The sequence below is a fragment of the Equus asinus genome, chromosome 11 (assembly GCF_041296235.1).
Source record: "Equus asinus isolate D_3611 breed Donkey chromosome 11, EquAss-T2T_v2, whole genome shotgun sequence".
In the NCBI taxonomy this organism is placed as follows: Eukaryota; Metazoa; Chordata; class Mammalia; order Perissodactyla; family Equidae; genus Equus; species Equus asinus.
Genome location: NC_091800.1, coordinates 59,499,178 through 59,643,356, shown reverse-complemented (window position 1 = coordinate 59,643,356; position 144,179 = coordinate 59,499,178). Strand labels below are relative to the sequence as shown.

The 144,179-nt window shown below is 34.9% G+C and overlaps 1 protein-coding gene and 1 long non-coding RNA gene across 6 annotated transcripts; one reads left to right on the top strand and one right to left on the bottom strand.

The window, feature by feature from the left end:
- Positions 1 to 69,772: 69,772 nt before the first annotated feature.
- On the bottom strand, positions 69,773 to 132,660 carry LOC123289733 (uncharacterized). 5 transcript variants are annotated; one of them, XR_011506624.1, is made up of 8 exons: positions 132,532 to 132,655; positions 128,846 to 129,184; positions 102,064 to 102,179; positions 90,571 to 90,678; positions 89,695 to 89,793; positions 82,401 to 82,509; positions 74,201 to 74,482; positions 69,773 to 72,200 (listed from the first exon to the last, which is right to left on the bottom strand). It is a non-coding gene; the product is annotated as an uncharacterized lncRNA (long non-coding RNA). The 5 variants fall into 5 exon arrangements; XR_011506623.1 differs by lacking the exons at positions 69,773 to 72,200; positions 74,201 to 74,482; positions 82,401 to 82,509; positions 89,695 to 89,793 and adding an exon at positions 126,944 to 127,026 and having other exon boundaries at positions 90,572 to 90,678; XR_011506626.1 differs by lacking the exons at positions 69,773 to 72,200; positions 74,201 to 74,482; positions 102,064 to 102,179; positions 128,846 to 129,184; positions 132,532 to 132,655 and adding an exon at positions 81,582 to 81,901.
- On the top strand, positions 85,465 to 91,148 carry SLITRK1 (SLIT and NTRK like family member 1). Its single transcript, XM_014862921.3, has 2 exons — positions 85,465 to 87,361; positions 87,815 to 91,148. Exon 2 carries the CDS (start codon positions 87,868 to 87,870, stop codon positions 89,956 to 89,958), a length of 2,091 nt encoding a protein of 696 aa, XP_014718407.1. The 5' UTR covers positions 85,465 to 87,361; positions 87,815 to 87,867; the 3' UTR covers positions 89,959 to 91,148.
- Positions 132,661 to 144,179: the final 11,519 nt, after the last annotated feature.

Below are 144,179 nucleotides of genomic sequence, written 5' to 3'. Positions count from 1 at the left end.
TATCAATTCATCACAAATTCATTGTTCCTTTTTCTAAAAATTACAAAAGCTTCCTGCTCTGGTCACTTCTTCAGGTCTTCATCTGCTTGTGAAGGCTCCTATGTACATGTAAAAATTAATAAAATGTGTGTGTTTTACTGTTAATCTGTCTTATGTCAGTTTAATTCTTAGGCCCAGCTGGAGACCTTAAAAGGGTCGAGGAGAATTTTTTCCCCCTCACATACTCAAAACATGCCTTCCCTGGGCCTAGGACAAAGCACCTGAATCCTACATCCAAGCAAACACACTGGTTTTATTTAACGTCCAATATCTCCGGATTCAAACAGGCTGCAACACTGTCTGATCATTCTACTATTCCAGTAGTATACTCACTTTCTCACTCCTGAGATTATATCATATCTTCTTCTTTCTCCATGTACTTGTTATCCTACCATGCTCCTGCCATCTCAGCTGATGAGCTTTCCTCACACATGATTGAGAAAAGAGAAATTATTAGATGCTAAACCTTTACCTTTAACCTACAAAAAACCATCCAGGCAAGGAAACCAGTGATTTTCCAGTTGCCAAATCCAGAGTTCTCCTTTCTCCCTACACATTACACAGATGCATTGTTCAATCTTGTTGACCAATTCCTCCTGAAAACATATCTTCTGTCTTGAATTCTGTACCAACAGACTCTCCTTGTTGTTCTTCTCTGAGTCTTTTCCCTCTCTTTTTATAAGCTTTATATATTAAAATTCTCTAGGGTTCTGTCCCATATCACAGCATACTTTTCATTTTCTTCATAGCACACAGTTTTCAAACATCCTTTGGATTTTGACCTGTTTGCTGTCTGTCACCATAATGTCAGACACTAGTGTTGCATGCACCTCACTTAAAGTGGTTCTCATGTTCTTATATTTTCTGATCACTTCGTTTCTATTTGCATTTCATTGCATAGGGCATTACTATAGAATATATATTTGTTTGTTAAATGCATGAATAAACAGAACTACTGTGACCTTATTACAACAGTAAAATTTGTATCTGCATGGACAAAAGCATAGAGGAGAGGTCAATAATTTGTTATCTCCTCCGTGTTTTCACAATTTTTAGAAACAGCAGGTTTTCAGCTGTTCCTTTCTCTCATCGAAAGTAATCATAACCTGCTATTACACTCTTGTTCCTGCTTGAAAGCTGTCACTGACAGCTTTTTCTTGTCTTTTTGAGATATTGTGCCTATGCTACAGCTAAAGAGGTCTTTACCTGCTTGCAGCTACAAGTGGGAGGCTCTGCTCCAAGGGAGAACCTGCTTTCACTTTGGTGCCTACAGGGCATCTGCCATCATTCATTTTGATCAGGCTACTTTCTACCTTATTAGTGATGCTACATGCTTCACGGTGCAGGTTAATTTCCTCTTACAAATCTGCATAAATTGTCAACGTTATCCTATATCTCAGCTACATATTCCTTCAGGGAACTGATCAGCATACCTTCTCCCTCTTGAATACTATATTTAAATTCCTCACATATCTGCATTGGAATATGCCCGAAAAAAAATACAGTATCTAGAGTATGTCTGATTATAGACATTACCTGAATTATAGTTAAGCTATGTGATTTGATATATCAACAGTTGAAATATTGACCTAGTTTATCTACTATTTTTGAAGAAAATGTTGACAGCTTTCTATTTATTTAGGCAGGATCTCCCTTTTCTATATCTTCGCTGTCACTTTTAAATACACCATGTAGAGTCAGAGACAGATAAATATGAATTAATTTAATTTAATTTATAATTTTATGTCCTAGACATTTGAGATTTTAGGCACTAAACTCTATGTTAATATAAAAAAGAATGTATCTGTTGTTTGGTAAGGCATGCAGAGTCTGGCATAACCACTCTCTAAGAAATGGAGAAAATAAAAGATGGATCAACTAAAATGAAATGATTCACTGCGATAAACAAGCTCCCAGATTCATAACTTAAACTAATTTCGCCTCCAGGTAGAACCACATTAAATGTGTTTTGTTTGTCTCTGTTATTGATCTTCATTTGAACTGGTGTGTGCAAATAGTTTACTCAAGGAATTGTTTCCTAGGTCTTGGTTTACAGCAGTATACTGGGTTGAATTCACGTGGAAAACAGAAACCACTGTAAGTTATTTTAAGAAGAGAGTATTTTCATATGGATTATTATATGCTTATGAAACTGTTGGACGGGCTGGAAGAAATGATAGAAGAATAGCCTTCTCAGATGGACACTAAGGAAAGATCCTGCTTTCCAGGAGAGCTACAACCTCTGTCCAGGAAGAACATAGGTTATTAGGAAGTTGCCATTGGATTTACTGTTTTCCAAAGCACGTCTTCTATGTACTCATGGGGAAGCTGGGATCAGAAAGCCACTGACACCACAGCAGTGGTGTGGTGTCTCTTGACACACACAAGCTGGTGATAGACACTGGACACTGACTCTGGCCCACTGACATGATCACCTCTTAACACTGAAAACCTAGCCACAATACATTGGAAAACAACTTTAGACAAAACCAACTCCACATTCTTGCTTTCCAGGAGAAAATATCTAAGCTACAGGAAGATGGCTTCTGTTCCATTTCTGCCTTCCAAAGCCCAAGTGGCAATGTTGGGTTTAACGTTACGACATTCAGAGTAGGAAATGTGAGTAGATTCTAAGTGACATTGACCAAATCCACCTTAAATATTTTTGTGAAGAAAACCAATACTAAAAGGGAGAGGGTGTGAGAAATCCATTAAACAAGTTAATCACAAATATCCCACTTCACAGATAGTAGGATTTTGAAATAATTCATACACCATGCAAAGTAGAGAACTGGTTCTCTATTCTTTGAACTCCTCCTATACTGGAATATTTGAATTTCCTGAACTTCCTAGGCTTTCTCTTGTCTCTTACCTTGCACATTAAACTCTTAATACAGGCACCATCATTCTCTCCCTACATTCTGTTTATGGGCCTACCTATCTGCTTCAGAAAGCCTTATTTTATCTCCAGATTCACTTGCATTTACTCCCTACTATATGCTCCCAAAGCTCGTGATGCAAATCTTTATTATAAAATGATCATCTATTAACCTACCTATATATTCCAACAGATCATAAAGTTTTAAGGATAGTCTTCTTCTGTACCCAATGTTCATAGCAGGTGCCCCATAAAGTTATTTGAATTTATGTTCAAATGGCATATTCAGGCTTCCTACTCTTTGAGGAAATTGCAACAAAATCATTTTACTTTGTATGTACTAAAACTCCAATGATTTTTTTTCTCATGATGAGATATTCTTAATAAAATTATAGACTGAAAAGTTTCTGATATGGATGGTAGGTTTTATAGGCTGAGTTTTCAAAGCAAAGATATTATTTATAGTGAACTGCTTATATTTAGGAATTACTTATCTCTATTTTTCCAAAAATTTAAATTCCAAAAACTGCAGAAGAAAATTTAAGAAGATCAGTAATATAGAGTTGGTATCTGGAGAAAGAGACACAATCATAATAATTATGATATTATCATTATGGTTTTGTATATTAAAATCTCAAAAATAAGTGTTGGTACAGGGAACCAAAATCAAGATGCGATAGCAAACATCCTTATAGCAGAGAATAGACCAAAAAATATACAACCATTCTATCAGCTACTTACATCTAAATATAGTGATTGTTAATAATTGCAGGGCATTAGGAAAGAGAAAAAACTGTGAATTATCCCTCTGTCTGCTTTTAATAACCAAGTCATTAAAATAGCAAAAAATTTTCTTCAGGTACTGAAAATGAGAATTTGGCACGGGGGAGGGATGAGGAAAAGGAAAAGAAAACAGAATACACATGGATGAAAGTCGGGTGGGAGTAAGTTTTTTTTAAGTAAATTCCAATAATTGCTTTCCAGTTTAAATAAATGAAAACGAGAACTTCATCATAAATAAAACAATGTCATTAAGTGGTCTAAATTATACAAAGATTGTAAAAATTCCCGAAGTATACCTTTCAGAGTAAACGGACAGAGGCCAGCCTCCGGGAATTGGCACTGTGGACACATCACAAAAGTCCACTTGGATCCTCTTTGAAAAATGTAAACATAAATTTTTAAAAAAGAAATGCAGAGGGTCCCATGATAATTATGAATTTATGGTGTTATCTATACCGGCAATTGTTTTTTAAGTCACAGATTTCTTTGATTAAGACAAAAAAAGAGTGAGATTCCATGAACCTAAGTGTTGCACAACAAATTAACATCCCTTATATACAAATAAAATGGTCTTTAGTTATCTCACTTTTATTCTTTTTTTCTTCTCTTCCTAAAACTCCCTTCCCCACCTCTTTTCTTCCCTTTTTTATTATTAATCTGCATTAATAATGCAATGAAATAATGAAAGTAAACGGCATTTTTCAAGAAGTAAATGCTACTGATGCAAATTGCTGGTATTATACTTAATCTATATCCTAATTCCGCAGATTTCAGGAATTTGGATTATGTTTCCTATTCCCTTGCTTCCAGTACCAAGTGACAGCACTGTGCAACTGTGCCTCTCCTACTGCTTTCAATGAAACTTATTGATTGAATAAATGAGCATGTGTTCATCAAGAAACAACGGCCTCTTTTCCTTGTGAAGCTTTCTCATTGTATTCGTTTCTTTCTTTCTTTCTTTCTTTCTTTGCTGCCTTAGCAATTTCCCACAAATTGAGCATCTTAAAACAATGCAAATTTATTATCTTACAGGACTGGAGACCAGAAGTTCAACACAGGCCTCAATGGGCTAAAGTCAAGTTATTAGTAAGGCTGTATTTATTACTGGAGGCTTTGGGAAAAAAGTCTACTTCCAGACTCACTCAAGTTGTCTGACAAATCCAGTTCCTTGCAGTTGGAGGACTTAAGCCCTTGTTTTCTGAATGGCTGTCAGCTGGCAGCTGTCCTTAGCTCCCGGAGGCCTCTCTCTGTCCTTGCGTGTGGACCCCTTCATCTCAAAGCCAGCAGCAGTGCGCTGAATCCTTTTGTTCTACTGCATCTCTCTTCTGCTTGCAAATGGAGACGGTTACTTACTTTTAACAACTCATGCGATTATTCTGAACCCACTTGGATGATCCAGGGTAACCTCCCTATTTTAAGATCTGTAAGCTTAATTGCACAACAAAGTCCCGTTGCCATGTAATGTAACATATTCGCAGATTCCAGAGATTGGAGCATGCACATCTCTGAGGCGCTATTATTCTGCCAACCATACTCATGTTTTCTTTACTACTCATTTGATTATTTAAGTGACCAATGTCAAAACAATAAATAGCTCAAACTTTGTGTGTTTTAGAATATTTTAAACAAAGCCAAAATGACCCTTAGAATCTTGGGAGGAGCTTCTTTGCTCCTCAAGCATTTTATTTGCTTTTAGGTACAGTAAATATCTATCTAACTTGCAGTAAGAAAATAAGTGCTTCACAGTCACTTCTTAAAGTCACATAAATGTGTCCCTTTGACATTGTTTCTTCCCTGAAATTTTGTGGGAATACTACACAGAGAAATGGGAATAACCAAGCTCAAGTATCAGAATAGTCTACAAACAAGACTTAACATTGATAAGACATAGCATGGAGCTCCCTGTGAAGAGTGGGTTTCAATAAATGGTGAATCAACTTGTGAGTAACTAGCAAGATCATCTCTAGTTGATTGATACGTGATTGTTGTAGTCCATGGCTTGGTTTGCATACATTAAAGTGGATAAACATACCATCGTAAACATAAGAGACTAGTATAAACATTGTAATTTCATGAGCTTATGTTTAGTAAATACAACTTTAATAACAATGCCTTATATTTATACTGAGCTTTATAGTTCAGAAAAGGTTTTTCTTTATATTAACAAATATAGTCCTCACAACTCTCTAAATTTGTTATGACAAAGTATATAATCTCTATTCAATGACATGTTCACCATGTGGCCATGATCATAAACTGGATTTTTCAGTTTCTAATTTTTCGTGTGTTTGTATGTATGTGTTAGTAAAAATGTTATTCAAAGAGAAGATATAAGACTGCATCGTGATAAAAATAACATAAAATCCTCCTAAAAGCAAAAGGATGGTATAAATGGATTCTGGAAGGTCTCTCCCTCCAGCTCTGTTTTTCAGATCTCTATTGGGGGTTAGGGAGAAGCTAAGCGTATTTTAGGTAAGATGTTGGTCACTTCAAACTTTAGTTACTTAACACTATCACCAACATCTGACGATTTAAAAAGTTTTATTTGTTTTATTTCAAGGTAATGTTTATTTATTTGATGCCTATATCCACACAAGTTGTATAACTTCACCACAAAAACAGTTAAAATAATTAAAGTCAATAACATACTCAAAGGTAATCATTTGTCAGCCACTATATGTCATAGTCCTGTATATGAGTTATTGCTTATTTACTTACAGCAGCCTGAATTCCTTGAATTATGGCTACCCAAACTCTAAAAATTCTAATTATTTTTATTTGCTCAACCTAAGCAGTGAAAGAACAGTTAGATAAAAAAATAAAAATATCAAGAGCTCCCCAGAACATTCCTCTAACATAGAAGTGGTAGATCTATTCCAAATCTAAAAATCTTTAAATAATTTTGTGTCAACTGTATATCCTATTTTATTTTACAAAAATTAATCTCTTATGCCATTTAAATTTTAATTTATATTGCACAAATGAACTGTCTTAATAGTCCACTAAATATTTGAAATTTAATGTGATAATTATTTCCTATTGTATGTTTGTTTAGTAATTCGCAATCCTTGAGATTCTGATTGATATTGAACATGCATCCCATCATAATTTACTAGATCTTTTCAATAGCAAAGAATCGTGACAGCCCATAAAATTCTCTGCATAACCTTGTTTATTTCAAAAACGTTTTTCAGATTCAGAACAAAAGGAAATCAAATGAAGACAAGCCAAACTTTAGAGAATGCTATTTGATTTTGTGAACTGCATTGTGTGAGAGGTGCAAATAAAATGACTGTCCAGAGTATAACAAATATAATGAATTAGAAAAGATGTCTGAGTCTTTAGGATTTCCTATGAAATAATTTCTTTAATCACTAAAGACTGACCTGGTCTAGGAAGGAAGTTAATGAAATGTAGCTGGAAATCTATTGCACCTGACCAAAACGGCCTTGACATTCCCCTGAGCTTGACTAAACTCTAGACAAGCTTCTTCCTGATTTTTAGCCCCTGACCTTCCTTTACTTAAAGCACTTACTAATTTAGAAAACTTGTAATTGTCAATCCTTTCTCTGCCCCTTTGTGATATAGATCTTTTGAAAAACCTCTTGCCAGTTTTACAACCCAGGACTGTATTTTTCATGGACCTGGGAGCCATTCTTTTGAAATATAAACTCACGGGAGGTAGCACCTCTATTTCTCTGATTCTGTGCGAGGACAGTGGCCTAAATTTTGGATGGATCTTAATCCATTACTTCAATTCATGACTTCCTGTCAAGAAGACAGCAGAAAGTTTACTTTTCTTTTGGGTAAAGCCATTAGCAAGCATAGATGGCCTGTGACCCCATTCCCCACCCCAGTTCTTAAAATCTTTCCCACCTTTTGTTTTAGCAGGATTGTGTTCAGACTCAGCGCTGGCCTTACTCCCCTATTGCGATGGGCTTGAATAAAGTCTTCCTTCCCTGTTTAACTGTTTTCAGTGCAATGTTTGCTTTGAAACACTCTGGGAGAGAACTTATCCATGAACATCAGAAAATGAGAAAGGAAAATTCTCTTTGAGTTACAACATATAGCATTAAAATTAGGTATAGTAAAGCATTTTTAGCTGCTGGCAAAGGTTAAGCACATTTAAGCATACGTATTTGCCTTCCTACTTACTGAAAACTGCACTAAAATGAAATTTTAAGGTGTAGAAAGAAAGATATTACTAATCATGTAGAGAAGATATTGACTGGATGGGGGGGCGATGTTAGTCAACAATTTGAGAGAATTCAGCAAATTTCATGAAGCGTGTAGATGGCAGAGGGATGTGAAAAACTACAAAGCTGAGATTCCCAGTATATCCTTTGAGTATCCCTGGAGTATATGGCAGTACACATCAATGGGGCTCTGGCTCGCATCAGAAATGTCTTCAGAGCACTGAGCTGAGAAGCAGGGCTGCACAGTGAGAGCTCATGGAAGGATGCAAACCCAGGTAACTGAATCGTTCTGCTCTCCCATCCTTCCCTCGTCCCCAAGCAGAACAGAGGTTATATATGCAGACCAAGCAAAACTTAGATATCTTTTCTCCACACTGAAAAACAAAAAACAACAACTCTCCCGACAACCAAACAAGAGCAACAACAATCCAAGAGGCTTCGTTCCATACTAAGGTTCCTGAGAAAACTCTTCCCAGTCAAACATTCAGAGAGTCCTCAGTTCTGGAGGGAAGCCTGTCCTCTCCGGCCTTCCCTTTTTTAGACAGTGAATAGACAATTAAATATCACCAGATATACAAGAAGAACTAAAAGCATAAAAATTGAAACAATAAATAATCTCCTTTAAAAAAATCTATATAAAACTCATGGTCCAAATATGAAACAAAACAATTGATAGACTGTAAGAGAAGAAAATCCATTGTCTACATTTCATGTTTAGTTCTTCTTTGTTACTTTTGCTGACTCTTGTGAAAATTCTGTATACCTGTTGGCATTAAATATGTTTTTAATTGTTCATCTGCTGGGTATGTTACTTTTTTTTATAAACTTTTTTTTTTTTTAAAGATTGGCACCTGGGCTAACAACTGTTGCCAATCATTTTTTTTTTTTTCTGCTTTACCTCCCCAAACCCCCCATGTACACAGTTGTATATCTTAGTTGCCGGTCCTTCTAGTTGTGGGATGTGGGACACCGCCTCAACGTGGCCTGACGAGCGGTGCCATGTCTGCGCCCAGGATCCGAAACCTGGGCCGCCACAGTGCAGTGCGTGAACTTAACCACTCGGCCACGGAGACAGCCCCTATGTTAATTTTTTATGGAGTCCTACATGTACAGAACCGTTTAAAATTCTTAAGTGTCTGGAGTGAATTCACATTTGCCTCTGCCAAGAACTTTATTGTGTGGACAGAAACAAAGACCACCCAAATGAGAACAAGCAAAGGCTACGTACTCAGGGCTTGGTGTTGCAAAGGAGTCAGCCACCATCTCTTGCATCTGGCGAAGACTCAAAGGCAGACGGGAGAGTGGGAAAGCTTTAGAGTGAAAAAAGGCAAAGCTTCAGGTTTGCCCTGAGTGGACATTGTTTGCAGGGACAACCTGGAGGCTGGCCATCTCACATCATTGGTTTGGGGAATATATTTGGCTTGCTCTAGTTGGTTCTGAGTTGTAAACGGAGGAACAAAAATTCTGAAAGCTGGTAATTATTGACCAAATCTTGACTGTTTGGGGATGACTGGGATGGTTGCTGCAAATGTTGTGGGTGGAGTTCTAATTTTCTATTTGTTCTGGCCATGGTCCTTTTGTACACTCTGTCAAGGATTTTACTTCCCCCTCATGCACGAGTCTTGCAGTTTTGACACCACTCCCTCTCCCTAAGCACACACACACACACACAATGAAAGCATTAACACTCCGAAACACAAGATGGACTGCCTGTTGTGGTGTTGCCGTGGACTGATCAGTTTACTTGTGCTTACCATGCTGGCTTTGTGTTGTTATCGGTGTCTTCTCCTCCTCTGCCTCCTCTTCCTCCTCTTCCTCCTTTTCCTCCTCCTCCTCCTCCTCCCTCTTTTGCTTCTTTCCCTTTGATGTCTAAGGATTTTCATTTATTTTCTTTCTTATTTTTAAATTTTATTCTTTTATGCTCAGTTGTGTAGTTAATTTTCTTGTTACATTTCAAACTGCCTTTCTATGAATTTGGAGTAGAAGTACTTTGCATATTAGCTCATCCTTCCACTTTACCCAGAAGTGTTTGCTTATTATATTTTTGAAAATAAGAATTAAAAGATGAGGACACTTAGGAAGAAAGTAATTAAAAAAAAGAGGCATAGTCTGACACTGATGTTTAACTTTAAGAAGTGGGAAATCCGGGAAGTAGTATGTCTCTGAAGAGCAGTATTAAGCTGCAATCTCTAAGTGTTAATTATGAAAGTGCAATTGATAGGGCTAGTGCTGTGGGAGAAATATGGTAAAGAGCTTTCTCTTTGGGACACCACATCCTCAGTTTTCTGTAATTATTCACCATTATGGGGATCTTTTAGCTCTAAAGTGTTCAGTTTTTAGATGTTGTCCTCTACATAATTATGACCTCTTTCCACTGAACAGCTCATTCTGCCCCCTTCAAAAATCGTCTATTTACTACACCTGCTCACAAAAAAATACACAGTTTTTATTCAATATTGTTCTACTTTTCCTTTTTCAAAACTTACCCTGTAGGGGCGAATGCAAATTAAAAGTAAGAGGTTTAGCTTCCATGTTGAAAATAAAAAAAAAAAAAACCTCCCATTTTCTTAGAACATTTACATCAGAAAACTTTTGTCATTTGAAGTGCTTTCTCTCTTTGAAATGTATGCAAGTATTTTTAAGAGCTAAATAAACCTCTTGCCAGGACCAAGAAATGTGTTTTTCAGGAACCCAAGAATTATCTCTTTCAAATGTGATTAATGGGAAGAATCTCCCCTTACCTGGAAGATTCTGTGGGAAGCTAGGAGCCTAACTTAGGTGGGCCTCTCCCTCAAGTTGTAAACTACCTATTATCATAAAGACATGAGAAGTTGATTTTTTCCTTTGAATGAAGACAGTTAACAGACATAGATAGGCACCTGAATAAGTAGGTGAATCTGGGATGGATATGTGTGACAAATGGTGCTGCCAATCCTCTTACTTGAGAAGTAGCTGTTATTTGAGAACATATGTGTAATGGCTTGTGTCTCCTTGGCTATATAAAAGGGTGAGATTTCTTACTACCTGTGCAATCTCTTAGTGGATTGCCTGTGATGAGTGTCACATTCTGGCTGACTGATTATTCAGTAATGAAATTGTTTTCTTCCACCTTTGTGGAGGGTTTTCTGGATTGGCAGGAGATTTCTGTTTTTATCTCCTCAATAACTTCCTCTGGATTTAAGTTTCTACTTCTGGATGAAAAGTTTCAGAATATACATTATGTAAAACTCAGAAAATGTTGCAACTTGGGGCCGGCCCTGTGGCGCAGTGGTTAAGTTCACACGTTCCGCTCCTCAGCAGGCGGGGGGTTCGCCAGTTCGGATCCCGGGTGCAGACATGGCACTGCTTGGCAAGCCATGCTGTGGTAGACATCCCACGTATAAAGTAGAGAAAAATGGGCACAGATGTTAGCTCAGGGCCAGTCTTCTTCAGCAAAAAGAGAAGGATTGGCAGCAGATGTTAGCTCAGGGCTAATCTTCCTCAAAAAAAAAAAAAGAAAAAATGTTTTATTTGGCTTTTTCATTGTATACTCTTTTAGTAATAATATTTGGTCAGAGTAACTAATATGTTGTCCCTATACATCCTTGGCATCATGATTGTTTTCTCATTCTGGCAGCTTGAGATTCAGATCTGTTGACTCAGAGGTTGGATAACACCTCAAAAAGGAATGCCTATTAAAAAGCTAGGGTTTGGGTGCCAGCCCAGTGGCATAGTAGTTAAGTTCACGTGCTTCACTTCAGCAGCCTGGGGTTCATGGGTTCAGATCCCAGGCAGAGACCTACACACTGCTTGTCAAACCATGCTGTGGCAGCATCACACACACAAAATAGAGGGAGATTGGCACAGATGTTAGCTCAGGACCAATCTTCCTCACCAAAAAAAAAGAAAGGGATTGATTTGGACTGGTAGACAAAGCTTCCTTTAGGGTTATTGGTAATGCTTTATCTTTTTACAAGGAGAAGATACTATGAATTAATTTTAGTGACTAAAATTAATTTTACATGTTATAGAAAAAATACATTTGTGACCAGTACAAATTTTGGGAACTCTTTATTTACCTTTTGCTTATCTCGCTTAACTTTGTGACAGGAAACAACCCTGAAGTCAAAGCACAGAACACTGAAACACTTAATTAGTGAGATAAGATTAACCCAGAAAACTGCCAGCCCCCTGATCCTCCAAAATAAAAAACAAAACAAAAGAAAAAGAAACACAGACATTGTGTTGGATTATTTTGAAGAAATGCTTATTGTAATACAAAATCAAAAAATTGATTTTAGTTTGCTTGTTTTTCATCTTTAAGCCTTTAAAGGATCAATTACTTTCATTGTAATTTTTATGGTAGCATGGTTATTTTTAAATGTATACATGTAAGTAATGAAAATCCCAAATGTGCTGCCTAAGTAGGGTTATCGAGGGGCATCTTATCCAGAGCCTCCAACGATCAAATCTTCCGTTAATGATCGAGCCTTGCCTTTGAGGTCTGAGTCAGTCTCCCACAATCAAACAGGGGATGTTTAATTGCAATTTAGAAAGTCACCTCTAAGTTAAAAATATTTGTCATGCATCCTTCCTTCTCTTTCTAAATGTATTGCTCATATTTTTAATCCCTGTTTTGTCTAGTTTATAATTTGAACATATTACGCGGTACCTATTTTGTTTAAATGTATAAAATCAATTGAGAAACAGTTTTCATCCTTTTAGACTTGCTCTTTAGTCTCAAAAAGTGCAATATAGAGCTTGTGTTTGGTTGCTGCCAGCCTGTTATATCAATGATTAACTCCTACAATTTATATTTTCATCCTCCCAAAGCTTTTCATTGTAAGGAAAATATCTGGGGGTAAAAAACACTCACAATTGTCTGCTGATTAGCAGTAGTGAAACTTGACATTAAAATGACAAGAGCATTTGTTGATGTGGGATAAAAATCTCATTTTGATGATATTATATCCTATCTTCCCCAAAGTGTTTCTTCTTTATATCACTGAATGAAAAAATAGGTCAAATTCATTCATATGAAGGTCTAAATAATAACTCCACTGTAATATGAATATATTATACATATCTGTATGAATATCTTCTAATCCCCATATCAATGTATTTGTATGGCTATAGAATTCACATAATAAATTCAAAGTAATATAATTAATTCATATATACTATCCCTTGTACCATCTGCCCCAGCAAAAATTCTGAGTAAGAAACGTCATGGTTAACTTTCTGAATCTATTTCACCCACCACCCCAATTGGCTAGTGACAATGTGGTTTCTGGAACTGTACCCAGTTCCAGACTGACTCTGATTAGGTTAAGCCAGAAGTTAGCCAACTTCTTTTGCAAAGAACCAAGTAGTAAATATGTTAGGCTTTGTTAGCCACGTGGCAAAATCAAAGATATTACATAGGTACTTATAAAACAAGAGAGAAAACAATTTTTCATATATTTTATATTGCCAAAATTGAAAATTTTATTTGTGAATACTGAAATTTGAAGTTCCTACACTTTTAATGGGTCAAAAATATTATTCTCTTTTTGATTTTCTTTGAAACATTTCAAAATATAAAATTAATTCCTAGCTCCTGAGGAGTGCGAATGCAGGTTGTGGGCCCGATTTGGTCTGAGGGTGCAGTTTCCTGAGCCTGGATTGAAGGAACCTTAACCCTTTTCCCCCTCGCTTACTGATTGCTGGGCGCTTAGGGAATCCAGGAGTAAACTAATCAGCACAGTTTTAAATTTCATCCAAATATATAAACTTCCTTGTTCACCTCCCATTTTAATCACAGTAGTCTCTCCTCTTTTTTCACTCTTTGGGTGTTTTGTCCATTTCAAATTACCATAGCTAAAATATTAGTTCTTATTATACGCGTAGGATTAACTCTGAACTTTCTGTTACAGACCACAACACACTTTGCTTCGTCTTAACAACACCACCTGTAAGTCTTCTGCTCGTTCCTCTCACCCCAGACAAATGTGTAATTCTTCCTCCTGACATCTCTCTCTTCAAAGGCCTCCTTTACTTATTTCTCATACTATACATCTATCGCTACACCTATTTGGAAAAAGAAAATCCCCCTCCTTTAAAGCAAAGCTTGTGATTGTATAAGATGAATTAAAGGGTAGGATTATATGGCCACAGAACTCTGAGTAGATCATGAGATGGCATAACTTCATGTTGAAATTATAGAAATTACTGCCATAGCTTTCTCTCTGAGCTCCTGAAAAAAACATGCCAACACTGCGGTTCTCCCACAAGGCCCTCAGGCAACTATATTAACAACTGCTTGCTAGCACGGCAACTATAAGCAGATAGCATGGGAGAAAGAGAATTAAGATGTGGACACAGAGGAGTACCTGGTGAGTCAGGGGGTTTGATTACATAAAGAAATAGGGTAACAATTTATTTATATACTAACTTGCTGAAGATTGCCACATAAGGTAATTGTTTTGGAAGGAGACCTATTTTCATCAATAAGTTTTAAACAGAGAAGGAAAGATGCTCTTGTAAGTGTCTGTATGTGAAAAAGCCTGATTGTTCATAATCTTTTCTGAATTCGTTATCAAAATCACTACCTCTGTTTTCAGCACCCAAGGCTGATGTTAAATATAGAAACTCAAGTTAATATCCAGCCAAGATTAGAAACATCAAGAGGGATGCATCATGGGAAGAGAACTGAGAAGACATTGACCATCAGGGCAGGCTTATTCAGAGATGAACCCAAAAGTCCTTGAGTGAAATAAGTTGGGTTGAAAGTCTGGTTCATAGCTGAGCGAGCTGTGTGATCATGGACAAGTCACTTACCTTTCATGTGACTTAACTACGCATCTGTGAGGTAATGGACATGTTTAGAGAATAATTGAGATCATTTATGTGTGTACCGTTCGAACATAATGCATGTATTTGTTCAATATATGTTCATTATATTGTTAGACAAGTCCTAGCTACTGAGTGCTCACAGTTTCTGAATTTCAGAAAGGGTAAGACAATAGCAAGAAAAATAGGCACTCATAATAAAGAAGCCCTTTCCTTTCACACCCATGGTTGGATTTGGCAGACAGGTTTAAGCAAACAAGCAACCTCCTCTAAAAGTCCTCCCCTCTTGATAACATGGGAGCTTTGCAATATGATTACAAATAAAGCCACATGTTTTTATTTAAATTGAGTTTAACTCTGATTTAAATTGCAACAAATGCCTAACACAAGGAGAAATCTAAATGAGGAAAATGATTATAGAATAACTTTTGTGGAGGCTGGCCCAGTGGCAGAGTGGTTAAGTTCTCACGTTCCACTTCAGGCAGCCCAGGGTTCACAGGTTTGGATCCCGGGTGCAAACCTAGCCCCATTCATCAGGCCACGCTGTGGTGGCGTCCCACACAAAGTAGAGGAAGATCGGCACACAAGTTAGCTCAGCAACAATCTTTCTCAAGCCGAAAGAAGAAGATTGGCAACAGATGTTAGCTCAGGGCCAATCGTCCTCCTAAAAAAATAAATAAATAAATAAAATAACTTCTGTATCTGTTTTTAGATTTGAAAGTAACAGTTATTTATACTTGATTGAAAAGTTCCATGAGCAGAGAAAAAATGTCCCCTAATCAAGGAAATTAAATGACCTTTACAAATTTTCATAATCAGAATTTTTTCAGTTCTTCATTTGAAATTATTGTCTAATCAATAATGCATTTATCAAACTGTTTTGCTCAAAATATTTGTGTTCACTTAGTGAATGGTTCTCCAGCACACCCTGTTGTACAATGATTCTTCTTACACGTATGGCAGATTTTCTTGATAATTTCCTGCCATTGTCATTTGCCCTTCTCAATCGTCATTACTGCCGTGAGACATTTCCACTGCTTCTGAGCGTATTCCTCCAGGAAGAATCATTCCTCAATATTCACATCTAGAATTTAAAGTTCATTATGTTCATAGTAGGCCATTTTGTATCTTACATGCAGAAAGGTCTGTTTTTAATTGCAAAGTGTTTTGACAATTTAAGGGAAAGATAATTTAATTTTTTGCAGAAAAATTTAAATAGAGAGGGAGATAGAGAGGAGTCAGTGGAATGCTGTATTGTACAAGTCATCATGATAATTAGGGAATATTTGGAAAATATACAGAAAGAGCTAAGAGCAACATTTTGTTTGTATTTTAAACCCTGTTTAATATTTTAAAAAACAAGTGTAAAATGTAAAAATGAATAGTATTTTACCATTTGCAAGTTTTTGTTTGTTTATGTAAAAGCAACTTTTGAAAATTTAATTTTATGAAACCCAAAGTAGCCACTGCAGCTTTCTCAACATTATATAAGAGTGCGCAATAAGGCAAGGCCAATACTAGGAAACAGTGACATTTGTGATTCCTCGTCTGGGCATCTACAAATGTTAACTATTCCTGAGAGTACATTAATGCTGCTGCAGAGTGTGTCCTACTGATGGATTCATGGAATGACTTTTGCAGTTAGGTGTGCTATTTCTGATTTTGACTGTTTGTGCCAAAATGCATTAATTTTTGGAAAGATGCCTTTAAAAAATAAATTGTAAAATGTCTATCTGCAGAACCTATAAAAAAGGTAGAAAATTTGTATATTAAAATTAAGAGATGCTTGGTGTTGATCTTTGGAAAAACAAAATAAGAAGATAAATTTATATTTTAGTTATTTGGAACAACTTTCTATACTGATGCCAGGATTTGTTATAACATTGAGACATATGATTTCAAAGTTTCCTTGAAATATATACCCAGATTATACTGCAAAAAAAAAGAAGACAATATATAACAAAATTATTTATATTTAAAAATTGATTGATCTTTCTGTTCCTGCATGTTTATAGTTAAAAACCGTTTGAAATTATCCTGCTACTCTTAGGTGACATTTGGCACAGGTTTTGAATTGTGATACAAAAGAGCAGGAATAACTACTTTAGGAGAAAAGAAAAATATATAGATGGAAGGGGCAGAGATGATGGAGACGTGCTATTTTGGCAGAAAATTCTGACATTAATAGAACTGGGCTACATACTTACAAATACAGCATTCAGTAAGAAAAGCAAGTGTTAGCTCAAAGTAGTTAGAAATATTGGCATGGACAATTGTGTGAAAAAGTCGGATTACCTTTTAAAGAAGATTTAGAGTAACTAAGCAAAAGTCTATGTAAATTCAGACAATTCACTGAGATTAAGAAGAAGAAAATGAAGAAGAAGACTATCTTTATTTCAAAGGTGTGGAAGTCTCCTGTCTGTAACTTTGGAGCAGACAATGCACCTGTATAAACTACGACGTCAACTCACTCTTATGATCTATGTGACCTCGAAGAAGTTGGTTAAACTTGCTACCCTCAGCTTTTTCACCAGTCAGGTAAGAATTACATGAGATTTTATAAACCTGGTGCCTGGAAGAGCATGTACTCAATGAATTAAAATCGTTATTCATACTAGAGAATAGGCTAATTTAGCTACTCAAATATTCTGGCTAATTGGGAAATATCACATATCCCATACACAGGATTCATTTTTATGTAAAATAGATTTGAATGAGAAGTCACAAAATAAATTAGAAGAGAAGCACAAATAAAAATTCAGTGTTTCAGTTCAACATTATCATTATTAATATAAATTAACATTTTACTCTAGAGATTTAGATGTTTCATTTAATCATCTTTATGCTTTATTTTGGATATTATAGTCTTTGTCTATATTTAGTAAATTATTAAATTCTTCCATGATATAATCCCTCTTTGAAAACGTGTTAATCAACATGTCAACTTGATCAATTTGTGTCTTGAACTTTCTGTACATATTATTCCATAACGCAGTTAATAGGTAGAATGTACAGACATTAATTATTTTCCAGATTTATTAGAATTCCTACTGGAATGTAAGCTGCTTGTGGTCAGGCAGTGGATCTACATTATACTTTTTTGTACCTTCAATGACACAACACAATTTTGAAATATAAATGTTTAATACATAATTGACAACCTATCGCTGTATGTAAATATACATACATATTCATATGTATGATATGTTGTCAAATTGCAATCAAATCAAGGTTAATGTGAAAAAAAATCTTGCCTTTCTATGCCATTTTCTATTATTATCAGACTTTACCTTTCCTGTGTACCATTGGAAAACATGAAATTGAGGTGTTTCTGGGAGGTAATCCACATAGAGAATGAAGGGACTAGGGATCTGGAGCTTGTCCCAAATTTGTTAAATGCTGGAGATGAGGTGCCAGCAGGAAGGATTAATGGGATCTTTCCTTCAAATCTCTGGAAGGACATTCTTAAAGAATATGAGAATTCATTTGGAGCCAAGAAAGAGTGCAGCATAAGGACCAGATCCAAATATCTTTCAAGTGGGTAGTATTTTTCCTCTGAAAGAACTTGAAGATATTTATACTTTCCTTTTATAGAGAGCCATGAATCACTGTAACTGATAGGCCTGAGCTCACTAGCAGAAGTCTTCTATGAAAAGCACTTTGCATATAATATAGAATAAACTGGGGTAGCAATCACTGAATCATAGAGCTTATTTGTGAAGACTGAAGCTGATACGAAGATAAAGCTTGTGGGAATGAAAACTGTCTTCAACAGATAAAATATAATTATAGGAAAGTCTTTTTACAAGAAGAACAGCGAGATCTTCAGTCCATCATACCATTGACACGTAAGACACGTTAGAGAGAAAAAGATAATCAGATACTCACTTTCCACATGATACCCGGAAAAAAGGACAAGAGCAATGATATTTCTCATTGAAAAAAGAGAATAAAATATCATGGCAGGGACACTAAGCAAAGCGAATGATCCAGAAACTGGAAGTAAGAGCCAGAGGCAGCTATATAGCCCCCAATCAAGACTTATTTTCTGATTTCAGTAAAGGAAATGGCAGCGGGAAACATCTTAATTACTGAACTGGCTGATAGGCCTGTATGTATGCTCTGCTTAGCCAGATGCTTTACATGAAGGTTTTTTCCATTTATTTTCTACAGGTTTAATATAGAAATAATGACGTTTGATGTATCTTCAATTTTAACTCAACTTCTCATTTCTCCACATGACCTTCTGAGGAAATCCGCTGCATTTTCAATTACCGTAACATTAGTTGTCAGTCAAATATACATATTTTCATTTTTATACAGATGAAAAATAAAGTCCTTTCCTTTAAATGATAGCATTTGTTTGGCCTTTATCATCTCCCTCCTTTTTTTAAACAACCCATCGTTTGGATTTACTCTATATATGCCCTTTGATATCTCTTCTGTTTTAGCTCATAGGAAGGAAAGATGGGAGACAGTCTCTATAATATTAATAGGGTCTCTCTGGGCATAGCTATAACATACATTTTTTCTTCTTTTTTTCTATTTCTAATCAATAGGGAAAATATTATTGGCTTTAAGCATGAACTCAAGGTTGGTCATCATCATTTCTTTCTCTCTAACTTAAAGCCTTATTTCGAAATATGCTTTTCTCGATGATCTTTTTTACTTAACTGTTAAATTCCTTGGATAGGGGTTGTTTTTGCCAATATTCTTTCTTTTCCTTCTCTGAGTACATATTTCAAGCAATCATGGAAAACAATCTATTAAATATTTATTTTTCTCTCTGTTTTCCACAATTTTTATTGAATAACCGTTATCCTAGATGGTTAAGAACCCAATAGATAAAATTTTAGGTAAAATTTCATGTTTAAAAAAAACCCCAGCAAACTCATACATTTGGCTTAATCAAAACATTTCTCTAAAATAATGTTTATTGAAATAGTCAGTCGACTAGGAAAAACCTCACCAAATGTCTGTGAGGATTGCTTTGTTGTCAGTTTTCTGGAGACCTCAAACTCAACCAAGTTTGATTTAAATCATAACAAATCCAAAATGTGTGGATATCACATGTCATAATAGATCATGTTAAACCAGTGATTTCTGGACAGCAAATGATTTGTAAATCATTTGAATGAACTTCTTAATATATCAGTATATACAGTCGGCCTACAGCCTCTAATGAAAGTGTAGCAGCTCTTCTAGATTTATATTCCCAGGAGAATGATTGAGAATTTTTTTAAATTTAATCAGTGAATATAATCAGTTGGCAGCCAGACTGTTTGGTTACCATTATTTCCCAATGTATTCACATTTATCTACATCTAAAAGAGGACTGAAAAAGGTTCATTTAAGTTAGTGATGTTAGCATGCCCCCCCTTTTGTAATTCAATTCTAAAAGTAGGCCAGAAATTTCACACTTGAGTAGATATATGAATTCTCTATTTTATTTAGGCAATATTTTTGTGGGTTGATTATGTTTTAGAAACTGTTATAAGTATTTAGGCCCAAACAGATAGCATGTTTTTAAATGGTCTCTTCACTGCCCTAAAAGAATTCACAGTACAGTAACATGTAACATGCTCTTCAAACTTGATATTGACATTTTCTGGAAAGTTTTAGAAACTACTGATGCCTGGGTTCCACTGCTGATGCCCAAGATTCTGATATAATTGGCATGGATATGGTCTCAGCTTCAAGCTTTTTAAAATCTCCAAATGATTCTAATGTGAAGGTAAGATTGAGAACCACTGATAATGAAAGATATATAAGCAATACAGAGCTCTCATAGAAGTAATTACAATTGAAAAATAAGGCAATTTCTCCTGAGAGAATTGAAAAGGACTTCAGCAAAGAGGTTGATTTGGATCTCAAGAAAGGGGTAGTCACCACTAGTCAGCTTACAGTGGAAGATTGAGAGGATATTCCATGAGAGGAGACAGCAGATGCATTAAAGAGTGTGTTGCGTTGAGTGTACTTGAACAGACTGTGTACTTGAACAGAGGGTAAACATGAAGTTGGAAAACCAGATTGAAATCAGATAATAGAGTCATATCAGAGTACATATCCTGATATGACAAGTAAAGGGCTTCTCATGTTTATATTTTCTTTGTAAAACTTGCCATATTAAAAGTAGGTCATCACATTTATATATTTTCTTTTAATAACAGCAAGCATGATAGCAGGTGAAATAGAGGAAAGAATCAGACAAAAGTAGTTAATCTAACCTGAAGTGACCTGCTAATTGCCTGAATATGGTCAGAGACAGAAAATGTTTCAGCAAATAAACCATTCATTGGTTTAATAACAAAATATTCATTGAAGGACGCTGTTCGCTGAGTAATGTGCCTGGAGATACACCAGCGAATAAAACACAGTATCTACTAATGAGGAAATTACTGTGTAATGGGAGAGATAGACTCCTTCAGTGCTGTGTGAAGACTTCTATGTTAGTTCATAAGAGGTGGATGGCTTTTTTAAGCTGTTTAAAAAGATTCAAAGTTACTGGTTGGAATAAAGGGCAGTGGAAATATAATAGCCAATATTCATTCAGTGTTGCTTATATTCTTACCCACTTACATGTCATGTTGACCATTTTGTTTGTTCTCAGATCCTTTCCTGTCCTTTCTTGCTCTCTCTGTATTGCAGTGGGCTGCCCCCTGACAATTACATTTCCCAGGCTCTCTTGTCAACTGGTTTCTAGTTAGATTCAGGTGAGGGAGACTTCAAGGGAGATGGAAGAGCCAGAAAAGGAGCCAAGTCAGTGCCTCTCCCCTCCTTTCCTTTTCTAATCTGGCAATGTCTCTCTCTAGGGCAGGTTTAGCATACTGATATCAAGTTCCTGCCTGGAATCTCCTCCCTCTGTGTTTCCAACTCCAGATAGGTAGTCCCAGCTCCTGAAGGACCACACCTACCCTCTGTCCTTTAGCTTTAGGGGAGATACTGTCTACTCTATATTGATCTCTGGGTTATTTTACCATCTTGTTTATCCCTTCAACTCTTATAACACTTTTGTAATCAGTGCACCATCTTAAATTCCTCCGTTGTTCTACTTGGGTTAGTTTTTATTTTTTTTCTAGAACTTCAAGTGATATACATGCACTAAGTAATTTGATTCCTGCAACAACCTTAAGAAATAGGTCCTATTCTATTTCCACTAATAGATGAGATAAGTGAGGTATAGAGAGTTAAGTAACTTGCCCAAGGTCACACCACTAGTAAGAGTGTTAATAATAGAACCCAGGTTGTATAGCTCCAAATTCTGGCTCTTCACTACTACTCTAAAGGCTTCTACTTTTTTACCAAGATCCTCAGAAAGAAATAGATTTTATATCATTCACCAGGACCACTGCACCCACCCACACATACATACTTTTAAAATGAAAGTTTCACTAAAGAATATTGCTTCTTATGTGTAAGTCACTGTATGTGATACTAGATGCTGTAACAACTAGATTCCGTAACACAAGAAAGGTTTATTTTTTACTTTCATTATTCTGCTCCAAGTAGTCATTTAGGGCTCTAATAGCTGAACATCTTGTAGGACCTCCATCCATCATTGGATCCTTCTATTCAATCCAGGGCCAAAGATAGACTACAGTATAAGGGCATACATTATATTTTTAAGCTTTAGTTTGCAGGGAACAATTATTTCCACTTACATTCCACCAACCCAGAAGTAATTGCCATCCCACCTAAATGGCTGTTTTGTGTGCCCAGGGTGAAAATGAAATGGATTTGGGGCACTCATATATTGTCTTAGACAGAGTGGGCTCTGTTGATAACCTGTGTGGATTAAAGAGAACCATAAGTTCTTTGCCACTCCTCCACTTAAGAAGTGTAGTGTATTTTCCCATCTTTGTGTCTAAACTAGCCTTAGGGTTTGCTTTGACTAATAGAATGCAGGGGATTTGATTTCTTGCTATACAGTCTTTAAGAGGAAGTAAGGAGTTTATTCTTCTAGAGGGAAAGACCACATAGGGAACCCAAGGAAAATGAGACATCATGAGAAAGAAGAAAACACATGGAGCCCCAGCCTACAGCCAACACCAAGGACCCAGTGATATGAAAAGCCACCTAAATGCAACTGAATTGGTGCAGTCCAGTTAATGTCATGTAAAATAGAACTGTCCTTTGAACCCATAGAATGATAAGTAATGCATTGTTGCTTTTTAAGCCATAAAATTTAGAAATAGTCTGCTATGCAGCCACAGAAAACTGAAACATCACCAAATATGGATTTCACTTTTTTCCGCACACACAGAACATTCACTGCTTCCCTGAGGCAGAAAAAGCCCCATCCGAACATTGCCTCCAGCTAAAAGTCCATGATCTCCAGATAATACAGAACACTCTCCATCTTGTCCATATATGGCTCCTTGTGGTTCAGCGTTGGTCTCCAAGACCCTGCATTTGCCATGAGTTTAGTAATTATCTGCGCTGTGTTATCTTTTCTTCTACCCCATTATAGTCTATTAAATTTCATTTTATTAAAATTGCGGGTCACATGACCCACTAAATTGATTTCATGACCCACGAATATTAGATCATAAAGCTCAGCTTGAAAAACACTGCATAACACTACACTGCCTCTCATAAAACTGATTAGTTAAGTTTTGCATGTGTCTGGAAGGACAAGTGAATAGAAAGGTTACAGAATGATTTTAAGTGGGGGAATGACACAAACAGATTTTCATTTTGGAATAATCACTCTAGCAGCACTTTGGAGAACTGATCAGAAAGAAGTAGGACTGGTAGAAGTTTTCTCAGGAAAGAGGCAACAGAGATGTTTAGGTGATAATTTTCACGAGAGTGAGGAAAAAGGCATAGATGTGGATGATTTCATAATTTTGAGGTCCTTTCTTGGATGTGTGCCATTAACCAGGAAGAAGAAGACAAACATATGACTGCTCTTACCAAAAGAAATGAAGGGATTCTGAAGAAATGCAGCACATCCTCTTTAGATATGTTTTTATGAGAAGACATAAACTATTTCTTATAATATTCTGAAGTACCTATATAGGCAATGGAGGCCCATGAAGATAATTCATAAAGGAATGATGATGACAAATATGAAATGAAAATAAGCAAACCAATAAACTGTCAAGTATATTTTGAGGTTGTAAGTGAAGCATCAAACAGTTGTGCGAGCCTTTAACATCTGTGTATGCCTATATAGTAGGCTTTCAATAAGAAATCTAAGCTTATCAAAATCTTTGGAGAACTTCCTCTTTTCGTCTAGGTTATCCTTTTCGGAGAAAAAAACAAATGAAATAAATTCCTTGGGTTCTAGAGGATTTGGGTACAGTCTCCTTTACTTCGACCAAATACTCTGCTGTTCAATGAGAATTAGATTTCCTAATCCTGACTTTAGGGGCAAAATCACATAGTCACCAAAGAACTAAGAAATATGCCATCCACACTATATGTTTTTAAAGAAGGTGTGGCGCATAGTTATATTTTTAAAAATATTTTTAACAAGGATTCTTTCCCCTAAACCTCCTTTACTCAAAGAATCATGCTTCTGGAATTTCATTTAATTAAGATTTTATGGTAGCATGATGAGAATAGCAGAATTTTATGAAGGGAAATGGGCTAGGCAATAATAACATTTTTAAATAGAATGCATCATTTAAGGTAGAATGAAAATGATGTGATTAATCCATTCAAACTCTGCACACTACGCTGAGCTACAGCGTACTTTCTGCATAAGATAGTCAACATTATCATACCGCCTTGTTATTGCTATCATGATGATTTATGTACTGGCAACTGCTAGGCTTAGTTTGCTGTATTTGCTTTTCAAAAAGAGGTATGCTATGAATCATTTAAATACTTGGCAATGTATTTTACAATAAATGGTTGCCTTAATTCTTTTCTGTATTTTGAAGAGGCAGAAGATAGAAAGTTAAATTTTGTTAAGTTTTCCAAGATGATGGAGTGAATGACATGTCAAGTGAGTTGGTAGAAATGAGAAGTGGATCACATGTTATTTTAGCAATCTACTTGATGAGTGTGGAGATTTATTTTTGCTATGATTCCTTAAAGTGACTTCTTTTAGCTTTAATCCTTTTTCTCTCATGAAGTTTTCCACATTTACATGAGTCCTATATAAGTTTTACTTTAAATATCATTGTTATTAAGTGATTTAATTGAATGTATATTTCTATAAAACATCAAATACAATGCATACTTAATTTACTTATTTAATTTTGAATAGTCTGATTTCAGTCTTTTGCAAATTTCATGGCAGATACGATCTGGGATACTTGCTGATCCTGAGTGCAACCTGATACTATGATCAAAAGTTCAGTAACAATTTATTCTACATTTACAAAAAATCCTTTCTAAATTATCTCAAAACAGAAATCTATTGGGATTTATAATGAAATTCACGGACCTATTTCTTAATTTGGATATTATATGGAGCACAGAGATTGCAAAGAGGTCATACTCACCATTATTAAGTATCAGAAAATTGTGTAGAGGAATTGGAGTAATTTGAAGATGGAATTACAATCCAAACAGTCCATCTTTTACTGGGAGAGCTGAATATAAAGCATAGAGCCAAGAAAACTTGGAGATTCGAGAGATGTTAGTTTTAATTTGGGTTAGAAATAAGAAGGACTGAAAATGATAAAAGATATAAAAACTTGTTCCAAGTCTAATGAAAAATTTTGTTGCCATTAAACTTAAACAATATTCTTGGGATGATACGTACGTATGATATATATATTAAGAAGAATCATAACAGTTAACATTTATTGAGCACCGACCATATGGCTGATAGCACTGTAAGTACTTTTAATGTATTAAATTATTTAATCTTCACAAATACAACCTGAGATAAAGGCTATTATAATGCCTATTCTAGAAATGAATAGATGAAGGATCTAAGAAGTTATTCAGCAATCGCAGATATGACAGAAGGAAAGTAACAGGACCAGATGCAAATCCAGATATTCTGGCTCTCCAAATCACCTTTTAATAGTCCATCTTCAGTTGGCATGCATTAGGTTATAATAAGTCCAATGACCACAAATGACATTCGAAGCATGGCCTGATATTGTTTTTAATGATTTACAATCAAGTTTGAAAGAAAATGATTAACAAATATAGAAAAAAAATATCATGTATGTGTGTGTGTGTGTGTATGTGAGCATCTCAAGAGAAAAATAGACCTAGTTATTTTCCTCAACACACAAACTTTAGGAAAATTCAAGGGAGGAATAGATCAATGTTCTTCAGGCTAGGTGTGTGAAAACCAAGAGCATAACATACTTCCTATGTAAAAAGGAAACAATGTCCACAACCTGAATTCCAAATATATTCTTTCCTAAAAGTCATCTGCATGAAATTAAGCCTTCTGTTAAAGACTCATATTGATTCTCTTTTCCAACCTCACCCTTAAAATTTATCTCCCAGTTGACATGCTGTAATACTTCTCAAAAACCAAAAAGAAGGGCACTATGGATTATTGGTATCCACATTAAGAAAGTGAATGACACTAATAACTGAGTAATAAATTCTTTTGAAAATCAGGTTGTTTCTAATTTTTTGATTCAAAAACATTGAAGGGTGACCTAATGGTTATAAATGATTAAAAAAAATTTTTAAGTGTTGCTCACCTTGTGATCTTCAGCGTTAAAATTGAAAGAAGTTCCAAGAATTTAGTGACATTGAAAAAATAAAACATTTTCTCTTCCTATGTACTTCTTTTTACAAATAAGCATCATCAAGTTTTATTTCACCAAGAATTAAAAATAAAATTATATTCTAATAATTTGGTAAAATTGTATCTCTTCTAATATGTCATAGTTCATATGGGTACACTAAATAATGGGGAAAGAAGCCTCATCCCTCTCATTTAAATAGGCGTTTCTAATAGATCTCACTTATTATATTTAATAATTATTCATCAAAATCTGTAATGTGCTTATAAGTGGTTTTGATAAGTTGTGCACTAATAAAAATTTAACACTTGGGGTCTTGGAGTCTAATCAAATAAAATGTAATCTCAATGTGTACACTTATTTTACTGCAGATACACATATTTTAACCTAATTGAGGTAGATATCTCAGAAGAAAATACTCAGATGCCCACTCTTCCCATTGTCTCCAGGCTGATAACCAGAGTCTCAGAAGAGTCGGAGAGAAGTACAGATCCTGCTCTGTGAGGAAAAAATATACACAAAAGAGAATTACAGGATTTGACTATCAATGACCTTCAAGAACCAAGAGAACATTTCGTGAAGCTCAGTGGGGCCATATTCTGTTGTTTGGAGTTAACAGTGAGAGACGCTACACTTGAACTGGGCTTCCTACTATGTATAGGACTGATAGCATCGGTAGAGAATGCAGGGGAGCGTCTAACTAACAGAGGCAGATGGGATGTAATTACAGAAATGGGAAGCAATGCTGAACTGGCTACCAGTGTTCTCTTGCAATGTAGACTGTAGAGGTCAAACTCTCTGATAGAAAGAGCAAGTTGAAAAATATAGAGAATGGAATGTGGAATGTAGGTGGAGAGTAAATGAGACTAACCAGCAGAGTGGACCACTCTGCTGTTTAGCATCTAATCCTGTCCTTTGGTTACAAGAAGAAACACACCCTAAACACAGGAGAAACACAAATTCCAGCCAGCCACCATTTTCCTGTGGCATGATGTCAATTCTTTTATGTGCCATTTGGAAACTATACTGTCTTATTAACCACCATCATGGCTCTTCATAGAAGGTAGCATGAAAAAAGGAGGAAAATAAGTATTAATTAACCTAAAACAGCATTTATAGTTGCCACCATGGTAACAAGTTATATATCTATATTGGATAATCTTTGCTTCCCTTTTGCATCACACAATTCATTTTCCCTTATCCTATGCTAGCACCCAAATTGGTATTTTCATTTAATTATATTTTTTATATCCTCGTAAGATTATCTAAATTGTCATTACCAGATCTGTTTCTATCTTTATAAAGTTGTTGTCATTTTTATTGGTATTACTGTTGAATATGGAGTACTAAGCTCCACTCCTGTGAATCCCTAAAATTCTAGCCTTAGTTCTCCTCGTCCCCACTGTGCAGCAGAAATCCCCATGGATTCCATAATACTGTTGAGTAGGGACAAATCCTCAACAGCTATAGAACCCTTGTCACATGGGACGAATTAAAGGAAGGCAACAGGGCTTCTCAGAGCACAGAGAACTAGAAAATAATTCATCAACAAATGTTCTCCCCACACCTTGACAATCCAATGTGAAAATATACTCATGACTTGAAAGGGGAAGGCAAAGGGAAAAAATGATACTGGAGTAGCCTGGGCAATATGTATTCTTTGCTTTGTTACCAAATCTTTCCAAACAAAACTTTATTCCTAGAAGAATCTGCTGAGTGTTGAATCCAAAGTAAGCAGGATAGATACAATAGAGGGAAAAGAAAGAGGAGAGGAGGTGCCCAGAGGATGCAGATTTTTAAAGTAAAAGGAAATATATTTAACTGATCATAAAGGTAACAGAGAAGGAAGTCTGGCCCATAAACCTAGAAAAGCTTCCTAACCAATTGTCCTTTGCAAAAGTATAGAAAATCCAGATCACACAAACATGAGCAACAGAAAAGGGTTTCTGTCAAAGTGTATACAGAGTCTTATAAGAGGAAGAGAATAAGAAATATACTATCATCCCTACAGGCAATAAAATCACACCAAAATTATGCATAAGAGGAGAAAACTATCACCTAATATTTCAAAGTGAGCTAAGATAATTTTAAAATAAAAAGATATGAAAAACAGCATAAATCTGTTTTGGAACACCTGAGAAAAAATATAATTGAAGAAAATTAAATTTTGAAAAAAGAGATGAAAATTCAGTAAAGAATGAGAAATAAAAAAGGAAAATATCTCAAATAAAGAATAAAATGGAAGGAACACAAATGAATAAATATAGTAGATATTGCCTTAAGAGAAAAAGGAAGTGGACAGGACAACTTTTTTAATCAAAAGGCAATGAAGAGAGAAATTTTGAAAAATTTGAGAGAAAGAATAGATGTGAAGACAGACAAAAACCCAGCATACGTACTAGAGGACTTCCCAAAAAAGAGAACCAAAGTGATTCAGCAGTACGCATTCTAAACATTATGCTTCAAGAAAACTTTTCTGTAAAAGAAATAAGAAAGTACATATTGGAAAGACACATTGATTCCTCGGAAAATAAACAAGATAAACCAATAAATAATAAACTAATAAATATTAAACTAATAATAAACTAGAATGGCCAACATAAGAATGTATTCTAGTAAAATTATTAAATTTCAAAGAAAAAATATCTATTGGTTATTTAAGTGCAATAATAAAGCCATTTAAAAAGAAAATCAAATTGCCTTAGCTATTCGACAGCAGCGCTTTATGCCAGAAGACAAAGAAGTATCATACTTAAGAAACTCAAGGAAAAAAATATGAACTAAAATGATCTTGAAATGCAAAAGCAACTATTATGAATATGCAAGAACTCAAGGAATGTTATTCCTGTGAATGACTCTTGAGTGGTCAACCTACAAATGAGATATTAGAACAAAAATAATTGGAGAGACAGTAACATAAGGACTGGGGAGAGCATTAAATACATATTTTTCAGGGGAACTAAAAATAAATGATGGCTACAAAACAGAAAGTATGGTCTACAATGGCCATATGATTTCCCAGTGTAGATGCAGTATATTCATCAAGAATATGCCAGAAGTTAGAATATGTAAAATACATTTCAATACCCAGGATATTGCTCCCAAAGGGAAAATATTTGTTCTTAGTGGACAAAAATATTTCACATATAACAATGTTGTTTGGCCCTCCAAAGGAGCACAGTACATAAACAGTTATACAGTGTATCAATGGTAACAAAATTTCATGGAGTGGGGACACAGCTAGAAAAAAAAATGCCTGAAAATTCTCCCTGAGGAGAGAGAATGCAAAACGTTTGAGATACCCTGCCCGATAGATATCAGTTGAGGAGAAAGAACTATTAGTTCAAATTACATGCTGAGAGAAAGCAAGAGGAAGGGGAAGAAGAACCCAACCACTGATTAGATATTTGAAGATATTAAGAAATTATTGTTAATTATTTTAGTGTGAAATAGTATTTTGGTCATGTTTACTTAAAAAGAAAGTACTGTTATACATGTATATCCAGAAATATTTATAGATGAAAGTAAATGCTGTCTGGGATGTTTTTAACTTAAACATAATTCATGATATGAGAAGTGTTGTAGACATGATATACTATTTGCCATGATTTGATAATTGGTGAAGTTGTTTGATGGATCCATGGGGGATCCTTATGCTATTCTTTCTTATTTTGTATATGTTAGAAATGTACCATGAAAAAAAAGTACTAAAATTTAAATATATTACCATGGGGGACCAAGACCTACTATCACAGCTGATCCCTTGCCACCCACGGCAACCTCTGATGATGAGATTCAGTAAAATTAATGAAAATCAAATTATACTGCTTAATCCCTGTTATACCTTCTAGGCTATGAGTGAAAAGAGATCTTTCATCTCTCCATTTTGGGGTGATATATTGAAGTTTATAACAGACAATTCTTTTTATTTTTTTTCCTTTTGTTTTTGCTGAGGAAGATTCACTCTGAACTAACATCTGTTGCCAATCTGCCTCTTTTTGTTTGAGGAACATTTGCCCTGAACTAACATCTGTGTTATGTGGGTTGCTGCCACAACATGGCTCCCAACGAATGGGGTGGGTGCAAGCCAGGAAACGAACCTGGAGGTGCAAGCAGAGGGTGCCAAACTTAACCACCAGGCCATGGGGCCAACCCTGGCAATTCATTTTTATCAATGTTTTATGTTGTGCATAGAAGTAAATATAGCAAGTGGTTAAGAAGATAGGCTGAAGACAATTTAGTTCCTGATGATAATCATTATCAGCATGCATCTTCATTTACTCAAGCCTTCATTTACATTATGAAGTAAAGCCAGATGGCCCAAAATTTTTCTTAAATTTATTCCTTGATATTTTAAAATTTTATGATAGTCGTTACTGTATTACTTATTTTCAAGGTACTGCAAAGTGTTTTGCATGTATTATATTATTTAATTTCCAAAATATCCCTATGTATCCCTATTATTTTCAGTTTACTGATAATGTACCTGAGGCTGAGACAGGAAAGTAACTTGTCCAAAGACAACCTATCATGTGACAGAGTCGAATTTTTAGCATATATTAATTTAACTTCAAATGTATGCTCTTAATGGCTATACTGTATTTAACTTCTCTAAATCTTTGTATCCTCTACTGAAAAAGCAGGGCATCAAGGTTATTGAAAGGAATAAATGAGGTTATGTACTTAGAGTAAGTTGTTAAATTAGTAACAATATGAAAATTATCTCCATCTGTTTCTGTTGCTATGGCATGTTCAGGTTTAGTAGGTATTGCCAAATAGTTCTTTAAGGTGTTCTATACTCTGCATCCCCGCCCACAGTGTAATAGGGTTCCCATTTCTCCACATCCTTATCAACTCTTGACAGATTCAGTGCTCTCATTTTTAGCTTTTCAATGGCCGTATAGTATTATACCTATATAGTTTTTATCTGTATTTGCCTGATAGATAACGGCATTACGTACCCTTCCTTTGCTTTTTGCTTATTGCTTATTTGAATAGCTTCTTTTTGTGAAAGCTCTGTTCACGTTTTTGCCCGTTTTCACAAAATTGGGTTGTTTGCATTTTTCTTACTGATTTGTAAGAATTCTTTATTTTCTGGATGCAAGATTCATGTCACACATATATGAGTATGTGGGAGAAGAATCTACACATTCTCCTCACCCCTACCAAGTTTTAATGCGAAATGAACATGAAAAAGACATTTTATTGTGTTAATTTTTACTGTGTTTAACAGCAGTAATACTGAAACTGACTCATAGACTTTGGACAGATACGCCAGGCAGGTTGTCCACATCATTGCCCCCACAGTGCTGTCTGTTTCCCAGATCACGTGCTTACATCCTCTTTATTTATTCATCTGCATTACTTAATAGATTGATATCCTCAGTAGGTGTTCGCTGCATCTACATACTTCATTTGTTTTATTTTAGTATCTAGGACATAACAGCTACTGTATAAATATTAGTTGGCTTAGTTAATTAAGTTCCCCGAAATTTGTGGTATACAAGGAACATACATCCTTAGCTTCCTGTTATTAGGACATTTTTGTTCCTGTTTATATATTTCATACTTCATTTTAATGTACATTTGGGAAGGAACAGGATAGATATCATTGAAGTATCACTTTGCCCACGAAGCCTTCTGATCCTGACTTTCTTGTGTCCTTCATAATCTTTTTCTGCATACACTCTATATTCAAAAATGTTGACTCATTTCTAGTTCCTATTGCCAACCAGAAATCTCAATTATTAGCACCGCGTAAAATATTCTCATAATCTGATCCCTGCTTATCTTTCTTAGAGTAACAAGGAAGTGATTAGAGTTTCTCTCCCATCCCGTGCTCTTTCCCACCTTCTTACTTTGGCACATCCTGCTTCCTTCAGGTGGGATGCTTTCCCCTTACCTTACTCAGTCGGCAAACCACTAATCAGAATTCACTTCCTAAGTGTCTCTTCTGTTTTACAACATTTTGCGATCTTTCCATAAAAAGAGGCCAAACCTTCCACTATGCCTTCAGAGGATTTGATATATGCCTTTATTATGGAACATATTGTGCTCAACAAATTGTTATTAAGTATATCAGTCGTTTAATGAATGGCTTATAATAATACCTAAAATGTGTTTATCTCATATCTTCTAACTACTTCTCAAAATGAGGGATTTTAATCATTTAAAATATAGAAAACTAATTTTTTACACAGGGAAATTTATCATTATGACTATATTTCTTCAGGAACGTTTTCGTAGGGATAGTGTCATAGAATATGTGAAATTGTGAAAACATACTAAGTTACTTTTATAGAACCTCTGTTCTTGAAAATATATACTCAGTACTCAATTTATATATCCATATATATTTTTAAGATTTTATGTTTTTCCTGCTTGTCCCCAAAGCCCCCTGGTACATAGTTGTATATTTTTAGTTGTGACATGTGGGATGCCACCTCAGCATGGCTTGACAAACAGTGCCATGTCTGCGCCCAGGATCCGAACTGGCGAAACCCTGGGCCGTCGAAGCAGAGCGCGTGAACTTAACCACTTGGTCACAGGGCCGGGCCCTCAATTTATTTTTTTAAACAATCTTTACATAAAGATGGATAATTACTCTCTGCACTTATCACTGTGATATCTTTAACACCAGCATTTTCTATGTAACCATGTATTAAAATACTGGCAGAGGTATCTTTCTACAGCTAGTATATAATGATTTTGCACATGTTGACATAGTGTCATAGTCTTCCTAATCTCAGAAAAAAATATATATTGGTTAAGGTTATCTAGATTAAAGGAAAAGATGGAAAGAAATCTATTCCTTTTCTTTGACTTACACTTTTGTATTATGTTTTAACTCACTAAAATACTGCCAGCACTGTTATTTTACATTTTTCTGGCAAATCCTGGTTTCTCTTACTCCAAATCACTCCACAACTTTTATCTCTTCCACTTATTGCTTGAACAGCATGTTTCCACATTACTCCTTAAAAGATTAGAAACCATAGGTGGTTATAAATTAGGAACGACACCTTCTATCCAATTTACTGGTTTCATAGTTTGTATCAAAGGCTATTTCTTCATAAAACCAGAGAAAAAAACTATTTCATGAACAGAATGACGGTACTGTAAATTAGAGTCCTAAAATCTGCACTGTTTTCTTCAGGCTCAATGATCTTTTAAGGCAATGATGACTCCCTAAGGAATGCCCGTGTTTATGAGCCACTGACAGTGTTTTTGAAGGGGAAATGCCTCTTTTACTGTGGTAAAAATACTATCAACATGTACTGGAGGCAGCTCTCAACCAGCTCTAAACAGTTTCTTCGCTGACTCTCATTCGCTCTAGTTTAAGAACATTTGGCATTCTGTGAGATATGTGTGATTGCACACATTATTGATGTTGTGTTTTCAGTGACTCTGAGATACCCCATAACGCTTATTCACATTTTCCTCTTCACAGATGCATGTGGTAAACCATTAAATATGTGTTTATTTTGAACCAGTGAAAGGTTTCTCTAAATATTAATAATTTGTTTAGGTAGCAAAGCAAAAAACACTCATGTGCTTTCTTATTTATTTTACCTTGGCATAACCTGACATAGTTTGCATTTTAGAATTTCTTATCCACGTTACATAATCATACGTAAATTTGTTATTTTACTTATTTGAATATTTGTATTAAAATGGTGAAATCATTTTATTTCTTTGTATATGTTTTGCATTATGAGAAAATATTAGTAATATTAACTTGCTTTAAATTTTGAATCCAATATGCTCTTATTTAACTTAACTGTCTGGTAATCAGAACTAGCCAAAATACAATATGGCACAACACAACCAATACAATAAAATGCCTTACCACATAGTACTGGTTTAATATAGATCTAGTGATAGAACAATGAAAACAATAATAATAATAATAGTAATAAATTAACTTTTAAATAAAAGTTTGAACTTTATCTTATTTAAATAAGATTAGCCACAGTCCTCACCCCTCCCTATTGTATTTCAAGAGTCCCATTTTATTCATTTACAATGCTGTGTGACCTGTACTAGGTTATGTTCTTCAGCATACCCCTATGAAGCAACAACTTGGTAATGAAGATAGCGTAAGTAAGCCCACTTTTATAAACAAATGAGACACTTTCAGAAGTTAAGAAAATTGTTCAAGATCATACATTTTGTATGTGAAGACGTACAGTTAGAATTTAGAAGTCATATTTCTAACTAGTTTTCATTATTGCCTCAATTTTGATGATAAAATTTCAGATGCCTACTTGAATAAATTTTTGCTGGCTTTAAAATATAAACAGGAAAATGTGTTTTTGTCACTGTAGATTATAGCTTCCACTAAAAGTACAAGACAATTATTTTGAATGAAAACAAAATGAGAAAAGTATGGTCTTTTAAAATTTCACTTCCCCAGAATATTTTATTCATGAAAAGTATGTTTTTATGCTATAAGACAAGCCAACTGAAAGTATTTTTAAATTTAGACTTCCTTATTCAGCACACCCCTTTGATATGCAGTAATCTCCTTTATATTTCAATGAATGTTAATAATTGCATACATAACAATCTGACCAGATGTTTACATTAGATGCAAGGTAACAGAAAATAACAAAATATGATAATAACACATTCATACAAAAATGACTTAAAATAAGCCACACTAGTCATTTATGAATGAAAAAATTTCTTTATGAAGTGAAGAAAAGGGGGATTGTGTATCTCTCCCTACCGGTTTCTTAGAGAATGTGAGTTTTGCAATCCAAATGGTTTAAGTTTTAGACATAGAGAATTCTGAAAAGAGCAGGAATGAAAGTACTAAATGAGTATTAACAGGTGTTTGTGTAACCATGTATGTCAGTTTATACACCACACTCTTTTCCTTCAAAGCTATTGCTAACATATGATAAAAAAATAATAATAAAGAACCAACAACAATCAACAGGAGAAAAGAGCTGTTAGAAAAGTCAAAAGGGCTTAAAACAAGAGAATATACAAGTCCAACAACTCTACTTTTATAAATGCCTATTTGGTTATGCAGAGTGCTGACATTAAAACTTTATCATTTTACAAAGAACAGTACAATTTCCTCTTTCATACAATCAGCCAGTATTTATTGATGTGAACCGTAAGCCAGGTTCTATGCTTGATGTTGAGACAAAGCTGAATAAAATATGACACTCTCCCTCAGAGAGCCCACAGTAAATTGAGAGGCAGGTGTGAACAAATTATTGTAAATAAAATATGGTGAGTCGAGGTACAAACCAAGATCTATAAAAACACTGAGTGAGGATATTCACAGAAAGATTCAGCAAGGAATAAGCATTTGAACTAACTTTTGAATTCGAGTAGAAGTTTATCATGCTGGTCAGGAAAGAGAGCAATTTCCAGGGAGAGAAAGCAGCATAGACAAGGATATATGAAAGAAAGGGTGAGGATGAGGAGAAGATTTCATTAAGCAGAGCACACTGTGCTTGGAGGAGGAAGAGAGGATGCATACAGAAAGATACGGCTGGACAAGGGACCGAATCAGACTGGGAAGTGCTGTGAGCATGAGCTTTATCTTTAGGCGATGAAAACCAATAGAGGTTTTAAAAATGGAAGCAATAGTGCCAAATTTGCTTAATTAAGAAGATGCCTCTGGAATGGTAGTGGAATTCCTGCTTTTCTACCTTTACGCAAAAATTGCTTCTTAGCTCACTCTTTACATCCTTCGACAGACATAGCCGGCTCAATCACACCATTTCCAGAAGGGGCAGTAGAAAGATAGAAGGGAGTTTATGGGGTGTAATGTGTGGGGACAATGATATGGAGAGAGCACCCATTAGCCCTGTCCTTTTAGACCTCTGCTAACTTCCACATCACTGTTTCACTATCACTGAGGCAGGCTACAGGCACTCAGTCCCAGCTTTCCTCTCCACCCTTGAATAATTCCAGCATCCTGGGTGACTTCAATCTTCTCATGGATGACTGAGATAGTCACACAGCCTGACAACACTTGACCTAAAGTCTCCGGAGACCTTCCTCCACACCATTCTTCGGGGACCATGTCTACGACCATGATAGGCACTGACAGCCCAGGGATGGAAATCCCAGCAGCCTTCTCAGTGACAAACGCTTTATATGACATTTGCTTCTCCTCCTTAAGGAATAATCTCTCCATCCCCACTGATTATTGTCACTTTGATATTTTTCAGGGACACTGCCCTCAAGAGGATTAGTCTTATTGTGGAATAGCTACACAAATGAAAATTAAAATGTAAAAAGAAAATTCACATAATGGGAAATGATATAAAACTCAGTGGTGACATTGATGAAAGAAGAACTTAATCTTCCCTTAAACTCAGGGAAGGCGCCATTAAAAAGACTTTGAATTGAAATTTTAGGAACAGTTTGCTGACAAACTATCTACTCGATTATCCTCAAGTCAAACTTCTAGAGATCATACATAACTCTTTCACTTATCACCCACACTTAATCACTTAACTGAAATCTACCATTTTATCTTTTAACTTTCTCTCAGCTCAAACCTTTCCTCTGTAACCTCAATAAAACTGCTTATTTTAGGGTTTCATTCTATCTTCCTTGACCAATCTCTGCTTTAAGTGTTTCTCATTACCACTGGAAGCCCCTTAATAAATACTGTAAGATGAATAACAAGCAAAGAATATGAGTAGAAATTTAATTAGTAATATCAGCCATTGTATACTCAAACCCTAACTATTTTCCTGATATGGACTAATCATAGGTAAATGCCTAAAGCAAATAAGTAAATTGACTAACTTTAGGATGGATGCTAGGAGTAGTTGAATAGAAACAGAACCACCATTTGTAATATTCTTGGTTTTAGTAGTTTATGGTGATTTGATTTGATTTGATTTTTTTAAAGGTATGCTTTATTTTGGTGAAGAAGATTGGTGCTGAGCTAACATCTGTTGCCAATCTTCTTCTTTTTTTTTTTCTCCTCAAAGTCCCAGTACATAGTTGTATATCCTAGTCGTAAGTCATTGCAGTTCTTCCATGTGAGATGCCTCCACAGCATGGCTTGATGAGTGGCATGTAGGTCTGTGCCCAGTATCCAAACTGGTGAACCCCAAGCCGCCAAAGCAGAACATGCAAACTTAAGCACTTGACCATGGGGCCAGCCCCTATGATGATTTTAAATTGTAGTTTAAGTTGGAGAATCCATTGACTAAGTATACACTGTCTCAATATGCAAATGATTGCATATATTTATTTATGTATAACAATATATTTAACTGTATTTAATATATTTCCTATAAAATAATATGAGTAGGTAAAAAATTCATACAACTAAAACATGATTAAGTAATTGGGAAAAACTGAAATAAAAACTCCACTCTCATATTAAACAAGCACACAGAATATTCAAAGTAAATCTCACACATGTGATAAAATGGTAAATGACAAGTAATAATGCAAGAATAGATCTTTAGCTTGATTTCCTAAAGTCAATTCTGCCAGATGTAGACCAGAGAGATCTTGTAAGTGCCTCTGAAATTGTCTAGGAACAGAACACCTTTTCTGGCAACTTTACTGGATATATATTATAGAACTATATCCTTAAGAAAATTGTGTACAATATTCTGATTTTAATCCCTGATAAGGAAAAAAATCTTTTCTACGTTGCATAAACCTCTGAATATTAAAGTAGTAGATTAAACAAAATCACAAATGATGTTTTGAATTTCAGATTAAAATGCATATTTATTGTCTTATGGCCAAATAATAGAAATATTAACAGTGACCATACTCTGAACATACATATGAATACATAATATTTAAAGTCCCTTACAATCTCAACACATTGTGAGAGTTATTGGGGAAAAATTGTATGTCGTTTTTACTATTAAGGTTCTAAATGATGAAATAAATTAATATGAAATTAAAGAAGTAGAAAATATTAACATGTATAAAATATATGGAACAATATATATGAAGATGTCATATGTATATATGAAATCCTGTACATATATCATTTAATCCTTACAACTCTGTGAGGAATTACCCACATTTTCGTAGAGGAGAAAGGAATTCACACAAGTTAAGTGACTTGTATAAAATCAAAGAGGTAATAAATGCAGGATCTCAGATTCAAACTGATGTCTTACCGATTGCAAAGATTAGGTTCTTTCCAAGAGACTGCACAAAAAGCGGGAAACACTGATTTCTTAAAATTTGCTATCTCTGGGCATCATTGTAGATAACTTTTCGTATTATTTATCATATTTTACAAATTAACAAAGTCAGCGTTATAGGAAGAAAATAAAGCAGGGTTTGTCAAACTTGTTCTGCAAAATACCAGATAGCAAATATTTTTGCCATTGCAGGCCATACGATCTCTATAGCAACTACTCAATTCTGTTGTAGTGTGAAAGCAGCCACAAAAATACATAAACAAATGAGTGTGGTTGTTTCCAATAAAACTTCATTTATGGATACTGACATTTGATTTTTCCAAATGAGTTTCACATGTCACAAAATATTTTTCTCCTATTTTTTCAGTCATTTAAAAATGTAAAAAGCATTCTCAGCTTGCAGGCCGTAGAAAAACAGGTGGTGGGCTGGATTCGGCACAAGGTCTGCCAAGCCCTGAAAGAAAAGATAGTTTAGCTAGACAATTTGATTTTACAAAATATAGAACTAAAATAATATAATTGTCAAAATGCATTTTAGATTTTCATCTGTTAAAATTATCTTTATAGTTTGGCTCTCACCCCATGTAGGAAAGCAATGAGCAGAAATTTTTAGAAAACAATGCCTCCTGAATTCTTAATGTGCTTTTTTCACTGCATTTACTTGTTAATGTGGTTTCCCTTTCTACTCCCCACCACCTCCACCCATCTATTCTGCCATATAAAACTTCCACATCTGTGTCTTCTCTTATTATTATACTCACAAGGAACATTGTCATCTTTCAAATCACATTTAAGTTAACGTCCTGTGGACACACTGAGCATGTTAATACTTGCTACTTCTTTCATTTTTATATTAATTTATTTCATGGTTTAGTACCTTAATAGTAGAAACAACACACAATTTTTCCCCAATAACTCTCACAATGTGTTGAACTTGTAGTGGATTTTAAAACAATTCTTTTAAAAAAATTTGTCAATATAAACAACAAAATTTAGAATCACAGAACTTAGAACTAGTAGACAGGATTCTCAAAATTTAAACTGTTCCAGCCTCCTTTGGCCACATAAAGCTTTGTTAGCCCAATTTCTCTAATAGTGAAACTAAAATCGAGTTATGTGGCTTGTGCAAGACCACATGGCTAATGGCAGAATGAGGGCTACGTCTTTTTCTGATACTAGCTAATCAATTAACTGATTGATCAGAAAATGTGTTACAATGGTTTTATCAGTATAATTAAAGACAACTAATGACGCAATCCCAAAATCTCAGGGGCATGATATAATAGATATTTATTGTTCAGTCACACAGCAGTCTAATGCAATCAAACGTCTCTCTGGAGAGTTCTCCACAAAACAGTGACTCAAAGATCCTCACATCTTCCATGTTGTAGTTTCACCATCCTGTAGGATCAGATCTTCCACTGAATCTGGCAGGTCAAGTGAAGGAAGACAATGTGGTTTCTCATGTCGAGCATTTTATGGTCAAGCATGGAAATGTCATTCATCACTTCTACTCACACTCCTTTAGCCCAAACCTAAATAATTATATGGCTGATGAGTAATGTGATCTACCAAAGAAAAGAAAACAGGATTGAGGAAATTTTGAGAGTCTGCTGCTAAGGTTAAGAGGTTTCCCTAATCGAAGGCATAATTAATGTCAGTTGTAAGTCTTTTGTAAAAATTTCAAAATGCAAAACTTATTGTATTGAAATCTCATAAAATTTAAGAGAAAGGCGTGTACCCTGTATTAAAGAAACAAAGGTCATTTGTTTTACTTTGAAAGGAAAAGAAGTAAGGATTTTGTTAGCTATCTATAATAAAGACATTTTTGCAACCATCTATTCTATGCTATTATGTTTAGATCTTGAATGTAGTATGTTTTAAGGCCAAATCAGTAAATGACAGATCTTTGCTTCACTAGCTTTCAGCTCTGACAAAATGTGAGATTCTAAGTTTTACCATCCATAACGACTGTAAGTAATGTACTAAGATTCCTTGAAAATAAGATCTGAAGCTCTTTTTTTCTTCTTTGTGGGAAAGTTTCAAACAGGAAGCCTTTGAAAGAAAACTTATATCTTTGACTCTTCTCGGCGATTGAGTCCTGATTTTCTTTCTGATTGTTTCTCTTTCTCATTAACACAAAACAAGATAAATCAGTTACTAGTATTCCTGAGAGGTACAAGATCCTTGATTGATTGAACTGTAAGGCTTTTTAACTTTAAAAGAATGCATTTTTAATTTTATGTCTAGTATCCTTAATAACATTTAACCAAATTTAAACATCATTATGTGTACTTTTAGATTTGCTTAAATACATAACTACTGGTTTTATGAATTTGCATAGCAAAGGTATAGAATTGGCACTAGTGTTCAATCTTCCAGCAGTATAATGCAAAGTTTGTCTAGGATTTCTATAAATACTGAGTGTTGATTTCACTTCTGAGATATTCTTTATTATGTTACAAGCTTCTAATCCTATAAGCTGCACTGCACTGCTCTTGGAAAGGACAAATACAAATTCCTTTGAGAATGGCTTGTAAGAGCAGAGTGAACCCTATCTTCTATGACCCCAATTCTTCAGTGGCTTTCTGCTGCAGCTGAGGGCTGATCACCTTTCTATTATGATTCAGTTAGAGGCCAGGACTCATTGAAAACTTTCCGAATGGTAGAATTTGGACATCTGACTGTGAGTTAAAACTTTGATGATCTTTCTTATAGCCTAGCATGGTCACTCAAATAATCTCACAATTTTTAAAAAGTCTACTGGGGTACTCTAGAAATACATTGTAGCATTCTGACTAAAATATACATCCATGAATCTCTTAAACCAAATTGTAAAACATCCTAATTTGAGTAGAAAAAAATTCCAAAATTTGGAAGAGATATTTAATATTTGAGGTGGAATTTGTCTTTAATTTCCTTCTAGTTTATCTTTACTTGTCAAAATTGTACCTGGCATGCCATAGAAAATATCATATTCTTAATTTGTCTGACTTCTTTCAAGATTTTCTGTTTGTCTTTGGTTTTCTGCAGTCTGGATATGGTATGCCGAGGTGTGGTTTTTTAGTATTTACACTATTTGGCATTTTCTGAGTTTTATGGGCGTATGGTTTGACGTCTGTTATTAATTTTGGAAAACTCTCAGCCTTTGTTATTTCACATATTTCTTCTTCTCTATTCTCTTTTTCTTCTCGTCTGGTATTCCAATTATGAATATACTGCACCATTTGAAATTGTCTCACAATTTTTTAATGTTATTTTCTGGTTTTTTTTCATTACTTTTTTCTTGGTATTTTAGTTTTGTAAGTTTCTATTCACATATCTTCAAGCTCACTGATTCTGTCACTGGCCAGGTCCAGTCTACTGATGAGACCATCAAAGGTATTATTCATTTTTGTTGGAGTTTTTGATTTCTACCACTTCCTTTTGATTGCCATTTTAGAATGTCCATCTCTCTAATTACATTTCCCGTCTCTTCTTGCATGTTGTCTATTTTGCCATTCAAGCCTTGATACAGTTATTTAAAACTCCTCGTCTGGTAATTCCAAAATCTGTGTCATATATGAGTCTGGTTCTGATGCTTGCTTTTTCTCTTCAGAATATATTTCTCTTGCCTTTTAACATGCTTCTAATTTTAGATGGAAGTCAGATATGATATATCAGGTAATAGGAACTGAGGTAAAAGACCTTAAGTGTGAGGTTTTGTGTTAATCTGGCCAAAAATTGGGCTGTTGGTAATGTTTTCTTTCACTGTAGTTGCCAGATGCTTCAAAGTCCTCTAGTGTCCTGTTGGAGACAATAGATTCTATGCCTTACAGATTATTCAGCTATAATCTACTGTTATTAGACTGGAGTCTTGTTGATGTGGTGATAAGATATATGTATGGGGGAGAAGAAGATGCATTGTGTAAGGTTATGAATAATTATCAGTATTTTAGTGGATATGTGTCCCGTGGCTGTGATCTTCACAATGTTTCTTAGTTGTTTTTTTTTTTTTTCTCATCATCGAGTATGGCAGGAAGGCTAGAGGGGGCTTGAGTTGGTTAAATGGCCCTCCCTCTAGGTAAGATGAGGTTCTAGTAAAGTCTTTTCCCTCTGGTGAAGGATTTGAGCATATTTCAAGATGATTACTTTCCCCTCCTTTTACCAGATCCAGGGGTGGATTTTTCTTGTCTCACCATGAGAACATGGTGGGTTTCACAGAGGTAATAAGTAAGAAGTCTTGGGCTCCCTTTAAGACCAAGGCCTCCAGGAGTTTCTGACTCTTATATTAGTCCACACTCAACCTCCAGTAATTCGTCAAAATCATTATTTAAAGGTTTCTAACAGTATCAACTTCAACAGTTTCTACTTTAAGTAAGCAGATCTTGATTGTGACTCTCTGTATTTACTAGTCTCTCTGGTGAACCACCAAGTGGTGGTTAGCCTTGCAGCCTCAATTCTCAAATCTAAGAAAAGTCATTGATTTTCAGTTTGTTCCTATGTTTCCTTGTTGTAAAGATGGAAGTTATAACTTCCAAACTCTTATTGGAAATCAAAAAGGAAGTCTCATATTCTTAATTTAAGTAATACCTTTTGATATATTTTTTTCATTAGAACAAACAACTCTTCATATACTAACTTTACATTTTCATAACTTTATTTTTACACTCTATGTAAATAAAATTCAGCTAAAATGAATCACTTCATGTTCTAAGATTATGAGTGAATTTCATCACTAAGCAATAATGAGTTAAAACTAATTACAATGGCAATAGCTGCTTTAAACTAGATTCAAAAGGAAGCCTAAAGCCTGTCATTTGAAATTAGACTGTATATAAAAGAGAGCACCTAGAAATATGAAGGATTTGAGCAGCATTGGGGTGAGTCTGTGATTACTGAGCTATTTAGAGGAAATTGATATGAAATGAAGTAGACTCGTGGTTTTATTTCAAATGGCAGATTCTTCCCATGGAATGCCTAAAAATGTCTCAAATTTTCACTATATTCTAGGGTTGGTGGTGGGCAGTAGGTGTCAAGAAGCAGTGACTATAATCCATAAAATAGAATCATAATATGGATGATGTTCCTTGGCAAAAGTTTAAGGAAGCAAAAACACCCTTTCATTTCTTATTTTTAAGTGTTAAGCTGGATAATCCATGAAGAAAATTTCTTCATGTACTTAAGACCTTTCTTTTGTTCATTTGGAAGACCAGAGTCTTCTTTGGGAATCTGTATTTTGGTAGACCTTATATTGACTAATTTTTGCTATTAGAACTTTTTGGTTCAGTTATATCTTCCACATTCTAATTTATCTGATTTATTCTCTGAAATGTATATTGCTATTAACTACAAATTAAAGTGGGAAATGAAGGGAGAAAAATCAAGGACAGTGTTCAATATAATGTAGAAACTGGAGGCCAAATAGTATAAATGTATGTGACTATTTTTTATGTATTGATATCTATTTTAAAATTCTCAGTGAAACTATTTTCATGACACGCTTTCTACAAGACCATTATATATTAACAGTGTAAATATTTTCTTTAATTTTAAAAATTATGCAATCGAAGTAAATAGAGAATATTTTTAAAGAGATCTTTCCTTTTAAAAGCTCAAAATGTGGTGTCCTGGTGTTGGTAAATAAAAAGAGGTTGTTTTCGCTCACAAAAATTAACTCAAAATGAATTTAAGACTTAAATGTCAGAGTTAAAACCACAAAACTCCTAGAAAAAAACATAGGGAAAAAGCTGCTTTACATTGATCTTGGCAATGATTTTATGGCTATGACACCAAAAGCATAAGCAATGAAAGCAAAAATAAACAAGCAGAACTACATCAAATTAAAAAGCTTTTGAAGAGCAAAAGAAACAATTAGAAAACTGAAACTGCAAGCTATGGAATGGAAGACAATATTTGCAAGCCATGTATCTTATAAGGGGTTAATATCCAAAATATATAAGGAACTCATACAACTCAATAGCAAAAAAACAAATAATTCAATTAAAAAATGAACAAAGGACCTGAATAGGCATTGTTTCAACGAAGATATTCAACTGACCAGTAGATAAATGAAAAGATTTTCAACATCACTAATAATCAGGAAAATTCAAATCAAAACCATAATGAGCTATCACCTCATGCATGTTAGAATGGCTATTATCAAAAAGATAAGTGAGAACAAGTGCTGGTGAGGATGTGGAGAAAAGGGAACCCTGTACACTATTGGTGAGAATGTAAATTGGCAGAGTCACCATGCAAAACAGTATAGAATGTCCTCAAAAAATTAAAAATAGAACTACCCTAAGATCTAGCAAGTCTACTTCTAGGTGTATATCCAAAGGAAATGAAACCACTGTTTCAAAGATCTGCACTCCTGTGTTCATTGCAGCATTATTTACAATAGCCAAGACATGGAAACAACCTAAGTGCCCATCAATGTATAATTGCATATACACATAATTTTAATATATACTATGTATATGTATATGTATAAGAGAGAGAGAATGGAATATTAGCCATAAAAAAGGAAATCCTGCCATTTGCAATGGTATAGATGAAACTTGAGGGCATTTTGCTAAGTGAAATATGTCAGACAGAGAAAGGTAAATACCGTACTACCTTACTTATTTGGAATATTAAAAAAAGCAAGCACACAGAAACAAAGAAAAGATTGGTGGTTGCCAGAGTTAGGTGGCAGGGAGTGAAAGAAATGGTTGACGGTAGTCAAAGGACACAAACTGCCAGTGATCAGACGAATAAGTTCTGGGCACGTAATGTACAGCATGGTGACTACAGTTAACAATATTGTATTGCATATTTGAAAGTTGCTAAGAAAATAGATCTTAAAGTTCTCACTACACACACACACAAATTACAGCTACATGGGTGATGGATGTGTTAACCTTCTTTTTGCAATCATTTTGCAATATGTACACAAATAAAATCACTATGTTTTATACCTTAAACTTACACAATATTATAAGTCAATTGCATCTCTCTAAAACTGGAAAAAACTTTTAAAAGAAGTGGTTTAGTTAGGTAGGATTTATACAGCAGAGGGGAAGAGAAAAAGGGTTAGATATTAGAGAAGCTTTCTAGATAAAAACTAAAAATAGATTGATTGCATGTGTTTTATGCTCTATATAATAGTTAGAGTGACATTAACAAGAAACAGTTTATCACTAACAATTAAGAAGCTTACAGGTACAATCATCTGCAATGGTCTTCCCAAGAGAAAAGCATTTTAAGTCAGATTTGAAAACAATAATGAGCTTAAATTAGTAGAGCTAGATATATAGAAAGAGTCAAATCTAAATTTGAGTTGAGGGGAATTACTTGAGAATAGGTACAGACAAGATTGAGCAATCACATGTTGGAAGAGACTGTTGAGCAAAATAGAGTAAGACATTAATATTAGAGAGTAAAGAGAAGTAATGTAGAGTGGATTTATATGACAGAAGGAACAAGATGAATGTTTAGATATTAGAGAAGCATATTAAACAAAGAACTAGAATGATTTTATCTATTAGACATAATAAATAGTTTACTAAAGAAATATTGACCACTTAATTCCAAGTATTTACCTAGTAGCTGATAATACATATATGATAATACATATAACAAGATTTCCAAAATTTAGTTGATTTTTAATTCTTAAACATCATTCTAAGAGAATATAAAACAAAAATATTCACAAATTTATAACAAAATAATTTATGAAAAAGTTAATACTGCAGTGCAGGGGATAAAAGATATACTTTCAATCATTGAGGCTTTGTCAACTGGCTATTCATTTTTTTAAAATTATGAATTTTGATCTATCACTCAATAGACAAAAAACAACTTCATATGGGTTGTAGATTCACATATGTGAAGTAAGAAACTAAAGTTCCCAGAAGGCGGAAGATAAGAAAATCGTTATAATTATGGAGCTGGCAGATATGTTTTAAAAGTGATGCAAAGTCTGTAATAAAAAAAAAACTGATAAATTTTAATGCATTAATAGGAAGAACATCTTTTCATCAAGTTACTAGTAAGGGGGCTGGCCCCATGGCCTAGTGGTTAAACTGGGCATGCTCCACTTTGGCAGCCAAGGTTCGAGGGTTCAGTTCCTGAGCATGGCCATACGCCACTCATCAGCCATGTTGTGCCAGTGACCTACATACAAAATAGAGGAAGAATGGCACAGATGTTAGTTCAGGGCTAACCTTTCTCAGAAAAAAAAACGTCTTCTAAATAAATAAGTGAAGAACTTTCTAAGTAAGTAAGCAAAAGTTATCCAAGATAAGAGGAAAATGGGGAAGAGACTTAAACAAGCACTTCACAACAGAAGATATCCAAACGACCAAGTAACATTAGGAAATGTGCCCAGCTTTATTAGCCATTAGAGAAAAGAAAAACCTAAAATGAAAATCTAAAATTGATACCACTACATAATCAGTAGAATACATAATATAAGAAAGAAAATGTCAAGTACCGGCCCATATATGGAGTACCTCAAATTCTCATATGCTGTTTGGGGTGGAATAAACTGGTAAAAGCATTTCGTCAAACTGTTTAGCAGACTCTGCTAACAATGAATATACTAAACTCTTGACTCAGCAATTCTGCACCTTAGTGTAGACCAAGTAGAAACGCATCCCAAAGTCCACACAATATAGGCATAAAAACCTTATAGAACTATTATAAATATCCAAATATGGAAAGAACACAAACATTCCTCAATATTGGAATGGGTAATTATGCTACAGCATATTCATTTGCTGACTGAATAAATTCTACAGCAGCAAGAGTGAACAACTACAATTACGTGCAGCAACATAGATGAGTTTCACAAATAAAACGTTGAGCAAACTAAGACAGCCACAAAAAAGCAATACTGTATAATTTCATTTATCTAAAGCAAAAAGGAGAGAGAGGAAAACATAGATATCTGGCATAAGTTAGACTAGTGATTATCTTTGCTGAACTGTAGCCTTGGAGGGGACAGGGGGATTCTGGTGCCTGTCGATGTTCTACTTCTTATCTGGTTCCTGTTTACATGGACATGTTTACAAGAGCGAATGCATCAAAGCTCATGGTTGTTGTTTGTGCACTTTTCTATATGTATATGTTACTTGAATAAAAACTTTTACTAAACAAATCCTTATTGGGCAGGGCCATAGACATAAATCCCTAGGACTGCCAATATAAACACTTGTTTTAAAAGTTTTGAAATCCACTGTTTCTTGTTTTTGATTTAAGTCAATCAAAGACAAATTTTGCTTTGTATACTAGTTAAAATAAATGAGTTTGAGGCCATGTCTGTCCAAGATAACTTTAGGGAAAAGAGGCACAGGGTCTGGATGATTTAGGGTATATTTGGGAGGGAGTGTGTAGACTGGTATGATTAACTCATGAGTTTCAGAAAGAAATGATGCAAGTGGTAAAGAGGTAAAAATGGAAAGATAATTTGGTTTCAAGTGATGAAAATGGAAACGTAATTTAGATTCAATAACTGACATCATTGAATACTATGCTAAAGATTTTGAATTGCAGCTTTTAGATAATGAGGCACCACAGAAGATTTTTGAAAAGGAAAATTACAGAATTTTACCTGTTTTCATGAAGATAACTCAGATGGCACTGTGAAGAACAGATTAAAAAGGTTAGAATCTGGAGACCTAGAGATTAGTTGGATAGATATTGCAACAGATAAAGCAGATGCTGAAAACCTGAGCCAAGATATTAACAAGAAGTAACTTTAGAAGAGAAGGGCAGAAGATATTGCAAAATGTAGTGGTAAGAGAACTGACAGAATTTAGCTGGTGATTAGACATGGGAAATAAGAAGCAAAGGCATGAAGTAAAATTAACTTTAATATTTCTAACCTGTGCAAAAAGGAAGTAAAGAATTTCATTAACAGAAATAATAAATAGAAAAGGAGGACCTTTAGAGAGAAACTAATGAATTCATCTTAGAATATTGGAGTTTGGTATAATGCCAGTATGAACTGGCAATGAAGAGTTAGAGTTTAGAAGTCAGGTTTGGATGAAGATGTATATTTGGTAGTTTTGGCACAAAGGTCATCTTTGAAACTGTATAAGTGATTTCCCAGAATCTACCTGTCAGATAGAATCTTTATCACCAGAGTCTCTCATTGTGTTGATGTGTAACTTTGTTTTATACCACTTTGCGTGTAGGTTTCTGAATTCTCTATATCGAAAGCAATATTTCATATTTATTTGTATATTCTACCACAAGACCCAATGTGGTGTTGGACTGAGTGTGATAATTTACTACTAATTTTTTGATAATTTGACCTTTTGAGTATCTAATTGCCTCATGCTGCTATGTCGTGAATATTACAACTTCAAATAGTAATACTATAAAATGTATCACTCTATTCTTTAAAATGTACAAAAAGAACGATCTACATTATATAATTTATTTTTGTAGTAGCAAATAGCTTTCAGTAATAACTGTGAAAAAAAATTAGATCCTGTACACAAATAAAATTTGGTTACCATCAATACTAGAGATACTGAATTAATTTATCCCTTATTTGTCACATAGATTATTGCAGTAGCATACAACTATATCTCCCTTTCTTCAATCTGATTCTATATTCCTTTTTCCACTCTGTAGCTAATAATTTCCCTGTTTATAATTTGTACTCCTGCTTCAGGGTAGCTTTGAAGAATTTTCTCTAGACATTCTTCTTGTGATTATTTCACATCAGTGCAGTTTCTTCAGAATCCTACTATTAGGATTTACTGAATCAATTGTAAAATAAGAAATGTGACGTTAATGCAGGGAAAGTGGCTGTATTAGGTTCTCTAGAGAAATAGAACCAATAGGAGATATATATATTTATGTACATGGATAAAGATAAATATATATAAAAATTTATTATAAGGAACTGTTTCACGCAATTATGGAGGCTGAGAAGTCCCATGATTGCCATCTGCAAGCTGGATACCAGGAAAGCTGGTGGTATGAATCAGTGTGAGTCCAAAAGCCTGAGAACCGGAAGTAATGAGGGCAGGAGATGGATGTCCCAGGTCAAGCAATCAGACAGAAAGGGCCAAGTTCTTCCTTCCTTCACCTTTTTGTTCTATTCAGGCTCTCAGTGAATTGGATGATGCCCACCCACATTGGGAGGGTAAACTGCTTCACTGAATCCACTGATTCAAATGCTAATTTCACCCAGAAACAGCCTCACAGCCACACTCAGAAATAATGTTTAGCTGAATATCTAGACACTGTAATCCAGTCAAGATGAGACATAAAATTGACCTCCACAGTGGCTGTGATCCAAGGAGCTCATTGTTAGGGATGTTGTTTTATTATTTGGAAATCCTCTTTTCTCATGATTATCAGATAATGTGCTAATCTGTGAAGTGATTTTTCTCGGAATAGAAACCTACCTTTTATGATTAAACATTTAAGGTGATAGATTTTACTATTTTAAAAGAAATCCTTCCAAAATGGATTATACATGTTCTTGTCTTTTAAATAACATGTGCTGAATATAATTTAACTTTTATGTCATGACTCAAGACCATTACTATGGACACTAGTTGGCTTTAACTTCAAAATTTTCAGTGTCTAACTCTTTACATCATCCTTACCACTACCCCTCTGGCCCACACAAATATCATGTATCATCTGGCTTACTCTAATGCCTGCTATCTGATTTCTCAACTTTTCCCCATGCCCAGTGCAGCCTGTTATCTCAGAAACCAGAATGATCTTCTTAAAGTTGAAGTCAGATCATAGACTTCTTAACTCAAAACATTCCAATAGGATCTATTGATTCTTACAATTGCCTACAAAGCCTGACATGACTTGGCTCCTCATTACAGTCATGTGTAGCTTAAATAGGAGAATGAGTCCTGAGAAATGTGTCCTTAGGCAATTTCATTGTTGTGCAAATGTCGTAGAGTGTACATACAGAAACCTAGGTGGTATAGCTTACTACACATCCAGGCTATATGGTACTAATCTTACGGGACCACTGTCCTATATGCCATCAGTCATTGACCAAGATGTCATTATGCGGCACTTAACTGTACTGCTCTTATCCTCTTATCTCACTTACTACTACTCTCTTTGCAGACATCAGTTACGTTCCTACCTTAGGGCCTTTGCACTAGCTGTATCTACTTACAATTTCTTCGTCCTTTAACAATGTTTTAATACATCTCCTAACCTTTGACACACTCACAGCTAGACATGCAAACACATTCACAAAGACACAAAGACTTCTAATGTGTTACAAACTCGAATAACAGCTAAAAAATCTCATTGAAATGAGATATTAAATTAGCATGCATAGGCTCTGAATGGCAGCCAGAAAGACTTTTCTTTAAGGAAATTGTATAATTTTTTTGTATAATTGAATGGCAGAAGTTTATTGCTTTCATGTTTTTAACTGTTGTAAATATTTGACATTACTGGAAAAGTCATCTCAACATAAGTGTGGTACTATTTTTCATGACATATAATTGGCATTGATGAAAACCGTCAATATTAACGGATAGGAAGGGAAAAAGCCTCATGTGTTGGTGATTTAATTTTCCAGTTACAATGTTTCCATTTTTATTTTAAAAGAAACAAGCTTGTTGAATGACTGAAGTAGGGATCTGAAGGGCTACTCAAAGCATTTAGTAGATTCCCAATGATTTAAAAAATGGCATTGAGAAATAACAAAGGAAATGCAATGGAAATGTTTATCTTTGCCTAAAGTATCAGAATCAATCGTATTTACAAAGATGAAAACCAAATTTTAAGGCATATGGAGATATTTAAGACATAAAGAGCTATGAAAAGATGGCTCTTGTCATAATGAACACTTTCACCTCATTCTCATATTAACAGTGTTAAATATGAAAATTAAATTAGTTATGTTCTTTTCATTGGAATTCTAATGAAGTATTAACTATGCCAAAGTTGTACCGTGATAATTGTTACATGGTTTACTGTAAGCAACATTTTATTATTCTAACGCACAATATTATAATAATCCATTATATTTGCAGAACTCCAACATCCAGGAGAAAATCTAATATACGTGAGACATGTGTTTAGAAAAATCCTTCAATAGCTGTAGAAATAAAGACATATGATAACTGAAAATACTGTGGATTGACCAGAGATCAACACTGTATGTTCTCGCTTGAGTGGTTGACTGACTTAGTCTCATTTACAGAAACCTATTTAGATTGCTTTATAATGGGGAAACCCAGATGATAGCTAGTGAATTAAGACAAACATTGCATTTTATTGGATTCTAAGATAGAGATACAATCTTACAGTGCAAAGCTAACGCAAAGGACATTTTCACACGTAATGCTTGTTACTGAATGATGCCGTGACAGACATACTCCATGAACAGAAACCAGGTCTCTGTAATAGCCATATGATATCAATCCATTGAGGCATTATGTAGGAACCACATTTATATATCACTCACTCTTGAGAGTAACTTATGGAAAGATGAAATGAAATTTATCTTCAGCTCCTCTGAGAGATTGACTGAGGCTGAGAAAATCTCATTTTTCAGAGTGTACCTATACTGAGTCAGAATTCATCTCTGGAGCTAGGCTTCCATACTTAGAGATTATGGCATAAAGTCATATCCACAATACAAAAATTAAATGCTATTTCTTGCTGTTATTTTCATACTAAAGTATGAGGACTAAGAAACAAGTAGAATGAAAATTTTCTCTATAAAAAAGATGACAGGATTTCCAAACTAGACGACTATAAACCTCCAATTGTTCCTCCTCACTCTTCCTATAAATCAGCGTGACATTGAAATAACGGACACTCTACGGAATCTTCATCAAAATGGTCCTGAGTTAAGATTGTGGGCAGAAGCCCTTATGTCTCCTGGGTAGATTTTTAATATGACTTTGTGGGATGAAGGAAAAAGCTATGAGATTCTGATAAGGCCAGATGACATTAGACACTTCATTAAATATCTATGCTCAGTGCTGGTTAGGTGGGAATTGCTTCTATTGCGAAGATTTTAAAAAAACCAAAACACAAACCATGATTGATTCCTATATCATCTTTCTCACCATCATAGTTAACATTTATTTTGTGTATGTATTAGGCTCTGTTTTATATATACTATATACTTAACAACTTAACATGTATTACCTCCATGACCTTTTATAATAACTATATAAAATAAATACTATTGTTATCCTCATTTATGATAAAGATCCTGAGGCATGTAGAGGTTAAGTTACATGTCTAATATTACATAACTAATCAATGGTGGAGTGGAATTTCCAACATAGGCATCCTTTTAATTCCCGGAAAAGGATAAAGACCAAGATTTAGTTTATCTCATAAATGAGCAGGAAAATTCCAAATTTACATTTTTTTACAAATTTATTAACATGGCCAGTGTTTAATTCAATAATTATTTCTTAAAAATACCTTATAAATATAACAAAGTAAGTTGATTGCTAAATAACGTCACCATTTGTATTCTAACCTATGTCTTTCCTCCCTCTTTTTTTACTAATTATTTGAATTTAACTTCAATGATGATATATTTTTCCACGTTGTCACTTTTTTTTGATTTAACTAATCTATGACCCTAATAGCATGATACTGTCATTTCTAGTTTTCTACCCAAAAGTATTTTAGCAGCACAAAAAAATTGGGAACTGTTATTTTATTATTTCAGTCTAGATTTATTTAAATTTGGCTTTGATTTATTATGTTTGTATAGTATTCAGTCTAGGTTTAAAACATTATTCCTTTCCACAGGTATTTCCTACAACACATTTGTCTTCCATTGTTTTGAAAGATTTCATTTTTAGAGCAGTTCTAGCTTCAGAGCAAAATGGAGAGTAAGGTACAGAGATTTCCCAAATACTCCCTTACCAGCACACGTGAATGGCCTCACCCATTATCATCAACATCCCTCCCCAGAGGGTACATTTGTTACAACTGATGAATCAACATTGATACATCATAATCACCCAAAGTCATAGTTTACCTTAAAATTCATCCTTGCTGTTGTATGTTGTTTGGGTTTGGACAAATGCATAATGACATATTTCCATCATGATAGTATCATACAAAATATTCTCACTGCCTTAAAAATCCTCTGTGCTCCACTTATCCAACCATCTTCTCTCCCCAAACCCTAATATCCACTGATCTTTTTACTGTCTCCATAGTTTTACCCTTTCCAGAAAGTCATATGATTGGAATTATACAGTATGTAGCCTTTTAAGGTTGCTTTCTTTCATTCACTAATATGTGGTTAAGGTCCCTCCATGTCGTTTCATGGCTCAGTAGCTCATTTCTTTTTTAGCACTGAAAAATATTTCATTGTCTGGATGTACCACAGTTTTTCCATTCATTTACTAAGGATGCCTTAGCTGCTCCCAAGTTTCAGCAGTTGTGAATAAAACTACTTTAAACATATGTGTGCAGGTGTATCTGTGAACATAAGTTTTTGACTCCTTTGAGTAAATCTCAAGAAACATGATTGTTGGATCCTGTGGTAACAGTATGTTTAGTTTTGTAGGAAAGCATCAAACTGTCTTCCAAAGTGGCTGTGCCGTTTTGCATTCTCACCATCAATAAATGAAAGTTCCTGTTGCTCCGCATCCTCAGCAGCATTTGGGGTTGTCAGTGTTCCTGATTTTTGCCATAGTTGTACAGTGGTATCTCATCACTGTTTTAATTTGCATTTCCCTGATCACATATGATTTGGAGCATCTTTACATGTGCTTATTTGCCATCTGTATATCTTTCTTGATGAGATGTCTATTAATGTCTGAGGTCCATTTTTTAATTTGGTTTCATACTTTTTTATTGTTGAGTTTTAAGAATGCTTTTCATATTTTTGAAAATAGTCCTCTGTCAAATGTGTTTCTTGCAAATACTTTTTCCCAGTCTATGACTTGTCTTCTCATTCCCTTGATGTTGTCTTTCATAGAGTAGAAGTTTTTGATTTTAATAAAGTCTAGTTTCTAAATTCTTTCTTTCATGGATTGTATCTTTGGTGTTGTATCTAAAAAGTCATCACTATACCCAAGGAAATCTAGATTTTCTCCCATGTTGTCTTGAAGGAATTTTACAGATTTTCTCTTTACATTTAGGTCTATGATCTATTTTGAGTTAATTTTTATGAAGGCTGTAAGGTCTCTGTCTATATCCAGTTTTTTCATGTGGATGTATAGTTGTTCCAGCACCGTTTTTCGAAAAGATTATCTTTGCTCCTTTGTCAAAGATCGGTTGACTATATTTATATGGGTCTATTTCTGAGATGTCTACTCAGTTTCATTGATCTATTAGTCTATTCTTTCACCTATACCACACTGTCTAGATTACTGTATCTTTATAGTAAGCCTTGACATTGTCAGTTCTCCAACTTTATTCTTCTCCTTTAATGTTGGGTTGGCTATTTTGGGTCTCTTGCCTCTCCACATAAACTTTAGAATCAATTTGTCAATATTATAAAATAATTTGCTGAAATTTTGATTGGGACTTCATTGCATCTATAGTTCAAGTTGGGAAGAGCTGACATGTTGAAAATATTGAGTCTTTCTATCCATGAACACAGAATATCTCTCATTTATTTAGTTCTTGTTTGATTCCTCTCATCAGAGTTTTGTAATTTTCCTTTTATGGATCTTATATATATAGTGTTAGATATATACCTAAGTATTTCACTGGGGGAGAGGTGCTAACATTAATAGTATTGTGTTTTTAATTTCAAATTCCACTTGGTCATTGCTGGTATAGGAAAATGACTAACTTTTGTATATTAACCTTGCATCTTGCCACTTGGCTATAATCACTTTTTAGTTCCAGGAGGTTTGCTTTGTTGGTGCTTTCAGATATTCTGCATTGACAATCATTTCATCAATGAACAAATACAGTTTTATATCTTCCCTCCAATCTGTATATTTTTTATTTCCTTTTTTTTTTTTGTCCTACTACATTAACAGGGACTTCTAGTATGCTGTTGAAAAGGAGTGGTAAGAGGGGACATCTTTTCCTTGTTCCTGATCATAATGGGAAAATTTCAAGCCTCCTCACCATTAAGAAGAACATTTAGGGGCCAGCCCCGTGGCTGAGTGGTTAAGTTCGCCTGCTCTGCTTCAGCAGCCCAGAGTTTCTCCAGTTCGGATCCTGAGTGCAGCCATGGCACTGCTCATTGGGCCATGCTTGGGTGGCATCCCATATGCCACAACTAGAAGGTCCCACAACTAAAAATATACAACTGTGTACCAAGAGGCTTTGGGGAGAAAGAGGAAAAGATAAAATCTTAAAAAAAAAAAAAGAAGAACTTTTAGCTGTCATTTTTTTTTTGTACTGTTCTTTGTCAAGTTGAGCAAATTCCTTCGTATTCCTGGTTTAGGGAGAGTTTTTATCATGAACGGGTGTTAGATCTGATCAAATGCATTTTCTTCATCTATTGATGTAATCATGTATTTTTTTCTCCTTTTACCTGTTGATGTGATGTACTACATTCATTGATTTTCAAATGTTGAACCAGTCTTGCATACCTGGAATATAGCCCACTTGTTTGTGTTGTATAATTCCTTTTATAAATTCTTGAATTCAATTTACGAATATTTTATTGAGGACTTTTGCATCTATGTTCATGAGAAATATTGGTCTGTAGTTTACTTTTATTGTAATGTCTTTGCCTCATTTTGGCATCTGGATAATACTGGCATCATAGAATTAGTTAGGAAGTATTCCTTCTACTTCTATCTACTGAAAAATTGTTGCAGATTGGTATAATTTTTTCCTTAAATATTTGGTAAAATTCACCAATGAACCCATGTGGCCCTGGTGCTTTCTGTTTTGGCAGGGTTATTAACTATTGAATAAATTTCTTTAATAGATATAGCCCTATTTAGATTATCTATTTCTTCTTGTGTGAATCTTGGCAGTTTGTGTCTTTCAAGGAATCAGTCCATTTCACCTAGGTTATCAAATGTGTGGGCATAGTGTTTTCACAGTATTCGTTTTTTATCCTTTTAATGCTCATGGGATCTGCAGAAATGCCCCTTTTTTCCCTTCTGATGTTAATAATTTGATTATTTTATCTAAATAGAAGCTTATTTATTTTATTGATATTTTGAAAAAATCACTTTTTGATTTTGTTGACTTTGTTGATTTCCTATTTCTTATTTCATTGATTTCTACTCAAAATTTTATTTCTTTTCTTGTGCTTACTTTGGATTTAATTTTCTCTTCTTTTACAAGTTTCTTAAATGCGGAAACTTAGATTATGATTTTAGATCTTTTTTCCTTATAATATAGGCATTCAATGCTATAAATGTCCCTCTGAGCACTGCTTTCACTACCTCCCACAAGTTTTGATAAGTTGAGTTTTCATTTTCATTTAGTTCCAAATGTTTTTTAACTTCTCTTGAAATTTCTTCTTTCATGTCTGTGTTGTTTAGAGGTGTCTCGTTTAATCTCCATGTATTTTGGAATTTTTCCAGTTATCTTCTCCTATGGATTTCTAGTTTGATTCCATTGTGGTCCAAGAGCAGTTATTGTATGATTTTTATTCTTTTAAATTTGTTAAAGCATGTTTTATGGTCCAGATTGTGATCTATCTTGGCAAATGTTCCATAGGAGCTTGAGAAGAATGTGGACTCTGCTGTTGTTGGATGAAGTACCTACAGTACATTTTTAAATTCTTATGAAAAAAAGTCAAGCATATACAAAAGAAGTAGAGTATAATAAATCCCTATTTACCTACTGCTTAACTTCAATGGTTATCACCCCATGGCCAATCTTGTTTCTTCTATACACTACCCACTTCCCTCACTGTAAGATATGTTGAATCATACCCAAAACATCATTTCATCCCATCCATGACTTGGAAACAATTTAGCAAAACCAGAGGTAACATCTTTCAGGAACTTCTTTCAGCTATTAGGTAATAATTTATTTCAGATACTCTTATGACTAGTTCTTACGGAAATATAAATAAAGAATGAAAGCATACGTAACTGGGAATTATTAGCTATGTGAATTTCACAAAGTTATTTATTCTATTGCCCAATTTACTTATCTGTGATGAGAAAAGTTTTATAAACATCACAATTTCTTGTGAAGGTAAAATGATAAAAGGTGTGTGAATGTCATACAAATAGTTGACTCAATGTAACTGAATTTGAAGTAAACGGGTGATGAAGAAATAGAGAATAATATCTTATGCTTATGCCTCTCTTCTATATATTACAGAAATATAGTCAATATATGTACAAATTAAAGAGCTGGTTCTTGGCTGACTTAACGCAGGGAGTTAAAACTTGCTAAAGAATTGCCCAAATCAAATTTCCCAAAAGATAATATCAATGATTATGCTGTTAGTTTTAAATTTGAATTTTTTATCACAATCGTTTTGTTACCATAGAGATTTTGAAGTGATCGTTTTGCCTTTCATTTTTCCTTCTGTGAGTTGCAATAACTTTTAGAGACAGTCAATCTAGTCTGCATGCTGCAATTTTCATTATCTTAGTAAAAACTTTCGTATCTACAAACAGCATCAACTAATTGTGAAATACGATTCATCTATTGTGTCAGCTCTGCCATTTGAAATTTAATTTATTGCAAACAAATTAATTAAAACTAAAGTGTTCAAAATGTAAAATAAGATCCAAATGAATAGAGCCATAAACACAAATTAGAAATAAACTTTCTTCATGAGAAAATTATTAAAACTAGATATTTGTTGTTCTGGACTCATTAATTTTTGTGGCATTAAAAACACATTTAAATTATTTTGCGTCATGCAAAATCCACATGTAATCCTCAATATATTTATTTTTTAAAGTTAAGGTTATCTCTAATCTGTCCTTATAATTTCTCTTTGTGTGTATATGTTTCAATCTTGTATATATCATATATTATAAACAGGTACCCCAATAATACAGAATAGCTTTTTAGGATAAATGCATTTTAATATAAATATTACATTGACATTAGTTAATTAGTCATAGAATAATGATGTAAGAACTGATATTGTTTTCCAGTCGTATTTTGTAGTTCAAGAATCACAGAAAAGGTATTCTCCATAATGTATAGTGAACAAATCTTGTGAGGAAAAAAAACTATGTAGAAATAAAACCTTTATTCTACTGTCTAAAAATAAAAATGTGATTCTCTTTTTTGGGAGTTCCTGTTGCAGAAAGAGCTATCCATCTTTAAATTATTATAACTTTTTATCCAAATTCTTCCTTGCACTGAGCAATGCTGTCATCAAGAAAACAAATATTTAAGTAATCTCTACCACATTCCTTTTCTCATATACCTGCTGACTTGCTTTCCATAAATAATACCAGGAAGATACTTTTGTGGGTGTATTCATTATATTTGTGTTTTTGAAGGAGAAAAAGAGACAGGGAGATCTTAGCCAAATATCACTAATATTCTAATTACGGGATCATGGACACCTGTTATATATTTTATCCATAAGATATTGCATAATTTGACATAAAACCAATAGCAGTATTTTGCACAGGCTATTATGTTCTTGCACAGGTTATGCAAGAGTATTTTGCTTTAGACTGATGTATCACTTCACAAACTGTGAATCTATATTTGCATAAAACATCATGCATATATAAACAGGAAGAAATAATATCATTTACTAAATAAAGTGTGTTTTTCTAAACTCTATACACAATTTTTGTCCTTAGTCACTGTAATCCTCTATAGATATTTAATTTGTTTTATGTAAAATTAAAAATCAATGTTTATGTCTGAAAAATATTTCTTTATATTTTTACCTATTAGATTTGTACTAATTTGTATGAATTTCATTTGCTCAAACTAAGTAAATGCATAAATCTAAAACAGAATATCAAAGAAATCATTATATTTGTAAAAATTTGAAAATCAGTTTTGATATTTGGATTCTGTGTTCAAACATTAATCTTTTGTAATGAACTATAAATGGAATTTTGTTGCAAGGAATGTTCTTAGATGCTTTAGCACTTTGAAATTTTCACATCCCATATATTAATAATATTGTAAAATATTAACAGTTTTCAGTAAATGGAATGACCACTTTTGCATCTTTGAGGTCAATCAATAAATTTTAATTTTCAAAGAGTAGGATGATTCTAATTTTTACCTGAAATAGCAAGTTTCAAATATAAAGATGGTCACTGCCTTTGTGATATTAGGTTGGTAGCTGTACCACAAGGTGCTAATTGCCGGGAGCCGCCCACCAGTCAGCTAAGCCTCTACCCAAGGGCAACGGGTCTGGGGGAGAGATGAGGGAACACACGGCGGACCCTCAGAAGATGGCGGTCGGCCGCTCCTGATCCTACTCATGCTACTAATCTTAGCAATATTGCTCTTGCTGGTTCTTTTTCTGTACATGGGGATATCTTGGGGGAAATCTCTCCAAGCAGGGGAAAGAAGCTGATGTAACCTGGGTTTCTAGGGCAGGTTCAGGGGAACAACAGCCTGAAGGGAAAAACGTTCTGACCCCCTCCTGGAAGGGCGGTAAAGGAGCTTGGACAGCCCTCAAGGAGGAAGCCTTCTAATAATCAGCCTCTAAGGAGAACATTCCCTCCTCAGGTCCTTCTAGGAGGCAAATATTATCCTTGGCCTGTTAGGACAGGAGGTAAATGGTGACACCCACGCAGGAGCAGAGACTTACAAAAACTACCCCTTCGTCAGACAACCCATAACCCTGATAAAGTTGCAAAGAAATATCATAATATATTGACACAGAGGAATTGGGATTATGATGAAGATTGGGAACCCTATAAAATAGTTAATGATAAAAGAGAAACCCCAAGCACTGTGCCTCTGTGGCTTTCGATCAGACGGAGCTGGGAGCCTATGTGTATTTTGGTCCCCTTACACTTTGCAATACTTCTGCTTTCGTTATTACAGGAATAAAGATGGGGGCTTAGGGCCATTCGACCCATGGGGAACTGAATCTAGACGTTACACCCCGTTTTGCAATCAGTCTTAAACATCTAGACGCCTAGTAGACATATAAAAAAGGTCAATATCTATATTTAATAAAAGTTGCTTACTTCTCACAAACATATTGTGCTAATATTGTAACAAAATATACTTATGTACCCAGTTTGTTTGCCAAAATTATGTACTGGGACAATTCCATGAAATCATAAGCACGTGACCTGGACCCTATATAAGTGCTTGAATGCTTTGAGTAAATCAGACTTGGAAGCCTCACTTCCAGTTCCACCTTAACTTCTTTCTTTGCCGACACCGTTCATCCCTCAGGAAACCCTACCGGCTGGAGCTGGACTCCTGCAGCTAATGATGGAGTGAGAGAGAGAAACATGCATCAAAAAGTCCAGCATGTCCTTCAGATTCTATCATAGTCAATTTTCATCAAGTCAAAATAGTCACCAAACCAAGTTAAATTCTATAAAAGCTCTCTGGTGGCATCAAAATCTACCAAAGTCTGAGTTATACGTATGATTCACATGACTTGAATACAAAACAGAATTATGAACAGAAAGGTGGCCAGAGCTTTTTGTTCAAGAGCAGAATGATGATGTCTCACAAAACAGCATTCTGCTCTACAAGGGGAGTGCACAGCATTAATAACTTCAAAACACTTCCAATAAATTGAAGTGGAATAATTATTACCAGTAAATTGGATTAAAAAGTAAACCTTTAAACAGTTTTCTATTCCAATAAACTTGGAAGGAAGTACAGAAACAACCAGATCCGACAATTTAACAGCCTTTTGTGCTCAAGTTTTCTTGCAAACAAGGATGAAAACATACAGAAATTTATCACGAAGTGCCACCTAAGGGTTTCTATTCATCAATGTATAACATAGAATTTCAATCTAATGGAGGAGAACAACCAATTTCTTCTTTCTTGGATCATACAGAAGACATTCAATGCCATATTTGAGTAGCCCTTTTGTCCTAACTCATTAGTATATCACTTGCCTTCGGTATACAAAAAAGTAGAAAATTCCGGATTTGCATTAGGGAACTTATTTATAGGCAATCTTCATCTGATAAATCATTTTAACACTTAAAAATAAATTCTCTTGAGCAATTTTATTTCTTTGACTTGCATCCACTAAAAATAATAATGACGAAGTCGTTTAATTGTAAGCACGCGAAGCATAAAGTATTATTGTGTTAGGAAATCCTTTGATTTTGACTTAAAAGGAGAGTTCTTGTTTTCTTTTATTGATTTCTGAGTCACTATAAATGATGCCAACACAATTATTCAATCAATCAAAAAATATGTAGCTAAATCAGTTCACGACACACATAAACATTGGGCCAAAATTTTGTAACAAGTGTTTTATACATAGAAATTTATTATACGTATATGGCCTTGAGCAAAAAAAGAAATTTAAAATTTAACTACTCCTTTAGGAGAAAGTAAAACAGTCAACAAAGTCTATCATTGCTCTGAGATGAGGCTATTATGATGGCAGTACCCAAAATCAGGCCTTTATTCAAAATTTGACATAAAAGAGGAAGCTTTACATTAGATAAGTAAATATTCCAGAAGAAAGAGAAGACATGAAGTATATGGAAAATCTATTTTTGTGCAGTAATTCAATGCCTTACTTCAGTTTGATTTGTCTTAAAACAGCATGTGAACTGTATTGTGTTAGTATCTACAGATCTAAACTGCAGATTTCTAGTTATCTTCATATCTCAAATTTTGGCTTCTGCAATATTTGATGTGTTTAATATAACATAACATTTAATGTAGTATGTATGTAAGAAAATGATTCTTTTTACACTTAAAAGATGTTGAGTCCAAGGTGATCAGCATCAATTAAATGTATCATTTATTAATGAATATAGCCTTCAATATGAGAGTGTGGATTTTACAGTTAGATAAACTTGGGTTGAAAGCTAGTGTCCACCAATGACAGCTGTGTGAATTAGACCAGTGTCTCAGATAGTAGTTACCTTATGGATGTAAAGAAGTGCTAGTAAGAATGCCATGTATCCACTAAGCTCAATTTTTTTTTATTTACATGCACATATACGTAAACACAGAATTCAACATTTTGGAATTGATTAAAGCTTGGAAAACAGTGAAATGTTTAAGCAAAAGAATTTTGAATAAAACTACTTGTCTTTGAGGTAAGGAAGGCCTAATTTTTCAACGTTATGCTCGTTTCTTAATACAGACATATATTGAAAAATCAAAAGGCATAAGCAATTGCAGGAGGGTATAACATTGATGTAATAATAAACTAACATATTCTGTTGCATTTTTATGATTACAATGAAGTAATTTAGTAGAGAAGTAAAGGACACTTGGAGAAACTATTCTGATGTGATTATCACCACAGCTCTTTATGGACTTCTATTTCTCCATCATCTAGATGTAAAGCATCTATTTACTGGATACAAGTTAATGAGGACTTTGGTAAAGTGCTTATTTATGGCTTTAAAAATGTAATGGAAACTTACTATGTCAAGGAGTAAGACACAGTCCTTTTCAAATAGTATGCAATTTTTGGTTTATATGACAAACACAGAACTGCCCGTGAACTTTGTTATTCAGTGATAAAAATTCTATATCAAATGTAAAATATGGAACATTTCTCTGGTAATATTTCTGTAAAGAAACAATAGTATTTAGGTTTAGTTACTGAACTCATTGAACTTATGACATAATAGTGTTTCAAAACTGTAATGGTTAAGACTTTTGTTCATAATAGTATATACCAGGGATATAATATGCCGTGTGTAGCAAAATTAACATTGTGTGAAGAAAGACAAGATCACAGAACTCTGCATGTGTGTGTCTGAGACAGACAGAGAGGTTGAGGAATCAAGAAACCTTATAGTCTAATACTAAGCTCCAAGGTTTTGAATAGCATTAAAACTATGAGGATTTTTAAAATCATTTCAAGATTAAATAAAATACACACACACACATACAGATACATATATATATATGCACACAAATATTACTCATTCTTCATGATACACAAGAATCTTCCAGTCTTTCAGTGATTCAACTTTAGATAACTAAAGCTTATCTATTAGAAAGGGATTCATCACAATTGTACTTAGCAACATCAAAAATACAAACAGCATTTTTTTGTGTCCCTAACTTGTTTACAAATACATAATTACTACCTACTCTGTGATAGACACTTTCGTAAGTACTGAGGATTCTGTGTTCAATGAAAAGATGTGGCTCATGTTACCCTCATAAAACTTTAAAACTTTGGAGAAAGGAAAAGTGTCTACAATAGTCACAAAAAGTGACTATGTAATAGTTTTAAAAAGAGAAATTGCTTTGAAAGAAAAATATGGGGCAAAATAAGAAATTATAACAACTAGACATTATTAATGTGGGGGGGATAGTGGGTGAGCGGTCACAGAAGGACTGTTGGAAGAAGTAATACTTCAATTAGAAAATTGTTTCAAGGCAAAAAGAATAGCATGTGGAATGGCTCTAAACCTGGATAGAGCTTAATTCTTTGGGGGAAAGAGGTCAACGTGGCTGCTCCAGAGTGACCACAGCCATGATGAGATTGCAGAGCTAAGTAAACAGGGGCCAGATCATCAGGCACTTTGAGGAGGAAATCGTGATAAGGATTTGAAGGCTTAGCCAGTATACCATGGGAAGCTGTTAAAGGGTTCTGAGTAGGGGAGTAATATATTTTGACAAGCATATTTTAAAGATCATCTCAACAGCCAGTGAAGAATCATTTACTGTTTTCAATACTCTACAATGATTCAACAGGTCTAAAAGTGAAAGAAGCAAATATTCTTCAATGATCACTGAAACTGATCAATACATTCTTCATGTCTATTTTCCTTACAAGCAAAAACCCCATTAAAGTGAAATTTTAAAACCCTGAAATTATAAACTCACAACATTGAAGAGGATTGGTAAGGTAAAATCATCAGAAAAGAGTTTTTAACAAAATTCCAAAAGCTGAAAGCAAATAAAGAAATGATAAGTGATGAAACAAGGCAGCAATAACTGGGGCTTAAAGTACAAATGGAAGGAGAAATGGCAAAGACTTGTCATAGGAAAACCCTAGGGAAAGAAGAAACTTGAGAATCCTGCATACAATAAAGTGTGAGATTGATATATGGTTCCAAACAAGAGGATTCATTACATATCTCTATATGAACCATAATATTCCATCACCTCTTCTTTTGTACCAGCTCACAAAGTTCTGAAAGCTAGGCACTCATGCAAAGAATTAAAGAATTCTTCTCTGAAGCAATCAAATGCCAAGGATATATCCTTGTTTTCATTCTATTCATCCTGTGACAAAGCCCACCACTGACAAAATCACACAAGTATATAAAGTTCCAAACCAACTTTTTATTGTCTCATTTTTAAATAAGAAAGGATATCTTAGGATCAGTGAAGCAATCAAAGATTGAGATTTTAAAAATGATGCTAGAGCAAGGTTTCTCAATTATGACGCTATTGACATTTTGTTTTTCTTTCTTTCTTTTATTTTTGCTGAAAAAGATTCACCCTGAGCTAACATCTGTTGACAATCCTCCTCTTTTTTTTTTGCTTGAGGAAGATTAGTCCTGAGCTAACATCTATGCCAAGCTTCCTCTATTTTTTTGGTATGTGGGACACCTCCACAGTGTGGTAGGTGAGTGGAGTAGTTCGGTGCCCGGGATCCGAACCTGTGAACCCCAGCCGCTGAAGCTGAGCATAGGGAACTTTCACCACTTGGCCATGGGGCAGGACCCACTATTGACATTTTGGACATGACACAGAGATGTGTAGTAGAAGTCAACTGCACTTCTCTCCTAGTTGTGATAACGAAAAATGTCTTCACACATTGCCAATGTCCCAAGGGGACTAAATCATCTCCAGTTGAGAACCACTGCTCTACAGGAAACAGAGTGAGAAAAATAAGAGAATTTTACAATTACTGTACTTCACTTAAATATTACAGTCACAATACAAGAAAGATATACATAAAAAGCAAATAGGAAATAAGCTCTTGAAATAAAAAATATTATTTCTGAAATTAAATAAAAAATAATTGACAGCTTAGAAAAGTCTATATACCAAAGAAATAGAACAAAAGGATAAAATGAGGAAAAACCAATTTGCGAGATCCAATCGACAACTGAATACGAGCTCTAGATAAAGAGGGCAAAGAAAATAAAAGATAATAGAAAGAAATTTCCCTGAAAGACAAGTGTCTCTGCTGCATAGGCTTGGCAAGTGCTCAAAAGAGTAAGTGACAAAAAACTGTGAAAGATCAAGAGTGGATTCGAAGCTCTTCCCTAGAGAAAGAGTTTACATACAAATTAATGAGAGTTACATTTGAGTCACAATTATCATAAACAATGAAGTACTTGAGATCAAAGACATTTTAACTTTATAGGTCTAATGGAAAATGAACTCAGAGGAATGACTGAAGTAAAAGAAAGAATATAAGCAAGAAATTGTATACATACGAGCAAGTCAAAGAAACAAAAAATCAAACATAAATTATCTTCTTAAACTGAACTACAGAAACATGTAATCTGTGAAGGCTGATAGAAGTTAAAGTATTCTAAAGCTTTTGTATTGTTAAAGATGAAGATAATTAAATAATTTCAGTTTAGATTTTTTAGCCTCATTAACATAAGTATGCGTGGTAAAGTTTCAAGCATACCCATTAAAAGTGTAAAAATAGACTGAATAAATTCTAACGTGCCAAATGGAAAAGTCAGAATTAGAGAAAAATGCCCTATCAAAACAAGACAATAAAAGATAAAAAGCATATGAAAAGAAGGGTGAATGGAAAGGCAAAATATCTAAGTAGAAATAAATTCAAATATATCAGGAATGATGATGAATGAAAACAATAAGTTTGCCAGTTAAGATATAAAAATTGGCTGCTATGCCATTTCCAAAAGCCGTAACTAATACATGAGAAAACAGAGAAGATAAGAGTAAAAGATGACAACAAATATATACCAATCAAATACTCACCAAGAGAAAGCAGGATTATTTATATTAATATCAAACAAAATAGATTAACTTCTGATAAACATAAATATATGAGCAAAAAGTAATCTAATTTTGATGAAATTTTTGAAAATTCATCATCGTATTATAATGCATTAACGTGCTTACATCAAATATTTGTGCATTCAAGTAGACAAAATTATAGAAAATAAAATATCTGGACAATTGTATGTAACATCAAATGTTTAGAAGAAAGATGTTCTTAAATGTTAGTAAGGGTTACTGTTAATTAATGTTAAATGTTAATAAATAAGTTAATATGTATTACAACTGATCAGGTACTAGACTTTAAAGCTAGTGTAACACTTTTAAAGTATGATTGTGAAACATCCTATGCTTGAACCACAATGCAATTTAGGTCAGAAATCAACATCAAATACAAAGAGTGTGTTTGGAAATTTTAAAATGCACTTCTAAATATCTCCAGATGGACTTACATATAACATAAAAATGGAAGTCAATGAAAATACTACATATACAAACAGTGGACAAGGATATATTAAAGAAAAATTATGGATTTAATGTATATATTAGAAGAGAATAAAAAGATGAAAACAGTGAGCAATAATGGCTAGCTTAAGTCAAGAAAGAACACTAAATATACCCAAGGAAAGTAGAAACTACTTAACTCTCACGTTAGCAAGAAATTAACAAATCAGATAACAAAGATATAATAGAGAAGATAAAAACAAAAATGTGGGAATGAAGGAGAAAAAAACACTGTTTGAAAAGAGTAAAAAAAAGGCATTTTTCTTGATGATTAATCAAGAAAAAATAAACACATATAAGTGTATGTTAAAATGAAAAATAAAATAAACACAAATATCCATTAGACACAGTTTATTAACTATAATATTCTTGAATCTGTTTCAAAGTTTATATGTTTTTCGAATATATATATATAAAAACATATATACATATATATATATTCAGGACAAACTCTCAAGCAAAGGACAAATGGTTTTATTATTCATTAAAATCTGGACAGTAGTAAGTTTTATACCATCTGAAGCTCTACCAGGGAGATCATGGAATATCTCTGACTTCACCAATCTGTACTTACCAATGTGTAAAAGCAAGCCATTGGATAAGAACTATTGTCCTTTCTTTATCAGCGTAAAAATCTGAAGTGTTTTCTTTTTTTGTATCTTATATTTCTTTATTAAGATATATTTGCATAAGTTTAAGGTACACAAAGTGTTAATGTGATATATTTATATATCACAATGTGAGTATCACTGTAGCATTAGTTAACACCTCTAATACATCACATAATCATCATTTCTTTTTTGTGGTGAAAATATTTAAGATGTGGTCTCTTAGCGACTTTGAAGTGTTTAATTCATTATTATTGACTATAATCACTATGCTGTGCGTTATCAGATCCCCAGAACTTATTCATCTTCTAACTCCACGTTTGTATACTTTGACCAACATCTCTTCAATTTCCCACCCACCAGTGCCTGGAAACCACCATTCCACTCTCTGTTCCTATGAGATGGGACTTTTTAGATTCCACATATAAGTGATATCATACAGTATTTGTCTCTTTCTGTCTGACTTATCTCACTTAGCATAATGCCCTCGAGGTCCTCAAGTGTTTTACTTCAAGAATTCTACAGCTAATGACAACTCACAAATATAGATCTTTCTATAACAATAAGGCTAGTTTTCTAAGTAAAAGTGGCTCAGAAAACAGTGTCGTTTTCACATAAAAAACAAAATGCAGTGTAAAAAGGTAAGCAATTATCAGTGATCATTAATTTGAAAGACCAAAAAAAAGGAAGTCTTTGAGGAAAAGTGAGTAGGTAATAATGTCTCTCCCTTTACATCCTGAAAGTCTACGATGCGAGTGACGTGCTCCGTGGATCTCTGTGGCTGCCTCACCCTTTCTCCCTGGCTTTAATTAGACACATGCTTCTGTGGCCAAATCAGTAGTTTTTTCACCTGACAAGGGAATGTTTTTCCTTGTATTTGAATAGTTACCATTTTATATAAACTATGGATCTGTTATTATTGTGTTGCTGCTGAAATAAATCCTATATTCTAAAATTTAATTGTACATGATACACTATCATATAGGCTGTACAAACTAAGCTTATTTTTAGAATTGTCGTCATAAATTACTGTAAAACTAAAATTTCCCATATCAGCATGCTTTATTGCTAGTAATTTCTGCTAGTTTTCAATTGTCTTTATTTGATATTGCTTGTCCCTTAGTTTTAAAGTTGAATGAATGAATGAATTAATTAATGAATTAATGAAAAATATTAGAAATGTTATAAGGCTTCCAGTAGGATTTTATATGTACATGCATAGAACGATATGAATATTTATAGGCAAATATTCAAAATTCTCCTCAATGAAATTAAGAGTTGCACATGCTGTGGTGTCCTGCTGAGGGCAGCAAAATATTCAGGCTGGTTTTAAAAGGAGATACTGTTCTATGCAAACTAGAAGTCCTTACAAGATCCAAAGTGCAGCTCTTCAGTCCCAGAGGCAGTGTTCAAAGAGAAAACAACTAATATGCTTTTCATCAAAGCAATCCCTATATCATCAATGTTTTGTACATCACAGTAGCTATATTCTTGTACTTCTTCATCCATTCATTCATTCTTCACCAATACACATCTATCAAAATTACAGACCGCCGCAGATCTTAGGAAGCACGCAGCATAACCTCAGAAGACGTAAATATGTCTGTAATTGAGAACCGAGAGGAAGGCACACTCTTAGTAGTTATGACTCAATTACAATTGTCCATATGCAGCCTACATTTTTCAAATTTACTTTTACTTTAATGATTTGTTTAGAGTGTGAGACACCTTAAAATGTATTTTGTGATATATTCAAATGGGTAAATGTAATAGCATTTTTTGGTAACTAACTTGAAGGTAGACTCAGAAAAGTGATTTAAATGTTTTTAAAATTTCAATATATTAAAGCTAAATAGAAATACTGTGTTTTTGATGGACTATAAACATGTTAAGTAGCTGAATCAATATCATTTATCGAGTCAATACTGCATTGTTTTAACAAATATTTACATAACTGTCTCATGCACTGTAAAAAGGAAAAACTGTGTAAATATTATTTAGAAATCCTGGAATATTTTATCGACTTAAAGATTGCTTAGGAAATCAGTGTATATGTGAGTGGGTTTTTTTAGTTACGTACTTTAACTGAAAAGCAAGTTGGTAGGATAGAAACAGTAGTAGCGAAGAAAGGGGGGGTGGGATGGGCATGAAGGTGTGAAGGAAGCTATATGAGTTCAAATGTGCTTTATTGGAGTCTTTGACAAAAATAGAAATGACTCTAGAAACATGAAATGGAATCTTACAATTTTTAGTCTTTTCAGTGAGATGCTCTATGCTTCCAATTACATCAATGGTAAACGCATTTTGTGGAAAACACCCCTCTAACTGAAAATATTCCAGAATACTAATTAGCTCAGAGCGCATGTCTCATCTCTCCTGGTATCTTCCTACATTTTGTTTTAGAAAGTGATTTCCAGATATGTTTAATTGATGCTATAATTTCAAACTTAAATACACACTTCTAGATGCTGAAGCTCAGAAATTACAGATTTGTTTTATAGTCTAAGCATTGAAGGAAAAATGAATTAGCGATGCTCTCTCTTATTTGACACATAGAATTACAGATTGGATGTTGTTTTTATTTTTATCATGAGAAATCAAAAAATGGGGCCTGGCCCGGTGGCACAGCGGTTAAGTGCACATGTTCTGCTTCGGCAGCCCAGAGTTCGCCAGTTCAGATCCCGGGTGCAGACATGGCACCACTTGGCAAGCCATGCTGTGGTAGGTGTTCCACATATAAAGTGGAGGAAGATGGGCACAATGTTAGCTCAGGGCCAGTCTTCCTCAGCAAAAAGAGGAGGATTGGCAGCAGATGTTAGCTCAGGGCTAATCTTCCTCAAAAAGCAAACAAACAAATAAATAAATATTTCTCTGAACCTGCTATAAGTGAGTGTAAAACATAGCTCTATTTCAAAGTATATATAGCCTAGGCAAGAAAATCAAGCATGGTATGTTATACATTAAGAAAAATAGCATATGAGATGAAATAAGTCTGATATAAGGAAGTTTGTAATTTGCAGCCAAATGAGGAGCAAAAACATACAGTGAAAGTATTCAGAGGAGTTAATTTTAAGTTGCAATTGTTGTCCATCTATTTATTTGAAAATTTGCCTTGAGTATCTAGTCTGTTTATTCTTGTTCCCCATAGGCAATGTCTGGGGAAGATATATAGTGGTCAGAATCTGGTTTGATGAGCATGAAATCATAATGAAAGGATGTAAGTGGATACACTTTCCAGGGCTCAATCTTCCCCTTAACATTCTTGGATGGCCTTTGCCAACGTATTCCTTTGTGATAACTCTTTTGTGATTCTAAGGCTTTTCTCTTGTTTTTAAGTTTCTCGCTGTAATCCTATTCTAATGGTATCAGTTGTCTTTATCCAATGAGCTAGTCTTTAGGGTGAGGTAGCATGTGTAAACAGTAATAAGTTATATACCTATATGAAAGTATAACTTCCAGGGAACAATTAGTGAAGAAGCCTTCTTATTGCCAACCACACCACTGTACCAGCAATATTATTTTGACACTAGTATTTAAGATATATATACATTCCACATATATGCATACATATATATATATACATACACACATAAATTCAAACAGTTTACAATTTATAATAGGAGATAGGACATGCCTAAAATATAAACTAGACTATCATGAAGCAGATATGGAAATACACCAAATGAATTCTAGTAAGTTTATGCTTATATTTATTGGAAAGTAAGCATAAAAAAAGAACCGTCATTTTCCAGGCTTTTCAATGTGTCTTGTATTTGGCTTTTACATTCTTCTAATATGTTTTTCCCCATGGCTTTACTGAGTTATAATTAGTGTATAAAAATCCATACATAATATATGCAATTTAATGAGTTTGGACATATGTATATAATCATATTACTATCACCACAAACAGAGAAATGGGGTAATAAACATATGCATCACTTCCAAAAGCTTCTTTGTAGCCCTTTGGGATTTTTTTTTGCTTTTTTAGGTGGATAAAAATACTCAATGTGAGATCTACGCTCTTAAATTTTCAAGTTTACAATACCTTACTATTAACTATAGACATGATGTCTTCATCATAATTTCAGCAATCATCAATTCTTTATGATGAACAACACCGCTTGGGAGAATCCGATGGCGCGTCTAGGTATGCATCTGAGTTTTACTTAGCAACTTCACATAGTTATTAATTTAAAAATATTTTACGAAAAGTAAAAAGCAAGTAAAATAATGGTCACCTAGATAACTAAGACACAGTGATCTACAGTTTCCAGTGTTCCTTTGCACCCATCCCTCTCAATCCTCAGAGCATAGACATGAAATGGGCAGGGCAGATATTATCGCACAGCTGATGACTAAAGTAAATTGTGCGTCTTTTATTTTTATAGTTGAGCATTAATTAGTATCCTTTGGGATCTAATTGCTTTTCCACCTCTTTTGATTATTTTTGGCATTTTTTAATAACTTTTTACCATCTTTAGCTTTAATAGTGTTTTATACTTCACAGCTCGATAGTTGGCTGATATTGAAAACTGCTCCTTCTCCTTTCTATTCATATCCTCCTTTTAATTTACTGAGACATGCAAATATTTTGAAATCTATAAGAAAAAGAGAAATAATGGCACTCAGTACTTGATTAATATTAGAAAATCTCCCTTTCTCTTTTTCTTCTTGCTCCCCTCATTTATCAATACATATGTATGCTTCAACATATAGAATAATGAGAAATAACAATGGTCCACGTGAAAACATTGCTTCACATAAGTAAAAGGATAAATTTTGTCTTTAAAGTATTTTTGAAAGCATTGGCATGTGTGTTTTTCACCTAGTTCTTGAAATAATTCAAATTTACCATCATTCACTGTACAAACAGTTGCAAGTGTTTTTTAAGCTTCTTAACCTTTTACAAAAAGCAGACTGACACACTATAATATTACTTGGAAGGAGTTTATGAAGCATATGGAGTCCATTTATCTTTGCAGGCTATTACAGATTTAAACACGGATTAGGCCATACAATCAAGGAGTTTCTTATGTAGATTATTCAGTCTCGGTACCCTATCAGATTATTTGAGTACAGTGGTGTTATTTCACCAAAAGATATTGTAGGAACACCCTTAAAAGCTCATTCCTGTAGTCACTCTAAGAATTTTAGGTCATCTATAATATTGACATTACTCAGTGTCTTCTATATGAAAACCTGCATTGAAAATATGTTAAATTCAATACTTAATTAATACTTAAATACATACTTAGACACTTAAATTCAATATTTCTGAAAAGATTTGGTTTTCTTGAGGAAACCATAGTTTCCTCCCCATATTATAAATAACTTCCAATATAGTATTTACTTTCAGAATTTGGCCACCCACTAAAGGATATTAAGAAATATCCCACACCCAGTGCACCTATTTATAAATGGAAGTAGACTATTGAAAAGTAATAGATATTTGGATAAAAGGACAGGGCATGAGCTGTGGTGATTAATAACATATAGGCACACTTTTTTTATGCTATCCTCATGGCAGAGTGTGGAAAGAGAAAACATCACAGCAATTCTGAGTTTGACATCCCATGAGGAATTTTGCAAATGTGAAATACACCTTACCTGTAAGAATGCCCTCATAAACTAGCAAAAATCGTATTACCCATTTTGTTTTGGACACCGTAATGCTCAGGAGAAAATGTTTAACCAAATTTAAATGGCTCTGAGGACATTATGGTCTGCAGGTTGGGTCCTGATGGCCTTTTCCAATTTGTATTCTCCCTAAAAGTATATTTAGATCTATATTTTATTATTTTACTGTATATATTTCCAGTAAACTACCACAAATCCTTTGCGAAACCAGACATGCTATTAATTAATTGCTCAATTCTGTGCAGCTGCACTGTGCCAGGCCCTCTGCCAGATGCTGGAAATACGAAGATAAACATGACACAATCCCTTTTTTCCGGGAGTCGAAATTTCAGCCAAAGTAGCTCCCATTTTCACGGCACTTTGGAAAGTAGCAAGCTCTTCCACATTATCATATTTGATATACACACATGGGAAATTTAAAAAGTGCATTAGAAGTATGTTTACTTTTCCTGGGCACTGAACTGCAACAATTATTTTGTTCAGTAATAGATCCACTGGGAAGATGTAGCTAATGTGTGAAAACTCAAATCTGAATAGATGTGTTATCCTGGGAGTATAACTAGAATTTTGGTGAAGCTGCCTTTGATTTTGTACTGTGTCATTGTATTTTCATTTTTATGAAGCAAAATGCTTCCATTGTTATCAAAATCTGAGAATCTGATATTTATGTTATAGACAATGCCAATTGTGTACTAGTTCCGCATAGCTTCAGAAAAGGCAATGACATGACCTCAAATGAAGTAGAATGTCAAGGATCCAGAAGCAAGGATCAAAGTGAAACTTCATACCATATTAAGAAAAACCTCTAATTCATTTATATTTTTGAGTCTTTAAATATTTTAAATATAGAAAGCAAATCGATTTGATGAACATTCACTAAATATTGGCGATATATATGTATTCATAATATAATTATTCATTTTTTATTTTACTATGCAAAATAGAAGCTATGACTACTTACATTTATATTTTACTATTTATATTTTACTGCTATCCATGGTTTTGTGTTCAATTTGGTTGGAATTTGAAAATAGGTTTTAAAACAAGGCTATTTACTCTTCCAATGTTTTCCTCCTCTCTTCATCATCCCGTTGGTGAGGGAGGGAGTGGGGCTCTAGGGTGGTCGGGATGGACAAACGCACAACACCTGACACTGGACAACTGAGACTGACAGTAGGGGAAGCCCACGGCAGCCAAGCATTTCCCAGAGGCATCAGGTGTGCTGATTCTAGTTGTGATACGCCTAAAATGAAAAACAAAAGAAATTGATGTCTCCTCTTCACGCATAGTTTGGGAGAGCAATTTCAACATGTCTTTTGACTGACGTGTTTGCAGATGTTTAAATACCATGAGCTGAACTATAATTTATGGAAACAAGATTTTGCATCTGGTTGATTTCCCTTAGAAACATCCCATTGAGATATGACATTTGATTTTGATTTTTCAAGAGCACCTCAGAGACAAGGTGTTACTTGCTATCTCCTAATGCTTGGCAAATTTTATGTGCTGGTAGTGACTCTTTCAGCAAGTCTTCCTTCAACAATACCACGAATTGTAAATACGTTACTAAACCTGTGGTAAAATCTGTGGGAATAGATCATACATTTTCAGTGAGGATGACATCACCCGCAAGGGAAAAAAATTGGTTTGGCGTGGCAGAATATTAGATAATACAATGGTTTGTGGACCTCCAAAGGGCCACAGGGTATATATGATAGACAGAATATCTCTGTTGTGAAAATTTCATAGGTGGAGGATTAGGAAAACAAAAGCCTGAAAAGGCTCATGGGGTAGAAAGTAATTATGAAAAAAATAAAATGTTTGGGAAACAGTGGTATAAATTCAGTCATTTAGAGTTTGAAGCCATAAACTTGGTTTACCTAGAATTAGCTGATCAAGAAAAAGAAAAACTTAGCTGAACTGATAAAATAGCAAATAAAATAGTAATAATACTGCAGTAAATAATCATCTTCTAGAGAATTTCCTACTGGTGTCCTTTCAGTGTGAGAGAACTGCAAACAATAACAGCTATGAAAATTTCAAATATGTTATCATCACTACTTATTTTTAGATTACTTTAGAAGAAGTAGACAAAGGATTAAAAATATGAACAAAATTACAGGTTTTTTGCATTTTATGGTTTAATTAATATATTTCTTTTCAATTTCAGAAAGAGTGGAATATTTGAGAATTATTAATAAAATATTTTCAAATTCAAATTAGTAAAAAATTGTGGAAGGGCATATTACAATAGTATATCTTCTCAAACAAAGTACTAAAGGTGAGAAGCATTAAAGTGTAAGGAACTTTCTATTGTATATTTGTTTTAATTATTGTTTCCACTTAACATTTAAATCAAAGTAACGATATTTACAGTTTATGGTAGCCATATCTCTCAGTGACAGCTTTATGCAGGTTGTACGCTAACAAATAAACAATTTGAAGTAGTGAAATTCATAAACATTACAAATAAGCTAGCCAATTAAACTAAATTCAACTAGATTCAAGCATTCTGAGGTCAATTAGAAGACATGTAAAACTCAGTTGCTGTGTTCAGAGGCATTTTAGAAAGTTACTGTAAAATAAACTTTTGCTAAATTTGCCCCCTTTAATTAAAATATATTATATAAAAAGCTCATTTAAGAAAACAGCAAATTACTATATGAATTTTAGAATGCAAATCTATTATCTATTTAAAACAATTATTTTTAACATAGCTATTAAAGTAGTGAATTTTCTTTACAAGATATTATTCAAGAGTTTCCATTACATTTGACATATTCCATGCACATATATTTTCTAGGCCAGTCAATGGACTTTTTTTATAGGGTGACAATTTCAAGCTGTGGCATATTGGAAAGAGGAGGAGTAAGTAAAAAATATATGGCAGGCAGAGAATATAAATAAAGACATAGACAAAGAATAGAAATTGTCCATTATTATGTACATAGAACCTTATGTTCTCAAAAATGTTAGTATCCCAATTTTACTGAAAAACAGTTGAAAATAAAGAAGATTTAGCCCCTTTTCCAAAAATCATACTAATGGGAAACAACCGTTGAGACAGAAAACTACATTTCAGAAAACACATATACGCACACACATATGCATGGACATCTATACATATGTGTGTAGATATGTATAAGTCCATATATTTGTTTGTTTATTAACTTACGTAAATGAACTACTGGATATGAGATCACACTGTAGGCTTCATGGTAACTATTAAAAGAAGAAACATGGCCAGCCCTGTGGCCGAGTAGTTAAGTTCGCGCGCCCCACTTCAGCGGCCCAGGGTTTTGCCAGTTTGGATCCTGGGCGCGGACCTTGCACAGCTCATCAAGCCTTGCTGAGGTGGCGTCCCACAGAGCAGAGCCAGAAGGACCTAGATCTAAAATATACAACTATGTACTGGGTGGCTTTGGGGAGAAGAAGAAGAAAAAGAAGGAACATTGGCAACAGGTGTTAGCTCAGCTGCCAATTTTTAAAAAGAAAAGAAAGAAGAAAGGCTTTGGACAAAGCAAAACATTTCAGGAAAAGAATACATCACTGATTTACACATGAGCTTCAGTTTGAAATAATTGGGAGCTGAGTATAAGCATTGTACTTTTAATATAAGCACATGTACCATGCTGTATTTTCAAAGAAATAAGTGGAGGTGCTTGTCCAAGAAGAAACAGGAATGTAGCTAGTTGGCCTAGCTGCAGGGACACAAGTAAAACGAGAAATGATAACAAAATTCTCTCAAGGGAATTATGCAAGCCATGCCACCTACTATGCTAACCCTTTCAGCTTACCTCCAAGGATGCTCCTGGAGATAGAATGGTTGAATATGTGACTGAATAGCACCAAAGGGAAAACTGAACTGATCTACTGGCCATAAAGCCTTACTTCTCAATGCCACCCTCAAAGTGACACTGTGGGTTTTCAAACATGATTAGAAAATCTGAATTTGTGTTCTGCTGTGTATTCACTACAATATACTGAAAGACTGAATCATCTTTGTCTCAGAAGTAGCCCCAAATTACCTACCATCTTGAACAATTCTCTTTGATAAACCAGCATTAGAAAAAACATTGGTAGAGTTTTGGAGAATGGTGGGAATTTTCATCTGAGAAATTGTTCCTGTGGTGCATTAGGTATCACTTGGTTCTTTCACTGCCTCACGGAAAATTACTCCTTCAATAACACCATTGTGAGGTCAGTTTCTGAGATAAACCCTGTGATGGGGGCGACGTTCAATTGCTAACTATCCTGTGCATCATAATTCCCAAATCTAAAACTCAGTCTAAAATAACACTTCATTTAAGAAGCTCCATACACAAAGGTTGACTTGAGTCCCCTTACATTTTGATGAGGAGAATAGAAAAATAAATCCTCAGACTACATGTGCAGACTTTAACAGTTGGAGACGTACACTGTTTAACAAAAAGTCATTGACTGTTGTACTGAGAGCCTGCATTACCTTAGGCCTTTGTAGGCCCTTAAGTCCCTTACAACTTCGTGTAAAAAATTGCTGCTTAACTGAATCTACACCGAAATCTTTTCTTTCCTAATTCTCTTTTCCTTCCTTGATTTCTAGAATCTCTCTTTAAAATATTAATTAATTAATGTTCTAATACTCGGCTCGTTGAAGCTTATATACACTTATTTCAGCAATAACGATAATCAGCAAGAGAGCTTAAATATGCTATACCCTTTAATTCTTATCCTAGACATGAATGCTGCCCGACTTATACCTACTGTGGGGCAGGAGATCTGTTCATTGTACAAGCATGAATGATTCATGTCTGTATATGTTATAGGGAAAGGCATAATCAGAATCTGTAAATATAAAATTTGGTTTTTTATCCTACTGTTAAATCTGCCTAGAATGTACTGGTTAATGCACTATTCATGTCATCTTAATTTACATATTCCTAATGGGAGAAATGATTTTTTCTTTAGGTTGACCGTATAACTTATTTTATGAATTAGGACACTTTTGAAAGTGAGATTGTATGTTACTCGTATTGACTACTAGAACAACCGGTGTAAACCAGGACTCTGCTGGGGAAAATGGAATGTGTGGTCAGTGCCCTTACTCACATTTCAGATCAGTCAGATTTATTTATTTATTCAAGCAGAAAGGACATTTAGAGAAAGGAAACTGGGTAGTTCCCAGCATCTCTGGAAAGACCTGAGAACCAGGTTGGGTACATGGACAGGAACAAAAGTGGCCTCATAATCCGAATCGGTTGAAATTGTGCCACAACACTTCTCTGCTATGGATGGCGCAGCCAATGTGGCAAAACAGCTTGCAACAACTCCATCCTCAGCCCCGGACCCTGTTCAGAAGTCTCCTGCCACAGCTGTGCTAGATGCTCCTCACTACTCCCATTGCTACCACAGCCAGAGGTCATCCTTCCATTCCTCTTCCCACGTCACTAGGTCTAATTTCAAAATCCAGCTGTGTGAGTCTAATTGGCCAAGCCAAGTCATGTGATCTGCCCTAGCCACAAGAAGATCTGGGAAAACAGGTATCCAATATTTTTATCTTTTATGATAGGGATGTGGTTTATATCCAAACAAGACTTAAAAGGTGGGAAATTGATCTATATTAGGAATGGAGTAAGATTCCCCCATAAGTACCATGTATAGCAAAGGATGATTTCCTTATTTGATACCAAAGCCCATGATATTTTCACTGCTTCAGGCAACTGCTCATGTGAGATAATGCTTTTTCACAGCCTAATATTTACCATAAATGTAAGAACTACCAATTCCAACTGATTAGAAAATAGCATGTTTTCTACTTTAGTAAGTAATTTTTAATCCTTTTCCCTTGGGCAATTCAAAATGCTCTATAGGATTTCCATTTTTCATGATATCGAAATCATAATTAGTTATTAGTACATAGCGCTTGAGCAGAAATCTAAAAGAGACGGTATTGACCTTTTTCATCAGCCAATTAGACACTAACCATGTGGAGGGTGCAATTTAATGGCCATCACAAAAAAACATCCACCTCTGTTAAGGGCATCTCTTTACTTGGCCTCCAGTAGTGCATGTGATTCTACCTTTGAAGAATTCTTCCTCTGTATCAAAATACTGTACATTCAAAAATCAAGAGTGAAAACACAAGTGGTGGCATTGTCCATCTTACATTTTTGCATTCTGGCGTCTCACATATGGTAGGTATTATACGACATATTATGTAATGCTTGCAGTGTATGAGTGTTTGTATGTGGCTTGTGTGCACATGTATGGGTAAACAAGAATAAATAAACGATTTGAACACCTTCCTTTCTTGAAAACTGCTGGAACAGAATATGGGTATAATACATTCTCAAATAGCGCATCATATTGACGTCATATGAACACTCACAAGATAGTCAAATTTTGAGCTGAAATAAGTCCCAAGGAAGACATAGTAATATATATAAAAAATATAATGACATAACTAGGGGTCATGGAGAAGACTTAAAAAAAAAAGAAGAGATTTTAATAAAAGAAAAAGGAGGAATAAACACAATTTAGCCTCTTTTAAAATTTTCCACAGTCTGGAAAAAACTAACAAAATAATAAGTAATATTTTTGCCTTTGCACATTTTCAAAGTCCAATCAATAATCTCATTCAGTCTTTAGATTTTCATCATATTTTAATGTTTATCTTCACAACATTTAATTTCACAACCCACTTCCTCTTGGAAAAGCTGCAGTGTGTCCCCATCATTAGCATCACACACATTTATTCATTGTTCACCAGGTGCACGGTACTGTGCTAACTCTTATGGGATACACAAAATGTAGGTTAGGAACTCATTTTCCGGAGAAAAGAAAAGAATTTCATAAATATATGCATGATAATACAGGGGAAAATATGTCGAGTGCACATAATGCATAGAAAACATGAAACCTAAAAGTCTACCTAAATAATTCATAGACTGTATCACTTTCCCAAGTCCCTAGTTTGTGAATTAATCTTCTCTCTGAGCTTTCTCACTCTTTGATCTGTCCCACTCAGTTTATCACTGATTCACATACTGCCTTATTTCACTGGTGGAGTGTACGTGTCACACCATATTATGTGCCTAGTACTCTGTTATGTGACAGAAATAAAAAGATAAAAGGATTTGACCTCTGCCCTCAAGAATGTTACATTCTAGTGAGGAATCAATGCTTCAAACAAATAATTTTAAAAAAGAAAAATATATGATTTATTAATTATTCTACTGAATATTTTAAGGTGAAAGAGAGTGAGATGCATAGGTGGTTTGGTCTGGAAAGGATTCATAGAAGTAATTTTAAGCTAAAATATATCTTAAAAGTTGAACAGAAAGGAATGAAGAAGATGACAATGTACTCAATAAATAATTTCAAATTCAAAAGAATTTGCTCAAGTAAATGGGTCAGCATTGACTTCACTTCAAAAGTTCTGAGCTGAGTGGAAAATATTTTAAATGATAATAAATAGTGTTGGCAGGGGTTTAGAGAAATGGCAAATTTCATCTACTGCTGGTAGAATATAAATTGGCAAAAATTTTGAGTACGCAATTTGGCAATTTGAATCAAACATCTTCATATTTTTCTTACACTTTGACCTGGCAATTCTACTTCTAGGAATCCATAATAAGATGATAAATAATGATGTTCACAGTGATTTATGCACAAGGTTGTTCTTTGTGGCATTATTTATGAAAGCAAAAATTTTAGTGAGAAGTAAACATCCAGCAACGTGGAATTAGCTCAATGAATTATTTTATGTTGTACAACGGAATTCAGCCTCTGATATAATACAGTAGTGTATGTTTTACAATCTGAAATTTTTTACAAATAAATGTTAAGTGCAAAAAGCATATTACAAAATATATGCGTTTATGTTTACAATAAAAATTTCTGGGGGTTGGGATTCTGTGGATTTTAATTGTTTTGCTATTGTTTTCAATGTTCTCCAAAATATATACAAATAATATGAATTTCTTTACCTTAAAAATATAATACATACTTTGTAGAAAACAAAAACAGAACTCTTTTTCTATAAGTGATTATCTGCAAGATCTTGTAAGACATATGAAAAAGTAGAATAAGTTTGTAGCAGTATCTACATAAGTGCCAACTAATATAATAAAAAAATTGTACAAATATATGTTCTCATTGTATTGTAGTATTGTATGGTATGGTGTGGTGTGGTGTAATATAGTATAGTATACTATAGACCTAAGAGTAGCACCTTTTCCGGGCAAACCTTTGGTTGCCTCATTTACGTTAAATTTTAAAAAAGTAATGAATTAGGATTTTCTTACATATAAATTTATATTTTTGATACACGTCTCCCCAAAAAGTCCAAAATAGTGATTCATATGAGTTTTATTAAACAAATGAGACTTTATGAGAAAATTAGTTATACTCCAAGATGGCCAAAGTATGATGCAAAGTAATATAAATGTAAAGTGATATAAACAAGAGAAAACGACACATCAGGGCACAAAGTAAACGTGTAAAAGTATTTTGATATGTTCTACTTAGTTTGCTGTTTATTTGATGATACATAAAAGTAGTTATTTTGAAAAACAATTTACCATAAAAGAGATATTCCAAAAATATTTTATGGTTTTGCCTGCAGAAGTCATGTGATGTGGTAATTATCTCAGCATTCCATTCCTAGAACATTACTTAAAATCTACAAAAACGAAAATGAAGAAATGGGGAAAATTTTACTTTCTAAGCATAATAGTTTATAGGTGTAATTGATTTATGTTCTTGTCCCTTAGTTTACAATAGTTATCACAGAAGGAAGAATTCCAACCACCCCTTTGTCTCGTGAAAGGTAGGAAACCATGGTAGGAGACTAAACTTGTAACTAGTGAATTCTGTTCTACAGTAGTTACTACATTTATTCTTGGCTTCAAGCCATAGTGAATATGCAGATATACTAACAAAGCATCTTAAGTCCAAATATGAAAAGTCTAAGAAGGCAAGAGACACTGGGCCTTTTCTGAAATTATTTTTAAAGAGTTTTGGATTCAGAAAAAAAAGCTTGAAAAGGCCAAAAATCCAATGACTTAATTTACTAATAAGGAAACTGACCCCAGAGAGAGCTTAATTAAGCTTAAGCATATTAGAACATTTAGAACGTATTTAGAACGTTGTATACTTAAAACAAATAGGGACTTACGTACAAGAAAAAGTTTAGCTCCTGAATGTGTTCCTTTGTTATTTTCGGCAGAGTCAACTGGTATTACTCGATCTGGTAAATTACTCAACATTCCTCAGTTTCTCTTTCCACATCTGTAAAATAAGACAATAACATCAAAATCACTATACGGTACACCAGTAAGTTATCAGTAGTTCTCTCTGGAATAAAAGTAGTATGGATGACAGAAGACTAAAGATAGACTTTCTATACAAAGTTTTATATTTCTTAAATAAAAAAGTATTGCTTTTATTAAAAAAAAAACCCAAACTGAATACTTTTAAAAATTATCGTGAGGATTAAATAAAGAATAATAATATATTAAATTAATGTAACCATGGGCTCATTTAGAGCCAGTTCAAACAGATGCCTTCTCTTATCAACAAAGTGATTAAGAATTGCCTTTCAGAAAATTTGCAAAGTCGCGTAGCCAGAGCATGTGCAGAAGAAGATATCTTGACATGAAACGGCTACAGAACTAAAGACTCTCCTCCCTGTGACACCAAAGGACTGGGGCACAACTGGAACTTAAAAGCACACTCTTATCAGAAGTGAGGGGTTGATCATTCAGGAAGATCCAGTGTTAAAATTATTTCCCCAGGGCCAACCCCGTTGCCAGTGGTTAAGTTCAGCATGCTCCACTTTGGAGGCCTGGGTTTGCATGTTCAGATCCCAGGCACGGACCTACACTGCTCCTCAGCCATGCTGTGGCAGTGAACCCACATATAAATAGAGGAAGACTGTCACAGATGTTAGCTCAGGGATAATCTTCCTCAGCAAAAAAAAAAAAAAAAAAAAAAAAATCCTTTCCCATCTTGCCAGAAAGGTTTAGAATCCAATTGTAAATGTTTAGAATCTCATCATAAATGTTTAGAACCTTACCATAAATGTGTGAAGCCCATCAATTAAAGGCTTTCCTGCCAGCGTTTCCATGTACCAACCCGTTCTCCCTGACCTCTTAAATTTCACCCCAAATCCTTAATCAAGGAGAAGATCTGCGGACTCACGCCCCTCTGTCTTCCTGCAGATAGATCTCACAGAATAAAGCTGATCTCTTTTCCCAAAAGCTAATGCTGTAATTAATTGGCTTATTTATGCTCATTGGGCAAGAGAACTCCAATTTTATGTGGTAGCATTATTGTTTTTTATAAATTCTACTTTTTCATTTTAAATATGTAGTGCACATAAGGAAACATCTGGAAATCTGATGCCATTTTCAAGAAAAACAGATAATTTATAATTTTTTCTTAATCTGAATGATTTTGTGTTGTGTACATCTAGCTTTTGCCACTTGAAAGATGAACCTGTATGAGGAAGAATAAGAAAAGACAAACCTTTAATGGTATAATTGAAATCTTTCTGGCCACAGCCCAGAAATGAAACTACAGCCCTGAGCAAATATTATCAATTCTCATCATCACCTGAAGTGTCCTTTATCTCTGGCTCCTGAGATCATCTGTTATGAGAGGCAAAGCAATTGAAATAGTTCACTTGAGCTCAAATAGATATAGTAGAACCCTTTTAAGATGAGTTCATGCCTAAGAAATGTTCCCTTAAGACATTTAGATCACACACATTCCCATATATATATTTTTTTTATTTCCCGTGAAAAAATTTACTGTTATACTTGAAGAGTTAGCCTATGGAGGGATGGAAGTGCTTTGCTAGGCTACCTTATTTCTCAGAAATATATTTATTATGAAAACAATTACTTTAAAAAGAATTGTGTTAGCTCATGAATGTGGGTACATTTTTTTTATGCTTATATTTCTAGGGTTAATATTTTTTAACTTTTTATTGAGATTATGATAGTTGTGAAATTTCAGTTGTACATTATTGTTTGTCAGTAGTGTTGTAGGTGCACCACTTCACTCTTTGTGCCCACTCCCACCCCTCTTTCCCCGGGTAACCACTAATGTGTTTTCTTTGTCTGCATGTTTAACTTCTACATGAGTGGAGTCATACAGATTGTCTTTCTCTATCTGGCTTATTTCACTTAACATAATATGTGGGTGCATTTTTAATAGAACTATATATGTGTCTCTATTCTCTGCTTGCAGTTGTGTAGTGAACATCTTCATAGAGGTCATGTAACCTTAATATTTTCTTCCAAGGTTGGGTTGCTCATCTGCGCTCCACCACACTCCTTTTAGAGTGAAGAGATAATAAACTATTTGAGCAGGGTAGAATTGGGGAAAAAAATATGTAACATATCTAAATAGGAAAATCCTAACTGCAAATTTTCTGTGATTGGTGTTTTGAAAGGAAAGAAGCAATCAGGAGAGAGAGACATACAGAGTTTAATGGGTGAGGGAGGGGGACAAAATCTGAATATCAATTGCTTGTTACCTCAATTCTGTTCATTTAAAATCAACTTAAATATGTTCTTTGGGTCTCTTCACATAATGTATTCATTCAGTAAGTTGAATAAACAAGTAACCAATTAAGTTTAAAAGTGTGATTTTAGATGATTACCATCAATATTTTTCTTCCCAAATAGCCAGTATTTTTCTGTCTCTCCTTCAGAGTCTTGCCTACCCCTATCAATCACAGACACTGCATGAGCTGCCCTCCTTTCTCAGCATGGCTTCGGAGGCCAAGAAGTTTCAGATCTGAGTCCTGTTACAAAGAAACAGAAATATCCTTTCCTTTGGTGTAACTCCTCCTCCACATCTGCAGCTCTCAACTGCGTAGCATTTTTTTAGTGAAGTGTTTTCATTTTGATTAAGCTCTTTTCTCTCTTTCTATACGTGGTAATGGGTTAAGTTAAATAAGGGGGAATTGTTTTAGAAGTGTAATAGGTTGTCTGAAAAAGGCTTCTCAACCTCTTTCCCTCTCTCTGTCTCTTTCTCTCACACTAATACACACACACACACACACACACACACAGACTCCACACACTCCAGACTGAGCTGAACCATAATCCACCTCTAATGAATTTCACCAGAAGACAACATAACATTGATTATATGAAAATAATATATAGACATATGAAAACTGCCCCCCCCCCCCGCCCCCAAGAATTAGGTTCTGGACCTGGAAAAAAAAAATCTCCTCTACATTTTCCTTAATTTCCCCAACCCTAGGCCTTTCCCCAAATTTTTCACTCCCCAGCCTTTTCAAAATGCACACATCCTTGAATATTTGATCTTTTATGCAGATTATTAGCAGCCTTGTAACAGCTGTCCAACTTGTTTAAGACCTAATTAAAAGGGAAACTGAAGCAAGTGAATCATTTCTGCTTCTATTGAAGAAAGGACCAAGCAACAACAAAAAAAGGAAAAAAAAAAAAAAAACAGCCTGTAAATTCCAACCCCTAAAATGGTGCGCACAATTTTCAGAACATATTGATGGAAAAGGTGTCGACTCTGATAAGAAAAGTCGGCCAAACAGCTGACTTTTCCGAGAAGCAGCATTCTCACGTTCTCTCCCCTCCCAGATGTGTGTAGAACTTGGTTTTTGTAAGCTCCATCTGAGTTTGAGGAACCCGGCGATTCCTTCCCTGGGAAAAGCCTGAGCACCGTGCTACAGCAGCACCAGTGACCCAGCGAAGAACTGGCCGCTACCTGCAGATCAGGTTCGCGCAGAGCCTCAGAGACCCAAGATTTCTATCTCTCTCTTTCAAAATGCAACTGGTTATTTACTTGTATGCATTTCAAATTTGTCCGAACAGATGCGGAAACTTTGTGAGTGTGTGTGAGTGTCTGTGTGTGGTGTGCGCGCGCCAGGCGGCCAGTGGGTTTTTAAGAGCACTTACGAATCGTATTGGGATTTCTCCCTGCCCCCTCCCTCCTTTTCCGGTTCTCAGTGAAAGCTTTCGGGTCTGGAATCAAAGACGCAAGTGTGCATTGTGTTTTCACCTCGCAGACTTAAATAACGTTCAAGAAATATCTTCAGAGAAAGCTAACACTCAGCGACCAAATTGACTAAAATTCTATACCAAGTTTAAAAAAGAAAACCATGTACCTGAATTATATACCTTGCAGCAAAAAATCCATACCCAATCATGATATTATAGGAAATATGTTTGATGTGAATATATGTTCCAAATAGCCACTTTCACCATGCGAAAAGACAAAAAAAAGCTTTCAAAGACAGCAAATAGCATGAAACACTGTACTGCAGAGACGGAAGATATGCATTTAAAGCACCGATGAAAATGGCGTGCAGTATAATTACCTCAAATTGCTGTTCGCTTGACACCCTGACACTAATTTTATTCAAGCCATTGGGAAATAAATGTTTTAAAAGCACTCCTTTCCAAAAGCTAGAGCTAGTGGGGGCTGTGAGGTCGTTCAGGAAAGGAAAGGGTAAAGTTTCCAGCACGCAGAAAGAATTAAATAATCCATTTAAAATAAGCGTCTATGTGGATCGACAGCCTTTAAAGCCCACATTTTTAACGCTTGCCCTGTACGTGGATTGATTTTTTTTTTCCTTCAGCATTCCCTCACCAGATGGATTTTTGCTACTGCAGATCAGCAGAGGGTGTCAGATCTTTCAGAGTGCACCAGGCTGGAACGAGCAGAGCTTCTTAGCAACTCTCTTCTAGCCCCCCCTCCCCGTTCTCGCGCTCTGTCCCTCCCTCAGACAACTCGCCCCCCACCCTCCGCCCCCATCCACGTAATTCCGAAAGAGCAGGAGAAGGAGAAGGAGAACAAGAAAAGAAGAGCTAGTAACCGAGAGCTGGCGCCCAGAAAAAAGGCTGAAAAGGACCAAAGGAGAGGAAAGGAAAAGGATGGACAGCCACAAAACGCAGCGATTGCGGAAATTTTCCAGCGCCATTGGCTCGGCAGCGTGAGTCCTTCGAGCGGGCGTGATTTCAGCACCGGGGGGACTGGACAGCACCTCTGGGGGCCTTCTGGGCAACCCGCAGCCACCGCAAGAACTCCATCAGCAACCTCAACAGCAGAAGCCGCCGAAAACCCTGCTTTGTATCAGAGAGGCAAGGTCAGTCCGACGCACAGCCATGCACAGGCAGTGCGCCTGTACTACGCTGCAAACCCTCTGCTTGTTTCTCTAACATGCACTTGCTTCTAATTACTAGCATTGTTCCCTTCCTGATTAGTGAGGACCACTATACGAGATTCTGTAAGGGTGTATTTTCTAACTTATGTGTATATATTTAACTTCTTTTTGGTTATTTTTAAGGGGTTGAGGGGGAGCGGGATTATTTTTTTCCTACTTTTTTTTTTTTTTTTTTTTTTTTTTTTTTTGCTTGCCTTGCACTACGTGCCTGGATAGTTTGTAGATATATTAATTGACTGGCGCCTGGGTTGTTGCAGTGCGGGGGGGTTAGGGAGGAAGGAATCCACCCCCGCCCCCCCAAACCCTTTTCTTCTCCTTCCCTGGGTTCGGACGCTGGAGCACTAAATGAACTTGAATTGTGTCTGTGGCGAGCAGGATGGTCGCTGTTACTTTGTGATGAGATCGGGGATGAATTGCTCGCTTTAAAAATGCTGCTTTGGATTCTGTTGCTGGAGACGTCTCTTTGTTTTGCCGCTGGAAACGTTACAGGGGATGTTTGCAAAGAGAAGATCTGTTCTTGCAATGAGATAGAAGGGGACCTACACGTAGACTGTGAAAAAAAGGGCTTTACAAGTCTGCAGCGTTTCACCGCCCCGACTTCCCAGTTTTACCATCTATTTCTGCATGGCAATTCCCTCACTCGACTTTTCCCTAATGAGTTCGCTAACTTTTATAATGCGGTTAGTTTGCACATGGAAAACAATGGCTTGCATGAAATCGTTCCTGGGGCTTTTCTGGGGCTGCAGCTGGTGAAAAGACTGCACATCAACAACAACAAGATCAAGTCTTTTCGAAAGCAGACTTTTCTGGGGCTTGACGATCTGGAATACCTCCAGGCTGATTTTAATTTATTACGGGATATAGACCCGGGGGCCTTCCAGGACTTGAACAAGCTGGAGGTACTCATTTTAAATGACAACCTCATCAGCACCCTACCTGCCAACGTGTTCCAGTATGTGCCCATCACCCACCTCGACCTCCGGGGAAACAGGCTGAAAACGCTGCCCTATGAGGAGGTCTTGGAGCAAATCCCCGGCATTGCCGAGATCCTGCTAGAGGATAACCCATGGGACTGCACCTGTGATCTGCTCTCCCTGAAAGAATGGCTGGAAAACATTCCCAAAAATGCCCTGATCGGCCGAGTGGTCTGCGAAGCCCCCAACAGACTGCAGGGGAAAGACCTCAATGAAACCACCGAACAGGACTTGTGTCCTTTGAAAAACAGAGTGGATTCTAGTCTCCCAGCGCCCCCTGCCCAAGAAGAGACCTTCGCTCCTGGCCCCCTGCCAACTCCTTTCAAGACAAATGGACAAGAGGACCATGCCACCCCAGGGTCTGCTCCAAACGGAGGTACAAAGATCCCAGGCAACTGGCAGATCAAAATCAGACCCACGGCAGCGATAGCGACTGGCAGCGCCAGAAACAAACCCCCAGCCAACGGCTTGCCCTGCCCTGGGGGCTGCAGCTGCGACCACATCCCAGGGTCGGGTTTAAAGATGAACTGCAACAACCGGAACGTGAGCAGCTTGGCTGATTTGAAACCTAAGCTCTCCAACGTGCAGGAGCTTTTCCTGCGAGATAACAAGATCCATAGCATCAGAAAATCGCACTTTGTGGATTATAAGAATCTCATCCTGTTGGATCTGGGCAATAATAACATCGCCACCGTAGAGAACAACACTTTTAAGAACCTTTTGGACCTCAGGTGGCTGTATATGGATAGTAACTACTTGGACACGCTGTCCCGGGAGAAATTCGCCGGGCTGCAAAACCTCGAGTATCTGAACGTGGAGTACAATGCGATCCAGCTCATCCTTCCTGGAACCTTCAATGCCATGCCCAAACTGAGGATCCTCATTCTCAACAACAACTTACTGAGGTCCCTACCCGTAGACGTGTTCGCTGGGGTCTCGCTCTCTAAGCTCAGCCTGCACAACAATTACTTCATGTACCTCCCAGTGGCAGGGGTGCTGGACCAGTTAACCTCCATCATCCAGATAGACCTACACGGAAACCCTTGGGAGTGCTCCTGCACTATTGTGCCTTTCAAACAGTGGGCAGAACGCCTGGGTTCCGAAGTGCTGATGAGCGACCTCAAGTGTGAGACGCCGGTGAACTTCTTTAGGAAAGATTTCATGCTTCTCTCCAATGACGAGATCTGCCCCCAGCTGTACGCGAGGATCTCGCCCACGTTAACTTCGCACAGTAAAAACAGCACTGGGTTGGCGGAGACCGGGACGCACTCCAACTCCTACCTAGACACCAGCAGGGTGTCCATCTCCGTGTTGGTCCCGGGACTGCTGCTGGTGTTCGTCACCTCCGCCTTCACCGTGGTGGGCATGCTCGTGTTTATCCTGAGGAACCGAAAGCGGTCTAAGAGAAGGGATGCCAACTCCTCTGCGTCCGAAATTAATTCCCTACAGACAGTCTGTGACTCTTCCTACTGGCACAATGGGCCTTACAACGCAGATGGGGCCCACAGAGTGTATGACTGTGGCTCCCACTCGCTCTCAGACTAAGACCCCAATCCGGGTAGAGCAGGGGAGCGGGAAGGTGAAGCCCCCCACCCTCCACCCCCGCCGGCATGCCAGGGGTTAGAGGAGCCCGGATGCAAGTCCGCGTGCCCCAACTCTTGATGGACATAAGTAAATAAATAACTGAACTCGCTCACTTGAGAGGGTCTGACCCCTTAGCTCCCTTCTGGAAACAAAGAGCGGACTGTGTCTGGGAGAGCGCAGCCAGCTCGCTCTTTGCTGCGAGCCCCTTTTGAAAAGCCCAGCAGGGGCTCTGCTCAAAGAACTGACAGCGCCCTTGCCCATGGCAGAGGGGCTGGTGGGGATGGCTGCCGCGGTCCTATACATATATACATATACCTACATCTATATAGAGAGATAGATATCTATTTTTTCCCCTGTGGATTAGCCCCGTGAGCAGGGGGGCGTGATGGCTTCCTGTTGGCTACGCAGGGATGGGCAGTTGCACGAAGGCATGAATGTATTGTAAATAAATAACTTTGACTTCTGACTAAAACAAAAAGTGCTGCATGGCTCGCATGGAATCCACGCGCTTCAGGGACGCTGCCCTCCCCGGCGACTGGAGACGGCGTCACTTCACAGCACCCACTCTCTTACCTGATAAGTCCCATCGTATCAAACTTTCTCTAAACAAAATACAGTATAATCAGAAAGTGCCATTTCGCCATTATTTGTGATCGGTAGGCAGTTCAGAGCGTACGTTTACTGTGAAAAAAAAATGTAAAGGTTTTATTTAAGACATTTGCATGGCTAGTCATCAGTCCATTTTATGAGTTAAAAATGTATTTTGTTGAGCAAAGTTTTTACGGGTTGTTTTGGGTTCTTTTATTTTGATGGTGATGTTTTAGTTTTTAGGTTTTTTTTTTTTTGATGGGGAATATTTTTCTATACATATCCAATAATGCCTTCCATCTGAATGTAAAATAAGTACCCATGATTTCTATTATAGTATCAGTGTAATTATTTAAAAAAAAAGATTTTCAGGCAGTTAAGCATGACCAATTAATGTCACTCTAGTGCTTAGGCTGCGATCCTATGGTAGCAATTTTGTGCTGGTGTAAATCTTACTTATATAGTAGGAAAAGAGAACCGAGGAAGCACGTGAAACTTACTAATTCTATTCGAGGATTTTATAATGGCATATTTTTTCAGTATTAAAGTGAAAATGTTTTCAACTCTGGGTCGTTACATTTTTCCAGCTTCATATTTGCATCTGGTAAATTGGATTTGCGGTGGAAGGGGGAAGGTTGGGGGTGGATGCCTTCTAGATCTACATTGAGGCTCTTTCTCTAATCGTTTTACTTAGTTTTTCACCCTTTACCTAGAGCCCCTCCCCCTTCTCCCTCCCCGCCCAGACATTTCCAGCCTTCCCCTGCCGGTATAGTAAGGTCTTCCCCCAACACTACCTCCACCCTCCCCCCCTTTTTTTTCCTCTCCTAATGCGGCAGTGAATCCTTTTATTAACATGGAAATGCCCCCTCCTGCTGCTGCTACTGCTGCCGCGCACACCGCAGATACAGTATTAAGGATGTTAGTAGAGATTTGATTTAATTGACTTTGCCTAGATCGGTCTCATTAAACAGAGTGGAGATTTCATTGGTCAGCACCCTTCGATGAAAGACAGCCCTAATGACTGGCATTTGAGATGCTGCTGGCGTTTTGAATTCAACATCTGCTGAAAACGGTAAAACTAATTAGTGCCCACCCACCCTCCCCGCCCCAGCAACTGCATATTGAAATTTGTTAAAGCACTCATCTTCATGGAAATCAGTCATTATCCTAAGAAGGATTTCTCTCCCACCATTTGGATTTCTGGTTGGGGCCCAGTAATTAACAAGCAGAGCTTTTAACTGTTTGAAGTTTATGAGCCAATGTAACTCTGGCCTCAATCATATTCCTCTGGGATTTCTAAGCAGCCTATTTTATCAACAGTTAGGGGAGAAAAAGCAAACAAAACTACACATTTTGATGGGGTCTGCATTCCACCACATATCCACCCTTGAGAAGTGTGTTACAAGACTGCAGACCACAGATTTAAAAAAAACAAAAAAACAAAGTTATAGGATTGTAAATCCATTAATGAAATCCCCCAGAGCAGTTGTAAGAAGATTTGCCTTCTAGAACTCATATTCTAAAGAGAGTAATTTCCCAGAACAATGATGTTCTGGAGTATGTATTATTTATTTTAACGCTTTTTTAATAAAATCTTTATTATAAACCATGACTATTCCTAAGGCCATTCATCATTTTCTCTCTTGATTCTTTTGTTTGTGGACTGCATTTTATAGTGGTAAAATTGTAGCCTACTATCCTCTGACAAATATTATGAATTGTTTATTTTTTATTTATTTTTCATATGAAGGCCTTAATTCTTTTTATGGAAAGTACACCTGGGCTCCTGGTAAACAACCAACGGATTTATTCATGATGGAGAAGTTGGGGGAGGGGAAGAGTCACATATTCAGCAATATTATGACCTTAAGAAGGAAAAGAAAAGCTGGCAGATGTTCTATGTCTCTGGTGGAAAGTGACACTTAACGAAAGCTACCTAGTGAGGCCTGGTAGTAATATTTAAAGTTGATACATGATTAGTCTAAGTAAGGAAACTGGAACTTCTCATAGAAGGTGTGCACTGGGGCAAGAACTTTTCTTCATACTAATTAAAAATTACAGTATAGAAGCCAAGGTTGAAGGAGTAAAATTATTTTTAAAATATTAGCTTCAATGGTTTCTGAGTGGTCCTTGTGTGCCAGCAGTGTGCTAAATGATTTACATAATTATTTAATTTAAGCCTTACAACCACAGAGTAATTTAACACCATTGCTATTTCCACTATACCTATGAGTAAATTGAGGCTTGAGGAGAGTCTATAATAACTCAGATCATACCTGGTAAATAGTGGAGTTGAATTTAAACCTAATTTCTCTCATACTCCAAAACCTCATTGTTTGAATTGAGTAGTCATATGTATTTACCAGATAACATCTTAAAGAAGACTATTCTCTTTTTTTAAAAAAAAATATATATATATATATATCTCCATAAAAATGCTATATAATGTATTAAGGACCTAGGTGTATCTTTTTGAGTATGTATTGGTGGTCCTTTATATTTCCAGTATGTCTTGCAACCAAAAAAAATTGTCCTACCTTTTAGAAGAGATATCTTTAGTGTGTTCTACAAGAGTGTATGAGAAGAAAACATATAAGAGAAAAGATGCATTGCTATATGAACTTAGGAATTATCGAAATTCAAATTATTAAAACTAATTTATCTATATATTTATTTGAAAAATATTAGGATCATTCGATGACTTCATGTAAAAGAACATTTATTATTTAGACAGATTGTTTATTCATTTTGATAAAGTATGTCTGTCATAGTTACATATATGTAAATCAATATATATATCATATACTTATTTTAGTTTGGTTTGCAGAATACAGTAATCTCACCATATAACTCATTTAGCAGTGCTTAGCTTCTTATTTTCACTTTGTCTTTACATAAAATGCTCACATAACTGTTGTTGCCATGTGCATTAGTTGAGATATCCTGTTTCCAGTTAAATCATCCTTTAATTCATTGAAGTAAAAGAAATTTTAGTTGTGCCAGATGGAAAAGGAGGAAAGAAGGAGATGTCTTGTTTAGTTCCATTGCTTTAAAGAAAGTAGTAGCTTCTGGGACTGCTGCTGTAACTAAGAATATCCTAGAATTTAAGTTGTTGCCATAGAAATTTATCGTTTAACCATTTTTGCATGTTTACCCAGAAGAAAGCTGGAATAGCTGATCTTAACATTACCATAGCAGGATTCTTTTTCTTAACAGTATTTATATCAGATGTAATTAGAATTGTCAGGCATTTTAATAAGTGTTAAAATTATATTGGCGATTCCGAAGACAGTTTGTTAAATTAGCTTTTCCCAGGTTGCTAATAAATGCTATTTGGTATATAGAGAGAAATGGATGAATTTGCAAGGGTGAACATGGAAGTGTGTTTTTTTAATGTGTTGGTGGAATATTAAGTAGAGTGGTTTCTAATTCAGCTCTTTTGCTAGCTAATTTTTAAATACTTTTTTTCATCGGCAAGCTTATTTGAAGGAAAAATGGAAATATAAAATGTGCTAAAGATTTAATTTTAGCATGTATTAACTTTTGGTTCATTCTCTCTCATTTCAGTCTATTCCAAATGCAACTTATTATTTAAATTTTAAAGGATGAATTGTGTATCATATTGATAGATATAGTAGATGCATACTTAAGATTTAACACACATGATTTGCTTCAATGTGCTCCTGAACTATAAAAAAAGAAGGCTAAATCAAATGTTTCTTATAAGCCCCTGGCAATTTCTTTCATCTATAAATTCACCAAAAGTATTATTATAAAAAGTGAGATACAGGACATTAAGGACTTTGGAACTTAAAGAAATGCAACTGAATGGTTCCATGAAAGCACATGTTACAGCAGAACAATCCTGAAACCTGAAACAATGTTGACTCTGTTGTGACCTATCAAACTTTGATTGGGTTTCAAAAAGAGTAGAATAATTAAGAGAACAGATTAAGTCTTTAAGGACTACAATTTTATGATGACACGGACAACTGAAGAAATCATCTTAGATTGATGAAGCCCAGTATAACCTTTCGGCCTCAATTGATTGGTAATTTCAGCATAATGGCTTAGACTTCAATTGTCTAATTAATTACTCTTCTCCTTCCATTCACTTGCTAAATATATACTATATTACATGCTTGAAATATAATTATATTTCCTACTTGAACTTTGCACGAAAGTTTACAGGAGAAGAATTGTGTAATAGTTTTAAGAATTTTGAATGAGTTAGAACTTAAATATTCAATTCGCAACATTAAAATTAGGCACTTGCTACATGAAAAATGTTATAGGAGCTCTCTGGGGAAAGAAAATAAAGTAGTCCTGGGGGCCAGCCCGGTGGGGCAATGGTTAGGTTTGCACGTTCTGCTTCTCAGCGGCCCAGGGTTCGCCGGTTCAGATCCTGGGTGTGGACATGGCAGCAATTGTCCACATGTTGTGGCCCACATGCCATGCTGTGGTAGGCATCCCAAGTATAAAGTAGAGGAAGATGGGCAAGGATGTTAGCTCAGGGCCAGTCTTCCTCAACAAAAAGAGGAGGATTGGCAATAGTTAGCTCAGGGCTAATCTTCCTCAAAAAAAAAAGAAAAAGAAAAAGAAAAGAAGAGAAAAAGAAAATAAAGTGGTTCTAACCTCAGGGAGTTTACAACCTACAATGATAAGATATATACACTACTTTAATTGTAGAAAAATAGGACATCATTGGCAGTTTTTAAAGAATGCCACTAGAAAATTTGGGGGTTTCTTTTAAAGTAATTTAAGTTTGGGGCCATTTGGAAAAATGCAGTCATCATATGTGTTTCGTTGGCTGTTATGCAAATAGTTGAAAATCTTAAAACAAAATTTTAAAATATTGGAGTATTGAATCTGAAAGAGGTATTTTAATTACCTTGCTAGTTTTGTTTCTTTTTCTGTAAAATGAGAATAATGTCTGAAATTTTGTAACTTCTGTAGTTTTTTGACTAACCATTCTAAAAGGAAACAATCAAATCAGTTTTTATTTTCAGTGAGTCATAATTTTTCAATTTTAGTTATGTGAGATATCAAATATAAGTTTAGAAAATTGAAAAAGACATTTTATGGTATCATAAAAATTTCAGAATTGTCTCTGGGTACTTCTCTTTGATTTGTGTTTATATACATAAAGTAGATTACAGCAGCTTTAATATAACATTACATATAGTTTTATAATTTTACTGTAAAGCTAACAATCCCATAGCCATTTCTTATGTAGTAAAACCTAATATTCAATTACTCAGTAGTTTGGTCCAAATGCACAAGTCCAAAGTTTTAACAAGCAGAGAGCAGTGAGCAAAGCCATGCATTTACTCACTTCTATGCTTTATTCTCTTTGCCTCTAACTCTATTTCTTTTCTTGGCAGAAGAATACAGGAAGAAATCATATTCCACTGCAGAATAACAATAGAAAGAGTCAATACATAGCGAAAAATGAGAAGTGGATCAAATGTAGATGATAAATGACCAATCCATTGTAGTATCAGAGAAACAGTCTCTGCCTCCCAAGAAAGGGGGATGAGTGGAAAAGGGCCAGTGTTACTGTAAACAATAATGGCGTTTACCAGATTCCGTGATATTTATTGCACACTTTTTTACGTCAATATCTTCTTAACATTTCCAAACTGCATACCATATGAGAAAGTAATGCTCATTATTATGATAGTGATATGATTTGAATAATATTAGATATATGTACATAGAACTTTTTACCACTTCCATAAAATAACAGGATTATAAAATAGTGACTGAATTGAAGCAATATCATTGCCTATACACTACAGTAGAATCCACATGTTTTAGTCTAGGCATGTTTATTTATTAAAATAATTGTTTTATATAATTATGAGTAATCCTACATGACTAAATTATTCTATCCAAAATATTATGAATTTATATCATATAGTAATTATTTGCTAATTTCTTTTGGGTTCGATCATTTTTGTAGCTAACCTAATTCAATTGTGTCTAGTTAAGGTTACTTAATTAGAGTTATTAAGAACCAGTTTGCATTTTGGTAGCTTGTATAGCAAAGAGTTTAGTATGGCTCTGTCATAGCCGAGTTGGAAATTAATGTTAGTGACCTTTTCAAGGTTCCTAAATAATAGATCTAATTTGGTTTAACTCATTATCAGATGGATCTAAAGGGAGTGAAATTATGAAAGCACTAAACGTTTTCCAGTGTCTCAATACGGGCTTTAATGAGAGAGTTTAACCTTACTATTATTATTGGTCAGAAAGGGTTACGCTTTTATCCTTCAGCAAAACTTTGATTTTATGACACTTGTATTTTTCACTAGAATGGTCAGCTCTCCAACTATCGGATTTCATGTTACAGATGGTATTTGGTATAACTAGACATTAAGACATAACAAATGGAGTATTCCAGGAGGGCATTACATCTTAGGGTATAATGTTATGAGCGTTAAGACTTGAAGCCAAGAAACTAACAACTGGAAACAGCAATAATCCCCAAGAAATGAGTGACATGGAATGTCATGTTACTATTATACCTTAACATTTGTAATATCAAATTAAGAAGAGAGTCAGATCAGAGCACTTTTGAACATTATTTGCATACACGTGACATCATTTATAGTCAGCCAAAACTATGTCTCCCACAAGCTTTTTATAATATAGAATTTTTTTCATCATTTTCGCATAGATGATTAATGTGGTGCCTATTAAATTTCCATCCCTGCAAGCCCAATTGACTCACTTGATGAGTAACCAAGTGCATAGACTGGAAACAGAATTATTTTCTTTTATAAATGTAGGGTTTTTTAGTTCATAATATCTTAAACTAGTATGATATATTTCAAGAAGAGAAATTTCAGTCCATATTTACGCTGGCTTTTTAAAACATGATTGAGGAATAGTTTGACTACAGCCTTTATAATAGTGTAAAATTTAAGACTAATACAATTGTCAGTGGTGTATGTATCACACAGCTCAAGGCCTTTCAAGGAGGCAACCTCGCAATGGTGTCAGGGAGATACATCTTAATCATGCCAAGTTCAAAGAGAAAAACAAACAAAACCAACTGAGGATGATAAAAATTTTACTTTGATTGATTCAACATGTAATTATTGGTCACCTACTACGTGCCAGGCAGCTGTGCAAAAATTCTAACACCAAACGAAACAGACTAGATTTCTGCTCATCTGAATTTACATTCTATAAGAGATTACAGAAAACAAAACAAAAATAATGGTTAAAATAAACTGGAATAATGAAGAGCTATGAAGAAATAAAGTGGGGAAGGGGCTGATCACTTTTTTTAGGGTGCTCATGGAAGTCCTCTCTGAGGAGATGATGCTTGAACTGAGTGAAAAATGATGAGACAATCATTTGAAAGTTAGGAGCAAGAGAGATCCTGGTAAATAAATCATTTGTATTTTATATATATGACAAAACATCCTGATTTATAAATGTGCATGGAATGTTTAAGGACTAGAAAGAAGGCCTGAATTTCTGGTATCTAACCACAGGTAGAGACGAAAATGGAGAGGCAGAACGAAGCCAGTTAATGCCCTGTAAGACATAGCAAAGAATTTAGATTTTATTTCAAGTATAACAGAGAGCTTTAAGCAGGCAAGTGATCCAAGTGACATGTTTAAACAGCCATTTTGGCTTCGTTAGTGAGAATGAATTACTGGGGGCAATAGCGGAAGGCAAGGAGCTGCTCTTGCAGAGTTTGGGAAATACGTGATGGTATGTTGGGCAGTAGCGGTAGTAGTGGAGATGGACAGAAGTGGAGAATGAGTGGTAAATTTTTGGTGTCCAAGAAAGATCTGTATTGGAGCAGATGTGGGAGTGAAGGAAAGAAAAATACTTGTGTGTGCGTGTGATTTTTAATCAATCAACATGATGGTTGGTATCTTTTATTGAGAAGGGAAGGCAGGAGGAAGTAGGTTTTAGAGTTGGATTTTGAACTTGGTAACTTTGAGATACCGATTTGCATATTCTAGGTGGGCTGATGGACATGGAAATATGGAGCTCAGAGAGAGGTTAGGGAGGAAAATATAGACTTGGAGTTCATCCTCAGTCTTTTATGGATAGCTCCACTTTATAGAATTGAAAACTAAGCCTATGGTTGCATTTAACTGGTGTACTCTACCTGCAGGGCAGATTTATTGAAAATTGCTTGTAAACTTGATTTTAGAAACCAGGGATGTAGGAAAGGTATGAAATGTGTACTCTCTCTAATATCTGAACATTTTTCCCTTAAATCAGAAGACTATGTATGAAACCCAGCAAAATAATCATTTATGAAAATCAATTGAAAACAGAAAAAAGTGTGGCAAAGGATAAAAACAGCTTGTGCCATAAAGCTACAATGTAAGCTATAAATTGAAATGCTTAAGCTCTCTGCTTTAAAAAGCATATTTCTGAATGAGAGCGGAACAATTAATCTTATTCATCACTAATAACAAAAGACAACTTCTTTTTCTTCCCCAAAGAGGAAAGATTTCTGGCAAAGGGAGATTAGTTTTAGTAATCAATAATAAGACAAGAATGAGGATGAGGCTTTTCTTACTTGGGAGTTCCTCAAAGGTTGGACTCTGTTTTATTTTACCCTTGCTTGTAGGCACCTCTGGGGTCTGGTTAGCTTTTAAGAAGCATACACCACATTTGGTATTTAGTCCAACATTTGACTAGACAGCACAATAAAAAATATATCATATTTTCTTCATGCAACAATTTGTTTGCACCATTCGGCTCACCATCAATAACCGTCTCTAATCCCAAAAAATCTAAGTGTAATTGAACTTAATCTTTTAAGTAGATTATGATTACTTTTCATTTTCTTTTAGTCCGGCTGCAATTCAAATATTAGTATTCAACGTTGTGCTGCATAAGGATAGTTTTCCCTTTTCATGAGGCTCTGAGTGGCTTCAGTTCTTTCCATATTTGTGTGTGATGCCATGTGGTAAATACTCAGCTTATTTTTAAATGGAAAGTTAAAGGCTGGCTGATAGCTCTGCTTAGCTTCTCACAACACAGCCTCATGGTGCTATAGAGTTATAGTCTTTGGGATCATTTATGGGGGCCGCAGCAATGACGCAACAGTTGGAAAGCCTTGATGCTGGATTAGCTTCTTTAACTAGCTCTGTGATCCCAGGCATGGCTCTTAATTCCAGTGAATCTCAACCTAAAATGAGACTGCTGGACTAAAATCAAGAGCTCAGAAAACCTTTTCTGTAATAGGCCAGATAGTAAGTATTTTAGATTCTGTGGACTAAGATGCAAAATCTACGATGTTATGTAGATACTATGTGCATATGGATATTATGTAGATATTATGTATAAAACAAGAGAGAAAACAAATTTACAAAAATTTGTATTGGCAAAATTTAAAACTCTGTTTGAGACCCTGAAATTTAAATTTTATATAATTTTTACTTGTCACAAAATGTTGTTCTTTTGATTTTTTTCAATCGTTGAAAAATGTAAAAACTATTCTTAGCTCACAGGTGGCATAAAAACAAACAACAGGACTGACATGGCTTGTGGGAGGTAGTTCACCAATCCCTGGGCCAGATTAACTCTAAATTCCTCTAACAAAGGTCAAATAGAATCTTTATTATATAGTCATTAAAATATCTCAAAATATTTTGACTCATGAAAATTACATAGAATTTTCAAAACTATACAGGATATTTGTCTAAATTTTTTCCATTTAGTTATAGATATTTTAAGTTATGCCTGGGAATTTTATCAGAATATAGTTATAAACGTGTATAAAGTAAGCCAGGGATAAAGTAATGATTGAAGAGGACTGACAATAAACTAATCATGTTTGATCAAGAATTATCGGAGTGGTTAAGGGTCACATCTTTAGAATCAGATTGCATCAATTCTAATCCCTGCTCAGGCTAGCTGTATGAATTTGATCAAGTTATTAACCTTTTAGGTCCTTGATTTTCTCACCTGTAAAATATAAATGACTACCTCATAGCAAGGTCGTAAATATTAAATGAGTTAATACGGTTACAATGATTAAAAGAGGTTTTGATACATTACGTACTAGAAAGTATTAGATATCAATAGTAGCTCTCCATTTTGTAAATAACTTTACGTAACTCTCAAAACAATTATTTCTGTTATGTAATTTTTTTAAATCACTATTTTACAAATAAAGAATCCGAGGATTAGAAAGCAACTTGTCTGCGAGTGCTCTGCTCAGTGGCAGAGCCAAAATGCAAAACCAGATTGAAGGGACTTTAAAACAAATGCATTTTATCTGCAGAACTGGGTATTTGATGAGAGATTATCAGTATCTGTCCAGCCCACCCTGCTGTGACATTTTTCTGACATCCGTTTTGTTGTTTTCCCTGGGATTGCAGGTACATAATGCAATCTTTGTTATATTTCTCCTTTCCATACCCACTTCGAACTAAACACATGATGGTTTTTTTATTTGACACAATTAAATTTACCCCCTCTACCTAACTTGTTCTCGTACTGGACAGTAAGTGACACTCTAAAATTTCACTTCTCTTCCTTCCATGATTACACTTCCTAAGCTTCATTTAAATCTCTACATTGTAGCTGATTTTAGCTAACCAACAGAAGAAAAAGGAAAAAAAAAAACCCTCAAACTAAATAGCACTAGGATGTGACAAAATGGCTTAATTCAACAATATTCTGCAAGGAGTGGAGTATTTAAAAATTTTAATAACAGTATTGCAAATAGATGCCTTTTTAATGCTAGCATTTCAGTAGGATTGTTTGGCAGGAAGAATGCCTCTTAGTGCTTCAAATTACATATAAATAAGATATGCTGTGGAGCTAATCCACTTTTTTTTAAAAAAAATAAGGAAATCAGAGAGATTGCTTCTCCATCACCTCAGAAAATGAGAATGGAGAATTTTGCCTTTTTTCTGCTTACAATGTAACCAATAAAATTGGTAAAGCAATTCAGACTCTTACCTGTATAAGATAAATTCTTCTCCACCAAAATCAGTTATAGAATTGGGGTAACTATTATACTTGATTTTGAAGACTCTGTATTACTTGTATACCAAGAATCACATTTCTTTTTATTTGGCACAGAACCTGTGAATGAATCTATAATATAGTATTGTTGCTACTGTAAGAGTACTAATAATCCATGCTATTATTTTGGAGGGCAATTCATTTTGCCTTTCAATGCCAAAAGTGAAGAAGGCTAAGGTATCAGAATACTTTTGCTTAGGATAGGAAACATGATTTCCTCCCATGAAATACTTCCAATATAATCTGTGTTGACTCTGCTTTTTATAGAACTATATTCCATGATTCCAAAGGTCCACGAGATATAAAAATCAGTGCCCTCCAAAGATGATTTCTTGAATTTAAAATTTAGAGGAATACTTCATTAAATAGCAAGTAATAGTTCTTACCATAGGATTTCACTGATTTCAAGAAATATTCTGAATCTCAGTGAGAAATGCATGATATATATCCCACACTTACTGATCTCAGAAGCCACTCTCCTCCTGTGACTCACACCACCTTTTGTTTATTTGTTTGTTTTTCCAGAACACTTATTTGGAGACTTGCAGGGCAGAAGAGAGAATTGCCTGATGCACCTAATTTAGGAGGGGAAAAAGCAAAACAGAACAAGCACATATCTTAGAGAACTGAACTCATAGTAGTCTAAAGTGATAGACGTAGAGTTAATTACTTCTCAAAGAAAACTAACAATTCAGAAAAATAATAACATTAAAGCAAAAAGAGAATCCATTGCCTTATTTCCCATCGTTTTCCGGCATTTCTAAGTCCAATTGTGTGCCATTTACCATGAAGAGCTTGGCCTTTCTTCAATTGTGCCATCTGTTGAAGCAGAGGATAGATGACTACTTCATGACCTGGTGGTTCAAAATAGCTCACGTTTCAAGAAATATAGAACACTCCATCACACAAATTTTCTCTATTAATCTGAGTCTGGAAGCTTCGTCCATTTAGCCCAGTTTCATGAGAATAAGATTAATTGGTCAGAATAGAGTATATTTTAAAACAGTGTACAATTCAGTTGCCCCAATCCCACTTGTCTGCAATGAGTTGTCTTTTTCATACATGGACTTTGAAGCCTAACAAATAAAGTATTATTAGTAAACTGATAGTCCACAGCTGATTTGTATGCAGTTCCTTAAATCTGTGACTGGGTGACTTTCTCACCCAACTTTATAAGCAAGTTTATTTCCTCTAATTTGCTGTGTTAAAATGCTGATTGATTTTCCGTCTGAACTTATCACTTAGGACCAAACTTAATGAAATAAAAGGTCAATTGAGTCTTACTTGCCACTGTTTTGTTAAATCAGGAAGCAATTTCTGTGTTAAAGAATTCACCTCTCACTTTCTTTTAAAATAATTTATACCTGTGTTCACAGTGATAAATAGGTATTATTGAACATTAGAAAATCTGTAGTCTTTAGATTCTATCGACACTGTAAGTTGTTCCTGAGCAGGGCTTACGTCTTGGTATCTTTTATCTTCTTTGCTTATTTGTAGAATAATAGATGATTAATGTCAGTTGATTGAATGAACATTTATAAAAATATATATCTTTATGCTTTAAGTATGTTTGCAGAATGGCAACTCAAAACCATTATTTTCAGTATATTTTCAGAATCCACACTCTTCCCAAATCAAATATTTTCCAAACCACAAGGCATGATATTTGTCAATAAATATTTCCATTTCTAAGCCTACTATAGAGATAAAGCTTTCAAAGGGGACATAGAGCTTTATCTTTTTGATAAGTTAATCATAACATATTTGATATGTAGAGCTAGAAATAAATTTATATACAATTAGCTTTATTTTAAAAGCAAATAAGCCACTGTGCTATAATTCAGGAAAAGAAATGTGACCACAAAGAGATTAAAAAAAAATCTTTCAGGAGTCTTTCAGGAAAAAATTTCTTCTGTCAAGCACACACACACACACACACACACACACACACACACACCATGGTCTAATAAAGAGGCACAACCTCTGGAACACTGACTCATGGAGGGTGGAATAGAACAGAGCAACACTCAATGTAAGTCTATTTTGAAAACTAGGGAAATGCATATTTTTTCTTCTAATGTAAAAGTCTAATAGAATTATGAGAAGTAAAATGGTGCATTTGCATAGTTTGTTAAATAAATAAAGCAAAGTTTTATGATAGAGTACTAAAACTATTTGTTAATAATAGGACTGGTACAAATGTTTTACCCATGTTAAATTTGCCAAATGCATGTCACACAGTGCTAAAGTAAGGGTCAAGTATGTTTGCAAATAAGATTTGAGTTTCCTAGATGATTTTGAAATTTAAGCTTTCATTAAAAATACTTACTAGGAATTGTTAGTTTCTTTTTTTTTCTGCTTTTTCTCCCCAAATACCCCCAGTACATAGTTGTATATATTTTAGTTGTGGGTCCTTCTAGTTGTGGCATGTAGGACGCCGCCTCAGCATGGCCTGATGAGCAGAGCCATGTCTGCGCCCAGGATCCGAACCAGCGAAACCCCGGGCCGCTGGAGCAGAGCGCGTGAACTTAACCACTCGGCCACAAGGTTGGCCCCAGTTGCTATTAAACTCAATCATATCTTGTCCCAATTTGCTTTAGGCCAAAGAGGATTAGTTATTTAACATTAATTTTCTTTTCTTGGTAATATTTTATAATTCTTGTAATCTTTTTTTTTTTTTAAGATTTTATTTTTTCCTTTTTCTCCCCAAAGCCCCCCGGTACATAGTTGTACATTCTTAGTTGTGGGTACCTCTAGTTGTGGCATGTGGGACGCCACCTCAGCGTGGCTTGATGAGCAGTGCCATGTCCGCGCCCGGTATTTGAACTGACGAAACACTGGGCCGCCTGCAGCGGAGCACGCGAACTTAACCACTCGGCCACGGGGCCAGCCCCTCTTGTAATCTTTTTTTATTGTAAAACAATAGTCACATTCATGGGCAACTATTAAGTATCTCTGAAAAATTACAAAGTTTGTTATTTTAAAAAGCTTTCATTTGTCAAAACAATTTGACATTTATTGTTTTTGTAAGTCAACTAGTTTGGCATCTCGGAAATTTATTTCATAATTTGGGGCTATAAAATAAAGATTTGTATCTCTAAATGTTAGAGCAATAACCATATTATAAACCTTATAACACTGTACTGAAATCTTAAATTTCTATGGATTCTCTATAGGAAGCCTGTTTTATCTTATTTTGTTAGTGGCCTTAAAAAATTTTAATGGATTCACATGAGCAACTAAAATTAAGATTTGGTGTATCTTTCATGATCACTGTACAGATTTCCCTTTTTTTGACAGAAAAAAAATCTCTTTGAGTCACAATTTTCTTAAAAATTCAAGCAGATATAATAAAAATGTTTACTTTTTCTTGCTAAATTATTTAATCATGTTTAGAGGCATCAAAAATTTGTTGATTTACTGAAGGAGAGCTCCTAACTAAACCATGAATGTTTAGGGAAAATAAAAAAAAACCCTAAAGTTTAGGGAAGAAATATACACACCAGTTGCTCATTACTCCTCTGGACAAGAAGTGGAGAAACTCTCCAAAGTGTGCAGTAGGGATGAAAGGAGTTGATAGGAATCAAATAATGGAACTCCATTGCCTTTGTGTTGTACACACTTGCATCTTTCCGCTCCCGTGATGCAACATGGTTGACATCACTTTGAGATAAAATTAAATGTAATTTTGATGCTAGCTGTGCAGCATGAGTGCAGCTGCACAGAGGATTTCTCCCTTTCCATATGTATGTTCTGGGGGTGTGGCAAAAATGACAGGGAGCATAGTCATTTTGGCCTTCTGAACTGAGGAAGCTTTGAGACTCATCCTACCGATTATGCAGAGAAGAAAGAATCCTGTCATTTAGATGCAAGAAGATATTTTGTAAATTTGGCTGTTTGATTCTATGGGACTAGACATGATTATGAGTGACATTATTTCAGGAGATAATATTATGACATAAGTACTTTACCATTAGAAGTTTTCTGTGTTAACGAAAGTGCAACTCATTTGCAAAGGTTATTCATTCCATTGATTTAGTTATGCAGTAAAATGTATGTCTGAGTTGTGTTTCACTTATATTAAGGATGATTTAGTTTTGTATTGTATTTTTGAGTTATGAAATTGCTTGAAGAATATTTCTTATGCATTCTCATGTTTATCCATTGTTTACGATTAACCTGAAGACAAGAAGATTTTTTCAGAATATGGCTCCACGTATTCTATCATATTAAGGGTAATTTTATAATTGATTACAATCCTTCTTTTAAGCCAACTGTAAAATTGTACTCTTTAAATTTGTATGAACAGATAAACAAGTTTTAATTTACCTATCATATCACTCATATTGAAAACCAACCTAGAGAATGAAAAAATTATTGTTTAAGGAGAGACAGTGCCAAATAGAAAATACTTACGATGGTACTCTAAAAATGTGCCCAGGGTTAAAATATATCACCCAGAGACATTATTCATGAAACCTGCACAGTTAATGGAATCCCTCAGTTTGACTAATTGTTGGCATTAAGAAGGAAATTTCAAGGTCTGTTAAGAAGGAAAATGAAAACCCAAGTGCATATGTGGTTTGGAGTGTATAGCGGAGTCTGGCAAGGACATGGACAAAAAGTAATGAACAAAAATAATAGGAAAGTTACAAAGAGGGCTACGAAAGTCAAATGCTATACGAGAGGCAGGAATGCCAGGGCCGATCCAGATAGCATCTTGATCTGTGGTTGAAGAATGATTACTCCCCAGAATGGCAGTATATACTGCAGCTGTAGGTGTGTGTCTCTTAACTCAAGCTGATTATTTAGGAACAAATATTAATGTTTGATAGATTTTTAAAAATTAGCTACCTATCAAGAATAAGAAAAGTGAGCACCTTCTACCTGAATAGAAATAATTTTAGTTAATAGATATGAGTTTATTTTAAAATCTTATTTCCTTGAAGACTTCTGTAGTAAACAATTTTAGGTACTTATTTAGATTTAATCAAAAAAATATTCTATAATACTCCCAAACTTTTGGGTTATAAACTGAGACAAATAATTTTCTATGTGATTTTAGTGAATCAAACAAGTGAGAAGAATGTCTAGGGTGATGAGGCAACTGAAATCAAGAGTGCTAAAATAGCTATTTACCTTTTAATTAGCCAATTTAAATCTCTCTCAAGTGGGAATATGTTCCATTTCTAAGCTGAGAAACATAATAGTTTTATGTGTGGTTTCCCAAAGCACAATGAAATGTATTAGTTTGAAAATAGTGTACGTGGTTGGTCAATAGAATTATTGAATGGCCAATATGTACAGAGTGCTGTCTTGACATTCATAGATATTCATAGATAATTAGTTCTAATTATGAGCAAATAAATACTACCTTTGAGTAAGTAGGCATTATACTACTGCTTTAGATAGATCTTTGTGTACAACAGTTCAAGACAGACAAAGCACTCAACACTCATATTTTTGTTCAGTAGAAATAATGCTAACCAACTTCTGTGCTGAGAGTTTGCCAGACTGAGCCAAGGTACAGAGATGACGCCTCACAGCTAAGCTGTGTTTTATTAAATTGACCTCATGACCTGCAAGGATAGCTGCTTCTCCCAAGTGCTGAAAGACACTTGTGTTAACAAGTATTTATTGAACAAAAGGCAATGTGCTAGGTGTTGAGTACAATATGATAAATAATACAGCCCAGACTCTCAAGGAGCTCACATTCTAAAGACATTTCCTATCAAAATGTGCTTGCTGGATTACCTGTGTCAAAACCATCAGAGGTGCTTGTTTCAAGTGCAGATTTTTGAGCCCTGTCTTAAACTTACTGATTCACAATCTCTGAAGTTCTGTTAAGACTTATTTTAAAAATAACATCCTACATACTTCTTCAGCATTTGTGCTTATAATATTGTTGAATCATAGATTCTTTAGCAGAAATTTATTTATTTTTTTGTGAGGAAGATTGTTGCTGAGCTAACATCTATGCCAATAGGCCAGTCCCTTTTTAGCAGAAATGTATTTTTAAAGTGATGTAGTAATAGATATGCTAGGGAATTGCAAGTGTGGATGAGGGACTTGTAACCCAGCTTGGAGGGGTGGGAAGGCCCTCTGTAAGAAGGAACAACTAAGGCTGACTGTCACATGAGGCCACCCACTAGTACAGGTCCTGTTTGGAATGGGGAACCTTCTGGGGATTTTCAGCTAATTCATAAACCAAAGGAAAGAGGTTAGAAAGAGACTGGTATAGATTGGGAAATACAGGGAGTTTGTTTAGGGGGAGAATAAAGGACACAAAAAAAGGAATATCAAGATGATTAGGCACCAAATCATCAAGGACTTTGCACGTTATGTTAAAGAAATTGGATTGTATCTTGTGTTTCAGTGGTTTTGATATTCAAATGCAAATAAAATTAATTAGTAAAAAAACAAGTCCAGAAAGGGAGACAATGCAGAATGTTTAACACTAAAGCTGCTCTGCTCCAGCCAGTCGTTGCCATGGGGAAGTGTGGCATGGAATTGCCAGCTTGTCCAGTCTTTCAAAAGTAGCCAAAAAATCTAGTGTATTTGTGAGGTTTAGGTTCAGCTGAAAATAACACGATATCCTAAAATAAGTGTTTAAGCAAGAATAAAATTATTTACTGCTCACAGATTAGTCTGGAAAAATGCAGTCCTAGGCTAGAATGTCAGTTTTGTTCTGCCAAAACTATTGGGGGCCAGATTCTGGCTAGCTCCCTCCTCCAACATCCCTTGGCTACAACTCTTGTTCTGATTCAACATGTCCAGGCAGCAGAGAAAATGACCAAGATAATAGGGGAGGAGAGTGTTCTCCTTTAGATAAAGTTACTGGAAATTGCCACGGGATTCTGCTCTGTCTACATGTTCAGATGCAAGGAGAACTGTGAAATAGATTTTTTATTCTGAGCAACCATTGCTCACCAAACATTTTATTACAGTGGAGAAAATGCAGAATGGATATTGGGAGAATAGAAGCGTTTTGTACTAGATTCAATTACTTATGAAACATTAAGTATCAATCATCCATCTATCATTTGTCTATCTATCTATCTGTCTATCACTGTGTATGATCAGTACTAATATTATTAGAAAACAAAAATGTTTGAGTCATACATAGCCTCTAAGCTACCAGTTTGTTTATGGGAGTCTTTGGTTTATGGGAGTCTTTGGTTTACGGGAGTCTTTGGATATTATTAAGGAGCAGAATAAGCTATTCAATAGGTAGAGAAGGGATGTGTTCATAAACTATTTAAGTGGTCAAATTGTCTGGACTTGATGACTAGGTTGTTGGGTAAAAGAGAGAGAGAGAATTAAGGAATTATTCCTAGGGCTCCACGTTGACTTATTCAAAGGATTAAGATACCACTAATTTGGACAAAAAAAAATACCAAAAGGATCATTGGTTTAGGGGGGAAGATGAGTCCATTTTGCACATGCTAAGTGATAACTCTGCCTTGACATACTGCACGCTTTTTAATATCAATACCAAAGGTACAGGAGAGGTTTGAATTACAGATTTAGGACTTACAGGATACGAAAAATGAAACATCATTATAGAAGAAAGCATCGAGATAACCTGGAAACAGGTGTAGATTGAAAAGAGCAATGATAATAGGACAGAATACTGGCAAAAATACTTATTCAAGGGCTGATGAAAGAGGTGAAAGACTAGACTCATCATGAAAGTAAATGGGTTAGAATTGAAGGAAGTTTGAATGTTAACTCAGCAGATGTGCTGTAGATAGAAGTCCACTGTGTTTGTAATTAGCAGTATGCCAAACTCAGGGAAAGGAGGTTTCTTGGGAAGGAAGACGAATGCCAGTGCATTGATGAATGAATGGTAGGCATGGAAGTGGATGTAAGTGATTATTCTAAATATAAATCTTTTGGGAAAATTGGGTATGAAGGTATTAGACACAGCTTGGGGGCAAAATAAGATCAAGGGAAAATCATTTGTTTGTTTAGAATGGGATAAATATGATCATATTTATTGGATTAGAAAAAGAGACAGTATGGAGGAAGACTTTGAAGGTATCTAAGTTGAATGTGATGACTAGTTGACCAGGATCAGAGGAAGAAGGGATTTAAGGCATAGGAGCATGGATTACTCTTTAAAGGATAAGAGGATATGGGTGATGTGGCTGTATATAAGCTTTAGTTTTGGGGACAGGAATTTATGAATGAGTATTCTTCACTGATAAAATGTTCATAATTAACTTCTTTTCTGTGAATAAAAGTGGAAAGTGCAGATGGAAAGAATTCACAGAGAGAACAGAGGCTCCAGCTAAGTCAGGAAAAAATGATATTGTAATGATGCTGATTAGCAGAAGAATGCGTGTAAGTGTGTGTGTGTGTGTGTGCATGTGTGTGTGTTTTTAAGTGATGCTTAGCTAATTGGATGAAAGGATATAAATGACACTGACCCAGATATGACTTTGCTGGACCTATTTGGTAGGAGCATAATGATGAAAATGCTTTAGATAATCTCAGTAGAGAACTACTCAATGAATAAAAAACTGGGTCCAAACTCAAGAGGAAAGAGAGGAAGAGTAGTTCTAATAGACAGGAACAAATTGGAAGATTTAAGACAATGATAATCTCTAAGACTTTGAAGAGCAGATTTGGCAGAAATGAGCTTTTGAAAGAACTGAAGAAATGGAGTTTGTAGTCAAAATGGAGGATGCTGTGGATTAGATTTCTAAGCTGGAATGCCCCCTGTTAGTAGAAGTGGCTGGTTGAATTGAAATAAAGGCGAAAGTCTTGGATATTATATTCTCCAGACAGGTCAAAAGCTGTTAGTTGTTAGCTGGGTATTTATCATTACTTTATAGAAACATATTATGCATATTACAAAGATCAGGTTAAGATTCTGACACAAAGGCCTAGGAGTTAAAACGAATCCTCTGCTTCTGTCAATTATTTAACTTCTAACTACGAAAGGGTCATCTAAATTTTCTGTTTTAAATACTGTAATCATGAAATGGAAATAGAGCTAATTTACCTTCTACAGTAAGGAATGAATTTTTCTTTTCTTTTTTTTTTTTGCTGGGAAAGATTTGCCCTAAGCTAACGTCTGTTGCCAATCTTCTTCTGTTTTTCTTTTCTTTTTTTCCTCCACAAAGGCCCAGTACATAGTTGTATCTTCTAGTTACAAGTCCTTCTAGTTCTTCTATATGAGCCATGGCCATGGCATGGCTACTAACAGATGAGTGGTGTGGTTCCGTGACCAGGAATCAAACCTGGGCCACTGAAAAAGAACACATGGAACTTTAACCACTAGGCTGGTAAGGGCTGGCTCAAAATTTTTTTTTAATCAGAAATCAACTGTAGCATTTTAAAGAAAATGTTATAAACAGAAAGAGAGAGAAGTCTATTCTCCCTTGCCCAATTGTAGTTCACTGAATAAATTGCCTTCTCCAGTCTCCTTCTATGTCTTAATCTACAGGACAATTGACACACTAAGACAACTACAGAAGGAGTAGTTGTAGATGTTCACATCGATTTCACCTAGAGGTCATAGTAATCTTTCTGAAGGTCCTCATGCACTGAAATCTGAAGAGAATTTGGGAAACATTACAAATAGGACACCACCCATCAACATAATCTCTCAACCACAACTGGGAAATCCTCTGAACAAAGAGGGAAACACAAGATTCTTTTATTATTTTTAAGGAAGAAGTTGTTTCAACACTAAAAGATAATAAGTAAATTGACAGTATTTCTCAAAATAGTTCTCAAGAGACATAGGATATTGCTTGCACATTTAAAGAAACACTTGTATCGATTTTAAGATGAACACAGCCTAATTTTTTATACTTCCAAGAGAGATGAATATCATAAAAGCAGAATTCAGGCAATACCCTCAAAGCATGTGAATGGAAGTAAACTTCTTATTCTAAAGGAGTAACAAAAATTTCTTGTATATCAACCAATGGCAGGGATTTATTTCTATCATGAGTTAGTTTTGATGAAGGTGTGAAAAACTAAAACTATGAATGATGTCAGGAATTTTAGCTCAAGAGGTGCCTTAAAAACAAAAACAAAAACAAAACACCACCAAGTGTTTTGGCCATAATCTGAAGATATTTTGGAGCCAATCATATATAAAAAACATGGTCATGATTTTACAGCCAAATGTTTTATAAAGAATTAACATCTAAATAAGCAAAGACTATGAACAATTATATTCTTTTTAAGATTTTTAAATTTCTTTAAGAAAATATTTTCAGCTCTGAAAAATATAACAAGATAAACTTGTTTTCATTTCCTTCTCATCAACAATTATTTTCCTAAATTAGCTTGGAGTTTTCTTTGAGTTGTTCAGCATTTTGTGGTATGGGTTGTGTTTCCTTGTAGACCACAATTATACCAAGTGGCAATTTGCCTAATAATCATTCTGTTTTTTGCAGGATTAAATTACAGTTATAGATTTGGAAGATACCTTAGAGATCAGTCTAAACCAACTTCTCCATATTTAGATTTTAAATAGAGAAATTGTTTGTAAACGACCCAAATACTTGCTTCTTTCCTAGCTTCTAGTTTGAAATTCTTATTATAGCCAGAGCCTGCTTCTCTGAAATGTAGGTGAAGAAATAATAAGAGGATTGGGAGAACAAATCAGGGAGAATGTTCACTCTCTGGTTTTCCAAATTGTTATTTACCATTAAGGTAATTCATTGGTTTAGCTAAAAATACTTTGTATGCATTTCATGTGTAGCTAATAAGATTGTGAGATGACATTTTGGATTCTCAGTAGAACAAAGAGGAGACTTCAGCCATATTTCGTTGGTATTGAAAATGGAAAGTATAGTAGGCACAATTAATCCTCTCATTGGCAGGTGGAGAAAAAGGCTGGGTGACTGGAATTGGGGTTTGAATTCTAGGAGAAGAGGGTTGCATTGGCAGAGGGCCATAGTTTTTGTTCCTTTTTGCTCCTGTCGTTTACAGCCGTTTTTCTCACCCTCTGTTTCACATTCTGCTAGACTCAAAGTCAACACTGGTGGTTTACGTTTGGAAAATGTGTTCTCATTATGTGGCAGGTGGAAAGGTCAAGTGTAGAGAAAACCCCAATCCTACTGAAGTGGCAGAAACATACTTCTGAAATATTACAGTTCTAATTTAATTTCTCCATAATAATAATTGCTTAATTGACATATTTCAAGTGGGTCAATTATTCTCAGGTGTCATGTTTATTTGGCAGCAAGCAAGACATAATAACGCGGTACAACGATAGATAGGACTATACATGCTGATCGGTGACTATAGAGTTACTGGTACAGACCCAGACGTAAGTTGTATTAAGGTCTTTTGTGGAGCTTTGTGAGTGGACCTAACTCCCTACCGTTTTTAAACTTTATTGATTCTTTGCAAAAGTTCACCTTTGTACTAAATAAGATGAATTTACAAATTGTACTAAATAAGATGAATTCACAAATTGCTTTTTGAGAGAGTGTTCATATACAAGTTATGGATTTTTATTCATTCATGTATTTATTCAACAGAAACTGTTCTGGGAGCTAGAGATAATACCATGGTCTTTTGCTCAAGGATCTTAACTGACCAGTAAATAAACTTGTTCTTATTTTCTCTATTATTTATGTCATATTATTTATATATCATCAAATAAACTTTATAGATAGACTCCTGCAACAATAATTGCATATAATTGTATAATTTGTAAATATATTTTTTAAAGTCAACGTACTAATTTTCTTATCTATATTGAGCTGGAGTTGTTTTTGTTAGAGAAGATGATAGGGATGGTGGTATTGTTACTTTTTTTAAAAGTGATATTAACTGGAGAGTTTTTGGAGTTTCAATCATCTCTCAAATATTGCTGAAAGCCTAAGATATAACTTACATGGAACATATTTGTGTGTAAGTTGTATAAAGATGTATCTCCATGCAAACATAAAGTCATCAGCATAGTCTCCATCTTAAAGATAACAGAATGGGAAAAGATGAGTGGCAGATTTTGCTAGTAGGTGAGAGAGGAATCAAGAGTCATTCCATTCTTGGGGAAACACAGATAAGCATCCAGTTACCCTCAAGGATTACTCTGGGTCCAGCATGTTGCATTTTCCTCTATTTGATGGAAAGTAACACATTCCAGGCTCTCTTGATGTATTCTAGGAAATATAACTTTTAAAACAATGCTAATATTTGTATTCTTCAGTGATAATTATATTATTTGCAAAAAATGGCAAATGTGTAGAATATCTTGAGATCATGTTGATGAGTCACAAATTTTACTAAAAGGACAGCAAGACAACTTTCCCCATGCACTTTCCCAAATAAAATTAGCCCAAAGTTAAATATCTGTTTCAAGTTGGCAATCTACGTTGTGGATGGGAATGTAGAGCTCTATTCCTTAAGAGTTTTCTTCCTGATATAGAGTGCTACCAAGTTTTCCTTCTTTAAACACCAATGTTTTTCTCTTCATATTTCTCTATGCTCTTTCATGGAACAATGTAATTGCCTTTTTACAATCCACAGTGATTGGCTTTACCTATGGTGATCCCCATTATTTTACAGCATTCCAGGTTATTTTCCATAGTTCAGGATTCATTTGTATTTGTCCTTTGCAAGTTATCTCATTAAATTTTTTATTTCTCCTATAATAACAAAATGGAATCAAGTGAATTTTCAGTGGAGCTATGAATGATTTTAAGGATAGTGACATTCTTTAACACTTCTCAATGACATATATCATGTGATGGAAAATATTTCAGCTAGTAAATGTGAATATAACACAACTTATTTTTACTATTACAATATGTATTTCTATTTTCCCTAAATCTGTCAAGAGGAAAATTCAGATGCTTCAGTTTAACTTATCTGCTAATAAATTTAAATTAGCACATTTTAATATGAGTCAACTAATCATAAATTTAGATTGAACTTAAAAACTAAAATGACATATGAGGCAACAGTTTGTCCTGGTCACAAAGACTGAATTCCTAGGTAAGGCTACCACGGAGAAAATATATCAGGGTTCATATTTTGTAAAGTAACCTGAGCTATTTTCACTTTTCCTAGAATATGTTCGATAGGGGAGTGACAGAAGAATCCTACCATTCAGAGAATTTCTCATTGGTGTTAGAAAACATTAGATTAGTCCCTGGCTGGGAAAAAACACTTTGCTGATTATATATTTTATAAGATTTTGCCCCTTTAGGACAGATACAAATAAACAAATCTTTTAAAATGTCAAAAACACTGTCATTTTCTAAATAGATTAATGTATGAATAGTCCTAGTGATTGTACGCCAAAGGGAATTATGAAATTGCTGGAGAAAAACTGGAAACCATAATGGTTATTCTAAACATCAATATGCCTTACAATATGCTATCCCAAAGAAGTACATATACATCACAATATGTGGTTCTGTTCTTGCAAGCATCTTCCAATATTCATAGTCCAACCGTTGGTTGCTACACTCAACTAGGAAACCAATTCTCTACCTAACAATCTCTCATAAATGATAGCTATGATGAAAATTGAAGCCAATTTCAAAAATATAAACTTCAGACATACGGATTTATGCAGAAATGATGTATTTTCCAACATAAGGTATTATGTATAGAATATTGTTAATGCTATTTTAAAGCATTTCTTGTAGATGTTACTTGATTTTTAAGAAATAAGAATATATATATGTATTCCAGAAATCTTACTGCTGTATATAATTGATTTTTCATTGGGTATTGACTGCTATGTAATTCTATATATTTGTTTTAAACTTTTTAAATATTTAAGCATCTCTTCCTGTGGCTTAGTTACCAAAATGTTTTGAAAGAAGGAAGAGATTATTTCTCATTAGTGTGTATTAGTGTTTGTGAGGATATGTTTAAAATTTTTTAAATGTAACTTGGATGAGGTCAAATTATTTTTTGTCTGATTTTGAAAAGGAACTCCTTTACATAAAGTGAGTTTAGGTTTTATGGTTTTGTGAACTGATTAGTACTTTATAATATTATAGCTCCTATATTTAATTTTAATTATTCCACATTAAAAATAAGTCATATTATGTATAAAAATAAAAATATTTTTACATGTTTCAATACAAGGACAAATAAGAAATGAATTTTCATATTTCAGCAAGATATTACACCTGTTTCTGTATCAATGCTAGGGAAGACCATATACATATATTGGGTAAAATATACACCTAAAAGTTCAATTATTTAGAATTCAGAGTCTTTGTAATTCATTATGGACTAATAGAGATATTCAAATGAGTAACCAATTAGGTAAATCTGATCTTGAACATGCATCAGATAGAACTTGAGCTTAGAGAGACTTATGGTCATCATCAGGGTACCCCTAAATTCTACCTTCTTATTGATTTAAATTTTCCCATTATTTTCGTTTGACTATCACTATTTTATTCTTTACATATTCCCTCCAAATTATCACAAAGTCTCAGAAAATTTAAAAAGCAACTTTTCGTTAGAAAACAGTCATCTTGCCATGATGGATAAAGATTGAAGTGTCATGTATTGGAGGGGTGGTTGTGGATGATCTAGGCATTCCTAATGTAAGAGTTGGTCTTTAAAGACTTTTTTGAGTCAGATAATGTAATTTGGGGAAGGTACTGATTGCAGACCATAGAAATATCATTCTTTTAGTAATAGTGGAAAGAAATAAAGAGTAACTGGGGGTCAGGAAGTGGGCTTCCTTGGCGGTAGAGAACATCCCAAGTCACAGTGCTTTCTTTGTATAACTGGAGTGAAAGCAATCTAGATAAAAAGAAGTAAAGTATTGAAAAGCATCATATGCTTTGATTGGGTGTTAAAATGTGATCACTCTATTGTTTTTATAAGTAGAGTGCATGATAAAGTAAAAATTTGTGAAAATATATTCTGGAATAAATGGAGAAAAGGAGGAAAATAAGGAAGCTGTTATGGAGATTTCAGCTAAAATTTATGTAATTTTAGGCTAGAGTTCTCCTAGGATATAGCAAAAAAGTATGTCCAGATAAGAAGATTAAATTTATAAGCCTTCTCGAAATGTGGCATTTCTGTATTTTACCAATGTGATTCAGTGGATGTTTTGGGCCCTCTATATATTGTATCGGTAGCCAAGGTACACCTGTTTTTTATTGTTTGAACAAAGTGATTCTCAATTTAATACGTACCCTATTTTAGAATCACTAATTAATTAAATGAAAAGTTTTCTTTTGAGATCACCAATACATGCCAACATTCCCGGTTTGTCCTGGACTGAGGAATTTCCAGGGATGTGGGACCTTCAGTGTTTTTAAACCGGGAAAGGCTGGGATGAACTGGGATAAATGTCTCTCCAGAGAACACACATACACGTGCTTTAAAAACTATTAATATTAGAATTGACTTTGGAAAGTGAATGGTTTCTGTATTTGCTTCACATTGTGAAGGATATAAATTTCTAAGAAGTACACTGTCTTGTTCTTTACTTTACTAAAATTAATGGCTGCTTTTTTCTTCAATCTCTGAAGTGACCTCTCTACCCGGATCTGAATCTCTCTCTCTTTTTTTTTAGGTTAAGGAACTTGGTCCTAAAATAATCACTTTAACTCTCTTCTCTGTTCTAAAGGGATCTAGCAACATGGTGATCATGTTTTCTAAATCAAAAATCAAAACAAATGATTTAGCTCTTATTAGTACAGTATAACATAATATTTGACATCAGAAATGTCCCAAATAAATCTACATATATGGCTGTGCAATTAAAAAAACCTGCAAGTTTAGGATTTGAAGTTGTCAAACAGAATCCAAATAAAATGAGTTGACTTCATAAAGAATACGTGCAGTACATTATTTTAGGCTATAAATATTCAATGCATATTTCTTCTAACACCCAGAATGTGTGTGGTCTGGCAAAGTTACTTAAAATATTTCTTGAATTTCTTTTATTCATTAAGTTAATAGAACTGCATTATTCTTATCCCATGCTTCCAATAAGTTGACTAGCTTAATCTATATAGTAATTTGACATACATTGCCTTATGGAGAGATTTTTTTTGATGCTCAATCTCAATCACAAGGTTAAATAAGAAATAGCAGTAAATACACGGGTTCATAAGCTTACTGAAACTATAGCTTTCTAGGTCATACTCTTGTGAAATAAAGGAGTGATTTGTTAGTAACAAGCTCTTACATTTATAGACTATATTTCCTTAGCCACTTCTTGGAACTGAATAATTCTAATGTAATTGTCCTCTTTAAATCAGATTTACTATAGTTATTTCCTTTACAGCATTTCAAGAATAACCATATTATTCTCCAAGGGAATATCTAATGGAGTCTTTTAGCTTGGATCTTTCCTTCAGGCCTCACTTGAGGAGATCATCTGAGAAAATAATATTAGTCCCTCTCCAAATGTCTTCATGATAGGCCATCCTCCACGATGAAGGGTGGAGGATGGAGCACAGAGGTAGAAGGGAATCTATCAAATTGTTTGCAAGCTTTCATTCTTATTGAGTCATCTTTCCACTATCTCATTAAGTGGTTGATGTATACTCAATTTTTAGATAGGATATAAAGATTTTTGTTTCCTTACTCTATTTAATTTTCTCCAGTAAAAAAGTGTCAAAGTAACTGGATACTAATAAGTTAGATATGTGCAATGAGGTTTACTAACTCTTAAAGTTTCCCAATGTAGTATCCTCGAAACCAGTGCTTAGAAAGATAAATATTTGCCCCCAGATCTCCCCTTCTTACTACTGGAATGATAACTGGTTGTTAGAGGTAATGGGGAAAAGCTCTCTTTATTTTTTTCTCCACTAAAAGTTTTGTTTTGAAAATTTACTATTTCTTTTAAGTGAGCCATATATTGCTGTGATTTTAATTGATAAGAAAAAATCAGAACTGTAAATTCTCAATAGATTAGAAATTACTATCCATGCTTTTTTTGTACTGCTTCTCTTTATAATCCATTCACTAGTTTATAAAAATATGAGAAACTATAACACTTGGGCTATATATCACGATAACACCTTCCTACATCCTGATTACTTAATTTTGAATTATCAACGTATATTGTTAAATATGACTTTCCAGTCTATTCATTCACCACATAGATATCTAGACTACGATTTACTTTTCGATCAATAGATATTTCTTGATCAATATTTTCTTAAAGAAAATTTCTAAGTTAAACATGTAATAGTCCTACTGGTCCTCTACGTTTTTAGTGTGACTGTTTGCTAAAGAGAAAGTTATCATTAGAATAATTTTCTATTATTTTTTTATGTGTATCTTGACCTAGTTGTTGCTATTTAAGAATGTAAATATAACACATATGGAATATCTGAAAATGAGGAGATACTTGTTTTTGTATGTTTGCATATTCTTTTTCTTGTTTACCTTGAGGAAGATTTGCCCTGAGCTCACATCTGTTGTCTGTCTTCCTCTTTGTGTGTGTGTGTGTGTGAGGATGATTGACCCTGAGCTAATATCTGTTGCTAATCTTCCTCTTTTTGCTTGAGGAAGATTGTCACTGAGCTAACATCTGCGCCAATCTTGCTCTGTTTTATGCAGGATGCTGCCACAATGTGGCTTGGAGAGCAGTGGTAGGTCAGTGCCTGGGGTCTGAAACTGCAAACATTGGGCTTCTGAAGTGGAGCATGCAAACTCAACCACTATGCCATCAAACTGGCCCCAACCGATCTTTCTCTTTTTGCTTGAGGAAGATTCACCTTGAGCTAACATCTGTGCCAATCTTCTTCCACTTTATTTGTGGGTCACCACCACAGCATGGCTGTTGATGAGTGATGTAGATCCATGCCCGGGAATTGAACCCGGGCTCTGAAGCAGAGCACGCCCACCTTAACCACCAGGCCATGGGGCTCACCCCCCATATTCTTTTAAAAATAATACCCTTCTCTTTTTCTCTTGCCCATATCTCTACCATTGTACTACTACATTTCTCTGTTGCCCTCGGAAACAGAACATCTTCTGGGTTTTGATACTTGCTGTCTTCGATTTCTCTTTCTTTATTTTCTCTTTAAACCCCTCCATCAGGCTTTTGTCTTTACCACTCCTCTGCAACTGCTCTTTTTAAGGTTACTGGTGACCATGACCGTCACGTTGTAAATTTTACCTTACTTTATTTGCTTTTCTCAGTCCTATCTTACTTGAGTTCTCGATAGCATTTGAAATAGATCATCATTTTTCTCTTCTTCGAACACTTTTTTTCACTTATCTTCCAGTTTACTTTCTCCCTCACTGACTGCTTTCTCTCAGTCCCTTGGTTCATTTTTCCTTGTCTGCTTAAGCTCTTCACCTTTGAGCACCCCCAGCACGTACTTCTTGCCCTTCTCTTTTCTGTATACAGTCACTGATTTGGTGTTCTTATCTGGTCCCACAAAATTGAATACCATCTGAACAGTGATGACTGCTAAATTTATATCTCCAGCCCAGACCTCTTTCTCAAACACTGGACTCATACATTTATCTGCAGAATTGCATTTCCACTTGGATATCTAGTAGACATCCCAACATACTATATACACAACTGGCCTCATGGTACTTCCCCTCAAACCAACTTGTTTTACAACCTCCAGCACTGTAAAAATTGACAATTCAAGTTGCTCAGGCCAAAGTTTCTGATATCATTCCTAATTCCTTTCTTTCTGGCACATGCCATGTCCAATACGTTAGCAAATTTTGTTGGCTCTACTGAAAAAGCAAGTCTAGATTCTGACCTCTTCTCCCAGTTCCACAGTTTTCACCTTGGGAAACCACTCTCATATGTCCTATCTCATTTACATTACTGCAGTAGCCTCCTGATTGGTCTTCCCACTTCTGCCAGTCTGCCACTCCTGTTCACCTAACTTCCACATACTCTTGTAGCAACCAAGGAATCCTTTGGAATGCAATTTAGATCATACCATAGCTCTGCTCCAAACTTTTAATTACTTCTCATCTTATGCAGAGGCAAGGCAAAGTCCTTAGAAAGGCCCACTGGCATTCCGTGATTTGTATTATGACCTTCTCTGACCCCGTTTCTAATTGCTGAATCCATGTCTTATTCTGTTACCAAATGCAGGCCTTCCTGCTCTTCCTCAGAAGTGTTAGGTATGTACCTGTTCTGCTTCAGGTCGTCTGCACTTCCTTCACCCTCTGCCGGGAATTCTCAGTCATAGAATACCTCCATGGCTGGCTCCCTCACATCCTCAATGTCTTTGTTCAAATAGACATCTGTTCAGGGAGGTTTGCCATACTGCATTTAAAATTGTAGTTTCTGACTGCCACATACCCTATCTCTTTCCCTTGTCTAATTAGTTTTATGCCATAGCATCATCACCATATTAATAATTTATGTATCTATATCTTCTGCCTTTTAACAATTTTTGTTTTTATTGAGATAAAGTTGACATATAACATTGTATTGTATTAGTTTTAGGTGTACAATGTAATGATTTAATATATGTATAGATGGTGAAATGAAAACCACAATAAGTGGTTTAGTCAACATTCATCAGCATACATAGACAAAAGATTTTTTCTTGTGATGAGAACTTTTAAGTTTAACTCTCTTAGAAACTTTCAAATATATGGTATGGTATGGTATTATTAGCAATAGTCACCATGCTGTACATTTTATCCTCAAAATTATTTATCTTGTATTTGAAAGTTTGTAACTTTTATATCTCATATTTGAAAGTTTGTAACACCGTCATTCATTTTGCACTCCCACCCCCACTTCCCATCTCTGGCAACTACCAATCTGTTCTCTGTATTTTTGTTTGTTTGTTTGTTTTTCTGTTTGTTTAGATTTCACATATAAGTGAGATCCTACAGATTTATCTTTCTCTGTCTGACTTATTTCAGTTGGCATAATGCCCTCAAGGTCCATCTATTATGTCACAAATGGAAGGATTTCATTCCTTTTTATGGCCAAATAATATTCCATTGTATGTATATATATATCTATATATCTATATGTCACATTTTCGTTATTATTCTTTTATATTTCCCATTGCTATGATCTAAGTTTTATGAGGGAATTTTTTTCTACTTTGTTAGTATATCTCCAGTGTCTAGAATAGTGCCAGTCGGACCAAAAGCGCTTAAACAGTTATTGAATGTATTCATTTATTTATTGACATAATTTTCCCAAGTCTTTAAAGATTTAAGATTGTCTTTAAGATTTAAGTTGTCAATTTAAAAAAATCCACATGCATCCAATTCATTCAAAAAAATATCTTTTCCCACACTTTCTATGTGCCAAGCCTTTTGTCAGACATGTTGGTTAAAGAGAACAAAACTCAGGATCCTCATTCTAGGAGCTCCCTTCTGATTGAGATTCAGTCATGTTAATAAACCTTTGGGGTCACTCTGTGGAAGTTGTAGAGCAAGGAGAAGCCATGTATAAGGTGGTATGAAAATAGGAGTGGACTTGAAATCTCTGTGTACCTATTTAACTTCCTAAACATCACTTTATCCTAGGTCCTCACTTGTAAAATAAGGATAAAACCTTCCTTGTGGTATTTTACGGGGAAAAACTCTGGAAATGAATATAGACCAGCTAGCTCTGGTTTGGCATATGGTAAACACAAAATTAAACTTAGTCTATTTCCTCTGCATTATTAGCTTCTACCACATGATGGTATACATAATTTCTCAGCATTAATGCATCAAATGGTAAAAATAATAGTCACATGTAATTATAAAATTTCAAGGTTGGAGTAATACTGTAGATAACCCAAAATCTCATAAGTAATGAGAGTCATTGAAGTCTTTTGAATCAATTAAAATTAATTTTTTTGAGTAGGATATACAATAGATCAGACAGGAGGAAATGAAAGAAGGGATACCAGTTAGGTTATGCTAATATTTCACAAGAATATTAGTGCTAGTTTTAAGAGGTCAAAAAAAACCCCATGAACATGTGAGAGAGATATTGTGGGTGTAGAATCTGCTGGACTTGGAAAATTATTACATATGTTAATAGGGAAGACATAAGATTAGTCAGAAATGACACCATGGCCTTGATCCTAAGGCAAGACCTCAACAAAGACAGAGAAGATTAAAAATATTAGCTGGTTATGGGGTGAATGGTGAAGAGACATGATGAATATAATTTGAAATAATTGTAAATATAATGAATTTGACAAACACAGTAGACTGTTATTTCACACAGGTCAAAAAAAAAAAGATTAGAGGCCACACATAGGACTTTGGGGGTATACTGGAAGAAAGGAGAGATTTAAAAGCATGAATAAGAATTGCCAAGAATAAACACATTTATAGAATTATCAAGAAGGCCATAGGCAGAGGACAACAGGGGTAATTGGTAATTCTACACGAACAAATTTAAAAATGGAGGGATTTTTTCCAAATAGGATTTCTTCAGAGATAGGAAGGAAGTAAGCAAGGGATGGAGGAAGGAAAAGGAAAGGTAAGGCTATAAACATTGTGCACAGGAAGGAAGCCAAATATAAAGGGAAAACTTATCTTGGAATCTTTGAATACTTTGATGGATGTGGTGTTTTCCTAGGAAACCATATCTTTTCTACTGATAAATCTGACAAATAATTTAGTGAGAAATGCAAATTCATAACTAGCTTCACACTCATTTTCCACTGCACAAGGTGGAGAGAGAAGAGAACTGTCAGTGGATTAGCCTATATTAGGTCAAAAATCAGGACAGTTACAACAGACAGCTTTGGACCAGAGCTGCTCTATTTCTTTCATGAGTCCAAAGCATTTGTGCCTTTGTGGTCCCCCTTCTCCATTAAAAAACTATTGAAAATTATATGTTATGTTTGTGTGTTTTAAAGACAAATATATTAATGATATATATTAAAACATTTTCTTCTATTTAAAAGTTCAAATTTTCTTGAGTTCAAAAGAAATTAAAACAGCTCATGGGTTGTTACAAGTGGTTTGGGCCCTCAGCACTGTGCCTAATGGGTCAATTTTCTTTGCTTTAGTACATGTAACAAAGAAATTCAGCTTCCTGCCTTTCTCTTCAAAATCAGGTAATACTTCCGCATATTAAAGATGCGGGGTCTATTGAAGCTGTCAACGCTGGCTGCATTTGCCTAATCTACTAGGGTGATTCTATTTTTCGTTTGTTTTGTTTTGTTTTTTAATTTTATTTTCTTAAAGTGGAGTGAAGTAGACATGAAATAGGCTGCAGAAGTCACCTAGAGGTGCAAAATAGATATATTTAAAGATGTATATGCAAACTTGAACTTGCTAACGATTGTTCTTTTCCACCTTCTTTGCAAATTACATCAATTGACTGTGTTGTGAAAGCATTTTACGGGTATGAGAATCATTGTTCAAACCTATAAAATGTGCTCCGTGGACCACTGGAATCCCAGTTACACCTGGGATGTTATATACAATATAGATTCCCCCCATCAAATCAGAATTTCTCAGGGTGGAATCCAGGAAATTCATTTTAACAATATCTCCAGGTGGTTCTCATGGATTTAAAATGTGAGACCCAGAAGTCTAATTGTAAAATTTCTTGAGAATCTGAGATTTTATGATTTTAGAAGCAATACCTTTAAAAAAATGAAGTGTGTGGGCTGGTGGCGCAGTGGTTAAGTTGTTCACTTCAGTGGCCCGGGGTTCACCAGTTCGGATCCCGGGTTGGCATTGGATGTTAGCCCAGGGCTAATCTTCTTCAAAGAAAAAAAAATGAAGTGTGCACCAAGGCAATATATGAGAAATAAAGTGGTCCAGACTATGCTCTTTGAGACTTATTTTACCAACTGAGTACAAAAGGAAGGTAACTTCCTTTGTCCCTCCTTTATTTTTGCTATTGAAGTCAGGAGAATTGCTCCTCAGTCACATATGTAGCCTAATCGCTGCTGTCAGAGAAGTTTGCTAGGCTTGTTTAAGTGTGCACAGGGATGCTACTTAATAGATTCCTGTGGAGTTGATGGCCCGCTTGCTGCCTTGATCTAGGGCCTCTGGGGTTCACTCAACACTTTGATGGTGCACTAAATGGCACCTGACTCTCTGTAAGAGTTCAAGAATCTTTCTTGTTGTTTAATTCATTCCCAGGAAGCAACTTTGGAATACGGGAGACTAGAGTTTATATCTCTGGTGTAGTTACTTCACTTGTGCAAATAGATGTATTTTAAAAAATACTATCTCCCACATGAGACCAGATAATGAGAAGGCCTGCTGAGAGATTTTTATTCTTTACAAAAAAGGACAGAATTTTTTCTGTTTCTAAAGATAGATTTGTTTTCTACTTATTATCATAATATATGCCTGTAGAAAATTTGGAAGCACGTAAGTGGATAGAGGTGATATCAGAAACCTCTACAATCTTACTGCTTAGATCTACCCACTGTTAACACTGGACTGTTCTCTCTGAAGGTCTTTGCTGCATTACACGCACACATATATTCATACGGTTGAGACACACTGTATTTACAATACAGTCCTTTTAAGATAATATAAAATTATTTTAAAATATTTTTATCAGTCATGTATTTTGTCAGTTACTCTATATTTTGGATTCATAGCATAATTATAGATTGTTACTGAGAATTCAGGGTCTTTCTAACTCTGCTTCATAACGGATACATATTTAATTGTATTTCTCACTATTTCCTTAGGAAAATAAAGTAATTAAAGTATACTTGTTGAAAATAAGGGTATTTTTCCAACTACCAATACGTTCTGTAAAATCGATTTTCATAATCTTACATTTTTATTGCAAAACTAACACACACAAGTCCTGAGAGGAAACACTTGTCTCTTGACATTTGGAGATATTTGATTCAATGACTGAAAAAAATTCTATGCTAGTGGAATCTATAGCAACTATTAAATTGACATATTGAGAAGTAAGAGAAAGAGTGGTATTTCAAAATGCTCACTATATGGTTAATATCATGTCATGGCTTTAGAAAGCCTTATAGTAAAGAAAATCATTAGATTACTAAATATTAAGCAGCTAGTGGTAAGTATAAATACTGCATGTGACAGAACTTTACATAAATAGGGAAGACAAGCATAAACAAGAGAAAATTAAGACACAGATTTGAAAAGAAAGGAGCTTTATAAATCCTAAGGCAGTAGAAAGAGATTTGAATTTGTCACATATTGCTAAGGTGGATACATATTTTGTTGATGCAGAGTGATAAAGAATCTTGGATAACTACGAGTTACATATGGTATGATCATAAAAAGATTCAAAGATAAAACTGAGAAGAGAATTTAAGACTCCACCCCCAATCTCACCCACGAAAGGCAAAAGAAAAAAGTCTTTTTAATGAGGTGCTTATGTGTTCTAAAATAGATGAAAAAGAAAGAGGAAATTTTAGGAAGGGAAAGGATCCATAAAAAGTGATCAGTATTAGGAAGCTAGCTATGTCCAAGGGTTTCTTTTTGTCTTCTTCTCCCCAAAGCCCCCCAGTACATAGTTGTGTATTCTAGTTGGAGATCCTTCTGTCTCTAACATGTGGGATGCCACCTCAGCATGGCTTGATAGGCAGTGCTAGATCTGCACCCAGGATCCTAACCAGATCAAAATCCTGAGCCACCGAAGTAGAGTGTGTGAACTTAACCACTGGGTCACAGGGCCGGCCCCCAAGAGTTTCTAAAATTTGGTTTTCTGAAAGGCCGAATAAAGGGGATAGGTGTACTTTACCATTGCCCAGAGGGAGATAATTTTTAGTCTGCTTTGTCCTTGTTCTATGAGGAGAATGCCTCGTTAGTTGGTCCTGGGGATTCAGGTCCTTGAACCCAGTTAGTTTAGTAAACTGGACAATTTCAGCACAGCCACCCAGGATCCTTCCTAGCTGGGGCCAACTCAAAAATGAGCATATTGATCTTCACAAACTGGGCTGGACTGTCCAGTATGTCTTCCTATTCAGAATCACATGCCTCTGACAGCAAAACATGTCTTAGATCTAGTTTTCAGCTCAGTCACTATCAACATTGCCTTTTCATAAGAAAAGAAAACATAAGACCAGCATATAAATAGAATATGAGCTTCTCAGATCTGAGTTCTCTGAAAACAAAGTGGTCTAGCATTTCAATATATCAAAAATGTAAGCAGCCTAGTCAAGATTGTCAAAGTGAAGTGGAAAGTTCACATTTATTTTAAGATTCAATTATGTAGACATTTGATCTCATAATTGTGTTCTCAATCGGGTACAGAATCAGATTCATGTTTTTCAGAGAAGTGTTAGTATACAATAAATTGTATGGTTACAAAACATAGTCTCAAGATAGATATTCAGTCAGGTTTCTTAAACAGTTCATCATCTGTTCCTAGAAGCAGTATTCAGCACTCATTGTCCAAGTTGAATTGTGAACAAAGGAGCCTGGAATGTAACTATTTCACCTGCATAGAAATGATACTTACTGCAATGGCTCTGCCCTGGGCAGGGCCTGGCTTGGGGTTGGATAGTGACATAAGGGCTGGAAAGCTGCTGAAGCCTTCAAAGACTGCAAAATAAGCAAAGGAAGTGCTTTAAGGAGAAAGTGAAGCAGAATGTTAAGTGATTCCGCAGAGCTTTATGATGCCTGAAAATTCCTGGGGCAGACTCAGGAATCTGACATAGAATGGAGATAGGGTGTTTTTGTATGATGGAAAGGATATAGCAACAGATCCTGCAAGAGTAGTTGCTATTAGAATCCAGAGAAGCCTCTTTGCCTGTTTGCATGTGGTTTTTGATTTTTAAAAATTTAATTCAATGATATCAGATATACCTCCTTCAACTTAAAGATATAGTAACAAATAATAGCTTACCCAGCATTCACCAAATCCAGCCCTAAGACATGGTCCCTGCTCAGATGTATCACATAGGGTAAACCAACAAACTAGAAACAAGTACTCCAGATTACAAAGAGAACAAATTAAGTGTGTTCCAACATTACTTTCCAAACAATAAAATCTGCTAGCCCATGGAGTCGTCACCTAAAGGAGGTAAGTGAGGTACATCACTAAAATCACTTACAATTTGTTGAGCAAAATAATAGGAGAACACTTTGGAGGACGTAAGCAGGAAGATGAAAAGTTCTCATCTTCTACTTCAAACCCATGTCATCTTAATTTGATTCTTCATATTGCTCTCTTTATATGCTCTTTTTTCACCTCCAGTCGAAATATAAATATATGGAAGTACTTTTTATTTTCCACGTACACATGATTATATTTTGCCAGTTTTTTGAGGTAGGATATATGATACAATAGGCTAAAGACTAATATATGTGTTTTAGCTTTTTATATTTTTTTATCAGTCATTTTCAGACGTTAACACATGCTCATCACGCTAATACATTTGATTTTTGTAACAGTCTCATTCCTTTGAAATCAGTCATCCTCACTATGGCTTGTTAGCAAAAAGTAACTGCTAAGGGAATTTTCCTTACACATTGGAAGTGGAGAATCATTCTCTGTCAATGCAATTGTCTTCAATTCTGATAGTTTTAAAGTGGGCTTACATAGTTACCACAATTGCGATTCTCGTACCGAATAGTTCAAAGTTATGATTCTTGTGAAGTTGCACATTAGGATAATCTGACCAGTGTCGTTTGAGAAAGTGCATGGATATTGAGATGTTTTAAGAACATTTGAATATAATATGACTTGGCAGTGGTCCACATCAACATATAAGAGATGAGAAAAAAATTAACAGTTTGTAATCCTTTAAATGAGATTTCTTAGGATGCAATTCTCAAGTTGATGGAAATTTACCTGTAATTTGATGAAGACTAAACTATTTTTAAAGCCCCACTGATGAAAAAAGAAAATTGCATTGGAGAAATTTAGGAATGTAAAAATCTCAGAAATTTGCAATTTTACATCTTTAGAAAAAGTTTATTATAACCTGTATCCAAGCTTTCAATAATATTTCTATTAATCCTTTATATATTATTTTATACAAAGTACAATCACATATATTATGCCATGAAGTTTTCCCAACATTATGAGTTATTATCACCATTCGGTAGATAAGAAGATGAACCTTAGTGATATTAAATTACTCAGTTAGTAAATGGTACAACTAGGATTAGAACCCAAACTTGCCACTCCTTGATGTCCTGTCCTTTTCTGTATTGTAAATAAACATTTTGATCTTGTCAATCTACAAAAACAGAAACCAGTTTCAGAGTCAACCCATTTATTCGGGTTCAAAGAATTGCAATTCAGGGAGCGCACATGCGCGGATGCAGGAAGAAACTCTAATAGCGTCCCACTAGGGAGTAAAAGTCAGAGGCTTTTAAAGGCGAAGAAGGGAGTTTGTGTTACAGAGAATTTTACCTGAACTTGGAGGCAGAGAGCCAGTCTTGGCTAAACATTGATTGGCTATTGATTCTATCTTCAGAAAGTCCTCAATCCTCAGTCTTCGTGATCAGGATGTCCGTTCTCCTGCTGAGTTCTCAAAGAATTGCTTATAAAACAATTCCCATTTCGGCCCAGTCCAAAGGTTTGGCCAATTCAAGGTTCTAGACAGCACAGCAGTTTCTCTGGAAAGGCAGCTCCGACTCCATTTTAAAACGTCTCCAGAATAGTCAATTTTGAGAATCTGATGAGATCAGCCTTAGTTGGTTCACATGTATAGAAAATCAGAGGACTCTCTAGTACGTTTTGAACTTGTACCTGTTATTGAAATATATGCAATTTGGCCCCATTCCTACTCTTCCATTCCAAACTTCCACTTTACTCTCATAGACATCTTAATTTTTAAAAACAATGAAAAAGCTCGAGCTGTTGTCTGCTGGAAATACCTTTCCTCACTACAGCCTCAGCAGATGACTTGTAATTTAGCCCTATTTTGAAATCTTCGTATTACAAATAGTCCTTTTACTTGAAGGAGAGTTTATTCAGTCAAAGGTAGAGGGTCCTATATACAAATGAGGTGAAGTTTCCTGACATACTCCTATAGAGAGATTTTTTTAAATAATAAAATAACAAGAACCCCATCATTTTCTGAAGCTAAAATTAAAATGGATGGCTTGAAAATCTTGACATATGATAAACATGGTCATTGTGTCAGGGCGGCTTTTGCTGACCTACACTCTGCTGGATTTCCTTATAATAAATATTCAGCTCCTTCCTTTTCTTTAAAGTGTACCATAACAATAGTAATTTACAAAAATGAAATGTGTTAATTTGCATAAGAGCAAGAATTGTATTTAGAATCTATCATGTTCAACACAGTGTATCTGTTACATAATAGGCATTCAGGTTCAATATATGAATGAATCATCATGTGAATAGAAGAATGAATGAAAAACTCAGCTGTTCTAGATCCTAATTCTAACCCAGGTGCATATTTGAACAAGTGACTTCTAGAACACTCTCCTTCACCACCTAAAAACATGTCCCAATTAACAATGTCCTTGCAAAGATCAAATGAAATGAGATAGAAGTCTACGTAAAGCTGTATGTACATTTTAGGTTATATTGAAAATACACTAGAAGTTCTTTGAGATTATTTCAATTCCACAGTTTTAGGTCAAATGCTAACATTATTAGCAGTGCTCAGAATATCTTCTTTGAAAGGAATATATGCACATTCATTTTTTATTTTAAAAATTTCTATATTGGTACACATGTTTATTTGTGGTTTTATTTTTAAGCATTTTAAATATTTCTTCCTTAGAACTGTTTCCTCTGTATTTCTACAGTATAAAATATGTTAGGTTTTTAAAGGTCAAATCGATCCATTAGTTAAATTATAAACCTAGTTGTTTAATCTACCTGCCTCATTCTTCATAGATTTCAACTAGGTCATTGCAATGATTATTCCCATGATTTGGATCAGGAAACTTGGAGGCTAAACACAGTGTCTATTATCCTGGGCCAACAATATCTATTAGTACTACAATCTATTTAAATTTTTGTACTTGTATTTATATATACATATTTTTTATTCATTGTATGAAATTTATGCAAGAAGATTTTTATTTTAGGAAAAACAGTGATTTTTATAGGAACCAAACTAAAATGAAGTGAAATACTTGTGGTACAAGGAAATTTGAAATACATGATACTTCACATTGTGCTGTTAGTAGGTCCCAGCTAAACTGGGTTTAAAATATTAGAAAGAAATGGATTTTACTTTTCTTTTTCACACAGAGAATGATTTGCAATAGGCAATATATGCAAAACTGATATTGACCCAAATACTTACCTTTTATAGAAAATGCTTTACAGGCTTTTTTCAAAGGCTATTTTCTTCTGCAATACTGCCAAAATCAATGTGATCTTAATTTGGCCAAAGTATTCCAGTCATCATATTAGGAAAAACTGCACAGTTGCGTGCTCTTTACCAAATTTCAAGAAATTACCAGAATTTGTATGCTGTACTTCTGCCATTCTGTGCAGAAAGCTCATTTGTTAAAGACAAAAAATGTTGCACTCTTTTTTTTTTAATGTAGAGTATTTGCTTTATGAGGGCAGTAAAAGGGATAAGAAAGTAAAGCCCACTAAATTTATCATGGCAAATTAGAAAGATTTTATATATTCTATTAGCTTACTAAGTCAAACTTTACCTATTCTAATCCTAAATAGATTACTTTCAAGATAATAAATTAACAGTATTTAAGAAATAATGTGGGGCTGCCCTTGTGGCCGAGTGGTTAAGTTCGAGTGCTCTGCTTCAGTGGCCCAGGGTGCGGATCCTGGGCGTGGACATGGCACTGCTCATTAGGCCACATTGAGGTGGTGTCCCACATGCCACAACTAGAAGGACCCACAACTAAAAAAATATATATATACAACTGTGTACTGGGGAGATCTGGGGAGAAAAAAGCAGGGGAAAAAAAAAAGATTGGTAACAGTAGTTAAGTGAGGGGCCAATCTTTGAAAAAAAAAGAAAGAATGAATGTGTGCTAATGAGCTGATAACAGTTTGTTTGATGAAGATGATTTTGGAACTTCCCTAGCACTTCCTCCAACGAGTTGATGGAGAAATTTACTAAAAATTATATGGCAGATCATTAAATCACTTTGATTTTATTGGAAGATAAGAAATCAAAATGTTTAGATCTTTAAACTGCATATTTAGAGATGGCTTTCATTTAAACATTTTATAACTTCTTTGTTTCTGTTCAACTTTTTCTCCATAATTTACAAAAAGAAAAGTAAATATTGAAGTCCATAAAGTACAAATTGATCTGCCATTCAATTACATACCCATTTTTAACCTACTTGTCTCCTTCCTAAAACTTTTGGGGATTGTATTTGAGATATTTATTCCCAGGACATCCATAGAGATGTTCCAAAAGACATGCCTGAAACAGGAAACCATAACCAAGGGTTGTTCCTCTTCCTCCTCTGTCTTCTCCCATTCCTCTTCTTCCTTCTTCTTTCATTACTACTTTTGGGATTGAGCTGACTTCACAGTCAGGTCAGAGGCACATTCTCAAGAAACCGCTGTTCCTTCAATCCATTTATTCATTCATTCAAATGTTTTTTTGAGCCATATTATTTGTGAGGCATGATTCTAGGGACTGCAGATATTAGAATGAAGACAATGTTCAAACTCTCTGCTTTCATGAAATTAACTTTTAAGCCGATAAAAAACTTAAAAACAATAGTAAATTTCATTTAATATAACACGATTTGACAGTGCTATAGAAAGATAATAAATTGAATAAAAGGATAGAATGTGATAGAGGTGAGGTGTGCGTGTATGCAAGAATGGTGCTATTTCAGCCAGAATGCTCAGAGAAGGTCTCTTGTTGAAAGTGATAACTATGCAGAAACCTGAAAGGTGAAGAGAAGGAGCTAGTGTGGCCAGCTGTTTGCCAGCAGGATTTTAGACAATACCCTCAGAGGGGAAAGTGGAAAACTAAGAAACCCAGTGTAGCTGATCAGTAAGGGAGTGTGCAAGTGGATGAGGTCAGAAAGAGGCAGGAGCCTGCAGGTCGTGGTGATCAGTTGTACAAGACGAGTTAAAAGTAAAAGATCTTTTCTGTATAAAATGGAATTGATACTTACTAAATTCTTCACAAGTGCATCAACGGATATCATGAAAACCATATGGAGATGGACAGCTGACATCTTGTAGATTCATTTTGATTATTAATCAAACGGGAAGTATCAGAAAGATGGGACCTTTTCCTTCAGCAGCTGTGCTAGTCTGGTTAATGTTTAACTCAGTATTTCGTGATCAAGGTAACTATCCCTGAGCTAGCAAATATAAACTATTTGGCATGTGTCTAAGAGAGAACACCCATGGAACTCATACTCTGTAACTTCACCTGGATTGTTTATCAGGGTACGCCGTATTTGTCCCTGGTCCTCTCCGTCTCTCCTTCTTCGTAATGACTGTTTAATTTACATTCTCCATGGATGCCTATTCTACCTCCAGCTCACTTTATCTCTGCTGAAGACAGTCTTTCAAATAATCAAGAAAAATATAGATCGTCAGTCAGAGTTCCTTCAACTTACTTTCCTCTCTGCCTTTGGAATCAATACAATATTTATGTTCTTCCCTCTGGGCTTAAAGCAAGAATTTCCTTCCTTTTCCTTTCTTTCCAGAACAATCTGTTCACCTGCATTCTGAATCCCATCCCACAATGCCTTATCTGAGAGTTTAATTCTTAGCTCAGTTTCTCTCATAAACCATCAGTGCCCATCCCTGCCTCCCTCACTCTTTGCCTCTCTTTTCTCCTCCCTCCCACTTTCTTTCTTTCCCTGTTACCTCTGGTTTTTATTTGAAGAGGTGACTCCTGTTTAAATCTTTGTCAGCATAAAACAAAATAACCAAATAGTGAAAATCTTTCTAATCTACTGCCCTTCCCTCAAAACCTACTGTGCTGTTTGCTCTTTCCTTTTACTGTGCAAACCTCTTGATATAATGGTCTACTTTACCTACCTTTATTTCCACAAACCTGATTTACCTTTCATCACATAATATGAAGGTTCTGCTTTTATCTCATTTTTAAAATGCCTTCACTAAATTTATCACTTTTCCATATTCTTTTAGAAAGCTTTACTACTTTTTGCTAAATCCAGTGGCCCATTTTGATTCTCATTCTTTAGACTTCTTCTAGTATGTGACATTGCTGACCATCTTTATGGGAAATATTTTTTAACAGCTTTATAGAAGGATAATTGATATACAAAGAACTGCACTGTACAATTTGGTGAGTTTGGACATATGCAAACACCTTTGAAACCATCACCACAAACAAGATAATAGACGTATCCAACTCCTCCCAAAGTTTCCTGTGTCTCTTTTTTGTTTGTTTGTTTTGCCATAAGAATACTTTACATAAGATCTACCCTCTTAAATTTTGAAACGCACAATACCATGTTGTTAACTATAGGCACAGTATTACACAGCGGATATCTAGAACTTATCCATGGAACATAACTGAAATTTTATACCCATTCAGTGGAAGAAGAGTAGACACCTTTTCTGTTGCTGCCCTAATTGCAGCCTACTTTAATAGTTAACTGATGATACCACTCCTGGCTTCTCCCTAATCTTGGTCTTTATTAATTCTTAAGTTTTAAAACAAAACAAAACAAAACAAAACCCTTCCACTCTCATTCCTATAACAAAACAAAACAATCTCAACCACGTCTGGCATGCCCTGTCAAGTCCTTACACAACAAGTCTTCACAAATTCACTTCAGACCATGACTATAACTACACAGAACTCACTGATCCACAAATATGTCACTTATTTTCTTTGCATAAACTGTTCCCATAGCCTGGAATGTCCTTTGACACCTTAATCATCTGGCAAAATCCTAGTTATCCTCGAGGCCTGGATTACACATCATCTCACACATCACATTTTTTGCCAAGTCTTTTGTGAACATTCCAGGCCTACTTAGCTTTCAAGTATAATGAAAAAAACATGAGTTTTGGAATGACTCAGTTTAGATTCAACCACTGGTAGTCAAGAATCATATTTCAATTTTTTAAAGTTCTCTGAGCCTCCATATCTTTCGTCAAGCACCAAAATAGTAATATCAGTATTATTAGGTTGTGTTGCTGATTAAAGGAAAGATGCGCAGATTACAAAGTGACCTGTGTAGATTTGGGCACATAGAAAGCAGATAATAAATAATTTGTTCCCTCCTTTATAAGGCCTTTCAGTATTTTTATTATTGAATTTTTATAATTTAGTTATAATTGCATTACTATATATCTGCCACCTTCTTAGTACTATGTTCTACTATCTTTTAATTCCTGGGTATAGTACTGGGATGGGAGCAAAGCAGATTCTCCATCTATGTTTGACAGATGCATGAAGTAATAGATTCTAAGAGGCAACAGTAGAAGGGAATCATTTGCTTCTCATCAACACCCATTATTTCTTTATGCTTTAAATTAAGATATAATTTCTACTGGCTCTCTATATTTATTATATGGACATTTTTACTGATGTTTTAATGAAAAACATTCTTTTAAAGAAACTAAAGTGACTGTATTATAGAACTTACTTCCATCATAAAAACAAAACAACAATACAAGCTACTTTAATTGAAAGATATTTTAGATACAGATCTCTGAAGAGCAAATAGTATCATCACTTAGTCATGACCTTTACTCCAAATCCTAAGCCAAGAGCTCCAGCATCCCCAAAGCCAGTCAACCCAGATGTAACAAGACAACCACATTATCATTGAAGGACACGATTCAGGAAAAGATCTAAATGTTGCCTACAGTAATTTAGTCCTGATTTTTTAGGGGCAATTTTGGATAATACTTGTCTAGTACAAATTTCTAATCAGAGAAATGTGCGTGTGTGTGTGTATTCTCTGTAGGAAAAATAGGACATCCTATTTTTGTTCATTTTATTTTACTCTTGCAGAAAAGTTTTGCTCTAGGAGTTTTTGATTTGAGGCAGCAGACACTGAAACACATAGAGGTCAAGAGAAATAAGAAAAAGAATCAATGAGATGTGGCAGATTCACGTTTTGCATTTATATTACTCATAAAGAAATGCTGTAGAATATGGTAATATATTTAATAGGGAGGATCTTGAATTAATGTTCTGTTTTCTAAGAGGAAAAATTAAAAGGTTATTTTCTCCAAAACACAGAGAGAATGGATAATGTTAAATTACCATTTAAAAATTGAATTTTCATAAGCAAGAAGAGGATATAGAAAAAAATGAAGCTTAAAATATGTTTATGTAATTTTGAGTCTGTTTAAAAGGTCAAGACAAGACATAACTAATTGAGAAAAAATTTATCTATGTGCTTTAGACAGCTGTTAAACCAAAAATGAACTTTCGCTGTTCCGTTCCAGACTGTATTCTAACTCAAATGATAGCCCATTTGGTAGATTTATTTTGATATTGTCTATTACAGTGACTGCTGAGACAAGAAATAAAATTATATTCATATAAGGAGATCAGCTTAGTCCTAAAAATGGAGCATTTTCCTTTTCATCTAAATTTTTTTTGAGGAGAATTGGCCTTGAGCTAACATCTATAGCCAACCTTCCTCTTTTTTGTTTTTCTCCTCAAAGCCCCAGTACATAGCTATAAATCCTAGTTGGTCATTCTAGTTCCTCTATGTGGTAGGTCACCAAAGCACGACTTGATGAGTGGTACATAGGTCCACGCCCAGGATCCAAAGTGGCGAACCCCTGGGCCTCTGAAGTGGAGAGTGTGAACTTCACCCTTCAGCTACGGGGCCAACCCCTCATCTAAATTTTGATCACAAAACTGTTCATCAGAATTTTTTTCAGAGAAACATGCTTGTTATTTAAATAGACAAAAATGTTTAAATACATATTTTATAGCTTTTGTGTGAGTTTTATTTCTAAAGTTCTAATACCAGTCATATATGAAATCAAGAAAACAAGTAATTTGATCATGAATGCAAGCAAAATCTATATACCAGATTGGATTTTTAAGTTCTATGTAGTGGCTGGCCGAAGAGATCATGTTGATTGTACAATTGACGACTATTTGTTTTTCATTGTGTCAAAGCTGTGTACGACTCTGTGTGTGTGTGTGTGTGTGTGTCTGAGAGAGAGAGAAAGACCATAACCAGTACCCATCTGTCCAATTAAAAAGAAAATGGGTCAGTTGCAAGGTAAGAAGTTCTTTTCTCTTGGACACAAATCTGAAATTGACAAGAGTATGAGGTTTAAATTTTATGATGACTATTTCTGAGATCAGAAGGGGAGGCAGAGACTGTAAGAGTCAGAGAATATCACTAATATGTTCCGTTTTTGCTTTCATTCCAGGAATGCAGCAAACAGTGGACAGCAACATGTACTTAGATTAACGGGAGAAATAGTCTGTCAGTTTGAAAATTTTCCAAGTAATGTTAATGGATCCTTTTTTATTAGTGTTTGTTATCCAAGCATAACAAATTCCAAGTCTGAAGATCATGCACCTTGAGGTTCACAAGCTCTCCTGTCTTTCACACCTAGTTGGTTCAATGCCAGTAAAAATTCCACAGCTGTTATTGACATTGATTTTAAGATGTTTCCTCATCTGTTGCACTCTTCTTCAGTCTGATGACTCAAACTTAGATAGGAGGATCAAATTACCCTGCTCATTTTTGTCTGCCTGAAGTTTTTATTTCCTAACATAATATTTCAATTTAAGATCATTTTTATGACTGGGAAAGGTGAGACTAAAGAGAGCATCTCCCCAGGCATAACTCTCATAGCATGTGCTGTATTATTTTGAAATTTGCTACCTATTTGTCTATCTCCCTCACTAAACTGTGAACTCCTTTAGAGACCGTGTTTTGTTCATCTTTTATCCCTAGAGTGTTTAATAGTGTCTTGCACATAGGAGGGTACTTCATAGATGTTTGTTGAAATGAATTGAACTAAATAAAAGATCACAAAGAACGGTACAATTTGCCTATATAGTATAAGAAAAATGTTGATCTCAATGTTGATATTTTTCCTTTTAATTTCTGAAATCTTAAAATCCATACAAAAAATCTCAAAAATCTATACAAACTCCAATTAGAAATTAAAATGTATAGCAAACAATTGAAGTATTAAAAGTCGTGTTTTCAATTATAACTGTAGTATATATTTTATTCCATTCTATTGTTTTATATAACATTTTTTAATAATCTCCTCAGCTGGAAAACTGATTTTTATAGTATAAAAGTCAAAATGATGTCATCTAGGTTTATATATATGCGTATATATGTATATATATATGTGTATATGAATAGTAGTGTCTATGTATTTGAGATATATATATATCATGTCATGTATATATCATGTCATATCATATACATCTCAAACACATAGACACAACACATATATACACAGATGTTCAAGATGCAAATGTTAATTATATGTTTTTATTATAGGAATATTATAGTAACACTATATTTTGGGATTGAAATGTTAGAGTTAACAAAGGTAACTGATGTCATTTCCTATATTCTTTAAAAAAAACACAACATCTTATTTAGGTTTTAGCGAGAGTAGCTAAGACACTGACTCCATAAATGCAATAGAAGAGAAAATGTGTGAGTGTGCATGCGTGTGTGCACGTGTGTTGGTAAGACTCTTCTTTTAGAGTCCAGAAACATGTAATGGATCTAAAACCTCACAGACCACTTGTGGTACCATGATTTTCTTTTAATGTGACCAGATCTTTTCTGAAGTGGATAAAGGGAAGAAGACTGTTTCCTAATCAATCTTCTCCATTAACAAAACCTATAGGGGGAGGGGGGGTGTGCACACGCATGCACACTTAAAGGGGGATTGAATGTTAAATAGTATGTCTAATTTTTAAGAATTTAGTGGAAACAAGATATTTAAGAAATACGATACTTAAAACTTTAATCTTAGTGGGCAATTCTAATTTTTCTATCCAGAAAATGGTAGCTGATCACTTACCAAAACTAAAACCTATTTCTAATTCATCTAATATAAGAAAATCTCTATTTTATTTCCTCTGCTCTTGATTCCTATTATTTACATTGCCCAGAAAAAAAAAAAGTATTGCTTCATTTGGTGTGGAATAATTGCTAAAAAGCCTTTGCAGTTACTTTATAGCATTACACGTTATGTTTTATGGTATATAATGGGATTTTTTTAAGGGTAATTTACTATTTGCCTCTATTGCTGCAACAAATAGTCACAAAACATTTTGCAGCATTCTGGCACCTGCACAGGACTGTGACTTATGAATATGCTAATGAGACTGCATCCAGAACTGGCAAAAATTCAGGACTCACACACAATTACGGTTCTGGCAGCCCTCAGTGCTATGATACCAAGCCTGACAAGGAATATTTAGGTTAATTAATACAAGGTATAGCTTTTTACATTTGGAATGTAGAACACTTTTAACATTATAAGTATCTGGGAATCAAGGTATTTTACTTATTGCACTGATTTTCTCACTAGTATTGTTGGAATGCTTCACATAAATTTTAGCAGTTATCTTGTACTACTTAATGCTGCTAAGCCTTGGAAAGGTTATTTTCTCTACAAAGCTTGTTTTATAAATAATGCCTGCAATGATTTTATTCCTTGTTACAAAGCAACATTGGATGCCAGACGCTGTTTCCCCTAATATTTTCAGAAAAGATTTCTATTGTTTTTCCTAACGTGTGGCATCATCACTTTCCAAAGCTGCAAGTAGCTCCACTTACAAAGCAGTGCTTTCCTCCAATAATAGAGCAAGGCCCTAGCTTTCCCCTTTCTGCTGAACAAAAAGCCTTCTTGTAAATCTCTTAAGTATTTGTTCAGTGTTGGGAGCTTCTTCCAAATGTAAAAGCATATAGATATTCACAAGTTTACCACAATGTTTTGCCTCTCTTTAATGGCTGAATTAAGATGGTTCAGCAAATGCAGAGCTGGCACAAAATAAAAAAGGCCTGCTTAGAGCCAAATCATATAAAACCCAGAGCTTTCGACTCCACAATGTGTGGAGTTCCATAGCGTGCTTAGTAGTTCTTTGGTTTTTGGTTTGGTTATTCATACATTTGCATATGTTTCTTCTTAACCTTAATATTTCTCTATGCACCTCTGAAAAATCACTGTCTACTCCAGACGCAAAAGGAAATATACCGACATGACAGGTACCTCAGGTGAATTTCATTCTTTCACTCTAATACACAGAGTCATCATTCTTGAGATTGATGATTCTTCACTTTTCTTTTTTTATTCAAACATAACTGAGAATACCATGAACAAGCATCAGAGATAGTGGCTCCTTGAACTGTGACTTTCATGGGAGTCACAGAGGTAGAGTAGTTGGTGATCTAAGAATCTGAATCACAGTTTGAAAAGGAACTCCAGGCGACTGATTGTCTGCTTTCTTTTACTGCCCTTGTCCCTGTTAACTGAGTATCTTTGTTATGGTATGGAACAGAGGTGAAGAACTCTTACACATTGTGGATAAGATGGGTAGATCTTCATTCTGTTTCTGTGACAACTTGGGGTTATAATTAGTGAGAAAGTTAAGGGCATATTTTTGGCTGTGAGTGAAGCCTCAAAGCTGTACTTATTGGAACAAACATTTTGATCTATTAGCATGCTAGTAATTATTAAGGCAAAAAGTTTTTTTATTGATAACTTTCTTCTCCTATTTGTTATATTCAACAAACACATAGTAAATATTTGCACCCCTAATATGAGTATAGCATAGAATTGTAACAAGGTTTCCTGTCTCCTGAAAGGACTCTCAACAGGACATTTATTACCTGGGAGAACATTCCGAGATCCAAGGTCTGTCTTTGAAGCTTGTAGTCTAAGGAATTTACTATAGATTATATATATTGAATGATCTGTCTGTATTGGTAATTTTCTCAGAAAATTTCCCAATTTTTAAAGTAACACATAGATACGCCATCAGTAATAACAATTCTGGAATTCCATGTGATAACGCATTCCAAGGAGTAAGTTATACCCAAGATGACATTGAAAGAAGATAGTTGCTTGGTAACTGTTATGGTTTGAATTGTGTACCCCCAAAAGTTATGTTGAAGTCTTTACCCCTAGTATCTGTGAATGTGACCCTTATTTGGAAACAAGGTCTTTGCAGATTAATTACATCTGCAAAAATGAGGTCACATAGAAGTAGAGTGGGCCCTTAATCCAATATGACTCTTGTCCATATAAGAGGTGAAAGACACACATAAGGATAACATCATGGGGTGATGGAGGCAGAGATTCAGTGATGCAACTTCAACACAAGGAACAGCAAGGCCTGACTGTTACCACCAGAAGCTAGAAAGAGGCAAAGAAGGATTCTACCCAGGCTCAGAGGGACCAAGCCCAGCTAAAACCTTGATTCAGATTTCTAGTCCCCAGGCTGTCAGAAAATAAATTTTTGTTGTTTTAAGACACCCAATTTGAGGTACTTTTTTCACAGCAGGCCTAGGAAACTAATACAGTAACAAAGCTGATATCCAGCCAGTATTCACTAATGTGACCAAAGCTGTTGTCTATAGCTAGGTTCTTTCAGATTGAGTATATCACTCATTGGTTGGTGCCCAAGCTATACTGGCTATTAATTATTTTGAAGATTCCTCCATTTTGTGAGCATGGGATAAGAACAACAAAAATGGTTGAAAAGGTTAATGATTCATGAATGTGAAGTCCGTAGCTAAGGATCCTTCTTAAACAGTTGTATTGAAAGGCAATGCCAAATTTTGCTGCTAAGACTTTACTTTTTTAATTTTTAAAATTTATTTCTTTCTTCTATTGACTAATGCTTTATTTCTCTATTAAATACATTTAATAGATTGCCCTACTATCATATAAGCCTTTGCTCTGGTCTACTTTGTAAAGATCCTATAGGTTTAATCTCAAGTGGTCATTCTTATTTCTCTCATTCCCTTTGTGGGCATGTCATCCTCAGCAAAAGTAACATGGAGTACTGTGTTAAGTGCGAGTAAATACAAAGGTAAATGTGTAGTCTTTTGCTTTTAAAAAAAGCTTAGATTCTTCACCAGTAGGCTTGGTCATGGTCTGGCTTCTGTAGGGCCAGAGTAGGGTGGACACAGTTGATGGCCTAAAAGGCTTGTTTTGGGAGTTTAGAGAGACCATAGAGAGGGGGCTTAGAAGGCTCACAGTAGCCACTCATGGATATTAATTCTGAACCAAGGGCAAATCATAGTTTAGAATTTTCTTCAGATAATGGACAATGTCTAGGTTAACCTAAGGTTTTATTAATCTTGAATGTCTAAACTCTATTAAGTTCAGTAGGCTATTATTACCGAGACTTTATAGAATACAAGAGATTAGGCGTGACATACAGTCCCTGCCCTTTGAGAACACTAAAATGAGAGGGTAAAGTGGTGAAAGGACTTCGGAAGTGAAGGATGAGTAAAGTGAGGTCTGAACTAGGCCTTAGAGGATAGATGAAAGTAAGGCAGTCAGAAACTGCAGGGAAGGCACTGTAGGCATATGTAAATGTACATATGCTCTTTGCCCCAAATCAATGTAAATCAGTAATGTTATAATTGAATTTGGAGCCAGGGAGTAGCAAGAGAGATGAGATTGGCTAGTACAGATCATGGCAGGTTTGTAGGCAATCTGTGAAGCTTGGCTGTATCCTCAGGGGGTCCAAAAGGCATTAATGCACTTAAGCAGAGCACCACCATGTTTTCACTTCCGTTTTAAATAAAACACTTGACTGGTGATGTGGAAAACAGATTTAAGTACTAAACGCTTGTAAGCATTAGGAACAGTTAAGAAATTGTCATGGTAACAGAGAAAAGACATTGTAAGTCTCTGAATTAGGACAGTAGTGAATGAAATGGAGAAACAGAGTTTTAGAAAGTGAAAGTTTTACCTTCTCAAAAACAAAGGACTAATGTGTGCGATGTATATACACATTTTGTATATACATATATTGTGTATACATATATTCATATATATGATCAGATATTTGCTTTCTCAATATGTAAAAGTATATTTTGACTCCAATTTTTTGAATGTTATAAAAATGGTAAACAATCTAAAAGCCCATTCATAGGATGAATTACTATGTGGCTTTTGAAAAGAAGGAGTTAGGAAATACATGTTCATATATATGTCACAAAAAGATTTTCATTTTTAATTATACAAGAAGTAAATTTACCAAGTATTATAAATAATATTTTAGTTTCATAAGATAACAATACTTATATATTTACAAATGTGTAGAAAATAACGATGTACTGTAAACTTAATGTTTAGCTGGCTTTTTTCAAAAAATTCTTCTTTTGTTTGTTTTCCTCCCCAAAGCCTGAGTGCACGGCTGTATATCCTAGCTGTAAGTCCTTCTAGTTCTTCTGTGTGAGCTGCCACCACAGCATGGCAACTGACAGATGGGTGGTGTACTTCCACTGCCGGGACTCGAACCTAGGATGAACCTGGGCCACTAAAGTGGTGAGAGCTCTGAACTTGAACCACGAGGCCATCAGGACTGGATCACCAATGTTTAGCTTTGAGAGATGGGATCATAGGTGTATTTCTCTTTTTAGGTTATTATTTCTATTTTTATGAGTTTTTTCAAAGTGGCTTGTTTTTGATACTATCTTTTAGAAAATGTAGCCTGTTTAGAACAAATAAATATTTAAATAACTAAGTCTTATAGGACTTGTAATTAATTGGTTTAGGGAATGATGGAAGAGGAACTGTCAAGATTGATTCTCTTTCTCTCTCTTTCTTTATCTTCTTTAAAACCAGGTTACTAAGATGGCTTTTCAAGCTACCGATTGAGTGGAGGAATTGCAAAGGAAGCATATTTTTGTTTGATTTCTGGAGATGGGGGATATAGTGATTTACTCATTTTCACATGTAGTATTTGCTGTATTTCTAGGATATGCAAGGGAAGGTTTCTGATCTTTGGGAAGAATTTGGAACTGGAGATACCGACTAGGGCTCAGTAGCCTATAACATAATAGTCAAAGATTATGGTTTAAAAATAAATAACATGAATGGCTATGCCGATTCAGGTGTATGTGAATTCAGTCAGGGAGAAGATATGCTGACTGAGAAATCAAACACTGAAAAAATGTTTTCTTATGTAAATAGTAAAAGTTCAAGCTAAAGGTTATAGAAACCATCTATAATAACATGTTCTTTGTTTTCCAACGAAGAAATCAAAGATTCAGAGGGAATGACTCACCCAAAGTCACCTGGTTAGAGGCAGAACCAGGAGTAGCAATCAGTTTAATTCTGCAGATTCTCAGTTTATTTATTTCTCTTTCTCTATGCTTCCAGATGAGCTTGACTTCCAACTTTCTAGCATTTTACCATTTTCTAAAATCTTACTTATACACAATCTCTTTGGAATTTCACAGTAACTGTTAAGTATGAGGGGCAGATGGTTAGTCCAACTTTATAGCTAATACAAGATTCAATAATTTGTACAAATTTGAGTGTTTGGTAAGGGATAGAACCAGAATTTGAAGCAAGGCTTTCCACAGCCAATTTTGGCACTCTTTCCACAACATCAGTGACGCCTAATAGCAATTTTCAATTTACTTATATGCCTCTTGGGTCATGTCTGTCATCCCAGTATTTGAAAGGACAGAAGGCTGGAGTTTTAATTCTAGTATGTTTTTGTTTGAGTTTATTCTATCCATAGTCTCTTTTCTTCTACTCAAAATATATAAATAAATTTAAATTTTAGTCATAACAGAACTAGAAGCAAGAATATTAATTTTAATTCATTCTTAAAGAAGTTAGT

Excerpts from the sequence above, each read along its gene's own strand:
- SLITRK1 (XM_014862921.3), top strand. The coding sequence starts at position 87,868 with ATGCTGCTTTGGATTCTGTTGCTGGAGACGTCTCTTTGTTTTGCCGCT.